The following is a 142,384-nucleotide window of genomic DNA, read 5'->3' on the forward strand; positions in this document are numbered from 1 at the left end:
CCCAGCCACAGCTTCAGTCTGCAGTCCTGTGAGGAGACAGCACCGTGCCACGTGCAAACACCTGCCCTGGCCAGGGGGACCAAACCAGTCCTGGCCCAGCCTTGCCTGTGCCCTGCCCTGGTTGAGCAGTCTGAAATCCTCTCCCCAAAGAGCCCTGCATACCCAGGTGCCCTGAGAGGCCAGGCTGGGGCTCCTCTGGCTCCTGCCTCTGAGCATCTCCTAGTAGGACCTCTGGTATCTGTCTGATAGAGAAGGGGAAATGGAGGCATGGACTATGGAGGGCTTTGCCTACAGGCCCAGGGTTTGCACAGATGTGTGTGCTTGCAGGGTGGCAGCATGGGCATGTCCATGTGCCCTGGGGAGGCGTCTAGAGGTGCTGAGGTGTCCATCAGGTGGGATGTGTGTGTCTTGTGGGGTGGAGTGAGTACATGTACGTGTGAGCTCATGCTGGTGGCTGGCCTGTGTGTGTGCATGTGTGTGAGGCCATGTCCCTAGCAGGCACTCACTGCTCCTCACAATGACTATCCCATTCCTCCCCTTGACAGCTGCTGTGCCCCGAGACCCTATGGCACAGACAGAAGCTGCCCAGGCTGGCCATGCAGGGAGCGGTAGGTCCCCCGACTGGCAGTGCCCCAGGGCAGGGGTGGGCCAAATCCAGGGGCTGGGGCTCCAGGTGGGTCCCCTGCCAGGCTCCCTCCATTAGGGGGCCCACCGATGTGAGGGGCTTGGACCCTCAGTGTCAGTGGAGGGCACTGCTGCACAGTGACTGTCTCCTCTCCTTCTCTCCTAGGGCCTGGACAGAAGCCCTAAGAGCAGGGTCACGGTGGATGTGCCACAGAAGAGAGCTGTGGCCCAGAGTGACCCAGCGCCCTGTGCACCCCAGCGAGGAATGCGAAGACGGACACATTGGCCACCTGCTCCATCCTAGTGTTACCAGATTTGCTCATCACTTTGGGGTGTGCTCATTTATATGGGGTACATTTCTAGGGTCTTGGTAAATCTATCAACGTGCTGCTTGTGTTACTTGTGTTTCTATACGGAGCTGTATATCTCCCTTCTGCAAATCCTTACCCCCAGCTATTTTGCAGGACTCAGTTCTAATGGGGCTTGGTTCCTCCAGTCACCAAATCAGTCATACACACAAACACACAGATTAACGTGACACACCTGGCCCGGCCGGGTTGATCAGCATGGACAGGCTGACACCCTCATATGCCAAGAAGCAGTTCATTAGAGCAACAATATACTGAGGAACCGAGTTTTAGTCAATCAAGTTTAAATAGGTGTCCAATTGTGGGACTGGGGAATGTACGGTCTAAGATGCCTATTAAACTTTACTTCTGCTTAGAGGGGGGGCAGTGTTGGGAGGGAAAGTTCTTTGTAAATCCAGATTATAACTGGTCTGATAAATGCTGAGCTGTGTGTGTGTAAATGTGAGTTGATTAGCATTTGGAGCACAGATTCCCCATCATGCAGTGCTCCTCTGCTTCTCTGATCCCAGAATTCACTGCAGTCTCTGCTTCGGGCTTTCTGTTCTCCATCTCCCATGTAAATGAATGGTCATCTGGTTTCATCTCGGATACAAATGAGACCTAGGGCAGTTGCTCCCTTATCTGGAGGGCTTTAGGTATGTCTCCCACTGCATCTTAATCAGTTTTGTTTAGGTAGAAGAGGGTGGGGGGGAATTCTTTGTGAGTCAGACAAGCGGCGTCCTGTGCCAGGGCCCCCCAACAACATGGAGCTGAGAGGTAACACTAGAGCCTGTCATAAAATCCTGCATGGCCAGCAGACGATGGGGTCAAGGGACTGGGGAGCATTGTGGTGGCACCGTGGAGGTCCTGCTGGCCTCTCCTCCCAGGCCTGGAGCACTCTGCTCAGCCTGGAGCGCTGCCCCTGCCAGCGCCAAGCAGGAGACACGGGAAGGAAGAGCTGTGAGTTCAGCCCCAAGCCACCTGCGATGCATCTGAGCGAGAAGTGGAGGAAATACCCGAATCAGCTGCCCCTTCATTTCCAGCATACAACGCTAGGACTGGAAGGAATCGATGACAAGAGCAATCGCCAGCTCCTCACTGCCGCAAGCAATGGCCCCAGCTCCTGGTACTTGTCAGGCTCTGCCCCACGGCCCCATCCCCTGCCCTCCACAGAGCAGTGCTACATCCACCCTGCCCACGTGGGAGCCACGCTGGCCTCTCATCCTGTTGCCAGTTCGCGGTGAATCTGCACTGTGGGAACAGCAACTTTGCCTTCCACTTCCACCTGCGCTGTGATGAGAACGACCCGTGGTCGTGTACGACATGGAGCAGGGTGGGAGCTGCTGGAAGAGGAGGAGCAGGACAACCCTGTGCCCTTCCATCCGGGCGCCTGCCTCGCGATGATGGCAGGCGTCCAGAGTCAGTGCTACAAGGCCCAGGCGCGGGGGAATCTGCCTATCCCTTCCTGGACAGAGCGCAACCCTGCCAGGCCATTTCCCACCGCAGCCCAACGAGCAGTCGGACTTGCTCTTCATGGACACGGCCCTGCTCTGCCAGAAACTGTCTTCACTGCGGCCCTGGCCAACTGCGTCTGTCCTCACATGCATTGACCCTGCTCTTCCAGGACATTCCCTCACCATGGCCGTGACGGACGGCCCCTGCGTCCCCTCACAGACACAGCCCCGCTCGGCCAGGCTCATCCCCCCATGGCCTTCACTGAGTGCCCATCGGTCCTTCAAAAGACACGGCCGTGCTGGGAGACCCTGCCCCAACATGGCCTTGACCACCTGCTGGCTGTCCCACCTGTCCCCGCATAGCTCAGTAATCAATCGATCGATCAGTCAAATCAAATTGGCGCTGTCCTTTCTTTACAGAGCATGGTGTATGTGCCTATGAATTCTGTTATGGCTGCTGAATCCCATGCACAAGTGACAGTCCCGCCCACAGGTAGGGCGCAGCCATGCACTGGAAATGCTCTGAATCCGAGCAGCAGATTTTTTCTTCCTCTGACACTGGTCATCACAAAATTTGATCCAGTCCGCCTCGCAGCACCTCACTGCATCTGCAAGCTGACTCTGCCAACCACAGCGGCCATCCACACTCCTTTCTCAATCCTCCACAGCAATTCCAAAGGATACCAAGTCATCTTTGCAAGCTTCCTGATATCTACATAGCCATTTGCCTCTCTTTCTAAACCCTTCGTGAGCTTCAGAGGACAGCATATTCTTTGGGATCCTGTGAGCTGAAATTTGCTTGACATGACCTGTGTCTTTTCTTACTAATCCATGTTCCCATGGATGACATACCAGCAGTATTTAAAATGTCCTCATTTGTCACCCTGTCTTGCCTTCTCATTTGAAGAATTTTGCACAGGCATCCGATACGAAAGCTGTTTAGTCTTTTGATATGTTTGGTGTACATCATCCATGTTTTTGAGCCATATAGAAGAGTGGATACAACACTTGCCTCATATATATGTGTTTTCATTTTAGTTCAGGGTTTGTTAATGGTCCAGGCTCAGTCTCACAAAAATCTAAAGTTCCTGGCTGCTTTGCCAATTCTACTAGTGAGCTCAGCATCAAGCTCTACACTGCTGGGAACAGTTGAGTCAAGGGAGAAAAACTGGTCAACGACATCCAGACGAGTACCATCTAGGATGACATCTGGAACTGGTTCTGCAGAGTCTTGGCACATTACAGCAGTCTTGTTCAACATTATTGCTAGCCCAAAGGTTTTGCATGAGACAGAGGACTTGGTAATGAGATGTTGTAAGGCATCAACAGTGTAAGCCACAAGCACTGCAACATCTGCAAACAACAGGTCCCTTCTGATGATCGATCTCCTTCACCTCCATCTAGCTCTGAACCTTGCAATGTTAAACAGTCCTCCATCACATCTAGTGCTGAGATAGACACCCTCTCAAGTATCGCAGAACACATGTGAAGCAGGAATAAGAAGCAAATGTTAAACAATGTGGGGGCCAGTGCACAGCCCCGCTTCACTCCATTGTTGCTGTTGAATGAGTCAGACCCTTGGTTTTCATACATTACAGTTGCCCTCATGCCATCAGGTAAAGATTTCACAAGGTTTAGCACTGTAGGTGGACAACCAAGCTTCTTCAGAACAGTGTAAAGCTCTGAACAACTAACCATGTCAAAGGCTTTTCTTAAATCTATAGAAGCCATGTATAGTGGTATATGCTTCTCTTTTTACTTTCCCTGCAGTTGTCTTACAGAGAAGACCATATCTCTGGTGGACCTTTCACAGCAGAAGCCACAGTGGGTCTCAGCTAATGTATGGCAGCAGTGCTTCCAAATGGTCTGCAAACTAGTCAACGGTTTTTAGTACAATTTTCAAAACTCTTGATTGCCACATTGTACATGCCTGTCTTCAGGACTTTGCATGCATCTGATGCAGCTCCATTCATTTTGACTGACTTTGCTACTTCTTCAATGAAAAGCCATTTCTTGATAGAATCATTGATTTGATACAACTCAATACAAGGTTGTCCAACAGTTTTATTGTGGTGGATCTTCTTAGCTTGAAATTACACTTTGCAGCAGATAAGGGAGCAGTCTGTGCTTTGACAGGATGATGTATACAGAATATCTTTCAAGTGTGCATGTCATGTCAGTAACAAGTCCAGCTGATGCTAGTGCTTGGATCTCGGATGTCTCCACAGTGTTCTTCTCCTGATGTTAATAGCAAAGAAGTTTGTCACAGGCAGGGTCCTACAGGAGGGCCATGATCTCCTTAAGGCCCCCTTCCCGTGCCAAGTTGGCCCAAGGGCACCCTCAGTTTCTCTCCCGCCACTTCTTTGATGTTGAAATACGTTAGGGAGGCTGCCTTTTTATGCCCTCTTGGTCACTTCTCACTGTAGTCTCTGCCCTCTGGACTCCCAGACCCCTCGTGGGTCCCACTCTACAAATGGGTGCTTCTGGGGCACCCTAGCCTTAGGGGCTATGCGTGGCCCGTACCACCCCAATATCACGCCCCAAGCCCTGCAGATGTAATGGACGTTATTCTGTCCCTCTCTCTGGTGTTCACGCCCCCTCTGGCACTCGGGCTCTCCTCAGCCCTGTCTCTCTCTCTCCGTGCCTTCCCTCCAGGCTCCTCAGTAAGGCCACCTTTTCTAGGGCCTTCTCAAGCACTGCCCCCTTCCCTGGGGTTCCTCAAGAGCTTCCCCCTTCTCTGGGGTTCCCAGTAGCGCTGCCCTCCTCTGGGGCCTTCTCTCAGTACCGCGGCCCTCTCGCAGGGCCTCTCAGTAACGCGGTCCTCCTCTGGGGCCTCCTCAGTAAAGCTGCCCTTGCTCAGGGCCTCCTCAATAATGCTGACCCCTTCTCTGGGGCTCACCACATTGCTACCCCCTTCTCCGGGGCTCACCACATTGCTAACCCCTTCTCCGGGGCTCACCAGGCCCACACTGGGGCTTCTCTGCAACGCCCCCTTCTCTGGGGCTTCTCAGCTGCCCCTCTCTGGGGCTGGGGTCTGTGCACCCCGAATGCTGCGCCCTCACTGGCGCTGGGGTCCCCACTCTACTGTGAGTCCCCTATGAGGCCTCCTCCAACCCCTGATAGCCTTACCCAAACCACCGGTGATAAACAGCAACACAAAATGCAAGCCCTCCGGCTATAACTCAAACTGAAGCCACCCAGCCATAACAACATTTGATCCTACCAGTGACCCTTTAACTCTCAGCAATGTTGGATGCTGCTCCTGTATCAGGCTCCTCCTCTCTCTCCCATGGCAGAGAGCTCCTTCCTCTATGGTTGCTGGCAGGGAACTGCCAGCCTGGCCTCAGCCCCTGAGCTTTATAAGGGCCAGGCCCTGCCCCTTACAGTCAGCTGGCCGCTGGCAGGTGTGATTGCTAGTTAGCTCAGTTGCCCTGGCAACCAACAGCAGGGCTCCTTATTCACTCACTGCTAGGGTCCCTTCCCTAGCAGTTTCTCCTCTTTAGGAGCAGGGCACCTCAGTGCTCTGTGACAAAGGTGTTGGTCACTGATAAGCCTCAATTGGCACAGAGCTCAAGAAATCTCTGACCATTGTCATTCATACGTCCAGTGCCATGCCTACCCAGAATTCCAGGTCAGATCTCAGAGTTGGACCCAATCTTGCATTGGAGTCTCCAAGTACTAGGATGCGTTCCTTTGGTGGCATCCTGCTGATCAGTTCTTCCAGCTGTTGATAGAAGCTGTTCTTCTCGTCGCTAGCCTGCAGAGTGGGAGCATAGACACTGACGATGTTGATGAATCCCTTCTGTCATTTAATGCAAAGTGTCATAGTACATATGGACACTGAAATCGATGTATGAAACACTTCACCTGATGACCTAAGTTCATTTCTGATACCAGACCTACACCATGCTCTCCCCTTACTCCTTCAGAGTTGCCATGTCAGGAAATGGTGTAGTCCTTCTCATTTATGAAGCCTGGTCTCAGTGCCAAGTTTCTGAAAAAGCTGCAATATAAATTCTGAAACGTGCCAGCTCATTACTCCAGACAGCCACTTTCCTCAGATCTGAATCCAGATCCAGTTCATATCCAGGAGTCAGAGTCCAAATTTTCCAACAAGCAATTCTGTTTATAAAATCAGTTGAGCCAGGATATAAGCGGTGAGACAAGCCTTGTTTGACCCACCTTGTGGAAGGCCACCCTCATGCAAGGCAAGCAGGCCATCCCTAACCAGGACTGCTTGGAAACCTTGGTAGCTGCTTCAAGGCCCTTATGCCTCTCTCCAGTCCCTATGACCATCTTGCCAAGACCTTCAGCACATAGGCCGGGGCAGAGTTATTCATCCCCACTTCAGATTACAGCCCAAATCCAAAGGCCAGAACAAGTCTAGACATTCAGTGTCGGAAGTGGTAGCTGTTGCCAGAGAGCAACCTGAATAGAGCAACCCCCACTTCAGAGCATCGAGATAGAGTCCAAGGCCAGACTGAGTCCAGCTGTTCAGTGCCTCCATGGTTGTAGCTTCTGCCAGAGAGCGACAGATAGAGCTGCTGCTGACTGCTGAGCACCTCTGCGAGGGCACATTTTTCTCAGGATGATGTCCCTTAGACTGTGTCCAACCACGGAGTACCCACAAGGCAGCAGGGTTTTATTGTACTGTATATTCATATAGAATAGAAACCTTTAATATGTAAAAGGAAATATACAGCAGACTGTTAATGATATCACCTGAGTCATTACTGCTGTCATGTGATTAAATTTTGTCACCTGTCCCTACAAGAGCTATAAACACCTGCCAGTAACATATATCTCAGGGCAGGAAGGTCCCGTTGTAAGGGCTCTCCCATACAAAACATGGCTTTTCTTGCTGTCTCCTCACTGTTTCTTGGGGAGAGGGTGGGCACGGGGACGGGCTGGTTCGGAGGGTGGGGAATAGGGCAGAGCTGTCCCTTCTAGAGGGCACCAGCAATGATCTGCCTCAGGCAGGGGCACTGGGTGACTGCAGGGCAAGGAAAGGACCAAGGGGTTTTTCCACAACCAGGACTATTGGTGGAGCAGCTCCCCCATCCTGTAGATACAAAATTTCCTCTCCACTCTCCCCCAAAGCAAGTCCAGGTTTTCCTGAGCACATTATTTCCTAGGTTGGATCCACTTGCAGGGAATGAGCTGCTTTCCCATTGAGCTGAGCTGCTGGGAAGGGCCTGCTTGTCATGAGTGCAAGATGCAGGAACCTACTAGACTCACCCCAACATGGAAGGATCTGAAATCTCGGTGTAGCCCCCTTGCACTATATAAGGGGATTCATGAACAACGCGTGCCCCCGGAGGCTGGGTGGGGTACAGTGACCACCCGCAGGCGGTAATGGAAGTGGCAGTGGTGCTTCTTTCAGGGGGTGCACTGGCGATCTCAGGGAGTAGACCTGCACCCACGTGCACCCTCTATATGTCGTCAATGAGGGGATTTTTCAAAATGCCTTCATCTTGGGGAGGGTCATGAGCATGTTGGGTAGGGAAATGGTGGTGGTTGGCAGCCCTGTTGGGGGTAGGGGTAAACCTTCTCGTAGCAGCCCGGTTTGAGAGTGCGTGGCAGCTGGCCCCAGAGGGGAGTGTTGCAAGGAAAGTCTCTGTGAAGAGACAAGGGCTCGTTGACTGTCATGGACTGTCCTTTTGCAAACACTGACTGAGCAGGGCTGGGTGAGCCCAGGCTTTTGGCTGGCAGGGAGGTAACTAATCTTTCCAGAAATCTGCATCCTGTGCTGAATGCCTGCTAGGAAAACAAACCACACGAGTACGTTGGATCCACCCAGAGGCTCCAGAAAGCATGGAGTCATTCTGTGCTAACCTGCCCAAAACATGAGGAGCGTAAAAGATGGTGAAGCTGGTTAGCGTCTTATTTGTTGCCGAGAAGCAATTGGTGTGTGTGTATGTAGTGGTTTGTCACTGTAGTAAAAAACTAGCTCACATGAGTGACAGTGACAGACACAGCCAGCTCCAAAAATAGGTCTCTTCATAAGCACTGAACTAGCAAAACAGACAATTTAGGCCAGGGCAGGGTGGTGGCACATGTGACACCCTCCCCCTCCCCCGAGGTCTGGGGCATCCTAAGCAGTGTGTGGAGACCCTCGGAGCCTCAGAGCTGGCTTCGCAAAGGCCTTACGCTCCATCTGCACACAGAATTTATTAGGGAGGCCGGTGGCTCTGGAAATAGAAAAAAAACTGGTAAGAGCCTTGGACCACTGCCATGGAGTAGGATACGGTACGGCTTCTTTGGTGATATAGCCAAAAGGCATCATGTTTGCTGCTGCAAATGAAGTACCCTTTCAGAAAACAGCTAAGTAGGAAGAGCTCTTTGATCTGCCAGTGTAACCTGTCTGCCAGGCACTGAATGGCAGCAGCACGGGCCAAGCTTGAATTTAGACCTTTGGCATAAATTTTTATCTTGGCTCGAGCCCCCACCCAGGAACCTTGGAGAACAAATGCTGCCAGGTGGTTCCAGTGTGAACACGCTTCCCGCTTGCAAGCAATAGCAAACTGTAACAGGGTCTTGTAAAGGTGGAGCTCAGAAGCAATCAGTAATGGAGTTACTGTTCAGTAACATCGCCAAATGGCTTTTTCATGATCCTGACTGTACAGTAGCTCATTACTACTGCACAGTAGTATTGCATCACACTTCCTGCAATGCTTAGTGTAACTGGAAGTCTGATGCAGGATACCGCTCAGCTCTTGCTACTGCCACTCCTCACCACAGCTCAGGGGCTCTGCTCCCCTGGGGCTGCTCCTGGCACCACTCCTTGTCACCAGTGGGGATGGCTGCTCCTCTCCCTGTTGCTGATACCACCCAGCTCTTTTAGCCCTTGGGCAGGTTGATGGATTCCCTCTCTTCCAATATCTAGTGGGTACGGGCCCCACCAAGATCCAACCAGGGGAAACGTACCCAGAGACAGAGCCATCTCTAGGGGTGTGAGGGGCCCAGGTCATATCAGCCTGTGCAGTGCTGGGAGATGAGGGAGGCGAGGGGTAGAGGGGTGGCAAGTGGCTGGACTGTGGAGCCAGCAGAGCCAGCAGCTGCAGCAGGACCTGTACAATACTGCCCATGGGGCCCCGCAAAGTGTGGGTCCTGGGGCAGCCATCCGGTTCCCTCCCCCCCCCCCTGCCCCCCCAGCCTTGCCCAGAGGTTCTCCCAGGATTTCAGCTCTTTTAAAAACCAAGTGAGGGACAGCCTAGTCTCAGCCTGAACCTGCTGTAGGGCCTTGCACAGCACAAGTCCTCTTCCCAGTGAGGCTTGGTGGCAAACTGGAATGCCATCCTGAGGGCAGCTCCCATGTGGGGTTCTCCCTAAGTCTCCTCTGTCACTATGAACAAATACTGAAGACTGAACAAAACAAACGATTAAGAAAGGAAGAGCAGGGCCCTGGCAGGACAGTGTCCATGGGGAGTGTAAAGGACAGGGACAGTCTAGAAAGGGGCCCAGGCTTCCCCAACTCAGGTCTATTGACAGAACCCACGTCTGGGCTAAAATCCACATTCCTCTGGCTCCTCTCTTCTGTCCTTCAGCTTTTCATCTATGTCTCAGCTGCACTGTGTGACACAGCTTGAAGAGACGAGGCCCATTCAGCTTTGCCTGGCTCAGCAACAGAGGGGGCCTGACCAGACCAGACCTGCTAGGTCACAACCTGGACCCAGAAATATGCCAGGGTGTGGAGCAACTGCTGCTGTGGGCACCTGCCAGAAACAGATCACGTCAACCAAGAGAGTCCAGCTGGGCTCAGAGAGACCCGGCCTTGCAGATGGACAGGCAAAACATGTGCTGGGGGGCCAGGTTCCTTCAAATGTCCTGCGGGGATCAGGTCTGGTGGGGTCTGCTGACTCTCAGGTGGGGCCGGGTCTGCACCCAGGGCACGGAGAAGGATCAGCCAGCGGGCTGGTGTGAGGAGCTGCTACGTTGTGGTCGTAGGTGCCCAAACAACGGTGAGGTATTGGCTCCAGTGGACTGAGACCCCACGCCTGTCTGTGCAGTGAAGGTGACCTCATGTGTGGCCACCGTGTTCTTCCTTGCCCAGCACCAGTAGGTGGCTGTGTCCAACACCTGTGGGTTCGCCAGCTGGATGGACGTGCCATGCTGGCTCAGGTCCTTCTGCATGAACATCACCCGGAGCCGCAGGCACAGGATGCCCGTGTAGCTTACTTGCTTGCCCTCCACTGGACTCTCTCCAATTTGTCCATATTTTTCTGTAGTGGGGTGGCCCAAAACTGAACACAATACTCCAGATGTGGCCTCACCAGTGCTGAATAGAGGGGAAAAATCACTTCCCTTGCCCTACTGGCAACACACCTACCAATGCAGCCCCATATGCCATTAGTCTTCTTGGCAACAAGGGCACACTTCTGGCTCATATTCAGCTTATTGTCCACTGTAACCCCCAGGCCCTTTTCTGCAGAGCTGCTGCCCAGCCAGTCAGTCCGCAGCCTGTACTGGTGCATGGGGTTGTTCCATCCTGGTGCAGAACTTTGTACTTGTCCTTGTTGAACCTTGTGAGATTTCTTTAGGCCCAGTCCTCCAATTTGTCTAAGTCACTCTGTATCCTAACCCTACCCTCCAGTGCATCTACTATGCCCCACAGCTTGGTGTCATTCGAAAACTTGCTGAGACTGCACTCCATCCCATCTTCCAGGTCATTAATGAAGTTATTGAACAAAACCAGCCCCAGGACCAATCCCCTGCCAACTAGACATTGAACCATTGATTACCAGCCTTTGAGTCACACAATCCAGCCAATTTTCTATCCACCTTAAAATCTGTTCATCCAACCTGTACTTCCTTAGCTTGCTTGCAATAATTTTGTGGGAGGCTGTATCAAAAGCTTTGCTGAAGTCATGGTATGTCATATCTACTGCTGTCCCTGCATCCAAAGAGCCAGTCATCTCATCTGGTTGACCAGGCAATCAGGTTGGCCAGGCATGACTTGTCCTTGGTGAATCCATGGTTACCGATCCTAATCACCTTCTCCTCCTCCAAGTGCTTAGAAGGTGATTCCAGGTTTGTTGGTTGTAGCTGTGTTGGTTTAAGGACATAGGCAGGCAAGGTTCTTTGGGTAGCTGTGTTAGCTTTTATTAGACCAACTAAAGAGTCAGAAAAAGTTCTTTGCAAGCTTTTGGACACAAACACCCTTCACTTACATCTTCACAGACTTCTTGTTTACTTAAGTTTCTTCTCTACCTTGGAGAACTCATACCAGCAGCAGAGTCTCCCAATGCCTGAAGAAGTGTATTTGTGCTCAAAAGCTTGCAAAGAACTTTTTCCAACTATTTAGTTGGTCTAATAAAAGATATCACATCTACCCAAAGAACCTTGCCTAGAAAGTGATTAATTTTTGTTATTTTAACACTTAAGACAATTCTATCCATCCTTCTATTAATCTTACCTCCAAACCCCAACATCCACGCATCCATGCATGCATGAATCCATCCAGGTGTTTTTTACCTGCCCCCTAAAATCCACAAACAAGGAAACCCTGGCAGACCTATCATTTCAAGCCATGGAACCCTAATGGAAGAAATATTAGGTTTCATAGAATCCATCTTGAAACTGCTCATCACCCAAAGATTGAGTTTCATTCAAGATATAACTGACTTCCTGTGAAAGCTCAAAAACATAGACCACCTTCCCAGCAATACCATCCTAGCCACCATGGATGTCAGTAGCCTACACACCAACATCCCACACCAGGATAGCATGCAAGCCTGCCTCAAATATCTACAAGAACGAGATTACAACTCAGAGTACAGACCTCAGGATATCACTAACCTCATATACTTCATCCTCATACACAACTTCAGTTTCAACAACCAACACTTCCTCCAGGCTATGGGCACAACTACAGGCACCAAAATGGCCCCATAATATGCCACCCTTTTTATGACCCACCTAGAAGAAGACTACCTCAAGAACTGCACCATCAAACCCTTACTATACCTGAGATACATAGATGACATCTTCATTTGGACCAAAACCCTGCAGTCTCTGATTGATTTCCACCAAAAATTCAACAATCATCAGCCCTCCATCAAACTGTTGCTTGAATACTCTCACACCAACATTTCCTTTTTGGACACTATGATCAATATCCAAGATAGTAAAATACAAAACCACCATATATAAGAAACCCATAGACCAACAAGCATATCTACACAGAACCAGCAATCACCCTAAAACACACCAAGAAAGCTGGAATATACAGCCAAGCTCTCCAACACCACAGAATTTGAGGCAAGGAGAATACCCATGACCGCCATTTCACAAATCTCAAAAGGGCCTTCAGCCAAAAAGGACATTCATCTAGAGAGATAGATCACACTTTTGAAAGAGCCACCCAGATACCACATGAAGATTTGCTGCAGTACCAAAAGAAAATATGTTGGAGAAACCAAACAACAACTGCACACCAGAATGAACGGACAACAAAATCTATCAAAGACAAGAATACCCAACTACCTGTAGGGCACACTTCTCACAGGACAATCTCTCCTTTGGATCTCTCATTTCTAATCCTCAAAGGGAACTTACAAAACACCTTCCGTAGATGAACCAACAAACTTCACTTCATAAATCTACTGGATACAAAAAATCACAGACTCAATATAGACATTGGTTTTATGACATATTACAATCTGCCTGACATCTGACTCAGCCCTGCCTGACCTGACCTCTTACATTCTTCTTTCCCCAGTGATGTCCCCTGGGCCTCTGGTGCCCAGGGGCCAGTGCCTGCATTTACTACACCCCACTCCTCCCAGTCCGTGGCCAGTCGCCAAGTCGGGGGGGAGGGGGGTCTAATCTCCTCTTGAACACCTCCAGGATAGGGAAAAACACCACCTCCCTCAGAAGCCCATTCCATATTTTGACAATCCTTACCATAAAGAATTTCTTCCTTATGTCCAATCTAAATCTATTCTCCTTCAGTTTGTGGCCATTATTTCTGGTAACCCCGAGGGGTGCCCTGGTAAACAGAGTGTCCCCTGTTCCCTGCTGACCCCCCTGATGAGTTTGTAGGCAGCCACAAGATCACCTCTCAGCCTTCTCTCAGTCTGTCTTCATAAGCTCTTAAATGCAGGCCCTCAATCATACAAGTAGCCCTCCTCTAAACCCTCTCAAGGTTGTCCACATCCCTCCTGAAGTGCGGCACCCAAAACTGGATGCAGTAGTCCAGCTGCAGTACTTCCCCTCTATGCACCAATGCCGCATAGAGTGGAATTGTCACCTCCCTAGACCTGCTCGTGATGCACCTACTAATGCAAGAAAGAGTGTGGTTAGCCTTACTTATTACCTCGTCATGTTGACGACTCATGTTCATTTTTGCATTAACCAGGATTCTGAGATCTCTTTCCACTGCGATGGTACTCAGAATGGTACTTCCCTGTCTATAGGTATATTGGAGATCCTTTCTCCCCAGGTGCAGCACCTTGCACTTATCCTTGATAAGTTGCATCCTATTCTGATCTGTCCACTTCCCCAGTCTGTCCAGATCTGCCTGGATTCGCTCCTTGCCCTCCAGTGTGTTTACTATAGGTTGTAATGTGTCTTCACTGGCAGCCTCTTTCTTACCCTGTATTATTATCTCTGTAATGCTTCCCTTTGGCCTTTTTCCCCCTGCTTTCCTTCCCTTCCCTCCCCTGTTTCACCTTTTGTTTTTCCTTTCTACCTATTTATATTTTTACTATATCCTCTCACACTTTGAGCTTATTATTCCTGTTTTCCTGATCTCCTACTATTTTCTTTTCCACTGACGGTCTCTTTTCCACCTTGTATTCTATCACTGTAATGTCTCCCTTTAGCCTTCTTTTCCCCTGATCTCTTCTCCCTCCCCTCTCTGCTTTACCTCTCTGCTTTACCTTTTGACTTTTTAATTTCTGCCTTTTTACATTCTCACTGACATCCTGCCGCACTTTTAGCTTCTCTCATTTCTTGAAGTCTCAGAACAGCAGAGACGCCCTATGCCTGAAGAAGGGTGACTGCACCTGAAAGTTTGCTAAGAACTCTTTTCCAACTACTCATTTGGTCTAATAAAAGGTATCACATCTACTCAAAGAACCTTGCCTGCCTACATCCATCCATGCATTTATCCCCATTTCCACTCCTGCCTCCATCCTTTCCCCTCTTTCCTATCAATTCCCTGCTCAGGGTTTCACCCCTTACCAGTGTATCCATCCCTCATCAGGGTCCCAATAATCTCCAAGGTCCTGGCTGGGTTTGGAGGAGAAACCAAAGACTGGGGTCAAGGCAGGAATGGGACAACATGTGGAGAGGAATCCCAGGAGGATAAGGAGAGGGAGACATGGAGTGGCATGAGAGTGATTGAGGGTGAGGAGTTCCCAGCACAGCAGGGTCAGGGAGTGAGGGGCAGGGGTGGGTTGAAGACCCTGCAAGAAGGGGCTGAGGCATGTCAGAAGGGCTGTGGGTGTGACTCACAGATGACTTGGCAAGGGCTGGAAGATATGGGAAGTGAGCTCTCTGCTATCGTCCCTCTGGGTTGGTGTGAGGTTGAGCACAGAGCTGTAAAATGGTGCCATTTACCAGGTGGACTGCAACATCCACAGATTCACAGAAGTTTGGGGCTGGAAGGGACCGCATGAAATCATCAGGTCCAGCCCCCCCTGCTCTGGCAAGGAAAGATTGATGGGATCAAATAACCCCAATTTTGAGACTCTTCAAGTTTAGAAGCTGGGCTTACTTAGCTTCAGCGCCAGTCCCAGGCAACAGCAGCAGCCTCCTCTCATCCGGTGCGCAGATCTGGGGGCCTGCACCCCTGGGAGGGCTGTGGGGCTGTGCCAGACTCCTCCCAGGGGTTCAGGCCCCTGGATCTGCACACCAGATGAGAGGAAGCTTTTGCCTGGGACCGGTGCTGGGCGCAGTCCGTGCTCAGCACTGGGAAGATTGCTGCTGCTGCTGGCCACAGGCAGTAGCAGCAGCCTCCTGTCATCCAGCAACAAAATCCAGAAGCCTGCACCCCTGGGAGGAGTCTGGCACAGCCCTGCAGCCCTCCCAGGGGTGCAGGCCCCTAGATCTGTGCACTGGATGAGAGGAGGCTGCCGCTGCTGGCAAGTCTCATGAGTTTTGCTTTGAACAGTTTGAGGTGCAGTTTCCCAGAAACCTCTGCAGCTATCTCCTTGAAACTTGGCAGGCTTCATACCCTCAGAAGCGGCTACTATCCCTGCAATTTTCATCTGAATTGAGCAAGAAATGACAACATTTTAGGCATTTTTATGATTCCCCATTATAGCCTAGGGGCAAAACGTCGAAACACATCAAAACAGCAAAACAGTTTCAACGAAATGAAACAGAACAGTGTTTCAAAATGAAACGAAACAGCACATCGAAATATTGTCCCTTCAAAATGGTAAAACGGAAGTGGAAATTAAATGGCACTGTTTCGCACGGCCCTAATTGCTCCATCTCCTGTTCCAGAGTTACTGGCAAAACTACATTAACTGAATGGGTATCTTCCATCATAGTACAAGCAACACAGCATTTGGGATACTACCACCCGAAAAGCTTTTCCTCACACAAACACAAGGTCACAACCCTTGGCTTACAGTCCCAATAAACTGATCTCTGATCCTCACAGGGCATCAAGAGGAAGGGAAACTCTCTATCTCCTTATTAGGACTAAGGGACGTTACTTTGTCAGAAAACATCCTGGAATCAAGAGACAGCACATGCATCCTTCTCAAGAGAATCACTTTATTGGGATGTTTCCACATTTATTGTTTAACTAGAATGGTCTTCAGAGGATATCAGTTAGGATTTAACTCTGGACACTGAGTGCCAACCTTCATGGTAATGGGTTTCGGTTATTTTGTTTGCTACTATGGTTAAACAGTGTTTTCCTGATTTAATCATCAACAACATGAAGTCTGGCTTCGCAAGCCTATTTTTAGCCAAGGCTAAGCCAGAATTCCTGTTATTTTAGTTACACAGTTATAACAACATCCAGTTCCTCTCTTTTATACAATGGGAGGCTACATATAAACTGGAGACACTTATACCAAGGCCTCTAATGTGTTCTTTACAATGGGAATATCAAAGTTATGTGCTTAGCAGATGGGACCTTACCCTGCAGCCCTGGGGAGCACTAAAGGGGGTTTGTTCTGGGAGCTCTTTGTCAGCCTCTCCCACCCTGCCCTGTGAGGCCTCCCCTTTTAGTGTTTAGATTGTGCTTTATTTCAGCCACTGTCTAGGACAGACCATACTCACCTCCTCTTCAGATGGGTTAAGCTGAATTTTCCCATCCTGCGAGAGTGGAGGGGACCAGTCTAAACCAGTTTGCTCCTGGAAGGGTGTTTGCTGGACAGATGCTCCCTCCCTGGAAGAATACAGCCCTCACAGGGAAGTCTCCTGCCTCTCTTGCTTTGGCCTGAATCCAGCTTTTTCGGCTTCTTCCCCACATCATCTATGCTGTGGTCAAGTTAATTTGGGTGAGAAAGTTACATTGCATTCCCCCTGTAGTGCTCATCTTTCATGCTTCCAAAAGAAAAGTGTGACAGACCACAACATAACCACCCAACACGAGGCTCCAGACAAATGGGAAAAGTTCATTCAGTTCTACCATGGGCACAACAATAACCATCAGCATGTGTCAGTGCACAAAGCCTCTTTGGTCCCCTGCCACCTACAGCATTGGTGCCTGGAGGAAGTATTCCTGGATACTGCAACATAGCTACAGAACTGGGAGAAATGAGAGTCCTGCAGTGCAGCCCCAAGTTTGCTTTTCTTCTCTGTCCCGGCTGCAGCCCATAACCCCACTGAAGTCCAGTTAAGTGATTCCTGGAAAAACGTTCCCATCCCCAGGGCTATGAAATCCCAGTTCCTGGTGAATGGAGGTGTTGGGGAATCCTGAACACCCCTAGCCCCTTTCTGCTGCACTGGCTATGACACTACTTCTTCCTCCAGGAACCTCTGATGCCAGAAGCAGTTCAGTCTGAATCACAACCATGAGCACGTGAGAAAAGTGGATTGGGAGGGACAGTTTCAAGGGAGCTGAGATGCACAGGCCAGTGATCACGCTCCATACTAAGGTGAACCTAGGAAAGAATATTGCTCACAGGTCATGACTCAATATCCCTGCTCCATTGGCCAAGAGACTGTTCTCTCAGAGAAATGGCAGGAATACAGACATTTGAACCTGACTCGTACCAAACTCCCCCACACCCCAGCCAAGGGGTAGGACTCTGGAACTTGCCTGGAATCATGAGAATGGACTGTGAGGGCTTGAGACCCAGCAGCGAGTGCGTCTGTATATTTTCGGCTGCGTGTAGCTGCTCTGGGTCCTGTGCCCGAGTGATACATTCCAATAAACTGGTGTCTTGCTTGGTTTCTCTTCTGCTTTTATGGATAAAATAAAAGACCCCAGAGTGATCCTGGGTGCAACACAGAGGTGAAAGCATTTCAGGCCAGGTGCCAGATTGTCCCCCACGTCCTTCCCCTTCAGAGCATGGGCTACGGGGAGGAGGATGAGATCTGGCACAAACTAATGCATATCAATTGCAATGGTCAGGGGCATGGGTTTGCTGGTGCCTGGTGAGAGCTGAGGTGTGAGTGAAGCATTTCCCACGCTGAGTGCAGTGATATGGCTTCTCTCCCATGTGGATGCGCTGGTGCTTGGTGAAGTAGGAGCTATGCCAGAAGCTCTTCCCACACTCTCTGCAGCAGTATAACTTCGCCCCAGTGTGTGCGCATAGATGCACTTGGAGGTAGGATGGGTTGTTGAAGATCTTCTCTCACACATGCAGTGGTATGGCTTCTCCCCTGTGTGCAAGCACCGGTGGACGTGGAGATTGGGTGGGTTGTTCAACCTCTTCCCACTTTCTGGGCAGCAGTGAGGCTTCTCCCCTGTGTGGACACGCTGGTGGATGTGGAGCTGGGAGAGCTGGATGAAGTGTTTTCCACATTCATCCCAGCAGTATGGCTTCTCCCCAGTGTGGATCCATTGGTGGTCATGGAGGCCATCCAGGCAGGCAAAGCTCTTTCCGCAGTTCCAACATGGATGGGGTGTTCCCCGGAGTTGGTTCTCTGGTGCTCCATGAGACGGGGGTTTGTACCGCAAGTTCTTTCCACATTGGGTGCAGGGGTGGGCCATTTCTGTCTTGTGAATCCCCCTGAACACCTGGAGCTTCTGTTGGGACCTCCTGGGACCTGCTGTGTGGAGAGAAGAAGCAAGGTATTCATAAATTCATAGATGTTCGGGTAAGAAGGGACCTCAGCAGATCATCAAGTGCAACCCCCTGCTCTGGGCAGGAAAGAGCACTGGAGTCAGATGACCCCAGCCAGGTGCATGTCTAGCCTCCTCTTAAAGACCCCCAAGGTAGGGGAGAGCACCACCTCTCTTGAAAGCCCATTCCAGATTTTGGCATCCCTTACTGTAAAGTTCTTTCTGATGTCTAACCTAAATCTGCTCTCCGTCAGTTTGCAGTCATTGTTCCTAGTTACTCCAAGGGGTGCTCTGGTAAACAGAGCATCCCCTATTGCTTGCTGCCCCACTTTGATCAATTTGTAGGTGGCCACAAGATCCCCTCTCAACCTTCTCTTGCAGAGGCTGAAGAGATCCAGGGTCCTCAATCTCTCCTCATAGGGCTTTGCCTGCAGGCCCCCAACCATATGAGTGGCCCTCCTTTGAACCCTCTTGAGGTTATCCACATCCCTCTTGAAGTGTGGCACCCAAAACTGGATGCAGCACTACAACTTCAGCCTGACTAATGCTGCATAAAGGGGAAGTATCACCTCCCTGGACCTGTTCATCATGCACCTGCTAATGCATGATAGAGTGTGGTTGGCTTTACTGATCACTTCATCACATTGACGACTCATGTTAATCTTGGAGTTAACAGTGACTCCAAAATCCTGTTCTGCTGCTGTGCTGCTGAGAGGGTCTTCCCCCAGCCTGTAAGCATGCTGGTGATTCCTTCTCCCTAGGTGTAGCACCTTGCATTTGTCCTTATTAAACTGCATCCTATTCTGTTCTGCCCACTTTTCCACCCTAACCAGATCCTTACCCTCTGGTATGTCAACTTTACCTCATAATTTGGTATCATCAGCAAATTTGGACAGAGTGCTTTCTACACCCTCATCTACATCACAGTTGAAGACATTGAATAGCACCGGTCCAAGGCCCAAGCCTTGTGGGACTCCACTGCCCACATCTTTCCAGGTCAATACCAACATGTCCACCACCACTATCTGGGTGTGAACCTAAGCCAGTTTGCCACCCACCTAACTGTGTAGTCATCTATGCCGCAGTTTATCTATGAGAATATAATGAGATACTGTATCGAAGGCCTTCCTAAAATCCAAGTAGATGACATCCATCTTGACTCCTGGTCATAAAAAGAAACAAGGTTAGTCAGGCAGGATCTACCTACTATGAATCCATGCTGGTTGTGCTTTAGCATTATTTTTCCCACTGGACTCCCACAAACGTGATCCTTAATAATAATTTTTTCAAGGATTTTCCTGAGGATAGAGGTGAGACTAACTGGACCATAGTTACCCAGATCCTCCTTCCTCCCCTTCTTGAAAATAGGGACCACATTGGCCCTTTTCCAGATCTCTGGGACCAGACCTGAACACCAAGAGTGCTCAAACAGCCGTGCCAGTGGCTCAGCTATAACACTGGCCAATGCCTTCAGCACCCTTGGATGAAGATCATCTGGGCCCACTGACTTAAACACATTCAGACCCTCCAAGTGTCTCTTCACTAAGTCGGTACCAACAGTTGGTGAGCTGGTTTCCCCTTTATGCCTGTCTATGATGCAATTGGGAGTTTGTCCTGATCCGAGTTCAGGAATACAGAGGCAAAACACTCATTGAAGAGCTCCACTTTGCCCCCCCTACCTGTCACTAATTGCCCTAGTTTGTCTTGTAGGGGCCTATGCTATCCTGTGCCTTCTTTTTGTTCCCTATGTACCTGAAGGACTTTTTGTTGTCTTTCATTTTTGTTGCCAGCCTAAGTCCTGTTTCAGCTTTGGCCTTTCTAACTGCCTCTCTGCAAGTGTGGGCCAAGTGGGTATACGCCGCGTTGGTAGCTACCCCCTGCTTCCATGGCCTATATGCTTCTTTTTTAGCTCCTAGGCTTTCCTGGATTTCCCTGTTCAGCCAAGAGGGTTTCTTGGCCCCTTTGCCCCCTTTCCTGCGCAAAGGGATTGTCTTCTTCTGCACCCGTAGGATTTCTCCCTTTAGGAATGACCACCCTTCCTGGACTCCTCTCTCACCAATTCTCCTGTTCTTCAATGCCTCGCTAACTAGTCTCCTGAGCACACTGAAGTTAGCCTTTTTGAAATCAAACACTTCCTCCCTTCTGGTTATCTTTCCCACCCTACACCAGATAGTGAATTCAATCAGGTGATGGTCACTGTCCCCAAGGTTACCTTGTGTCAGTAGATCCCCCACCAAATCAACCCCTATAGCCAGGACCAAGTCCGGTAAAGCATTTCCCCTAGTGGGACCATATACCTCCTTTGTCAGGTGAAGGTCTTGTATGTAGGTTAAGAACCTGCGTGAATGGTTGGATCTAGCTGACTGCTTCTCCCAGCAGATGTCAGGGTAGTTTAGGTTACCCATGACAAACATGTCCCTTGACCGTATGGCCTCTGAGAGCTGTCTGGAGAATTCCAGGTCCAACTCTTCCTCCTGATGTGGTGGCCTGTAGTAGACCCCACTATCAAGTCCCTTTTCCCCCTGACTTCCTTGCAATCTGACCCACAATACCTCACTTTGCCCCTCCTCTGGTCTCATCTTGATAATGGAAGATGTATATTGCTCCTTCATGTAGAGAGCAACACCTCCCTCTTTTCTCCCTACTCTGTCTTGTCTACACAGCCTATAGCCCTCAATGCTTACTGCCCAATCATGGGTAGGGTCCCACCAAGTTTCAGTTACCCCAACTAAATTGAAGTTCCTGTTTGCAAGCAGGAGTGCAAGTTCCTCCTGCTTGTTCCCCATGCTCCTAGCATTAGTGTAGACATCTGAGCCCTCCAATAGGTACCCTTGGTGCCCCCCTGTCCTGAAACCCATTGGGACCCATATTAGGCCCCTACCTCTGGCAAAGGGAAAGCATTGCTCTTTCCCTCTGCTGGGAAGGGTCTCAGAGCAGACCTGGGCCCTCTTTTCCATGACAGAGTCCTTTGCCAAGGTGACTGGAATTCAGATGGGGTTTAGGTTTGGTACCCATAACAATATGAGATCCATTTCTGGGGATGAAGAGGCCAGTCAGAGGAACCTCATGTTCCCTAGTGAATTTCAGACCCAGTTTGCCAGTGGCTCTGTCCCAAATTCAAGCCCCATCTGAGTAGGGAGAAGTTCCTCACCTCGCCCTCTCAGTGGGAGACACATGACATGTTCCGGCACAGATCTAAATGGCTCCATGTTCTCTAGAGGGAGACCACAGGCATCTGCTTTAAGGAAGAATGAGGCTCTCTGAGTGTAAGCTGTAGACATGAGCAGTGACTGAGAGACCACACCAACCAGTGCAGACCATGGATCTAGCAAAAGCCTGAATTATAAATGACGTGCTTAAGCTGATATATAATCAATAAGCCTGCATTTAAATGACAAGCATTAACCTGGGAAAGTAGAATAAGAATTTGTTTATCAAGTCTCTAATATTAGACTGGGCCAAGAAGAAATAACTGATTTTGGGGCAGGGGGGAAGCAGCTAAAAGTAACAACTGACGCTTTGCCTTTAGATAACAACTTAGTTGTATTTAATCAGCTAGAATCCTATTGCAATAATGTGTCTCTTGTTAAACTGTTGTACATTATAAGTGGCCTGGCCAGGAAAGTAAAAACGAAACATGGCAAGTAGCACTTCCAGATGGTGAAGGAAAGAGATAAGAAGTCCTCTCTCCCAGAACTGTACCTCTCACAAGGACAGATCCCAGGTAATTGGCATCCTTTTGTGTCCACAGAAAAACTGGTTCAGTCCAGCTCCCAAAGTCTCAAGTGAAACAAAGCAATTTGAATAACACCAAGCAGAATCTTTATTTAAATAAACCACATATAAATATTGGGTGTAAATAGGGGAAATCCTGCAAGGACCTCAGCAAATTCAAGACAACCTGCTGCCAGCTTGCATGCTTCCTTCCTCCTGCATCTGCTCTGCTGGTAGAGGGGAGAATTTGTACAGCACTGCTGCAAGTAGCTAGACAGGCATAGAGACAAGTGCTTATTCTTATGCTTTGAGGTGTAATCAATAAAAAGGTAGGGTATTACACCTGTCTCTTGCTTGTTTATCTGACTTGGGTGGTAGTAATGCTTTACCTGCTAAGAGGGAATGGAGGATGACTGGGAAATGTAATTGTGTCTTGATTCGATGTATAAAGTGGGTAAATCAGTTAGGAAATTGTAACTGTCCCTGGGTTCTGTGTCTAAGTTTGCAAAGGAGTCCTAATCATAGATGGGCTGTAGTCTGGTCTCTCAGAAGATCGAATGGTACTGGGTTTTTGGTAACATGTGGGGCTTATCTATAACCATAACAGTGGTGGGTCCTGTTAAAGAGGGTACTGAGTTATTCCCCACCTACCTGAGTTCACTGGTGGGGCTCGAGACCAAGGAAGTCACCCGTGAGATTACTCAGGGTTCATTTCCAGTGCTTTGGCCCCAAGCACTCCACTTTTGTCAGACCTGACAGCAGCATCTGGGGACAAGTCTGAAGCAGTATCACTGGCAAAGTCCTGGGCTGGAGCATGTCAGCAGCACAAGTGCATGAGGCATGCTGAGACAGCCCTCCCCAGGACATGCCACTGCTATGGCATAAACAAGCCCTAAGGGCTGCTGGGGTTAGAAAGAAAAGCCAAATGATGTCAGCCCTTGTCCTTCAAAGACGTTTGCTAGGAGGAGAGGGTTTGCAGTAGGGATGGGTGAAGCTTTGTTGTCCCACCTGCATCCTGCACCCCTCCCAACTCCCCAAGTCCCACGCCTCCCTGCCCCAGCTGGGCAGCTTGTCCCAGCCCCAGCCCCAATCCCTCCCTCCCCTACACCTCTTCCCTCCCCGCCCCATTCGCAACAACAGACTTACCAGCTGGAGGCAGCTGTGTCCAGCACAGTGAGGACTGCTGCCTGTTTAGTCTATGGCCAAAACTCAGAAGCATCATGGAATCTTTGGACCCAATTCAGCCAAATCAAATCGGGACAGTGATTCAAGTCTCCAAATCCAACCACTGTCCCTCCAAATCGGCTGACTCCAAATCCAAAGTGAATACTTGCTGCTTTGCACGTGCCTAGTTTGCGGGTCTTGAGCCAGGACTGAAATGAGCTCTCCAGCTCTCTCTTTTGGAAGGAGCAGAGCTCTGCTTCCTGCCTCCCTGCAGGGAAAGGTAGGGTTTAGGGAATGAGTCTATGGAACTTTCCTCTGCCAATGAGTCTCAGGTGTCTGCCATGTCAAAGGAATCTGCTCCAGAACAAAGCCCTTGGGGTTAACCTCCAGGTCTTGTTACACTCAGGGTCTCAGAAATGTAGCAGAAACAGGGATTGTTCTGTAAACCATGAGGAGTTTACATCCCCCCAGAGCATAAATGTTTCTGAACCCACCTGCACCTGGAAGCCATGTCATACAGACTAAGATACAGAAAAAATGCTGCCTTTCTTTCCCCCTGTCTGTTATAGAGGGGAGTTCCAGTTACAATTAAAACAGGAGGAACCAGGAATAGTAGTCAGAAGAGCCCCAGCCCTGCTATATGCCAGTCACTAATATTTCCAGGGTCCTGCCCACCACGACTGCTAAGGGGCAATGTGAGTCCCATCATACCTAGTCAGAGGGCATTACAGATGTATGGCTATCTTAGGCTAGGGTATCAATTCTTACATTGCTAAGTAAAGACAACTATTCCAGCCAAAGGTACTCCAAGAAAACCTGTTTTGTGTCTAATATAGATTTGGCCTGAGCCCTGTTCTATGAGCAGGCCCCCTCTTCCATGGCACTGCCCCCTACCAAGGTGACTATGCTTTAGTCATTAGAGAGAAGGGTGAGGGGAAACATTGCTGAAAGGGTGAATTGGATATAATGCACCAAGAACCCAGGTAGGTAAAAGAGGAAGGGACCACTTGACTGTGACCGCATCATTAAATTACAGGGAGTAGGAACACACATCTGCCTGGACAATTCAGATCAGGGTCAGTGTCCTACAACAGCAGCTCAGGGCAGGTTTGTAGGGTTCCAGCTCCCCCTGTCACTCTGACACTGAGTAGTGCTGAGAAGGGAAGGAAGATTTGCCACAACTCACCTGGAGATGGGCCCTCACACTGTGCATTTTCTCCACAGTCCTCATCACGACAGACTCAGATCTCTACCTCCCCTTGCTGGATGTAGCTGATCAACTCTTGGTGTAGGACCTCAACATCCTGTGCAAGGAACTGCATGAAGGGTGGGTGTGGGGGTCCCAGGGACTCTGTCCCCTCCAGCCTAATGGAGAAGCCAAGGCTGGCCCTGCTCCAGCCCCGGCTCCGGGATGCCCCCCCGGGCAGTGTGGGGCTGGGGCTGAGGCCAGAGCTGCAGAGGCAGCCAGTGGGGGCCAGCACAGCACCCAGCAATGCTGCTCCCCACCACGGCCCTTTCCCTTTCCCCTGCAGACTTTCCTGCCTGGTGAAGGGGAGGGGAGGGGAGGGGGCAGGGTGTGCATGCTCAGCCCCCACCTCCCCCCAGTTTTTCTCTTCCTCCAAATATGAGTGCCAATTAAAATCATCATGCGTGCCACATTTGGCATGTGTGCCATAGGTTGCCAACCCCTGGTCTAGGGCCTTGAGCACATGCTCCTTCCTCCCTTCACGTGTCCCATGCCTTGCAGATGCTTCTAACAACTGTGTAATGCTCTGGCCTGAGGCCGGGCCCAACTCATTACAGAATCAGGCCTCTCACAACCTGCCCTGTTACGGGCCACATTCATACCTCCTCCTGTGCACTGAGGCCTCTCACACTCCACCGTCTCTCACACCATCTCACTCGTACTGCCCCTGTTTCCCTGGGGCCACACTCACCCTGACCTATCCCAAAGGGTCCTCAGGCTTGATTCCCTTCAATCCCCAGCCAGCAAGCATGCAGCCTTTTGGGCATCTCCCACCGCCCTCATCCAAATGAGTGCTGGGCAGTTCACAAAATACTGCGCAATCTCTGACCCTGTCTCGTAGCTGGGTAACTCCCCCCAGTTGCTCTCCATACAGGGCTGCTGACTCGCCCCCTCGTTTCTCCGCAGCCCCTCCTCTGCTGCCCTCCAGCTCACCTGTGGCCTCAGGCACCTAAAGGCTTACCTGGACCATATTTGGTCCCTCAAGGTAACAGGACCTCAACTCATGTCCCGTACTCACAGGGCCTCAACTGGTTCAAGTATTCACATGCAGTCCTTCAGGCGCCTCTCTGCACTCAGCTCTGCACCTTTGCCTCCCCCAAGGCACATACTCCGCCCCCTTCTCTGGGGCCTGGGGTCGGACAACCCTGCAGGCTCAGGTGCCCCTCATCAGCATGCCTGGCCCACAGTTCTCCTCCTCTCTCCAGGGTCTTACACACCACCGGGCTCAGGTGGCCGCAGCTGTGTCTGGCCTCACTACCTACTCTGCAGGGCCTTGCCCCAATGGGCTCAAGCCCCCCCCCACATAGGCATGCCTGGCCCCAACTACCTCTGATGTTGCATTACCCACCCTAAAGTGGGGGCTGGGGTTATTAAGGTGCCCCTCCTTGCCTTTCACTGGTGCAGTAACTGGTCTGGCATTTCCTGGGGGCTCCCGTACCACTAGGAGCCCCACCAGGCCACCCTTCCCCAGCAGGGCAGAGTTTCAAATTATACCCAGGACCAGGAGCCTCCAAGCCTCCCCATAGCTCCTGCCCTTACCTCCATGTTATCTCTGGAGCAGCAGCCCTGCAAGAGACGTTCCTTCCTCAGCACCAGGCAGCAACTGCTGCCTCCTGCCCTGCTGACCTGAGGCTTAAAATGGCCACTCATCAGGACTGGGCTGCTCCTGATGCCTGAGCCAGTTCCTAAAGTAGGAAAGCACTGGGAGTGCTCCAACACCTGCTTTCCCCCTTAAAATGGTTCCTCAGGAGGGTTTTTCCTGCTGCTCAGTCAACAAGGTCACACAGAGCTTGCAGCATCCCTAAGTGGCGAGCACCCCACTGGTGCTCCGCCACACAGGGCTACATAACAAAGCCAAACTATAGTCATGTTATCAAAATAAAGAGCTTGATGCAGATATACTTTGGGATTCATGGAAGGAGGTTGTAATTTTCTAGCCACTGAGGAAGTAATAGGTGAAACCAAGCCACATCAAGAAAACCAGGTGGGATATTTTGTGGCGGGATTTGAAGGTTTAATGAGCTACTGAAGGAAAGAGAGGTGTCTTCATCCAGTGGCACAAATTAATTTGGACCAATTCATTTATGTAAAAAAGAAAAGCTGTAAGAAAGGCAATAGTGAGAACAGTTCTGAATGACTTGAGAAACTGAACAGTAGACGGGATGAGAAACCCATTGACAAACTGGCTAAAACCCACTATGCAAAAAAAAAACAAAAAGAAAAAAAAACTTAGATAATGATATTGCCAATGATTTTAGTGACGGGGAAGATGTACTAACAGCTGCTATTAGAGCAATCTGGCATGCCTGCTAGAGCTACTGTGAGGATTTCTTGAAAGGAGAATATTCAGAGGATATTATGTTGGCACTGCCAATGATGTTGAAATTCCAGCTGACAGTGCAGAGAAAAATCAGGACAGTAGTAAATACACTGAAAAAACAGAATAACAGCAGGGTCATATGCATAGCCTGTGGAAGCTCCCAAAGCATCAGGAGATGAAGGGGAATGGTGGTCCTTTTAATCAAGAACACTTCACTGGAAGAAAAGATACTAGATAAACCATGACCAAGTATTATACTACTCCTCTTGTTCAAATAGAAAGGGTATAACAATCAATGCTCAGATGACAGGTGTAGCAGGGACTTGGGCACAGGATACCTATGGGGCAACACAGCATCCAGAAAAGCCCATCCCAGCCTGCCTACCAGGTTTCAAGCTGGGAAGCTGGCAGTGCCATGTGAAGAATAGGGAGCAGTTGGGGTACGGGGCACACAACAGACATGAGACAGTCACAGGGGGCAGGCAGAGCTCCTGGATTTGCTGACTGGGCCACGCATATCACATTTGAAGCTGCTGGAGGTGGCATACAGGGGGGAGCACTGGAGAAGCTCCAGGAAATGAGACATGCCAGAAACCCCTCCTTCACCAGACAGATGTGGGGGATGGCCAAGTGGCAAGTAGCTTGGCCTGAGCACATGAGTAGCCTGGCTGGCCCAGCTAGAGCCCAGGGAACGTGGAGGGGAGTAGCCAGAGCCTGGGAATGAGGCTAAGGAAGGAGGAAGTGGGGAAGGCCTGTGGCAGCAGGACCCCTCAGGCTTCCAGAAGGACAAAGCAAGCCCTGGTTTTGTTTATTTGTTTGGACTGGTGACCCTTAAAGGGGCAATGCTTTGGAATGGGGTCTGGTATAAGGGACAATGCCAGAGGCAAGAGGGAAGGGAAACCAGAGATACTGAAGCTGTCAACATCTGCTGTGGAACACCTGTTCAGGAGTGGTGTGGGTGGGGTGTAGGGGAGGAGGAGCCCTGTAAAGACATCCACCAGGACTCTCCTTAACCCAAGTAACACTACTTCAAAGACCGGATACGTTCCCATTCACCCCATTCTATCACTTAAGACCAAAATGTAACGGGCAAATGCATGGTGATGGGAACTGAGAATGGGGCCATCAGCTAATATCTCTGCCACCAGAGGGCCACAGCCCTCACCTGGGCTACAACAGGACAACCATGTTACATAGCTAGTCATTGAAAAGCAATGAAAAGCAATGAAAAAGTTATTGAAGTTAGACTCCAAAGGAACACCCACCTCAGAAAAGAACCCAGCAATAATGGGGGGGAGGGGAGGAAGGTGTCACTAAGCATGCTCCAAGCCCTGCTTAAAATACTCAGATTAAGAGTTTTAAACCTTTATTTTCACTCACAGCACTGGTCTATATTGAAGATAAAAGGAAGAAGAGCAGTAAAGTTGCTGAGGAAAAGAGCCCTACAACAAACCAGAGGTGAGAGGACGAAGCTGGCTGCAGGACTGTGTCATCAGAATGAGAGAAGATTTTAAGAGTGTTCAAGCTACATTAAATAAGACTCTAGGGCTACACACACATGTTGCATTTGTTCTGGGAGAAACCATTTTACCCCAGAACAAAGCATGATCATTCAGATATCCATGTTAATTGTCCCAGGACAAACCTTACAAAGGTTCACATGGTAAGTAGAGCTAACATTTTGTCCACATTGCAAAGTGCATCTGAATGGCTGTCCCATGGCTGCATCATTGAATCAGTGGCAAAAAAATGGCAATGGATTCAGCCATTCACTAGGGCTGTGCCAAGCTTTGGTCCCTGATTCAATTTGGCAGAGATTCAGCCAGATTCAATGGCTGAATCTCTGAATCTGAACCGAATCAGTGGACCCTTTCATCTCTCTGAATTGAATCAGAAACGGAGCAATTCAGAAAGATTCAGCGGTCTGGACATAGACACAGTTTTAAATGTCTTCCCTACATACCTCTAAGTAGCAAGGGCTCATGAGTGCTGTGATGCTGGGATGCATGGAATGTCCCACAGAAGCACAGGGGGCTTCCTATTGCGCTTGGCAGCAGACCCAGAAGTGGACCAGAAGCACTTCTGGTCCACTTTCAGGTCCACCAGGGAGAGCATGGCCCTGCCTCCCCCTTCCTCCGCATTTCCCCCTGGCTTAGTGACTGGTGTCTCCTGGGTCTGGGTCCAGGTTTGCCACCAAGCACATGGAGGGCCCCCCTCCCCTGCACTCCTGTGAGATGCTCCATGCGCCCCAGCATCGCAGTGATCATGAGCCATGCCTGCTACCTCAAGGTATGTAGAAAAAACTTTTAAAACTGTGTCTATGTCCAAATCACTGATTCTCTGAATCAGCATCGAATCTTCAGATGCAGATTCAGCCGAATCAAATCAGGGACAGCGATCTGAATCAACGAATTGAATCACTGTCCCTGATTTGGGCCCAATCCAAATCCGAATCAAATAGGGCCCATTTTGCACACCCCTATCATTCACTAAACCCTGACTGGAAGGGCAGTGTATGTATACATGAATCCCAGAATTTTTCTGTTTCCAGACAAACAAAGGTTGTCCCAAGACAAATGCAATATCTGTACCTAGACCAGCTGAAGTTTCTGAAGTTATTATCTGTTATTGGACATGTCTATATGAGATGTTTACTGTGCAGTTGCCAAATTAATAATGCAGTAAATGTCTCAGTGTCTACACGTGCACCCTTGTTAGAGTGCACAAAACTAATATACTCCATAGCAGGGTACAGTTTGTAAATACAAGTACTACCCTGCTCCAGAATTTTTTCATGCGCAACAACGTATGTGTAGATGGTGACCAGCTGGCTGGGGCATGAGAGTGCTTCAGTGCCAGGGCTGCCTATTGGCTAGTCCTGCACTGAAGCACCCTCATGGCCCAGCCAGCCCCTCCACAGCACTTTAGGCCCCGTCAGAGCAGCCCTAGGCTGGCCAGCTGACCCCTGGAGTCCCTCTGCTGCTAGCCTAAAAGACCACCACAATAAAGAGGAACAAGAACTCTCTCTGATGAAAATGAAGATAAGGTTGAAGATGTGGAAAACACGTCTAATCTACACTTCTTGGGGTTCAGGGAAGGGATTAAAGAATATGACTGTATAAAAATTATACAAAAATTCATATTGATCATAATTAAATTGTTTTCCTTATCCAACCCTCCAGAAATAGAGCGTGCATAGGGCTCTGAGGCCATGGTCTATAGAAGCAAACCTACCAAAACTATTATAGTAATATTTCTCAAATAGAAACAACAAGGAAAGATGTAAAGAAAACTAGGAAAGCTGACAAGCAGTGAGCCTGATGTTCATATAATGCTGTTTCCTAATCTTCCTCCTGAGATGGCTGAAGAGCAGGTTGATTAAACCAGCTAAAGTACAGGCCAGCCACTGTTGCCAGCCTTAGCCATTTTCAAGGGGTCTAGGCTAAGCTGCAGGAGTGGTGTTAAGCAGAAGGCCCAAAGCCAATTTCTGGGTAACTGCAGTGTGAACCTTTGCATATGTGACAACAAACTTGGGCAGCAAGTAAAGGAAACCATCCAACACAATTAAACAAAGCACAAGGCCTGAAAGGAGATAAAGGAAGACTATACATTAAATAATCCATATACACTATTTCATAGCTTTATCTTAAAGTAGTAGTAGTAGTAGTGATTGATGTTACCAAATGTATTAGATATTATTTTGCTATAATATATTTTTGTTAATATGCTTAGATAATTTGTAAAAACAAAAACAGCCTTGTCAGAGAAGACCATAAAATAAAGTAAAGAAACAGGAACAGCATTCCACAATTGGGAAGGAAAGGAGGTAAGAAATCCTCCCTCTTTCCCAAGGATATAAATCCCAACTAATCAACACCTTCCACGTCCACAAGGATCTGGTTCAGTCCAGTTCCAAAAGCTCCTGTGAAACAAATACATTTAAATAAAACCAATCAGAGATCATTTATTAGAATATTAAAACCACCCATCTACAAATATTGGGCATAGGCTGGAGGGAAATTTTGAGAACTCAGCAAATTCAAGACCTGCTGCCAATCTGTGTGCCACTCTCCTTCCACATTTCAACTCTCCCCAGCCGGTAGAGAGAGAGTTTAGTGTTCCCCAAAGTTTAGTGTCATTGGCGAACTTGACCAGAGTGTTTCTGACACCAATGTCCACATTGTTGATAAAGATGACAGAGCCTTGCGGGACACCACTGGTCATGGAGCACCATAATGATTTGCTTCCATCAACTACTATTCTCTGGATCTGACCTCAGAGCCTATTTCCCAGGAATCAGACTGTGGTGTAGCCAAGGCCACATTTGGCCAATTTTTACATAAGGACATAATGGGACACCAAATCAAAGGCTTTTTTAATAGCCCTCTGAGAGTAGGCAGGTATTCAATCCGGCTTTGGATCCAGCCACTTTAGATGTGAGGGATCTGATCCAGAGCTCCAGATTGGTTTGCCGCTTCGATCCGGCCGAAGTGTAGCTCCAGAGCTGCCTCGGAGCTCCTGCCATAGGGTATAATGGGGGATCAATGAAATATCTATAATTTGTTGTTTTGTCTCTGAGCTGGGTGAAACTTGCAGCGGTGGTAGCCTCTGCTGAGAGCATGAAGCCTGACAAGTTTCAAAAAGATCGGTGCAGGGGTTGGCAGGAACTGAACCCCAAATTCTTGAAAGCAAAACTCATGTCAAGTCTATGTGTTACACCCCAGGGGGGTGAAAACTGCAGGGGCAGTGGCCCCTACTGAGGCCACAAAGCCTGCCAAGTTTCAAGAAGATAGGTGAAGAGGTTTGTGCACCTCAAGCTGCTGACAGGTGTGCGAGCCGGGAGCAGTCCAAGGCCCTCAGGGGCACGCGGTGGGCTGTGGCCAGCAGCCCTGGCACGCGGGTCGGGGAATGCAGGCCGGCGGGCTAGAATTAGGCACGGACGCATAGCGGTTGATTAAAGATTATTTTACTTACACCATAGATGGTCACGGTGCAGGCAGGAAAACTTGTTTGAGTTGCAGTTACAGACAGGAAAGAAGAAAAGCAGACAAGAGTTCCTTCCACGCGAACTCTAGCCCAATGCGGTTGAAGGCTCTAAAACCGTGAGCCTGTCGTGTCAACCAAAGAAAACAACTTGGAGAAGAGCTCTGGATACACTCACACGAAGTTTGCTAGGCTCTGTGGAACTTGCATGCAGGGAAGGGGTTCGTCAAGGGATCAGGTGGCGACGGGGAGAGGCCAGAGGTTGATCAGACCCCTGTAGCCTTCTTAAGGCATGCGCTGGGTCCGTTAGGCTCCGCAGCGCTTAGAGTTCTTCACAAGATGTGAAGTCCTCCTCCTCCAGATGGTTGTGGAGTCCTCCCTTGCGGGGTTCTCCGTGGAGTTCTCCAACTTGGGCGGAAACCGCTCAAGCCTCTTACATGGCTAGCAAGCCAATTGCTAGCCGCCACGTGGGAATAATTTAGAGCTGGCCAAAAGTGGGACACAAATTTGCATGCGGGTGGCGGGAACTCCTTTGCACCGTGCATTTCTCTTTGCAACTGAGAAATGCACCCTGCAAAGAAAGCTCCGAGTGGCAGGAAATAATTTAGCAGTGCCAAAGCACACACAAACAAAATCACACCCTTGGGTTGTGACAACAGGCATAGGGTAGACCATGGTCTCCCTCCAGGACAAGGGAGGATTCAAGGACCTCCCTTACTGTCCAACCCAGGGGTTGGACCAAGGTGGTCAAGGGCCCCAAAGCCTGCTGCACCAAGGCCCCTGGCCTGCGGGAACTTTGCAAAAGGTACAAACCTCTTGCAGCCCCAGCAGAGCCTGCTGAGTTGCCAGCTCCCACAGGCAACACAGGCCAACTGTAGCTACTTCCCCCGCTCTCCCCAAGACAAAATGCAAAGTGTTTGTCATGGGAGACTCCATCCTGAGGGGGACTGAGGGGGCAATCTTCTGCCCCGACCCCTTAGCCCGAGAAGTTTGCTGCTTCCCGGGAGCCAGAATCCAAGACATTGCAGAGAAGATCCCTAAGCTCCTCCAGCTCACCGACCACTACCCTATGCTCCTCATCCATGTGGGCACCAATGACACAGATTTGGGAGCAGGGCTAAAGAGTCCAGGGGCACAGGTGGTGTTTTCTTAGATCCTCCCAGTCTTGGGCTGTGGGCTGAGGAGGGAGAGGAGGATCGAGGTAGTGAACCAAAGACTGTGGCACCGGTGTCATCAGGAAGGCTTTGGCTTCCATGACCACAGTCCGCTCTTTGGTGGGAGAGGCAGCGAGCTGCTGGGAAGGGACAGCCTCCACCTCTCTCCACTGGGGAGAAGGTTCTTCTCAGCCACACTGGCTGACCTGCTTCACCGGGCTTTAAACTAAGCCCGCCGGGGGATGGGGGGACTACCGCCACTGCTGGCCCACTTAGCAACCCTTGCAAAGCCAGCAGGCCAAGGCATTTAAGGGAGCCTACCCCTGCCCCAGCCCTGGAGCAAGCTGCAGGCAAAGCAAGAGCCCCCAAGGGGACACTTGCGTGCCTGCACACCAATGCCAGGAGCTTGGGGAATAAACAGAAGGAACTTGTCCTCCTGCTAAACACAAATGATTACGATGTCATAGGGATAACAGAGACCTGGTGGGACTCCACCCATGACTGGACCATAGGTATAGATGGCTATACCCTGTACAGAAAAGATCACGTGGACAAAAGGGGCAGGGGTGTAGCTCTCTATGTCAAGGAAAGCTACGCGTCCCTGAAAGTTGACATTGGCGCCCAGGGTGGATGACTAGAGACCCTCTGGGTTAAAATTTGTGGGGAACATGGCACAGGGGACACAATGGTGGGAGTCTACTACAGACCTTCTACCCAGGATCAAGACCTTCGCTAGGGAATTGGCTGAGGCCGCACACTCCTGATGCATAGTTGTCATGAGAAACTTCAACTACCCAGACATCTCATGGGAAGAGCACTCAGCCAAATCTGAGTGGTTGCAAAGCTTTCTCTCATGAGTGGATGACCTCTATCTGATGCAGGAACTCTATGGGCCAATGAGCGGTAAAGCACTGCTTGACCTGCTAGTGGCAAACAGGGACAGTCTAATCAGTGACCAAATGATCAAAGGGAAGCTGGGTGACAGCGAACATGAGCTGATCACCTTCACCATCCGCCATAAAGTTGGCAAGTCAGTCAACAATACAGAAGTACTTGACTTCAGGAAAGCTGACTTTGACAAGCTAAGGAGGCTCACCAGATAGGCCCTAAAGGGCCACAACCCAAAGGGGAGGGGAGTTCAGGACAAGTGGTTGTTCCTCAAAGGTAAGGTTCTGGAAGCACAAGCAAAGTCCATCCCGTCTCGGAGAAAAGGCAGCAAAAGGGCACAGCAGCCCCCTTGGCTCTCCAGGGAACTAGCGGACCTCCTGCATCTAAAAAGGAAGACCTACAAAAGACTGGATCCACCTCCAAGGAGGAATACTCTACACTGGTCCGGACCTGTAGGGAGTGAACCAGGAAAGCCAAGGCTGCGATGGAACTCCAGCTAGCTACAAGTATCAAGGACAATAAAAAGTCCTTTTTTAGATGTGTGGGGAGCCACAGGAAAAGCAAGGGCCACATTGGACCCCTGCTAAACCAGATGGGACAACTGACGACTGATGCCCAGGAAAAAGCCAACTTGCTAAATGGGTACTTTGCATTGGTCTTTCGTCAGTCCTATGGGATGCCCCTGCCCACTACAGGACAGGGAGGCCCGGGTGAGGGAGATTCCTTACCCTCCATCAAAGCTGACCTCATGAAGGAACACCTTGTGAGGCTGGATACCTTTAAGTGAGCCGGCCATGACAATTTACACCCCAGGGTACTCAAGGAGTTGGCAGGTATCATAGCTCAGCCCCTGGCATGGATCTTCGAGAACTCCTGGCACTCTGGTGAAGTGCCCAGTGCCCTGTGGGGGAGAGGTAGGTGTGATTGCCACCTCGGTTGCTCCAGATGTCGGAGGTAAAGTGCAAGGCTACCTGCAGCCCTGCCGTGTGCAGCTCCTCCCTCAAGTACTCCTTCCATGCCTCATACAGGGAGGGCACCACCACCCTGCTAAAGGTAGTGCATGCAGGCACTTTGTAAAATGGGGCCAGAAGTGCTACGAACTGCCTGAACCTTGGCTGCTCAACTAGGGAGAAGGGCTAGCTATCCAGAGCAAGCATCTCCCCAGTGCTCTGGGTGATCTCGCTTGCCTTGGGAATGTGCCCCCTTTCTGTCCACCTTTCCCCACTGGTCCAGGGTGGCCTGCCTCTGCTTTGTGGGATGGGGGCTTTGGAGTGAGCGGGGGACTTCCCTTTCAGTACACTCGCACTGGTGCCAGGCTGAGCAGGAAGAAGGGCGAGAGAGTGCTGCCTCCTAAGATGCAACAGCATTGCTGTGGTGGAACAGTGTCTCACATCCTTGCCTGGCTCATGTGCCTTCAGCAGTGCTAGCAGATGGCAAACCTAGGATCATCTGCGACCTCAAAATGCTCCCACACTACACTACTCACCCGCTTCTGGGTTGAGAGTGAGGATTCTGCTTTATCCCACTACTCAACAGGCTGAGGCTCAACAGCAGGAGGAGCTGCCTCAGCTGAGCCACTTGCCTTCACAACCTCAGCCTCCTCTGAGGTGCTGCTTTCCAGAGGAGACCTGGGTCTAGGGGAAACTTGAGGGGTGTGGAGCACAAACTCTGATTCCCCCTCAGCCCGCAGAATTGCTTGAGCCAGCGCGCTTCGCATCTCTGGTTCCAGCTCCAGCTCCTCCTCTGGCAGTGGGAGGCTCATGCTGAGAGATGACATTGAAGTGGAGGAGACAGTGATTCCACTGCTGGTGCCCACTTCTGGACTGACCGGGGGTGGTGCAGGTGCAGGGACGTCAGGTGCAGACACTGCTCCCACCTCCTTGCTTCCACTGGCAGCACTGATGTCATGGCTGCTCCGGAATAGAATGCGTCTGTGTTTGCAGGGGGGTGCGGGGCTTGCCCCTCTAGCTCTCCCCCTACCCCCTCTCCCTCCCCTGCCAGAAGACCTGGCACCTGCCTTTCCAGCAGGCTTCATATTAATCTTTCCTGTGCTGCAAAAGGTCTGTGTGTGTGTGCCACTCCTTTTGTGTTGTGTGTTTTATTCCCTCTGTTTCCTGCGTGCACTGGAGTCTTCTTTGATTGTTTGCTTCAGTGTTAAGAGCTATGTAAAAATTGTGTGCTGTCTGTCTTCTTCTCCTCTGACTATCTGATTTTTCTTCTTTATAGTGTGTGTGTGTGTGTGTGTGTGTGTGCGCGCGCGCGCGCAATCTGTGTGCCTCCCTACACAGTAATGGAATCACGCTGGCAGGGAAAAAACAGCTTTCTTTTTTCAAAGTTTGCAACAAAAAAAAGAGCAAATATAAATTGAAAGAAATGAATTGAATAGTAATAGTAATTGAATAGCTAAGCTAAGTGAAGCTAAATCCTACCTAATCCCTTCTAACAACAAAAAGGAACAGGCAAGTTCAACTACTGAGTAAAGTAACCAAGCTGAGATGCTTGAGTCTACTAGGGTACATATCTCACGCAGGTCCTGAGAGGGAACAAGCCAGCAAACGGCACAGCATGACGCCAAACAGTGGCCTTTATGCTGTTTCTAGGTCCCGCCCCCCCAGACGCTGTCATTGGAAAGGGAGCAAGAGAGAAATCCTTCTCACTGGCCACCTACATATGTCAGTCTTCCCCCCCACTCCCTCTCCCCGCTCTCCCTACCTCCACCCGCCCCACTCCCTCTTCTAACTTTCACTTTCAGCATCCCAAGCATCCGAAGCCTCTGAAGCTTTTCGGAAGCGCTTCGGAAGCTCTGAACTGCTTTGGACAGCTTAAATGAGCCCGTGCTTCACTCCGGGCATGCTGCTTCAGACACTGAAGTGTCTGAAGCAGCCCTGGATCCAAAGTGCAATCCGAAGCCTCGCATAGCCCTACTTTTTAAAGTCCAGATATATGATGTCAATCTCTTCTCCCTTGTCCAGGTGATATGTCACCTGGTCATAGAAGGAGATGAGATTGGTCAAGCAAGACCTACCCGCAACAAACCTGTGCTGGCTGTCCCCCAGGATGTTGCCTTCAGGCATCTTATTGAAAAGGGTCTCTTTGATAATTTTCTCCAGAATCTTATCAGGGATTGAGGTCAAGCTGATTGGCCTATAATTCCTGGGATCTACTTTACACCCTTTCTTGAAGATGGGTACCACATTGGCCTTCTTCCAGTCTTCAGGTACTTCACCTGAGGGCCACGAATTTTCAAATATTTTTGCCAATGTTTGGGCTATGACACCTGCCAGCTCCTTGAGTACTCTAGGGTGTAATATGTCAGGACCAGCTGACTTGAAGATGTCCAGATTCTTAAGGTATTCCTTTACAAGGTCTACACCAATGCTGGGTATAGATACGCCCTCACCCTGGCCGTCCCACATCATGCTAGGCAGGGCGGTCCCATTGGGCTGATGAAAGACCGATGTGAAATACCCATTAAGCAGGTTGGCTTTTTCCTGGGTGTCAGTTATCAGTTGTCCCATTTGGTTCAGCAAGGATCCAATGTTACCCTTGATTTTTTTCCGACTCCCTACATATCAGAAAAAGGACTTTTTATTATCCTTGATATGTGAAGCCAAATGGAGTTTAGTTGCAGCCCTGGTTCTCCAGGTCCGCTCCCTGCAGGCATGGACCAGTGCTGAGTACTCCTCCTTGGTGGTACTTCCAGCCTTCCATCCTTTATAAGTCTCTCTTTTTAGGCATAGGAGGTCCTCAAGTTCCCTGCTGAGCCAAGGGGGTTGCTGTGCCTTTTTGCTACCCTTCCTCTGTGATAGGATGGACAATACTTGGACTGTCAGGATTGCTACCTTGAGGAGCAACCACTCCTCTTGGACTCCTCTTCCTGTTGAGTCATGGTTCCTTAGGGTCTTGACAACGAGCCTCCTGAGCTTGTCGAAGTCAGCTTTCCTATAGTCAAGGATTTTTGCATTGCTTACTGACTTGCCAGCTTTGCAATGGATAGTAAAAGTGATCAGCTCCTGATCACTATCTCCCAGCTTTCCATCGATTTCATAGATTTCATAGACATTAGGGCTGGAAGGGACCTCGGAAGATCATCGAGTCCAGCCCCCCACCCAAAGGGCAGGAAGTCAGCTGGGGTCATAGGATCCCAGCAAGATAAGCATCCAGTTTCATCTTGAAGGTGTTCAATGAAGGTGCTTGAACGACCTCTGGTGGCAGGCTGTTCCAGACCTTGGGGGCTCGGACAGTAAAGAAATTCTTCCTTATGTCCAGCCTGAAACAATCTTGTAGTAGTTTGTGACCATTCGACCTCGTCATCCCTAGGGGTGCTCTGGTGAACAAACGTTCCCCCAGATACTGGTGGGTCACCCCCGATAAACTTGTAGGTGGCCATCAGATCACCCCTGAGCCTGCTCTTTTCCAGGCTAAAGAGCCCCAGGGCTCTCAGCCTGTCATAGTAGGGTCTGCTTCCCTGACCTCTGATCATGCGCGTGGCTCTTCTCTGGACTCTCTCAAGCTTCTCCACATCCTTTTTGAATTGTGGAGCCCAAAACTGGACGCAGTACTCCAGCTGCGGCCTCACTAAGGCCGAGTACAGGGGGAGAATGACGTCCCGGGATTTGCTTGAGAAGCATCTATGGATGCAAGCCAGCGTTTTGGTCGCTTTACTAGCCGCAGCATCGCATTGCAGGCTCATGTTCATCTTGTGGTCAATGATGACCCCCAAGTCTCTTTCTTCCATAGTGCTAGCCAACATAGCACTGCCGAGCCTATAAGGATGCTGCAGGTTTTTCTTCCCAAGGTGGAGAACCTTGCATTTATCGGCGTTGAACACCATCAGATTCTCGTCCGCCCACTTGCTGAGCCTGTCCAGGTCAGCCTGGATCATCCGCCTGTCTTCTGGTGTGGATGCTTTGCCCCAAAGTTTAGTGTCATCTGCAAACTTGGCCAGTCCGCTTCTGACTCCAGTGTCCACATCATTAATGAAGATGTTGAACAGTATGGGTCCAAGGACAGAGCCCTGGGGGACCCCACTGGTCACCGGACACCACGATGAGTGACTTCCATCAATTACTACCCTCTGGGTCCGAACCCGGAGCCAATTTTCCAGCCAGTGGATCGTGGAGGACCCAAGGCGACAATTGGCCAGTTTCTCCAAGAGACGATCATGGGACACCAGATCGAAGGCTTTTTTGAAGTCAAGATATATGACATCAATCTCATCTCCCTTGTCCAGGTGATAGGTCACCTGGTCGTAGAAGGAAATGAGATTGGTCAAGCAAGACCTACCCGCAACAAACCCGTGCTGGCTATCCCTTAAGATGTTGGCGTCGGCCAGTCCATTAAGGATGGCCTCTTTAATAAACTTTTCTAAGATCTTCCCCGGGATAGAAGTCAGGCTGATGGGCCTATAGTTAGCCGGATCCACTTTCCTCCCTTTCTTGAAGATAGGCACCACATTGGCCTTCTTCCAGTCTTCAGGCACTACGCCAGAGCGCCAAGAGTTTTCAAAGATCCGCGCTAGAGGCTGGGCTATGATGCTCGCCAGCTCCTTGAGTACCCTGGGGTGAAGATTGTCAGGGCCGGCTGACTTGAAGGTATCCAGCTTCTCAAGATGTTCCTTCACAAAGTCAGCATTAATGAAGGGCAGGGGATCACCCTCACCCGGACTTCCCGGCCCTGTAGCAGGCATGGGTGTCCCATGGGGCTGATGAAAGACCGACGCAAAGTACTTATTTAATAGATTGGCTTTTTCCTGGGCGTCAGTTGTCAGTTGCCCCATCTGGTTCAGCAGGGGTCCAACGTTGCCCCTGCTTTTCCTCCGGCTCCCCACGTATCTGAAAAAGGACTTTTTATTGTCCTTGATGCTCAAAGCTAGCTGGAGTTCAGTTGCAGCCTTGGCTTTCCTGGTTAGCTCCCTACAGGACCGGACCAGTGCTGAATAATCCTCCTTGGAGGTGACTCCCATCCTCCATCCTTTGTAGGCCTTTCTTTTTATCCTCAGGAGGTCTGCTAGGTCCCTGGAGAGCCAGGGGGGCTGCTGTGCCCTCTTGCTGCCTTTCCTCCAAGATGGAATAGACTTAGTTTGTGCATTGAGGATCGCTCCCTTGAGGAGCAACCACTCTTCTTGAACTCTCCTCTCCCTGTGGTCACAGTCCCTTAGGGCCTCACTGACAAGCCTCTTGAGCTCGTCAAAGTCGGCTTTCCTGAAGTCAAGGACTTCCGTGTTGCTGACTGACTTGCCAGGTTTTCAGTGGATGGTGAAGGTGATCAGCTCGTGGTCGCTGTCACCCAGCTTCCCATCGATCACTAGGTCGCCGACTAGGTCATCCCCAGTAGCCAGTACCAGGTGGAGCAGCGCTTTGCCTCTCGTTGGCCCATAGACTTCTTGAGTCAGGTAGAGGTCATCCACACACGAGAGGAAGCTCTGCGACCGCTCAGATTTTGCTGAGCGATCCTCCCACAAGATGTCCAGGTAATTGAAGTCACCCATGACAACCATGGTCCTGGAGCAAGCTGCCTCAGCCAGTTCCTGGGCAAACTCCTGGTCAAGCTCAGGACTTTGGGTGGGAGGTCTGTAGTAGACTCCCACCATTGTGTCCCCTGTGCTGTGTTCCCTAAGGATTTTAACCCAGAGGGTCTCCAGCCGTCCACCCTGGTCACCAATATCAGCTTGCAGGGACGCATAGCTTTCCTTAACATAGAGAGCTACACCCCCGCCCCTTTTATCTACACGGTCCTTCCTGTACAGGGTATAGCCATCTATACCCATGGTCCAGTCATGGGTGGAGTCCCACCAGGTCTCCGTTATCCCTATGACATCGTAATTGTTTGCACTGAGCAGGAGAATGAGCTCCTCCTGCTCATTCCCCAAGCTCCTGGCATTAGTGTACAGGCAGGCAAGTGCCCCCTGGGGGGCTCCTTCCTTGCCCACAGATTTTACCAGGGCTGGGGCTGGGGTGGGCTCCCTTGAGTGCCGTGATCCGCTGGCTTTGCAAGGATTGCTCAGCGGGCCAGCAGTGGCGGTAGTCCCCCTGTCCCCCAGTGGGCTTAGTTTAAAGCCCGGTGGAGCAGGTCAGCCAGTCTGGCTGAGAAGAGCCTCCTCCCTAGGGGAGAGAGGTGGAGACCATCTCTTCCCAGCAGCTCACTGCCTCTCTCGCCAAAGAGCGGGCTGTGGTCATGAAAACCAAAGCCTTCCTGATGACACCAGCGCCGCAGTCTTTGGTTGACCACATAGATCCTCCTGTCCCTTCTCAGCCCATAGCCTGAGACTGGGAGGATCACCGAGAACACCACCTGTGCCCCCAGACCTTTAAGCCCCGCTCCCAAATCCCTGTAGCGCCTCATGATCTGGCTGGGAGTGCTCCGAGCCGTGTCATTGGTGCCCACATGAATAAGGAGCATGGGATAGTGGTCTGTGGGTTTGAGGAGCTTGGGGATCCTCTCTGCAATGTCCCAGATGCGGGCCCCTGGGAAGCAGCAGACTTGCCGGGCTAAGGGGTCGGGGTGGCAGATTGGCCCCTCCGTCCCCCTCAGGAGGGAGTCTCCCACAACAAACACCTTACGTTTTGTCTTGGGGAGAGCAGGGGCGGGAGCTGCAGTTAGGCCCATGTTGCCTGTGGGGGCCGGCAACTCAGCAGGCTCTGCTGGGGCAGCAAGAGGTGCGTACCTGTTGCTCAGTTCTGGCGGGGGAGGGGCCTTGGTGCAGCGGGCCTTAGGGCCCTTGACCACCTTGGTCCATGTCCCTGGCTGGACACAGCAGGAGGTCCCAGAGTCCTCCTTTGGCATGGAGGGAGACTGTAATCTACCCTCTGCCTCCCGGGGGAGAAGGGCCTGGCAGTAGGAGTCTATCTCCTGCTCGCAGTCCCTGATGGCACGCAGTCTCTGGACTGTGGCCTGGGGCTCCTCCAGCTGGCGCACCAGAGACCCCAAAAGGGAGCAGACCCCGCAAGGGGAGGTAACCATGCTCCCAGGCCCCAAAGCCTGAAAAAGGGACAGGCAGCCCCCGCAGCCGAGAGCCAGGGGCTCCGTCTGCGTGGAGCCCGGAACCAGGGGCTCTGTCTGGGTGGCCGTCTCTGAGGTGCCAGAGGGGGGGGCTGCAGAGCCCGAGGGGACCCTCGGGGTGCGGCGCGTGCCCAGCTGTGTCATGCCTCTGGTAGGCTGGCTACGGCTGGAGCTGTCTACCCTGGGGGGTGCGCAGGCAGGGTCCGGCGCCCTCCTGCACACCCTCCCGCGCGAACTCCGCGCTAACTCACGCGCCGGCAGAGAAGCGCGCCTGTTTGCACAGCCTGTTCGCGCGGCTCCAGTCGTGTGGCTCCCTGGGGGGCTGGGCAAAGTAGGGGCCTGGGCGGGGCTTGACCCGGCCCGGCTCCACTCAGCCGCCGCCTCCCACACACACACTAAGGGGTTAGCCCCCTCTCTCCACGGGCCCCACTTACCCCAGCTGTGCTGGGGGTCAGCGGGGGGCTCCGTGGCTGCTGGAGGGTTTCTGGGGGGCTTCGGGGGAGCGGGGGCGCAGCAAGTTTTCACCCGTGCGTCTCTCGCCGCTCCCGTGTCTAACCAGTGATTCTTAGGTCACTGACTAGATCATCCCCTTTGGCCAGTACCAGGTCCACCAATGCTGTACCTCTTGTTGGCCCATAGACTTCTTGAGTCAGGTAGAGGATAAGGAGCATAGGATAATGGTTGGTGGGCCTGATGAGTTTTGAGCCTCTTGGCTATGTCCCAGATATGGGCTCCTGGGAAGCAGCAGACTTCCTGGGCTAAGGGGTTGGGGTGGCAGATCGCGCCCTCAGTCCCCCTCAGGAATGAGTCTCCCACAATGACCACTGTACTTGTGGCCTTAGGGAGAGCAGGGACAGTAGCTGAGGATGAGCCTGCGTTGCCTGCAGGATCTGGCAGCTCTGCAGGTTCTATTGGGGCTGCAAGAGGTTCGTACCTGTTGTAAAGCTCCAGAGGGGAGGGGGACTTGGTGCAGTGGGCCTGGGGGCTGCTGACCACCTTGGTCCAACCCACTGGCTGGACAGTGTGGGAGATCCTCAAGTCCTCCCTTGTCCTGGGAGATGACCTTGGTCTACCCTCCACCTCCAGGGGGTGAAGGGCCTGGCAGTAAAAGTCTATCTCCTTCTAACCATCCCTGATGGCACGCAGTCTCTGGACTGCAGCCTGGAGCTCCTCTATCTGGCACCTCAGAAACTCCAAAGTGGAGCAAACCTCACAAGGGGAGGTGGCCATGCTCCTGGTCCCAGGAGCCTGGAAATGCGCCAGGCAGCCCCTGCAGCTGAGAGCCAGAGGCTCCGTCTGCATGGAGCCTGGAGCCATGGGCTCCGTCTAGGGGGAGACCTCTGAGGAGCCAGAGGGGGAGGCTGCAGACTCCGAGTGGACCCTCAGGGTGTGGCACGTGCCCATCCACATTGTGCCACTGGTAGTCCGGCTACTGATGGGACCACCTACCCTAGGGGGCTCACAGGCAGGGCCTCAGGTCCTCCCGCTCGCCCTCCTGAGCAAACTGTCGTGCTAACTCATGCACCAGGCAGACAAGCACGCCTGTTTGCATGTCCTGTTCACGAGGCTCCAGTCGCGTGGCTCCCTGGGAGGCTGGGCCAAGTATGAGCTGGGTGGGGCCTGTCCCTTCTCGGCTCCAACTCAGGTGCCCCAAAGCTGACTGGGTTGGGGCTCCCTCCCTCCCTGCCACAGGCCCCACCTACCTCCAGCTGCACTGGGGGTCTGGGTTGGGGTCCCACTAGGGGGTCCTGGGGATCCTAGTCTCAATGGGGACATAACAGGCTTCCGCCCATGAATGTCTTGCCAGAGCTGGGGGACAAATTGGATGTGTATTGATTGGATGTGTACATAAGTAGGGACAAGCCTATAAGTCTGTAACTTAATTGGTTCAATGTTGGTGCCTTAATATCTATCTGTGATTAGTATTCTCCATTTAAGTTATGGGTTTTTAGAGGAAAGGTTATATGTTGTGACTGTCATTACCAGGGTTGTGGGTGTGTATTGTATGTTCTCTTTAATAGCCTGTATGAATTAAACCTGTTTGATTATTTGTAATTGATATTGTATATAATTCAAATCCTGTATATAGTTAACCCTGTTTGCAAGACTCATCCTCTGTACAGGGAGACCCTCTTCTTGAGGAACATGCTGCAGCCACTAGAAGGGTTGGGCAAGGTCACTACCGGGCACCCCAGGAACTCAGTATTCGGTGGTGGCCACAGGCAGTGCTGTGCACCTGGGTTACACATAGGCGGATTAATACCCCAGCTTTCACATTTATTTCCCTACTGTAGCTGGGAGCGAGGCCCCTCCCTCAATGGGGCTGGGGGAGGGCAGGGCAGGCTGGGCCAGCCAGGAGTACTGCACCATGCTATGCCTGAGGTGGGGAGGGGCTGGGCCAGGAATGCACTGTAGTGCCACACCTCTGCAGGTGGGTGGCAGCGCTGGAGGGATCCTGGGGCACTATAGCCCCTCAAATTCACCTTAACCCCTGTGACAGGGAACCCTAAACCTGTCACGAGGAAGAAGGTGCGCCCCTACAAGGCCAGAACCTTCTGGGCACAGAGGGCTGGGGAGGAAGGGGTTAACTGCTGAACTGGGACGGATAGTCAGCAGAAGAGGCAGGACTATAGAAACCCTGGGTTGAATGGCGGTAAGGGGGAAGGAGTGCATTGCAGAGCTCCAGTGAGAAGCTTGGTGGGAAGTCCAAAGCCAGGAAGAGGGGAACTATAGAAGCCCTGGTGAGACGACAGCTGCACTGCAGCAAGGACTGGAGCTGATACACGAACCCTGCAACTGTAAGCTGACATACCACTTTCCTTATTCTCATTTTTGGGGTGGCAGATATTGCCCACGGATGGGACTGTTTATTTGTTTTCTTTTGGTTATGGAATAAGACCGGCAGTTTGGGTAAGGCTATTAGGGGTTGGAAGAGGCCTCATTTTGGGGACCCACTCCAGAGTGGGATCCCCGGTGCCAGTGAGGGTGCAGCTTTTGGGTGGGGCACAGACCCCGGTGCCAGTGAGGGCGCAGCTTTTGAGGGCAGAGACCCCAGCGCCAGGAAGGGCACACCTTTGGGGTGGGGCACAGACCCCGGTGCCTGGAAGGGCACAGCCCAGCACCAGTGAGGCACAGAGAGAGACAGGGCTATGGAGAGCCCAAGTGTCAGTACAGGCACCGTTTTGGGATGATCTTAAAAAGGCCAGGGAGGTCTGGAGCACCTGGGGGGGGGGTGCAAGTGTATATTTTTTCTGTTGTTTGGACAGGTGGAGTCACACCCGGGTTTTGAACTTGTGACCCCTTTTGGCTGTGGGGCCAGCATACATGCCTCTGGGCCACTGGGTGCTGTGCCTCAGAAGGGAGCAGAAGAGGGGGCCAAGAGCCTCCAGGCACTGGAAGGAAGAGCTAGAGCCTTGGAGTCTAACCCTGTTTGGTGGGTTTGGATGGAGAGGCCTAGCTAGAGAAAAAAAGGGGTCAGACCATCATAGGAGAGACCCCAACATACCTAATATAATCAGCAGTCTCCCGCTCACATACTAATTCCATCAAGACGTGGCAGACGAGATTAGAGCGGGACAGCAGAGGCCCAAGAGGACTCCAAGGGCACCCCACGTAAGGCACGGATGACCTGGAAGATGGCGCTGGGGAGGGCGACGTGTTACAACCCGCCATAGCCACCCTTCCCAGCACTGCCACCTGCCTGCAGAGGTGCAGTGTTCCCAGCCTGAGCTGGCCCAGCTCCATGCATGTGCACAGCTGCACAGACACAGCTGGGCAACAGCTCTCAGCCAGTCAGTGCAATGGGGTGGTAGGGAGTGAGATAGAGCCGTGGGTGGCTCGTGCAGAGGGGGAAGGGGCAGGGGCAGGGGGCTGCCTCAGAGTGATTGAGAGTGGGGGAGGGGGAGGTCCTGTGGGGGGGCAAAGTATGTGGCTGGGGGGGGAGGTAATCTGTGTGTGTGTGTGTGTGTGTGTGTGTGTGTGTGTGTGTGCATTGATCTGAGCAGCTGACTCAACTAAAAGGGACATAGGACAGGATATAGACTATGATGCAGAACACAACCACATGCCAGCTCATCACCTGTGCCGAGTGTTGCTGCAGAGGCTTGTGCACACAAAGGTGCCTTGGTTTGGGCTTACAGGAGTGTTTGGGGTTGGGCTTCCCAGGGGGCCTTCCAAATCTCTTTGAAAGGGGAGACCAAAGAGCCCCTGGGGAGCTTCCACTGTCTATTCATTCCTTCGAGACCTCTCACAAAGGGAAGACTGAAGAGCTCTTCTTTGGAGACCATGGGGAGTTTTCAGTCTTTCCGTTCATTCTTGGGTGTCTGTGTATCTACAGGGCGTGTGCAATTTCACCTGACTGCGCAGCCACCAACCTGGTATTCTTTGTCCCCACCCCTTTAATTATCCTTTAATTATCCCCACTGTCTCAGTTTTGCTGGAATCCAATGAAGATCTTGAATGCAGTCATTGCTATGAAACTTTACAGTTTATTGGGCTTTTACTACATTTTACCCACGCTGGTCCAGAAATGATGCAAGAGGCAAGGATTTCTTAGGGTGATCTCTTTTATTGGACCAACTCTATAGTTGGGTTAGTTAGACAAGCTTTCAAATACAAGACATTCTTCATCAGATCAATCCTTGACATTTTAGTCTGTGACTTTTTTATTACATGTGTAAAACCCAAGAATCCTTCCACTCTGTGGGGCAGGGAAGTCAGATGTTTCCCAAGCAGTTTTTCCTAGCTCTAGTCCTTATTCCAGGGGTTGTCAACTATGGGGTACACATACCCCTGGGGGTACTTGGGAAGCCCCCAGGAGGTATGTAGTGGGGGCACAGAGAAGTGGGGGTACTTGGGAAGCACTGCTGCCACGTGCCACCGAACCACCACTCCTGTGCACCTGCACACTGCTGCGCCACTGCTGCTTTGCGTTCAGCTGCCAGGGGACCCCTCCCCCCTCCGCCTCCCCCACGTCCAGAAGGCAGTACCTACCAGGAGGAGTATCCACCAGAACGGGTACTCTCCTTAAAAAAGGTTGAAAACCCCTGCCTTATTCCATTGCAGCCTGCATTTTGCAGGGAAAATGACAGTTTAAACAGCAACAAAGGGTTTGTTTTTTTCCCTCTCTGGATGCTGGGTGGAGGCAGGAGAAGTGGTTCTGAAGAATGATGGAGGAGGCCATATCAGGCCCTGAATACCCAGAAAAGCCAGCCTTAAGGGTGGGAGTCATGGTCAGAGGGGCACCACATATACACACACTTGTGAGTAGCACATGCTCACAGCAGCATTCACTCACCCTAGGCAGGAGAAGCAGTGTCCAGCCCAGCCTGCCCTGCCACCCCTCCTAGCCTTCAGGCCTTGCTCAGCAGGAGCCAAACTGGGCAGTGTGGGAGCCCCATGCCACTCCACCTCCCTGCCAGATTTGCCACTGCCTCCCTGTCACTGCTGACTTGGGAGGGGGCAGGCTATAGGAGGAATGCCGAATACATATTCACCCAAGGTATCATTTTCCCTTAAGGTTGCTCTGCTACCCAGGTAGAGGACAGGTCTAAGCAGACTGTCCAGAGCTCAGGACAATAGCTGAGGAACCCTAGGGACCAGGCACTGCTGCCATAGACCCATTGTTGTGACCCCTTTAGCAAGGTGCTCAGCCCTTTTCCCTCAGTGGCCCACCCAAAGCAGGGAGTGACGGTACTTCTGTGCCTGGCAGAGGAGCTGGGAGGACAGATGTTGTACAGACTGAGTTACTTGGGCACTGTGAAGAGGACACTGAACAGGCAGGCCACTGGGTGCATTAATACATGGTTAATGGCAGAGGCTAGGGATAAACATTATGCGTAAACCAGTTTAAGTGATCAGAAACTGGTTTAAATCTGTAACAGAACAGATGTTCAGTGTACATAAACCGGTTTGAAAATGGCTGAAACCAGTGTGAGATAAACCTAGCTGAATGTAGTATCAGACTTAACTGATCTGGGTCAAACCAGTTTATGTAATGTCTGTTCTAGACCCCTTGCTGGTTTAAGTTAAATCAGACTCCCCCAGCATCCCAGCATGCTCTCTGGGCTGGGCGGGGCTCTCTGCTCCACAGTAAGGCTGGCCCCTCCCCTCTGCTCCCTGGCGGAAGCTCTGGAGAGACTTGCAGGCACCACTCCCTGCTAATCAGGGATCCCCCTTCTCCTCTGCCTTACACAGACACCTCGGCATTAGCTAGCAGATCACATCCTGGCCATGGTCCATGCTGTGGCAGACAGCAGTGTCTGTTTAGAGTCTTTTGGAGTTAACTCAGCTGGTAATGTCCCTCCTTCCTTCTTTGTTTGAGAAGAGCTTGAACTAATGAGAGAGGCTGTTTGTTTTCTGATGGGCTGATAAATGTCAAAAACAGAGCTGATAAATGCTCTGTTATCAAGGAGAGGGGGAACCCCTGCCTAATCCTGCTGGAGCCTGGCCATGCCCCCCTCAGCTCAGCCTTGTGGAAGGGAATGGAGGGCTGCTGTAGTGCCCCCTGGCTTCTAGCCTGAGCCACTGCAGGCATGTGCTTTGTGGTGGCCAGAACCAGAGGGGTTACTATCATGAGCAATAAATATATGCTCTTGGAGACATCCAGGCAATTGTGTAGCAGTTAAGATTAGCTAATGCAAAGCTTGCAAGTTTGCAACCCACACAGAATTTGTCTGTCACAATTTAACCAAAGTGTTGGATCTAACTGTTTGCACTGATCATGGGACTGAATAGGCCCCAAAAATAAGCAAAACTACAAGATTAGCAGATCTAACAGGTTTTTTAAAGGTCAGCCATAACAAGATCTGACCACCTAATATAATTAGCACATTCCAAGAAATCCAAGGAATAAAAAACCAAGGGGTTGAGCTTGGGCAGAGTAATGCTAATTTCAAACCTCAGAGTAATGTGGTATAATTTGCTTATTGGGTGAACCTGAGTTCAGGCGGTAAACTTTCACGATAATTTCTAATACCTTTTAATCCCATAGGGTAATAGCTATATGGCAAGATTGTGAGTGGCTCTAAAACCAACAGATTAGCATAAGATAAGGCATAAAGGAACACACATGTCAAGTAACCAGTTTGAAGGATGGGACAGAAGGACCATCGCTGTACCAAGCCTGGCCCCTGGACTCCCACTGTAAGCGAGGACCGGATCCTGACCAAGGGATCTTCCCAGTGACCCCTCAGACAACGTTGATCAGGGACGCCTGACTTCTCTGGAACAACTTGGTGTGCACCTGGCACAGAGGGACTGCTAATAAGTTGCCAACCCCATGTGGGAACTCTTTGTCGTTCTGTCTATCTGTTGTTATTATTCACTATTAGCTCTTTATTATTGTACTATTTGTTTGTCGCATTAACCTTTCCGTTAACTGTTGTATGCTAACCTATAAGTAAATTTGCCTTTACTTCACTCCCGACTCGCCTCCTCGATCCCAAACCCAGCAGCCTAACGGTTGATACACTCACAGCACCTAGCTGGCCTGTGGCAGTGCCTACATGTCTGGGATATCTGTACAGTTGCAAACTGATTTAGCCTAGCCAGGTTACACTATCCTGCAAAGACTCAAAAAGGCTGAGTCAGAATTATTCAATGTCTGTCCCTAGCCAGGGAGATTGCCTGGACATTTCCAGAACCCTGAAGAGGAGGGTCTTCACCCCAGACAGGGGCTGTTGCTCCAGCTGTGCCTGGCACATGGCCAAGCTAGTAGCACAAGTGAGTGTACCCACATTTGCTCACGCAGACACAGTATCTGCAGCCCAGCAAATACACAGCAGAGCAGAAGTTTGGCTGAGACCCAGGGAAAGCGGGCTAGCTCTAGCCTCAGGGCTGGGCTGATATGCTCCTTACATGAGTGTCAGCCTTGTAATCCTGGATTCAAGTCTCTGTTCCAGAAGTAAGCTCTCCTTACATGCAATCAGCATGGAAGCAGCTGGCATTGCCCTGCTATACCCCTGCTGTACATTGATCTATTCTAAAAGCAACAACCACCTGCAGAACCATCCCTTGGGGGGGGCGAATTGGGGCAACTGCCCTGGGTCCCACGCTTTGGGGGGCCCTGTGCTTTAGGAAGCCCTGCGGAGAGTGCTGTAAAGGCCCTGCTGGCCACCATATGGCATCAGTTCCACACTCCAACCACTCGCCACTCCCACCCTCCCAATCACACAGGCCCCGCACAGCGTGTTATGCCCTGGGCCCCACACACCCCTAGAGGCAGCTCTTACCACCTGCTACCTTGGAATTAAACCCAGCTCAGCTGTTCACTGCAACTTTCAGAGTCCCACTATAGTGGGTTTTTCAACCCACTATGAGGAAAACCTAGAAGCAGTACTGTAGCAAGGAAGTTTGATGCCTGGGGCAAGCCCCCAGTGGCAGCCCGCCCTCACCCCACGCACAGATCCAGGGTTACATGCCCACCATGCTTGCCCAGGCATGCACACAGTGTCAGGAGCTGCCTCCTACCCCGCCAACGAGCAGCTCTCGATTCCATTCAGCACCCTACCCCGCTGGGCAGAAATTGCCCCAGTCTCAACCCCCCTCCTCCCTCACTGGGGGGCCTTGATTTGCCCCCCTCCATGCCCCTTCCCTTCCCCTGCCCCTCCCCCTCCCAACAGAGTCACCAGCTGGACACTACTCTCCAAGCTGCCAGGCTGGCTGCGTGCATGCTGTGGTTGTGCACATGAATGCAGTATTTATTGGTGACATTATTGGCCAGACAAGCCAAAATTTTTCAAAATATTTATAACAAAATATCGACTCACAGCTTACCTGTTGGTGCCCCTTTGCTTCAGTGCCCGGGGCAGTTTGCCCCACTCACTCCTCCCTTGCTATGGTACTGCCTAGAAGGGCCTTTCTTTGCTCTCTGGTGGGGGATCCAGGTAATGAAAGAGGGTAGAAGTATAGGAGGATACGTTCCTGAAATCTTCTAAAAGTAGGCATTATTCATATCTACATTAGTCCCTGAAGAAGCCAGTCAACAGTCAGTTGTACATTTGGTCTCATTTTTGAAGTTCTGATCTCCAGCCAATTCAGATATTGACCGTCCATCTTTCAATGCTTACTCACCCACCGATACATCTCTAATTTAATGCGATTATGTCATCTCTGGGTTATCATGTTTGATACTAAGTTGACCAGTATCAGAATCATGGGGTATTGGACACAGTTCTTTTAGGGACGGTTTCTCCCAATGCAAGAGGGCTGCAAGTGGGGCAGTCAGGGTTCAAGTTATGGGACAGCTGAGTCCTGCCCCCCCCCCACCATAAGAGATGAGATCCCCCTGTAAGATTTGAAAATCATGACTTGGGGGGGGTCTCCAATTTTATTAAAGCATCAAGATGGGCAGCCCATTTTTTTTGCAGACCCCCTAAGAATCAAAGTGCAATTTGAACCCTGGGGGCAGTAATGCTAATCCAGCAGGGTTGTGTTCCTTCCTAAATGAGATCCTGCCAGTCCCAGCTCCAGGAAGCCTGTGTGCTCCAGTATCTCTACCTTGGGGCAGAATTTGCAGCGTAAAGAAGGACACAAACAGAACATGATGTCCCTGGAGAAGCAGAAATGAGAGGGGAGAGAGAGACCAGACTATTTGTCAGGGGGTCAGCCCATACCCTCTGCCCCCAGGCCTTCCTTTCCCACAAGGATGTGGAGGGGAAGAGGAGAGGGCACACTTCAGCTCCCAGTTTTAATCCTTTTGCAACTTCCACACAAATTTCCCTTCCAGGTAAGGTGTTTTGTGCTTCACTACGGATTACCTTGCTAATGCCTTAGGTTTGGTTACTATGCGTCCGGGTTTTCCCAGACATGTCATCTTCTTTGGCCCCCTGTGCTGCTTCCAGGTGTTTTTTTTTAAATGCAAGCCAAATATCCAGGATGTCCTCCCCCGGTCTGTTTTCAATATGGCCACCAATAGGTAGCACTACAGTTCCCAGAATATCTAGTGTGGTGCATGAGCGATTGGGAGCTGAGTTTGCAATTTTGCTTTGCTCTGCTGGTGGGAGCAGGGGGAGGGCAATCAGAGGCAGCAGGGAGTGGAGCACAGAGGGTCGGAAGTGAGGGGCACCGGCAGGGCCGAGAGGGCAGGGGCTGTGGGCCAGAATGAGCAGCACCAGCAGGTCGGGGGTGTAGGAGGCTGCAGGTCAGGAGTGAGGATCATTGGCAGGGCTGGGGTCAGTGGGCTGGGAATGAGGGGCAGCAGCAGGGCTATGGGGGGGGCAGGGCTGTGGCTTGTTTGTGAGGGGCAAAAGAATGGGCAGGGGCAGGGCACTGACATGTCACTGCCCCCCAACCATCATATTCCCCCCCCCCCCACCACCACCACCACCAGGTGTCCTCTTTTTTGGACCTGGAATACTTACATTGTTATGCAGTTGACTGGTAAAATTGCACAATAAATTTAGTCTGACCATACAAAGTAAGACCAGCTGCATGTGCAAAGTAATTATCACATGATAAATGTGCCTATCCAGCTATGAAAAGAGGCAACCAGCTATAAAGATAGTGCTTGAAAATGTGGAAGCACACTAGAGCTGGTTTCTATCCAGCTTTAATCTGAACATATAGCAGGGCCCTTCAGTAGCTGCACCTACCTGGTCAGCTAATTGAAGCATCTACAGAGGCATTTGCAGAGAGTCCAGATTCTTTGCTTTCCTGGGTCCTGACTGATTGACCATACACCAATATGGCCCAGCCACCCAGCTGAGCACTTACAATGATACACTAGCAATCCTTGGAGGTCTCGCTGTGCAGTTCTGAATCTTCCTGACCATGGATTCTCTGGGGCAGTTCTGCCTTTGATCTGGAACTGTCTGGCTCAGTTGTCAATGCCAGCTGTTATGTCTTGTCCCCCTCCTTATACCCTTGGTAATATTTCAATGCAGGCTATGAAGTTTCCAGGTGAAACTCAACTGTGAGATGCATCTGAATTCCCAGACAAGGATCTTTGGGTAAATCTGATATCTTTTATTAGACTAACTAAAATAGCTGGAAAAATTCTTCTTGGCAAGCTTTCAGGTACAAACAACTTTCATCAGGGTGAATTCCTGTGTCTTTCTAACCTGCAGAAGGACAGAATGATTTGTTTTTCTTACTAGGCATGGCTAAAATCAGGTGTTGGACAGTGCCCTCATCCCCCTGCTTTTGCTGCGGCAGGCTGCGGTGTTTTTGGGTAATGCACTTTGCAGTTATGTTGCAGAGTTGCTGTTGCTACAGCTGTCAGGGGTCTTTTTCCCTACCTTTCCCAGAGGCATTGGGTGTTGGCTGCAGACAAGGCTGGGCCTGGTGACTGGACTATGCTGAAGCTCCTGCTGGGACTTAGAGCCAGAGGTTCCTGGCTAGAGGAGTTTTCCCCTCTGCTCAGGATCATACAGATGCCATGCTGGGGATCAGGAAAGGATTTTACCCTGTGGTCACATTGGTATGGACTGTAGGGATTTTTGCCTTCCTGTGTAGGTGGGTGGGGGGAACATGGCCCTCTTCCTTAGATCTCTCAAGTGTATTTTTAACAACGCTTGCAGCAGCAGGATATTGGCCACCATTGTCCCCCTGCTTTACCTGTGGGTGGTTAATGTGGAGTGACCACAGACCCCTGGTCCTCCAGACCTACTGGAGAGAACCAGAAAGCTGTTTTAGGGGTACGGTACAGTAATAAAGATCAAACAGCCTTGGAGGAGGAGCAGATTGCAACACATACAAGATGGCTGCATGTGTCTTTGTTTCACTCACACCACAGTCTCCAGCATTTAAGGCTCCCATATGTGGCCTTACTTCCACTGACTTCCTTTCCAATGACTCCCTGACAGCTGCCGGTAGATGACTTGCAGGGGAGATACCATGATGATAGTTTCAGCCCAGGTGTTTTTACTGACCGGGGGGAGATCCCCTTCTTCTCAGCCTTGAATGACTTGGTGTAGTTGAGGGTGGAGACCTATTCATTTGCCCTGCTGGCAGCCCCGCCCCCCCCCCCCCCCCCCCCCCCCCGGATCTCAGCTACACAATTTATGGTGGTGGGGGATTACTCTTGGACTTTCCCCTTGGCTTGCTCCTTTGGTGTTTTGGCTGGGGGCAAGCAAGACTAGGGGGCATCTCAACTCCAAGGTCTCCAGGCTCGGGGCTTGCATGTAGGATGCCTGCCATGGATTGGCAGACTAGGTTCTTTGGGTAGATGTGCTATCTTTTATTAGACAAACTAAATAAGTTGGAAAAATTGTTCTTTGCAAGCTTTTGGACACAAACTCTGAAGCCCCAAAATGAAGAGTCTGGGAGACAGGATACTTGCTGGTGGTAGTGCCACACAGACTTGAATGATTGGAACTGATTATGGCTGATGTGACCAGAGACCAAAAATTAAAAAAAAAAAAAAATTGAGACTGGGGCCACAGGTCCCAGAGCAGAAGACCTGGGGAGCCATAGCAGGAGAAAGAAACCAGAGCAGAAGGCTTGGGGCTGAGTGCAGGCTGGCTCCATCCATCCCCATCAATTCTCACAGAGCAAACCTCATCATATCAGACCCAAGGCATGGAGGACAACTCCCATTCTCTCACCCTCCTGTGAGTACTGGGGTCCCAGGGCCAGTGTGCAGATCCACTCTATGCCCATATGGGCACCAGCAGGATAGGGGTAGCTCAGTTAAATGTAAGAGCCATTTCCTGTGGGCCAGGCCTAGCCTCTGGATACCTGGAGTTGAGGACTAGAGGGTTTCCCCTCTGGTTGCACATGTGTGTGTGCACATGCATGCTGTTCACACTCACTCTCCTGTCTCAGCCCAAGGTGCCCCAGTTCCTCTATCCCAGTGGGGCCTGTGTGCTCCTGCAGCAGGGTAGGACTCCTGGATTCTATCCCAGCAATTGGAGTGGGGTCCAGTCTTGGGATCAGAAGGGGCTGCTGGAATTCACAAGGGTGTGGAGCTGAGAATTTATACACTTAATCCATAAACAGACATCAGATCCCCCTTCCTGACAAAGCCTGTAGGACCCTGGAATCCTACAGACATACAAGCCCATTGTCTCACCTTAAGTACCTGGGAAATATCCAGTAAGTACCTGTGAAGCACCGAGATAACTTCCCCCCACAATAGCAGCCAATTGGAGTTCATTGCCAATCAAGCTGCTTATGTAAACAATTTGTCTGTGGCAGATTAAGGTGTGATGCCTTCTGTTGTGTGAGGGTTGACTATATAGTTTTGCTAAGAGGTCATACAATGGATCTGTATAGGATGATTTGGATAGGGCTGATCCTGCCTCAGGCAGGGGTTGGACTAGATGTCCTCTGGAGCTGTCTTCCAGCCCTACTTCTCTGTGATTCTATGACTGCGCCTTTCCTACCACCCCCAACCTGTTTTGATTGGGAGTCTGAGATAATCAGAGTTGAAATAAACCCAACATCTGCTTTTAGCCTGTGTCTGCCCCAGATACCCAAAGCTGGGAAGATAAGAAGGGGCCCTCTGCTTCAGTCACACTTCTGCTTTAGTTACATGGCATACACTCGTTGGAAGGGAGAGGCCATCACAAGAGAAGGCTATACCTCAGTAGCTCGGGAATGCAGGGGGTGGTCAGGAAGGCCAAGGCAGAAATGGAGCTGGGACTAGCAACCCAGATCAAGGACAACAAGAAGTCCTTTTTCAAATTCATAGGAGGGAAAAGAAGGTGCCAAGTAACGTGGGGCCTCTACAGGACATGCTAGGAAATCTGGTCATCTCACCTGATGGTAAAGCTGACATATTCAACAATTTCTTTGCCTCCGTATTTCTGAGGAGGGACTCGGATATCTCCCCCACTGGCCCCCCGAGGGACTTGTAGGTGGCACACCCAGGCCTAGGGTTAATGTGGACCTTGTCAGGGAACTTCCTGAGGGACTAGATGTATTTAAATCTGCAGGTCCTGATGATCTCCACCCCAGAGTACTGAAGGAATTAGCAGGGGTCATTGCGGGACCCCTGGCACAGCTCTACAAGCAGTCATGGCACTCGGGCGATGTGCTGGAGGACTGGAAAAGGGCCAATGTGGTCCCCATCTTCAAAAAAGGGAGGAAGGAGGACCCAGGAAACTACAGGCCTGTGAGTCTTACCTCAGTCCCGGGGAAGCTTTCCGAAAGAATTATCCTGGCACGTGTCCAGGGAGGGCCAGCAGGGGAGGTTATGGTCAGGGGCAACCAGCATGGGTTCATTAGGGGCAGGTCCTGTCAGACCAACCTGGTGGCCTTCTATGACCAGGTCACCAAGTCCTTGGATGCAGGTGTCACAGTGAATATAGTCTTTCTGGACTTCAGGAAGGCCTTTGACACAGTCTCTCACCGCATTCTTAGTAAGAAACTAGGAGACAGCGGTGTTGATGCCTACACGGTCAGATGGGTCACTAACTGGATGGAGGGCTGCACCCAGAGAGTGGTGGTGGACGGGTCTTATTCGACCTGGAGGGATGTGGGCCATGGGGTTCCCCAGGGCTCAGTCCTCAGGCCCGCACTATTCAACATCTTCATCAGTGACTGGGGCTGGGGGTAGAAAGCACCCTGTTCACGTTCACAGATGACACTAAGAAGTGGGTATGCTAGTAGGAAGGAACAGGCTGCAAGCGGATCTAGACAGGTTATAGGGGTGGGCCGATGAGAACAGGATGGGGTTCAACACTGACAAGTGCAGGGTAATGCACCTGGGGAGGAAGAACCAGTGGCACACCTACAGGCTGGGGAACTCCCTTCTCGCCAGTGTCGAGACAGAAAAGCGTCTTGGAGTCATCATTGATGCCACAATGAACATGGGCCAACGAAGTGGGGACGTGGTCAGGAAGGCCAACCATACCTTGTCATGCTTCCACAGATGCATCTCAAGCAGGTCCAAGGAAGTGATCCTCCCCCTCTATGCGGCACTGGTCAGGCCGCAGTTGGAGTACTGCATCAAGTTCTGGGCACCACACTACAGGAAGGATGTGGCCAACATGGAGAGTGTCCAGAGGAGGGCCACCCACATGATCGGGGTCAGCAGGGCAGGCCCTAAGAGGAGAGGCTATGGGACCTCAACCTGTTCAGCCTCCAAAAGAGAAGGCTGAGAGGGGATCTAGTGGCAGTCTACAAACTAGTCAAGGGGGACCAGCAGGCATTGGGAGAGTCCCTGTTTTCCCCAAGCACTCCTGGGAGTTACAAGAAACAATGGACACAAGCTAGCAGAGGGTAGTTTCAGGCTAGAAATTAGGAGGCGCTGTTTCACTGTCAGGGTGGCTAGGACCTGGAACCAACTTCCAAAAGAAGTGGTGCTGGCTCCTACCCTGGGGGGTCTTTAAAAAGAGGATGGATGAACATCTGGCCAGGGTCGTTTGACCCCAGTACTCTTTCCTGCCACGGCAGAGGGTCAGACTAGATGATCTCCTCAGGTCCCTTTCAAGCCTACCAACTATGAAACTATGAAACTAAGAACAGGCATACACATTGCATGTTACAGCCACTCAACCCTGAGTTAGGGTAGGCACCTGGGGACAGGCCTGCGTGGGTCATAGCAAAGACATGAATCACTGCACCTGGGGTGGTGTGCTGAGAACTGGAGTACTCTGCATGGCACAGCCCCCCAGGTCTGATATGGAAGGGGCAGCTGAGCCTGGCCTGTTTTTACCTGGCAGCAGTGGAGATTGCAGAGAGTGGGTGGGTGGTGAGAACAGACACATGCTGTGCTTGGCTGAGAGAGGGTTGGGTCTGCTTGCCATGTGGCACTGTTCTCAGACAGAGCTGAGAGTGGAGAAAGAGCCTGCTCTGTGCATGGCAGGGACACATCTGGCTAAGATGAGGGAGCTGAGAGACCAGGTCTGCTCAGTTTATGGCAGAGGGTGGAGAAGCTCAACAGAGGCCAGGTGGAAGGAGGGCACCAATATTCCCAGTGCTGGGTTGGCCTGAGGATCTGAGGATGGGGCTTTTCAATGCCCAGTACGAATACTAGGTGCCAGTTAAGGTGTGGGTAGCTGAGAACAGGCAAACTCAGTGCATGACACAGACTGGTTGTGCTGAAATGAGTGCATAGGGTTGGGAAATAAGCTGTTTAGTGCCTGGGACAGATTGAACAGCCCCTCATGAACTGTGAAACAGCGGTGACGCTGGTGGCTTGTTACCAGCTTTGGCCATTTGCAAGGGACCAGGACCAAGCTATAAAAGTGTGACTAAAGCAGAAGGCCCCAAGCTCCATCTCTGTGTGGTCACAGAGTCAGGGGTATCCCTAGGAGAGTTGAATCGGGGTGACCACCCTGGGCCCTGTGCTTTGGGGGGCCCCACAGAGCCGGGCAGAGTGGTGGTAGTGACTCCACACTGCTGCTGGCTTCACAGCCAGCCAGCAGCTTGGCAACCCCTGCCCTTCACCGCCAAATCCACCGCCAGCTTCCTGGCATCCAGGGGCAGGGCTCCCGCACAGGCTGATTTGCCCCAGGCCCCGCACCCTGCTCGGGTCGTCTCTGCACAAAGTGACCCTTTGCAGAAGTTACAATTAGCTTGGCAAGCAAGTAAAGAAAGCAGTCAATGCATCCAGCTGAATTAGTGGTGAGATCTTAAAAGGGATTTTAGCTTACTGTTTGGTGTAACTGAATATTTTAGATGCAGTTTTGCTAGCATAGATTTATTTGTGCTAAGTTATAAAAAAACCCCAAGAGCCTCTTCAGAGGAAACCATAAACTACGGCAAAAAGGAAACAAGATAGTAACAAACAACATTTGAGGATGGTAAAGGAAAATGTCAAGGAATCCTTCCTTTCAAAATTGTATTTTTCCTCAATTCCAGCTAATTCACACCTTCCAAGTCTATAGTTCCATCCAGTTTCCAAAGTCTCATTGAAACACAGGCATTAAAATCAGTCAATCATAGGAAGTTTGTTAGGATTAGCCATGTAGAAACTGGAGGGAAACCTGGAGACCTCAACAAATTGAAAAAGATCTGTTGCTACTTGGTGTGGCACCTTTCCCCCTTTTCTGCATCCTCTCAGCTGGTAGGGATGAGTCTGTGCACTGTCACCAGCTGCCACTGTGACATGGGGATAACTAGTGTTCCTCCTTGTGCTTTGAGATATATACAAAACAGCTGGGCTCCAGCCCTGTGTCTTGTCTCTCTTAGCAGCAACCAGAGGATGATTTCACTTGTCATTCAGGCAACATGTTACAAGTCCACTCAAACCCTAGAGGAGTCGTCTGCTCCCTCCTTTTTTTCCCTTGGGTAAACTCACCCTCTTGTGTCCACACATTTTAGGATCTGGGCACAGGAAGGAGAGAAATGGCCACAAATAGAAAGAAACCCTCTGCTCATTCCCCAGGTGAGGGGAGGAGGAGACCTGTGCATGGTGGGTGATGGCCAGAGTGCTTGGGACCAAGGGCTCTGTGGCTCTTAGGGGTGGAATCTGGGGCAGGAGGTTTCCCTGGTGGCCAATGACAAGGAGTGTTGGGTTCCCAGGGCTTCTTAGCAATTGGGGTTACGAAATGTTGGGGCCGTGCTTTTCCACAGTGCTTGTCTAGGTGGAATGTGGAAGCCACAGGGATCTGGCACGGCTGAATGAGGGCCTGTCCTAGCACAAAACATTTGTGGTGGCAGAGGGACTGGACTGTGACAATCCAAAGGTGATAGGGTGGTTTGGGAGGACGGACTATTGGGTCCTGAGGTTTCAATGATGGGTCAGTAGGGGAATGCTGGTACCCGAGGCTTCCGTGGGAGAGGTGAGGCCTGTGGGCTCTGTAATGGTTGAGGGGTAGATAGTCTCTACCCAAGGGTTCATGGTTTTGGGAGGTGGATTATAGAGTCCAGGGATTTCATGGTTGTTCAGGTGGTCACCTGTTGGAATCTGAGCTGATGGTAGTTGGAGACTTAAATGCTGGGGTCCAAGAATTCTGTGGTGGTTGCTGGGGGTGCAATATCTGGGCCCAAGGGTTCCACGCTGGTTTGGGGGCGGGGGGGAAACATTTGGTCCCGAGGGTTCTGTGATGGGTAAGGGAGTGGCTTATTTGCTCCTGACGTTTCAGTGGCTGATGGGGGAACAGCACTTTGGTGCCTGTAGGTTCTGCGGGCATCAGTGAGGTACAACCTGGGGCTTGAGGGCACTGTGGTGCTCGAAGAGCGGAGTGCTCAGTCCCAAGGGCTCTGTGCCAGTTATTTGAGTGCAATGCTTGGGCCCAAGGGTTCTCTGGTGGGTGGATGCGACAAGTTTCGGTGCTGGGTAATTAAAGTGTGGAACTGGGTAATTAAAGTGTGGAACTCGTTGCCACCAGATGTGGTGGAAGCTGACAGTTTAGCCGGATTTAAAAAGGGACTGGGTGAATTCTTGGAGAAAAGGGGTATTAGTAGCTATTGAGCATGCGAGTGAGGGGTGTGGCCTCTGAGTCAGAATTTTGTAGATCTTAATCCTGGAGCCTGCAATTGAAAAAGGAACAATGGAAAAAACCCTGCTCAGACCCAGTTCACTCTCCCTTCAGCATCTGCTTGCTCTCTGCCCTGTGTGACACAGGACAGGAGACTGGACAAGATGGATCTACGATTTGACTCAGTACATGGCAATTCTTATCTTCTTAGGCAGGGTTTCATTGCTGTTGTGGGGTGACGGGGGTCAAAGATTCCTGCCCAAGGTCTCCATGGCAGTTAGGCAGGGTGGTATATTCTGATATATTCCTGTGCTCAAGCATTCCATTGCCCTACCTGCCACAGAACCCCTGGAGCCCAAAAATTCAACCCCAACAATTCTCACAGGACCCTTGAGCACCAACATCCATCCCACCTCCCCACCCCAAATGCTGCAGAGCACTGGGGCCAGGACATGCCCCCCCAGCTACTACAGAAACCCAAACCAAACACTGAGCCAAACATTCCCCATGCTCCATGACCCTGGGATTCCTAAAACTCTGCCCCTGCCAAACATCATGGAGACAGAAACAGTTAGCTGCGTTCGTCTAAAGTCAGGCAGAAGGCAGGATTGATTTGCACTTCGCAGCCTAAGTAAAATAAGCCAACTGTTACAGCTACCTCCATACCAGCAGCTCTCATCCTAAACACACCACTACATCCATCATCCACAGCCAAGCTCTATGTTACAACTGTATCTCCTCTGATCCCACTGACCACCACACATACCTTAAGGCTCTTGAACAGGGATTCCTACACTTGCAATATAATCCTAAAACTGTAGCTGCTCATATCAACAAAGCCAGATTCTGACCTGCTACAATACTAACCCCAAGAAAGGAAAGCCGAATCCCTCTATCACCTACAGCCTGCAGCTTGAACACCTTGGACACGTCATCAATGACCTCTTGGAAAATGATGACCATCTAAAGATAGCCATGGGGGACAAGCCTATCCTGGTTCACAGGCAGCCCCCCAACCTCAAACAGCATCACTCCAGCAACAGGCTACCTAACCCCTATTGGCACCAACGCACCAGATCTGGCACTGTTACAGAGCAGATGCCAAGTGTGCCCACTCATCTATTACAGAGCATATGCCAGATGCCAACTGTACCACCTCATCAAAACAGACCACATCATTACTGGAATTATAACATGAATTATAACATCCTAGATTAATTTACCAGTACCTTTACCAAGATCATACACACCATCACCTGCTTACAGTGCCCTTCTGCTGTCTATATTGGACAGACAGGGTGACCTCTACATGTAAAAAATGAATGAACATTGATCTGACATCAGTTCCAGAAAGACACAGAAGCCTGTCACAGGACACTTTAAACCCCCTGGACAGTTCATTGCTGACCTCAGAGTGACTGTTCTTAGACAACAAAACTTTAAAAATTAGCTTGAATGGGAAATTGCAGAACAAGAAATCATCCAGATTGAATTGTGTTAAATCTAGGATCTAACCAAGACTATGGGGTTTTGTCTTACTCTTACACTCCCATTACCTGGATTATCTTTAATAACTCCTATGTCCCTCAGTAAATTAGCTGCTTTGTTTTTCTCCCTCCTACCCACCTTGTATTTATCAGTAATTTATGCAGCCACACCTTGTCATGCATCCAAAGGTGCATCTCAAGTCAGTCCAGAGAGGTGATACTCCCTTTTTGCGACTTTGGTCAGACCGCAGTTGGAGTACTGCATCCAGTTCTGGGCGCCACACTTCAAAAGGGATGTGGCCAGCCTGGAGAGGGTTCAGAGGAGGGCCACCCGCTTGATGAGAGGGCAGCAGGACAGGCCCTACAAGGAGAGACTGAGGGACCTGAACCTGTTCAGCCTCAGCAAAAGGAGGCTGAGGGGGGACCTGGTGGCTGCCTACAAACTCATCAGGGGGGATCAACAGCAAATCAACAGCACCACCTGGGGTGACAAGGAACAATGGTAATAAGCTGATGGAGAATAGGTTTAGGTTTGAGATCAGAAGGCAATATTTTACAGTTAGGGTGGCCAAAATCTGGAACCAACTTCCCAGGGAAGTGGTCCTCGTCCCTACCTTGGGCAAATTCAAGAGGAGGTTGGACGATCACCTGTCTGCGGTCTTGTGAACCCAGCATTCATTCCTGCCTGTGGCAGGGGTCAGGCTAGATGATCTGTTCAGGTCCCTCCTGACCCTAGCTACTATGAGACTATGAGTAGTGCCCCTTTTTTTTTCTCCATCCTTCCCTACCCTTTGTAATTCAATCACTACTTTCTCTTTAGCTCTTCCTGCAGTTCTTTCACAGTATCTGAGTGATGATGAAGTAAGCCCTCTGCTTATGAAAGCTTACACTATGCCTCTCTGATTTAGTCTATAAGGAATAAATCTACCCTGAATTCTGCTTAGCGTCAGGGGAAAACTGCTCTTTGCAAGCTTTCAGGCACAAACACCAGACCTCCACATTCTGTGACAGACTGTGGTATTTTCTGTAATATTTCTGGGTTAAATGTATTTATATTGCAATAATGGTGTGTGCCTTTCTTTTCCTGACTAACCTGTATGCTGGGGAAAAAATGGGTTAATGTAGTGTCACCCTCAAAGGATGTGGCCTTCATGCCTCAGTTACTTGGGAATGGGCCATCCAGAGAACAATGAGCCAGGCTGCATAGAAGATACACTAGAGCCCCATTTAATCCAGGCTCCAGCACTTGAGACTCCCTGCTGTTCCTGGTGCCTGGGAGGGATTTCAAGAGTCCCAGTGTAGAGTGTGTTTTGAAAGGTGCAGAACAAGGGTCTTTGGATAAATGTGATAACTTTTACTAGACCAACTAAATAGTTAGAAAAATTGTTCTTTGCAAGTTTTGCAAGTTTCAGGCACAAACACCCTTCTTCAGGTATATTGAAATGGGGACTCCCAGTGACATAGGGAGGAAAGAGAGTGAAAGGCAAAAGAAAAGTCTGAGAGGTTGAGACAACAGCTGGGGCTGAGACTGTGCTTAGCAGCTGGCCACGGGAATGATGGGCTTCACTAACCTATCCTTGTGAAAGGTTCCCATACTTACCTGGCAGGGGAAATACCATGACCACTAACATGGTTTTCCATTTGCAATGGAAACCACTTTCTTGGCAAGGAGTAGTACCATGACCGAGGTAATGTATAGTTAGTCTCCCACTTTCACTTCCAGTGGGAAGATCTCGGCTATACCCCGACTTTAGGGAAATAGGAGGTTTCTCCCTAGCTTCCTCCAGTGGCCATACAGTTGAGGACAAGCGAAACTCAGGGACATCTGAACCCCAAGCCTCTGGGGTTGGGCCTGCACATAGGATGCCTGCCAAAGGGTTTGGAAGCATCTGAAGCCCCAGGTGGGGATGGAGGATGCTTGCTGGTAGCAGGGGCAACTGTGGTTCTTGAATGACTCAGAGATTTGGAATTGATTTGGCTGATTTGGCTTGGGACATGAAAAAATTTCCTTTAAAAAAACCCAAAACACAAAAAAAATGGGCATTGTGGCCCAAAGACTTCCTGGTATATGGCTTTTGACTAATAAATGCTGGCTTCGTTGCATTAAGGCGATTTACATACGTCTACACAACCACGCCCTAAGGCACATTAATGCAGGTGTGTGGACCGACCTGGGACTAAAATTAGTGCAAAGTGTGTCCCTGTTATAGAGCAGTGCAGTAACAATCACCATAAGCCTTTATGTTTAAAAGAAATGAATTCTTTGTTATAATGTAAGAATGTAATATGCACACACACACTTAAACAGGCATAAAAAGTATTTTAGATTTGGCTGGATATTATTGTTTCACCTTAACATGCTACTGTAAAAAAAATCTGTAATTAGCACATGAACTGCACAAATGTATCTTTAAAGCAGCTAAGAAAAACGTTTACAATCTTGTATAAATCCTCGCATCTGATATGTTCCTTACTGGAGGGAGCAGAGACCAGACCTACAATCTTAACATAAGCATGTAGTAATTCAGCATTTTACTTTTAGCAAAAGCAATCATTAAATGCCTTTTCCAAGGTGACATTATCTCTGCCCTCTTCCCTTCCCCCCTTTCCCCCACTTCCTTCCCCAGGCTTTTAGCTGCAAGAAGAAGGGGGAAGGGGAACGGAGGGAGATTTACAGAATAAAAAAAAATCCATGAGTGGTTGGAATTACTGCAGCCTTTTCTTACTTTGCTCGTAACAACACATCAGAACCCAAATGCACATGCCAGCACCATCAGTTACAATTCCAGACCACCACTGCTGTTTGCTATCAGCATTTTTCAGATTTATCTGGACAATAATGTCTCTAGGAGAATCCAGGTTGAATTCTGGAATCATTTTCCATTTCCGAAGTTAACCCCTTGCTGTGCTTCAGTTGTTACTTTCCCTTCTAGGAAGGGCAGGCTGGGCTGTTGCTGGATTTGTTAACAGCTTGTGTTGAAGCTTGAGTTGCGATATAGATCTGAGGCCATTCTCTAACGGTCAGGCTAAGTCCTATGGGCAGGCTTGGGTTGAGAACTAAGCACCCTTAGTTAATTAATGTCCGGGAGTCCTGACACTGCGACACAGTCCTTGGTGTTGGCTGTGTCACTACATTTCTCTTCACAGGCAAACTGATTCCAGAAGCCATTCAGTCTGAATCACAATGATTAGCACATGAGAGAGGACAGGTGAGAGGAGATTTGGGGAGGGGGGGGAGGGGAAATATATTTCTATATATATAAATAGATAGTGATATATATACAGCATCTAACATGCCATTCTTTCCAACCCTTCACCCATTTTCAAAGCCTACACACATACCAAAAATCTCACATCTGCACACCCACACACCTGTTACAATGATCGCACCCGACCCATGTCGATCCACTTTCCTTTCCTCGTTACATTTATATTGTCCCTTGGGTTCTAGCTCTGATTACGAACTTTAAGCCCTTAACAGCTCATATCATTGTTACTGTTGCTGTCTCTGGTGGTTTAGATATGTGAGGGTCAACTGCAGTGAGCTGAGATGCTTAGGCCAGTGATTACATCAACAAAGAGGACCCCAGGTAAGAACAATGGTCACCCGTCATGACTCAGTTTCCCTGTTCCATTGGCCAAGAGACAGAGATCTCAGAGAATAGGGTGGGAATAATAGAAATTTGAATCAGAACTGTATAAAAAGCCTCAACAAAAGGCAAACAGGTGGGAGCCTGGAATTTGCCTGACCTATGAGGGATTGATTTGGAGGGGCTTGAGACCTCAGTAAGTATATTTATATATCTATATATTCTCTGCTGCTATTGGTAATTTTTGTCAGATTGCTAATATCCCACTAGTTTGGAGGAGCTTGCTTTGGCTTGTCTTGAACTTCAGATAGAATAAAAGCCCTCAGAGTCATTCTGCATATAACATTAGAATTCCTGCATTAAGAAAAAGGGAAAAGGCTGCAGTTGCAGAGAGATGCATCCTCTAGTGCCCCGACCCCCCAACCCTTTTCATTTTTTCCTTTTTCCTTTCCAGTTCCAGAAATGCCAAGGTCCGCATCTGTACTTAGAATTTTTCCTCTTGTTCAATGTGACCTTTTTCCTTAACTTAGTTTTGAACACACAAACATTGATAATGAAAGAAAAAAATAACAATCCAATTTTACCGATTTAAAAGACAAACTTGGGGGAGTCTGTTGTATTGGATGTATTTGTGTTCAATATATCTTTTTCCAGTTCCCCAAGTGATAGGTGTTTCCCAAGTGATAGGTGTAGCATTGCATGTGTGTCTGTTTGGTAAATCTGCCTAGGGTAGTGTAACAGTGAGGTTGTAGCCATGATGGTCTAGAAATGATGCAAGGCCAGGGTTTCTTAGAGTGATCTTTGTATTGGACCAAGTAGGTAGCTGGAATAAAGTTAGATAAATATCTGCTGCACCTGAGAATTTCTCCCTGCCTTCCCCTAGACTGTGCTTCACTTGCTGTGCCTGGCTTCCTACAATGGAGACCTGACGAAGTATGTCTTGCATTTGAAAGCCCAATTTTGTCCCAGTGACATAGTTGCTTCAATAAAAGAGATCATCCTAAGAAATCCATGTCTATTTAGGGAACAGAACAACTGGACAGGTGGCTTATGGCCATAGTTGGATTTATTCAGCACAATACTTCCGAACCTCCCTCTTCAGAGAGGAGGCAGCAGCTGCAGGCTGCGTCACTTGGAGATAAAGGGGGTTCTTTAGGGCTGTGTCCTGAGGGATACAGGGGCTCATGGGGAAAGTGGGGCTCAGGGGACTTCTGAGGGGAAGGTGGGTGACCTAGTATTTGGGATGATAGTGGTTTGTGGGACTATCCCTGGGTGGAGAGAGGCATTGAGCAGGGGCTAAGGGTGATGGAGAACAGAGGGCAATGCGATGGATATAGGCATAAGAAGATTCCCCTCTTAGACCGCATTTATGGGGCTGGCCTCTTTTTGAGGCTTTACCTTGCTGCTTTTCTAATCTGTGCCAGCCATCAGAGGCTTTTCCTGACTGCCCCATCTCTGAGAAATATTACCTCTCTCTTTGCTTTGGCCTTGGCATATCTCAGGAGTGTCTCGTGTTGAATTCACATTGGCTTCAGTCACAAACTCAGTTCTGTGGCACCCAGAGGAGAACCCAGGTAGGATTCAGTCCTAGAGCTCAGGGGACAGGACCCCCTGCCTGCGCAGGGCCTGTTCTCAATGGACCGCCCTGCCCAAGACTTCAGACCGGAGGAGAGTAAAAAATGCCAAGAATCTTGTGCCGATTTATGAAAACTGCCTTTTCACTTTTTTGCAATTTCCTCTCAACATGCAACTCAAGTAGGAAAATGCTCGGGGGAAAAGGTGTTTTTTTTCGGGTTCTTAAAAAGGTTCCTTTCAAAAACATTCTTTTAAGACACTGGAACCCAATATGTTGCAAAGGGCTCAAACTGGACTCGTTATATTACGTTTTGATCTGTCTCTGAAAAACAAGATACAATTTTCACTGCATCTTCACAGGAGACAAAATGATTCACTGAAAACCAAATTGAGATAGAAACACTGCATTGAAAAAAAACATGAATTTTCTTGGGCTAAAAAGAATCCAAACTGGGCAATTCAAATGAATATTTCCTATTAAAAGGTTTGTTTTATCCCCAAACATCATATGGTTAAAGAAAATAGTGAAATGATGCAGCTGTGTTTTCCAACTCTAAAGGGAAAGATGCCACCTCTGTCGGCAGGAGGGAAAGGGGCAGCCAGGAGTGGGCACCGGGAGTCACCCTGACTGCGAGTGGGCCGCAGAGGGGAGATGCTGCTGGCCAGAAACTGCCCCTCCTCTAATCACAGCTGTTTCTGCCCCATCCCCTGCCCCACGGCCCCTCCAAATGCCCCACCCCACAGCCTGGGGCAGAACCAGAGCACTGCGGTGGGTTGCCCAGCCCAAGGACAGCCCTTGCCTCCCCCCCGGGGCTGAGCTGCGTGGGGCAGTCGAGCCCTCTGCGCCCGGGCGGGGCTGCGGGAGGGAGCCTTTCCCTTCCCCTCTGGGGTCCGCCCCGATGGTGACACAACAAACCGCCCCAGCTCTGCCCACCCCTGCCATGGGTCGAGTCCCCAGAGCAGGGCTGCGCAGCCCCAGGGCTGAGGGGGCAGTTGAGGGGCGGGCTGCAGCAACTGCCCCTGGACGGAGCCCTTGCGGGGCCGGGGCCGCACTGAGCCCTGCCCTGCGCGGTCCCAGCGGTCGGTGCGGAGCCGGGACCTCAGCGCGCACCGCACCCCGGCCTCCTGGGCCTCGCGCCGCCGGCTCGGCACCACACGGAGTCGCCGGTGCCCCCCCGAGCCACAGCCCCGCCTGGGCCCCGCCCCGCCCCCACTCGCAGGCTTTGCAGAGCCCCGTGGCTGTGACGCGAGCCCACGTCAGCGCGAGCGCCAGGCTGCAGCGGGCTGGGGGCGGGAGAGACCCAGACCCCTTCCGCCACCCGGGGAGCAACGGGTTAATGCGGCCACGGGTGGAGCGACCATAGAGTCGCGGTCCTCCACAGCCACCAGAGCGGAGTTGGGTACTACTCTTCCCCCGCCTCCCCTCCCCTCCCCTCCCTTCCAGCGGGAGATTCCATCCGGTCCGAGCGGCGCGTGGTGACGTCAGCGCGGGCGGGGCGGGGAGGCAGGGCTGGGTCCGGTGGGAGCTGCGGCAGCGCCGCCCGGGCCGGCTGCTAGGGGCGCGCGGCAGCACGTATTCGGGCCGGGCCTGGATCCCGCTCCGCGCTGCAGGTGAGACCGGTGCGCGGGGATCCCGCCCACTGGTGATGTCATGCCGTGACGTCACGGGCAGGTTGCTGCAGCGATGCACTCGCCCCTTTCTCTTCTTTCCAGGCCGACTCCGCCCCGAGCCCCGGCGGCACCAGCCCGGCGCGTCCCCTCGCCCTGCTGCTTCGCTCCTGGCCGCGCCTGGGGCTCCCCTCTGCAGAGCGCGGGGAGGCTGCAGTGGCATCAGGTAGGAGCTGAGCGGGGACATTCCTGTGTCTCGTCACTGGGGTCACACATGGGCTGTCAACCCCGGGGTGGCTCTGCGGCTATCCTTTTATCTGGAGCACAACAAGAGAAGCCAAAGCAAGTTCCTCTTAACCAGGCACCAGCCAATGTGATCACCAGGGAGTCTAGTTTTCCGTGGAGGTAAAAAAGCAAAAAGAACCTCTCCATTTAGAAAACACAGAACTGTGTTGTCCCACAATTTCCTAAAAGCATGGTGGCAGCCTGCAGCAGGTGGCACCATTTTTGCTTTTTCTTATCTTGCTCTGGTTTTTACCTCTCAGCCAGTCAGCAGCAGGGGAGGGACACCAGTGATTGGCTGAGATGGAAAAGCACAGCAAAAATGGGACTGCTTGCCATGGGATGCCACTGTGCTTTTAGTAGGTTGTGGAAAAACATGGGCGCTCTGGTTTTCACAGTGAACAGAAAACTAGGATCCTTGGTGATCACTTGGGCAATGTGACCCAGAGCAGCTACATGAATACACAGACGTGCTCACTGCAGGGTGTGAGGTCTCAGGCTCCTTGGGGTCACATGTCGGGGGCAGGGGGATCTCTTGGAGGATTCTGGGCCCTTCAGTTCTCCCCTTGCCACTGGGAAGCAGATGAAGACACCTGACACTGGAGGCTGTGGGTTTCCCTGGGGAGGTGTTGGGGGCAGAAGGATAATTCTCAGTCACTCCTATGCAGCAGGTTCTCCACTGCCTTGAAAACAGCCTCCCCAGGGCAGATTCACTATAGAGTCTGTGGTATAGAAGTGACGATGGCAATGCCTCTAAGTGGAATCATGGCTATGCCAAGGGAGGAGCTGCACTAGCTTCCTGGGAGACACGGGTTGAAGCAGACACGTGCATGCTCTCTCAGCAGAGCTATGTCCACCTCCGGGGCTTGGCTGGTGCAGCTGGGTCAGCTGAGGGGTGGGAGCTTCCATCCCTTCCCTCCTGACCCATAGTCATTGTCATCGCTGCACTTTTTTTTAGTGCCTAGTAAAGATCAGGGTTATGGGAGCTGGAAGCAAGTGGAGCTGAAGGGACCTTTGTGACTGCGCTCCAAAGGCCCTTAGAAACATTGTTCTATATTCTGCCTGGAAGGAGTGGGACAAAGAGAGACAAGGTGCTTTCCTGGGACCAGTTGTTTTCCCTGGGTTAAGTTTCTGTTCCTTGCTTCCCTGGAGCTATGCGAGTTCCAAGAAGTCCCCTTCCTGTCCTGGTTCTTCTACAGTCTTTTCCTCATGAAATATGGGCGGGTGGCTTAAATCTGCCTTCTCTCCAATACTGTTATCAGTGGTCAGGTCTATACCCTCCTTTATTTGACCTTTCCACCTTCTCTTGTACATTCCTCTTGGTTTAACTCCTGGGGGTTCCATATTCAGCAGTTACTTTGCAACATGATCTCCCCCTCAAGGAGTTCCACACCATCACCAACCAATCTATAAATACTCCCCAAGTGCCCTTAACTGGAGAATTCTTCTTAGTTCCTCTTTTTCTTTCCTGTTTTATCGTGTCTAAATGTTAGCTGTCCTAGCCAGCATGTTTTGGTGGTTTGTAGTAATCAAAGAGAAGAAAGTGGATTAACTAGCATAGATCTATGGAGGCCTTACCAGCATCTGATGCTGCAACACATAGTGTTTCCATTTCCTTAATATCTAGTGACATTTCTACTTGCGACAGAACCCAAGAGCTTCTAGCAGGGAGTCGCTGTAAGTTTCTGCCCATGGCCTTTCTAACATCTCCGCAGACTGCAGGTTCTGTCTGCTGTAGTTACTTTATGACTTGTGCTCCCAAGCTCTGCCACTCTGTAAAGTTTTCTTGCCTTTCCAAAATGTGTCTATGTACACATGCGATCCACGGTGCAGGTTATCTAAATTGTGGTCCAGTGACATTCATCAGCATGATATAAAGAAGTGGGCTGAACGTCGAGCCCTGCTAAAAACCGTTTTTCATGCCCAAAGGCTGTTGCAGGTGCTTGTTCTCACTTGTCAAGTTTTGCTCTACAGCTTTTATTAGCCAGATGTGCTTTTCTGCTTTCTTTCTCCAGCTTCACTGAAGACCTTCACTGAGGACGTCTCCAGTAGCTTTGTCACCACTTGTCAGTGGTAACTTTGTTTTCCTGTAAAGAAACATTGGCTGTTGCTTCCTCTCTGTTTGAACAGAGGTAGTGACATTACATTTTGTCACCATTTATCTGAACTGTTTGCTTCCTGTACGCTTTTCTGGATTAACTTCTGCGACCACCATTTTTTTAAATCTTCTAATGCTTTGGAAACTACCACAAATCAGGTACACAATCCTGCAGTTCTTTCTTTCTTTTCAACTTACTTTCAGCTCTCCTGATTTTCATCTGAACTATCAACTGGAATTTCACCTTCATTGCCTGTGTGAACAGTTACAAATATTCTCTGGAACATTCTTCTTTCAAAAAGTTCTCAAAATACTGGTACATGTTTCAGGCATTCCAGATTTCTCTTGGACCAGCTGTTAATCCACCTTTCCCATCACTGATTGCATTGAGCACATCATTATCCAAGTTTCTTTTTTATGCTTAGTTGCCTCTTCAGCCAAGGTTATCAACTATTTTCTCACGCTTTCTGCTGTTAAGTTTGTCCAGCTGCTTATTCAGTGCTTCAGATGCTGGCTTGGATACACTTGCTTCCAAGACTTAGTTTCTGATATCTGGGTAATATAGGTGCCTTAACAGGCTAGCCACTTGTTTGTGATTTTTAAAACCTTAGAATTTAGGACATTTGAGGTTTACAGAAGCTTTCTTCTTTTATCAGGATTAGTAAACTCATAGGTTTATAATCATTGTATTGTTTGTAATTTTAACAGATTCTAAACATTCTTCTTTGTAATACGTGTTTTGCATAATCTGACTGTTTGAATTTGTCTAACAGTTTCTTTCTTTCCAAAATCACGTAGAATCATAGAAAAGTAGGGCCAGAAGGAACCTCCAGAGGCTGTCCAGTCCAGGCCTCTGCCTGAGTTAGGATCATCCTTATCCAAGTCGTCCTGTACGAATCCATTGTCTAACCCAGGGGCAGGCAATTATTTTGGACAGCTTACTGAGTCTCGGCAAGCCATCGAGGTCCACGTGACAGGCAGCCCAGGGCAGATTAATATTAATCTGTCTACATTTTTTAGGGGCCCCGCGCGCCAAATAGAATACCTGGTGGGCCGCATCCAGCCCCCCGAGCCGCATTTTGCCAACCCCTGGTCTAACCTTAGCAAAATTACAGAGTCAACCCTGACACAACCACAAGATACAACACCCCGACCTGCTACAAGTAAAGCAGGGGGACCACAGTGACCAACGTTCTGCTCCTGCAAAGGCTGTTAAAATATACTGGAGAGAAAAGTAGAGGGCCACATTTTGCACTACAGAGGAAGGCAAAATACCTCACTGTCCATACCAATTTGACCATGGGGCAAGACCCTCTTTGGTCCCAGAAGGAGCACTGGCCCACCCTAGTTACTTTCTTCTGTACCACACTTACCCAATCGAAGATGATTTTGAATTTAAAATGACCTCTCAATAATTAGATTCTGTACATGGACAATCCATATGTTTGTTATAATTGTCCACGTACTGAATCTAATTCTTGGAGGATTGTTAAATTTGTCCCCCTTACCACTGCAGCAGGGGAGGGAAGGGGCACTGGTCTGACCCCTGCCCTTTGACTCTTCATCTGCCTGACCTGCTGCTCACCTCCCTTTTCCTGATTCCCTGCTGACATTTACCCCATGCAGCAGCCCTGGCTCCAGCTCCCACTCAGGGCACAGAGCACACAATGACTTCAGCCTCATTCCTGTCCAGGCAGCAGTAGCAGTGGTGGCAGCTTTGGCCCTTGCCCCTGCTCCAACCTGGGGCAAGCAGTGACTGCAGCTCCAGCCCAGACCCTGTGTCTGATTTGGGGCCAGAGCTGGAACTGCAGCAGCCACCTGCCTTGGGCTGGTACTTGAATCCAATATAAGGCTTCTTCTCCCCCATGCTGAATGAGGGAGGAAACCTCATCTTGGATTCAAGTAAATATATCATAAACCTCTGGTTGATACTCTAGGTTTTATATGACCATTCTTCTGCTTATCTAGGTGGCAAGGACCTTTGTTTATTGAAGATTTCTGCCTCTATTCTAAATGCCCCCCTTCCCTTTTCCTTCTAGGTCCCATTAGAATGTTGAGTCCATTGGATCCATGCCTGAAATCCCAGCTAGGTACCGGGTGGAGAGTAACCAAATATAATCACCCATTATCCACTTCCCCAAACAGGATATTGAGATCCCACACCAGACTTGATCTGCAGCAACCAGCAAAGGGAGGTGGAGCTCTGGAGAAGGTGTGTGGTCTGAGGACCTGTTTCAAGGTGAGTTATGGTAATTCCCCTGCTGCCTTACTTAGTACTGCTCAGTACCCAGAATGACAGAAGCTGGAACCCTATGAACTTGCTGTGAGTTACCCCAAAAGGTATTAACCTTATGGCTCAGCCTGATATGTTCTGTCTAGGCAGGGTGATTAGTCATCCTGAAGTGCAGTTTATAGGGAAGATGGAGATTAGAATTTTCTCAGTGGCTGTAAGGAAGAGGACTAAGAGCAGTGGCCTCAGTTGTGCAGCAAAGGAAATTTAGGTTGGAGATCAGGAAAAAATTTCTATGAGAGTGGTCAAGCATTGGAACAGGCTACTTAGAAAGGCTGTGGAATCTCCAAGCCTGGGGACTTTCTAGAGCAGGAAGGACAGACACGTGACTGGGATGGTTTAGTCAGGGATGATTCAGCCTTGAGCAAGAGACTAGATTAGATGACCATATGAGGTTCCTTCCAGCCCTATTTTCCTATTCAACCTATGTTTGCACATCCTGCAATTCAGTGGTGTGGTACAAGCAATTGTTCCATCCTTCTTCCTTTAATACGGTTCTTGGGGCATGAAATCTAACAGCAGTGTCCCTATCAACCCCATCCCTCCACAGATTGAGTCTCTGGCACCTTGTCAGGGCCTTTGTCATGAAGAAAGGGGCCTGGACAGAGTGATACAGTGCTAGGGCCAAAGCCTCACTTGAAGTCTTGATATGGGGCACAAATTGAGTCTCCCTTTAGTACCAGGGGCTGGCATGTTCATCTTCACTTACCAATGTAAATGTGGATACCTCAGCCAAAGGTGGCAGAGCTTGATGAGATTTCTGTTGTCCCTGGGTAGTTGTCATGGTGGGCAGAAGCTCTGAGAACTACCAGGGACTGAACTGTTGAGTGGTTGGGGCTCTCCTACCCACTGCTGCTGGTTCTTCCTGTTCAGGTTGAACTGGAATTTGCTTCTGTAACAGACAGGGAGCTGTGCTACACAACTCCTAAGTGCAGGTGGGATTCACAAGGATGATCAGTGGTACAAAGGACCTTCATATGAGGAGAGACTGAAGAGGCCAGGCTTGTTCAGTTTAGAAAAGAGATGCTTGAGGGGAAGGACATGATCAGGGTTTACAAAATACTAAGAGAAAGTCAATAGGGATTTATTATTGCCTGTCTTGCCAGACAAGAATTAGGTAACTGGTAGGTAGTAATTTTTAAAACTAACACAAGGAAGTTCTTTTTCACCCCGTGTGTAATACAAGTTTGGAACTCATTACCACAGGATATGGTGGAAGCTGAGAGTTTTCCAGAATCAAAAAGGGATTGGATCAGACAAATTTGTAGAGGAAAGGGGCATCTGCTGTATGCCACTGAGATGGAGAATACTGGAAAAAGATGGACCTGTGGTCTGACCCAGAAAATGGCATTTCTTATGTTCAGGGGGAAATACACTCATGATTGGCAGTAGAATCTCCCTCTTTCTGCTGCATCTCCTGGGGCCCTGAGTGTCACAAGCCCTGGGCCCTGTGAGCTGGAGTCCATATTCAGGTAAACCCCAAGGCCTTTGTCCTGCTACAGATTCCTCTGACATGGAGGACCCCTTGGACTCATCAGGAGATGAAAGCTGCATGGGTTCACTTCCCAGACCAGAGCCTTCTCTGCAAGCAGGTAGGAAGCAAGGCTCTGCTCCTTTCAAGGAGAGCTAATTTCAGGCCTAGCCCATCAGGAATGAGGGCTGACAGTTTGGCTTGTTTTCCTAATCCCAGCCATCCTTAGAGCTCACTTATACTATATCAGCAGCCTATCCTGCACACCCATACCTGCTGATGTGCACCTGCCTTGGGAAGTTTGCCAATAAGACTTATTCCCAGATGCCATTCCCAGGTGTGCCAAAGACTGAGTGTTCGAGAATGAGAACTGGGGACAAGCCCCAAGCATCTTCACGGATGAACTTCTTGGTCTCAGGCCCAACGGGTAGGTGGTAGACTTCTCAGCGCCATCTTCCACAAGTCCTACCAGTGCTGTGGTAGAGACAAGCCCTTAGAGAGCCACACTCCTCCTTTAGGCAGATGCTTTTAATCACACCCTCAGCCACAGGCAGCGTTGGGCCATTCTGGTTAGTGCCACCACAAATATCCTACATGCATGTGTCCCACTGAGAGGTAGGAGGTAATGTAGTTCTCCCCACTCAGGTGGGGCTTGAACTTGGGAGAGAACCACTGGGAAACTATGCAGAGTTCACCAGTGGGCATTAGCACCAGGGCATGGACTTGCCCCTCCACCCTCAACATTAGGAGTCCTTGAATTTGAAAAGCTGAGTGCCTAGACCCTGCCCTGCTCTGGGGCCAGGGAACTACCTGAGTTTTCCCTTTGCCTGGAGCACAGGGACTAATCTCTAGGTTCCCTTCTCCACACAGCAGGTGCCGGGATGCTGATCAAAACTGAGGAGCCACCTCCTGAGGAACAGCCCATAAATCTGAAGAAGGTTCCAGCCAGAAACCAGCTCCCTGCACTTTGGGGACAGAGAGCAGCTGAGCCCCAAAAGAGCCCTGGGTGCAGGGAAGGATTCAAGGGACAGAGAGACCTGAGGAGCCATGAGGGCAGTGCTGACAGGGCAGAGGCCTTGTATATCTGTGGGGAGTGTGGGGAGAGCTTTTGGGGCCAACGGGAACTGCGGGCGCATGGCGGGACTCACAGGAGGGAGACAACAGCCCACCCATGTGGAGAGTGCGGGAAGAGCTTCCGCTACAAGTCGCGTCTCCTCATCCACCAGAGGACACACTCGGGACAGCGCCCCCACCTGTGCCCAGAGTGCGGGAAGAGTTTTGCCCACCCAGACTATGTCCGCGTCCACCAACGCATCCATACAGGGGAGAAGCCCTACCGCTGTGGCCACTGCGGAAAGAGCTTCATCCAGCCCTCCCACCTCCGGCTGCATCTACGTGTGCACACAGGGGAGAAGCCGCACACGTGCACAGAATGTGGGAAAAGCTTCAAGGACCCGTCCCATCTCCGTGTCCACCTGCATGTGCACACAGGGGAGAAGCCACATGGCTGCTCAGACTGTGGGAAGACCTTCACGGACCTATCCCACCTCCACGTGCACCAGCGCGTGCATACGGGCGAGAAGCCGCATCCTTGCCCAGATTGTGGGAAGAGCTTCAACAACCCATCCTACCTGCGTGTGCACCGACGTGTGCACACTGGGGAGAAGCCCTATGGCTGCAGTGAGTGTGGCAGGAGCTTCCGGGAGAGCTCAGCCCTCACCAAGCACCGACGCATCCACACCGGGGAAAAGCCATACCACTGCACTCACTGTGGAAAGAACTTCCGGCACAGCTTTTCCTTCAGCAAGCACCAGCGCCTCCATGCCATGGAGAAGCCACTGCCTGGTGATGATAGTGGAGGGAATTTTACTGATGCTGCTGCTCTTGCCAAGCATGAGCAGACCCACAGCCCAGACCCTTGTGACTGACAACGGTCAGTTTTGCTGGCTCTCCCCTCCCCGTCCTCTCCCAGCCTCAAGCAGGGGTAGCACTCAGCCTGAAATGCCTCCCAGATCACTCTGTTAGTTTGCATGGCCCTGGACATGGGAGTATTCCCCCCAGGAGCACCCGATGTGGGATGTAGTTGGGGGTTAAAACTAACACAAGTTCTTTTTCCTCCAGCATGTCATTTAAAGGGTGGAACTTATGGCCACCAGATGTGGTGAAAACAAGGTATTTAACCAGATCCACAAAGGGATTGGACACATTCTTGGAGGAAAGGGGCATCAGTAGCTATTAAACATGGGAGTGAGGAGCATAGCCTCTGAATCAGAACTACCTAGCCCCTAAATGCTGGATGTTGCAAGTGAGAGACAAACAGTAGGAAAAACCTTGCTCAAACCCAGCTCGTTCCCCCTTTCAGTATCCACTCTCTGCCGTGGTACGACCAGGATGCTGGGCCAGATAGACCTATGGTCTGACCCAGTCAATGATAGTTCTTACGTTATGGGCTACAGCTGGAACAAAAGAGAAAACGGGGGCTCAGGACTGAACTGCAGGGCTCCTGGCTTCTCCCAGGTCAGTTGTCTGTGCTGCAGCACCCAGGAATACTTCATCTAGCCCCGCTGCTGCAGGCTTAAGGAGGAGCATGAACCAAAGAGGCTTTATTCACTTCCACTTGACTGATAGAGTAACTGCAGTTGTAGTTGTGCCCATAGTAGCACTAAATAAACTTTTCCCTTCTGTCTGTGGCCTGGTGCTGTGTGGTTATGTCACAGTCTGTTTATGCTTCCCTGGTGGAAGTGCCTCAGGTAGCCACCACTAAGTTGAAGTATTGGGGAACTTTCTTACCCAATTAACTTGACCATAGCATATGTGATGTGTGGGGAAAAGTGAAAAGCTGCATGCAGGCCAGTGCAATGGGGGCAGGAAATTGTTCCTTGTGAGAGCTGTGTTCTTGCCAGGGAGTGAGCATCTGCCCAACAAACAGGATTGATAGTCTTATGAAGAGTTTAAATTATCGATTTGTCTGGGATGGTTTGGATAGAAATGATCTGGCCTCAGGTAGGGGGTTGGACTCTGTAGGTTTCCTTCCAGCCCCACTTATCTATGATTTAAATGCCATTCCAGGAGTCAACGGGATCAGACTGGTCCTGTCCAGTGCCCCAGGACAGAAAATTAAGCTTAACACATCAGGAGTGGAAGGGAGGTACAGCCTTTCACAGGACAGCAACTGCAATAAAGCACAAGCTAAATACTAGAAGAGGAGGTTTCACAGGACAGCATGGAAGAGGCTGACAATAAGCTTCCAGAACAAGGAACGAGGAAATGCTAACGCATCCATGGCACTCTCCAGGGATCTAGGGTGAGCTCTGCTGTTCTGTCCTCAGCAGGCTCTATGCATGTGCATGCTGCTTCCCTCAAAGATGAGTGGAACAGTAAGTCTTGAGGTCATCCTCCATCTGCCTTTCAAGGGGCAATCTGTCAGGACAGCCCACAATCTCCTCTCCTTTGCCCCACTGTTCCCTTGTCTGAAAGGTGGTGCCCAATCTTTTTTTGCCCAGGGTGTCAGATCGGCAGTGCCCAATTTATCTGGGTTGGATCCATCAAGCATTCCTGGTTCAGTGCCTGGGCCAACAGCATCTGGCTGTGTGGAGGGAGGCAGAGAGCAGGCCAGCCTCAATGCAGCCCCACAGGAGAAAGGACCTTGTTCCTCCCCTGTGGAAAGGGAGTGGGATATAGCTAGGCCCCAACCTCTTCCCATGCGGAGGGAAAGGGGCATGGCCTGGCCCTAATCCAGAAGCAGGGAGGGGGAGCATGCCCTGGCCCCATGGGGGAACGGTGTAGCTTGGCTCTGACTGGCTGTGCAGGGATTGGGGTATGGGGATTTGGCAGGGGGGAGGTTGGCCATATTAGCCATTGCTCCCCTGCTGCCAAATTTCCAGACACATGGAGAGCCCTATGGGCCAGATGTGATGGCTCTCTGGGCTGCATCTGGGCCCTAGACCAGAGGTTGAGCATCCCTGCCTTAAGGGATCACCCTCCCTTCCCTACACACCTGCATAGAAGGATCAAGCACTTTGTGGCTCCCCTGCTTCATGGTGTAGGAGGGGAGTTCCTGACAACTTCTGCTAGAATTATAGAAATCATAAGTGGGGCTGGAAGAGACAACATAAGTGGGGCAGGTCACATGTAGTCCAGCCGCCTGCCTGAGAGGTTCATCCCTATCCAAACCATCCTATACAAATCCATCTAAACTTTCTAAAACTGCCATCAACCCTGTTGCAATGCAAGACTCTAACCTGCCACAGGCAAAGCAGGGAACCACAGCAGCCAGCACCCTGCTTCTTCACTTTGTTCCTTTGGATCCAGAAAAAAATAACAAAGTTTTTAACATGGCTGCTGTGAAGTCTTGTCTCCATGAGTTCACTATGATCATACCAGGCAAATTCATCACAATACTGGAAGCAGGGAAATGGGATGGGAGTTAGATTCACTGGGGGATGGAAACAGAAACTGAAGAGATGAGTTAAGAGCCAGGGGCCCTGGATAAGAACTTAGTAAAGGGAAGCACCAGCAGAAGCCTTAGCAGTGCTCTGGAAGAGAACAGGAAAATCAGAATCAAAAAAGGGTTGGAAGGGACCTTAGGAGGTCATCTAGTCCAACCCCCTGCTCAAACCAGGATGATCCCCAACTATATTAGATACTTGAAGTGCCTATATACTAAAGTGAGAAGTGTGAGGAAAAACAGAAGATTCACAGAATTGTGATGATACAGTTGGGATTATAGAGACCTAGTGGGATAGTTCATGTGACTAAAGTATGGTCATGGATGGGTATAGCTTATTCAGGAAAGACAGGCAGGGGAAAAAGGGTGTTGCACTATATTTGAAGGTGATGCATGCATGTTCAGAGGCATGGTAGGAAGTGGAAAGTTGGCCTGTTCAAAGCCTCTGGGTAAAGTCAAGAGGCAACAGCAGGATGTCATGGTAGGCTTCTGTATAGGCCTTCAAACCAGGAGGAGACGGGTGAGGTTTTAAACAACTGACAGTAGTTTCCAAATGGCAGGACTTGGTTCTCTACCTGCTGGGAAGGAAACCACAGCAGCAAACAAGCAATCCAACAAATTACCAGCGTGTGTTGGGGATAACTTTCCAATACAGATGGAACCAGGAGGAGATGGATGGAAGGCCAGCAAGGAGGGGGGGAAGCTGTTCTTGAATTACTGCTCACAAACAGGGAGAATTGATTGAGAACGTGAAAGCTGCCTTTTAATTTTCAATACATTTCCTCTGAACATTTTCTGACAGAAATCCTGAACTCCAGGAAAATGCCTGGGGCAATCTCACCCTCCTCCCACCTTTTCCTTGGCTTTCAAGATCTTCCATAAAAAAAAGTACTTTCCAGAAAACCGGAACCCAAAAGGTTGGAAGTGGCTTCAACTGAAAGAGATTTAATTTTGGTCTGTCTCTGAGAAATGAGATCCTCTTCAGCACAGAGGAAATAGTTCACTGAAAACTAAGTTGAAGAACCATCATTACACTGAAAACTAGTAAAAGACAGCTTGGATTTTGATCACCAAAAAAATCCTAAATAACCTCTAAAAACATTTCTTTTGCTGAAAACCCCATATAGATGAAGACAATATTACTCAGCTTTGTTTTCCAGCACAAAGAGAAGGTGCCACCTCTGTCGGCAGGAGGGAAAGGGGTAGCCAGGAGTGGGCACCCGGAGTCACCCTGACTGCGAGTGGGCCAGGCTGAGGGGAGATATTGCTGGCCAGAAACTGCCCCTCCTCTAATCACAGCTGTTTCTGCCCCATCCCCTGCCCCACGGCCCCTCCAAATGCCCCACCCCACAGCCTGGGGCAGAACCAGAGCACTGCGGTGGGTTTCCCAGCCCAAGGGCAGCCCTTGCCTCCCCCCGGGGCTGAGCTGCGTGGGGAGAAGAGCTCACATCTACGTGGGGCAGTCAAGCCCTCTGTGCCCGGGCAGGGCTGCGCGGGGCTGAGGGAGGGAGCCTTTCCCTTCCCCCCTGGGGTCTGCCCCGATGGTGACAGGACAAACCGCCCCAGCTCTGCCCACCCCTGCCATGGATGGAGGGGTCGAGTCCTCAGACCAGGGCTGTGCAGCCCCAATCCCCTGCCGCCGCCGCTGCCCCCCCCCCCTCCAGGCTGAGGGGGCAAGTGGAGGGGGTGCTGGGACAACTGCCACAACTGCCCCTCTGGAACAAACCATTGCCAGTGCATAGAGGGTGGGCAACTCCACCCCCAGGACAGTATTTTCACCTCTGCTAAAGAAATTTTAGATAAAAAAAACCCTTCTCATGTTGCTCCCTCCTTTTCAGATTAACAGGTTTAAAAATGTCAGCATGGGCAGGTGTGTTTCAACCCCTCATGCCCATGTGGGAACGATTCCTCCTAACCCAGGTGGGGGAGGCGGGGAGGGCAGCTGCCTCTTGCCCTTCCTTAAGCAGAGTCCAAAGTCAAGGTGACAGCAGAGTAGATTTGCACCTTATAGTCTAGCCAAAATAGATACACATAAATGTATAAGATTAGAGAGACATATAGAGACAGATAGCACAAGCTTGGTCAGCTGAAGCTCACTTCATCGGATGCTGTGAAAAAACAGTGCAGAAAAGTGTATAAAGGGAAATTAAAATACCAAAGATAAGGACGGGGGGCGGGGAGCAGGGCAGTGCTGGGGAAGGCAAACAAACACGAAGTAGTCAATTCGTAAGACCACAGGTGTCACAAGTAATGGGATAAGAATCCCTGGTCTGTTTAAACCATATGTAACACAATCCAGCTTGTGGATGATTTCTTGTTCCACAATTTCCTGTTCAACTCAGCTTTTAAACATTTGCTGCCTGAGAACAACAACCCTCAGGTCATTGATGGCATGTCCAGGTGGTTGAAGTGTCCAGGAAAGTTGCAGTTTTTATTCACAGGCTTGTAGGTCTTTCTCAATCTGATGTCAGAGCAGCGTTCATTCTTTCGGTCGTGTAGGGATCATCCCATCTGCCCGGTACAGACAGTAGAGGGGCCCTGTAAGCAGGTGATGCTGCATATGATGTTGGTAGTTACAAGTGAATGAATCTCAGATATTATTTGGTCTAGTGATGATGTAGGCGTATTGATGTTGAGGCACAGAAGGCATCTGGGCCCATTGCAAGGCCTGGTGTCTCAGTGAGACTGGCCACAGTAATGTCTTCAACCTATCCAACCATAGTCAGCTCAGCAGAGGTGTCTATTATCCTGTGGTCTTTCTGCCCTATTTCACAACACGATACAGTAAAGCTGCATGGAGAACTTGAGCCTTTTTACTGCTGCCCAAGACTAAGGAAATATTTCCATGACAAGGAGCCACGCAATGACCAACCTGACACAGACCAGACACAGATACAGGACAAAGTGGCCAGGTCACGGACTCTGAGTGCTGCAGCCCCGTTCTGGACCTGTACAGGAACTGCTTCTACTTCCCTGCCCACCCTGAGATTTGCAAAAACATAAAATGTACATTACAACCTCAGTCCTGCAGAACAGAAAGCCATACTCAGCCTTCAAAAGAACCCATGATACTAATATGATAATATTATCACACAACAGGCTGATAAGGTGGGTACCAATGTTGTCAGAGTCAAAACAGTGTACATACAGGAAGCTGAGACAATTTTCCAACACAGCCTTACAAACTCCTAGTAGGACCCCATGGCATACCACCAGAAGAAACTCAATAAGCTTTTACTGGATCTACCTTGGGAAACAAAGGAGAGGATTGTTGCTTGTTTTTAAGGTAAGTTATAAAAACAAAACCATCTTGGCAGTAAGTAGACTATAAAATGGGGTGAATAAAAAAAGATTGTGGCAAGCACTAGTTCAAGATGACAAAGGATGGAGATAAATCCTTCCTTCAAAAAAGTTTACTTTTCACAGAGACAAATCCCATCTAATTGACACTTTCCAAATCTATAGAAAAAATGGTTAAATCCACTTCCTCAAGCCTTCGTGAAATAAAGAAAATGCAATCAAAGAATGCTTTAGAATTAGCTATGTATAAAACTGGGATATAGACTAGAGGGATAACCAGAGAATTCGAGACAATTCAGGTTGATCTGTTGCCAGTGTGTGCGCCACCATCCTCATGCTCTTGAGCCATCTCAGCCAGTATAAGCAATAATCTGTATTGTGTTGTCAAAAGTAGACAAGCAGATAACTGGGTCAATGTTTATTCTTGTGCTTTGTATGCAAACAATAAAAGGTTAGGTTGTAGACCCCTTTCTTGCATCTCATCAACAGCCAACCTACCAAACACCTGTTGTCCAGATAATCCCAGTGGCTTCCCTGGGTGCCAGCTGCTGTCTGATGGGAGGTTGTTCGTACCTCTCTGCCTCTTTTCATGGTACATCACAGGTGATGCTTCTTCTGGGTCAGTAATCTGACTTGGGAGGTAGCAACCCCTCCCCCACACACACTAAAAGGAAATGGAGAACCATGTCAAAGGAGAAGTTATCCAACAATGGGGGCAAGACATGGAAATGGGGTATATACATTTCCCAAACCTGTGTACAATGGGATGAAGTGAATTAAAAACAGCAAGACACTGGGGATATACAGAAAACAGACAACTCACCTTAAGGACTTGAATATTCCTTAAAGTTTGTCAGAGTACTGGCAAGGTACACGTCCTCGTCAGAGGGGTTCAAAGTGTTGCAGCAGAGCTATAAGCCCAAATGAAGCCACATGCACAATGACAGGACAACATTCTGCCTTTATACAACAGAGTTAACTGAGATGTGAGCCATACGCTTCAGAGGCTTGACTAGGAATGTGGGTGTTCTGGGAAGAGATTCTGTTAAGAATCAGAGAGAAGAAGATAGATGGAGAGGGTGGGGGGCAATGCTGGAAAACAGAAGGGGAGGGAAGGCAAGGAGCCATTGGGGTGCCACAAGAGCCCCACACCTGAACCCCAGCAGACACAGCCACGACCTCCGTGCTCCCCAATCCTAGCTCAGAAGGTCCAGACCCCTAGCCCTGCCCTGCTCTGACCTAGCCAATGGCTGGGAGAGACCACTGCCCCTACCCATGCAAGAAGGCTCAATTCACCAGTGGGATAACTGCACAGTAGCCCAGAGCCAACCACAGCAGGGAGAGGGAAAGTGCTGTCTCCCATAGTGCCCTTAGGCCAACATGGGTCAGAGAGAGGGGTGCTGCTGGTACCCCTCACCCTGCAATGAAGTTAATGCATCAGACAGAGGGGGCTACTCTGGGTGTCAGGTTGGTAAGTGTCGATGCCCAGCACCAGTAGGACAGCAAAACCAACTGTTAAATTAAGTGACTGGAAACATGGAGCATTTAAACTGCAGTTATCACTGATGGGTGTCACTGGGGACAGGTTAAAGACTGCTCCCCTGAAGTGACAGAACAAGTGAATTGGAAAAAAAAGGCACAAAACTTTCCAAGTTGCTTCAAAACCCTTGTTAAGAAAAGTGATCAGGCAGGGCAGGCTGTGCTGCAGACATCCCTGACCAGTGACACAGGAGAGTAAAATGTAACCTGGCATGGAAAGGGCTTGTGCTATGCTGCAAACACACAATTTAAGTTATAAGGGAAAGAAACAAGACTCCCTGTATTAAGAACTAAAAATGCTGTCGAAAATCCCATAAGGCAGGAAAGGAATCATGCTAAAAATACCAAAAAGTTAAAATTACACAACCTGCAGCCACCTCCATGCTTTTGAACAGTAAGTATTACAGGATCATAGGAAAGCAGGGCTGGAAAGAACTACAATCCTCTCTCAAGGCAGGAGCATCCCTGACCAAACCATCCCAGCCAAGCATCTGTCCAAACTGCTCTTGAAAACTCCCAAGGATGGAGAGTCCACTTCTCTAGACAGCCTGTTCCAATGCTTGACCCCCCCTCAGTCAGAAAGCTCCTCCCAATCTTCAACCTAAAATTCCCCTGCTGCAGGTTGAGGCCATTGCCTCTAGTTCCATTGCCTATGACCACACAAAAAAAAAAGCCCATCTCCACCCTCTCTATAATCACTCTTCAGGTATTTGAAAACTGTTATCAAATCCCTCCTCAGTCTTCTCTTCTCCAAGTTAAATAACCATAGCTCTTCCAGACTTTCTTCATGAGACTTGCTTCCCAAGCCACTAACAGGCCAAATTCATCTCCTCTCCTCATGTGTTAAGCTGAATTTTCTGTGTTCTGGGACAGTGGAACTTAGCAATTTGAGCCAATCTGCTTCTAGAAGGGTATTTGCTAGACAGCTTCTCAATTCTCACAGGGAAGAGTTTCCTGCCTCCATCATCTTGTCCTGAATGCAGCTTTCCCAGCTCTCCCCCCAGCATACACTCTGTTATCAAGTTAACTGAATGAAAAAAATTCCCATGCACTTTAACCCCATGGTATCCAGACAAGAATTTTTCCATGAGAAGAGGGTGAATAGACTAAGACATAACCACATATTAGCAGGTCATAGGTAGAAGGGAAAAGTTTGTTCAGTGCTACTATGAGCACAGCTACAACTGCAGCAGGTTCATCATTCAATAAGGACACTAGATGATCAGAATATGACCCTGACCTCAGCTTTTAAGTTTAAAACCAAGCTTTAGTCAATTAGACTCCACTGACAGTGGCTGTTTCAGGCTTCCTAGCAGATGCTGCTGTTTTGCTCTCAACTTTTGTCACTGTCTCCCTAAGAGAATTAGCATTGGCTTCAGGACCCCTGTGGTCTCCCTGTGTCCCATATCCCTTGAGGCCCTTCAGTCACAGGTACTTTTGGCCCCAGCTCCTGCTCCTTTTAATGACAGGGATGTGGAACAAAGTCACCATTTTGTTTGCGGTGTCATTGCATGAGAGGAACACCATGGGCAGCCCCCAGCTGAGCTGGACTGGGCTATGCCACGGCCTAGATGGAGTGGGTTTGGAGATGTAGGGGAGCACAGCCTGGAGCTGATCCATTGAGTAGGGCTTGTTGAGAAGAGAAGCAAGGAAAGCTTCAAAATATTTCCCATTCCAGAACTATAACCTCAGGCTGGACCTTCCTGCTGGAAAATCTCCATTCTCTAAGCTGTCTAGCACTATAGTAAAAGCCCCTGCTCCTCAAAGGCACTGGCAGTTCTGTCATGATCTTTTCATCCTGGTGTGCGCCTTATTTTCTCTGCCTTGTTGGTATGCTATTTGGCCCTGAGAAGGAAAGGTTAACTTTCACACTGGACAAGGTGGGGGGCACTAGTTACAGCAGATAATAGGCCATCAGGAGAGGAGTTAGGGCTGTTTCCCTGTGGAAGGATCCCGTGAGGACAGAGAAGGAGCACAATGATTGGGGGCTGCTTACAGGCATAAGTGCCCAGAAGTGGGGATCCAGGGAAATCAGCCCTGAGGGTGGCACTCCTGCCACTATGAGTAGAAAACGATTTCTCAGGAATGGAGCCTGTCATAGCTTAGCGGTTGAGAGGGAGACAGCAAGAGAGGCTGTGACCCAAAAGCCCTCTCTCTCCATCCAAGATGTCACAGGTCTCACCTTGACTACAACCCATGTGTGTGGCTGGCTTTCTGGATGCGCAGGAGACAGGGGTCAGGTATGGGATACAGGAATAATCTAGGAGACATTTCCAGCCTCCAGGTGGGTCTGGGAAATAAAGTGTCCCTGAAAGCCATAAGGGTGGCAGTTAGTCAGTAGCCTCTGTTGGCTCAGCCAGAGGCTAGGCCATCTTAAGATGGTAGGAAAAGGTTAACCTCCTAAAGTCCCCCAAACTGAGCTCTGTTTGAAGATCAGAACTGTCCAGGAATGTAGCAGTTATTAACAACTCAAGAGGACCAGGAGTTACCTGAAAGGATGAATGGGCCTAGAATTGTCATGTAAAAAAGTGCAAGCAGAAAAAATATTCAAGGGTCACCTCACTGCATACAGCTAGGATTGGATGACTGAAGGTATGTCATCTGGTTTCACAGGGATTTTGGGCTTGATACCTTGGTATTTATTTCCTGTGCCAATTGGCTCCGTCAGCCAAGTAGAAGTGCATAGTCTTTTTTGATTTCTACTCCTCCCTTGAAACTGCAGCAGTGAAGCTGGAAGAAATATCCCTGGATGCTGCAATAAGGGCTACCTACCTGGAAGAAACTAGGGCCCCTGCAGTGTAGCCCTGAGCCCACTTGATCCCTCTCTCCCAACTGCAGATCGTAAACCCCAGTATAGCCTGTTTAAGAGACTCCTAGGCCAACACTCCTATCCCCAACGTCTAGTGAATGAGGTGGGAGCATTTCAGGACAGATACTGGAACCTCTTCCTCCCTCTACTTCAGGGCACAGGTTGTGGGGAAGAAGATGAGACTATAGCTGGCAAAAACAGTCCTGTGTCATTTGTGAGGTTCTAGCCTGTGGGTGCGCTGGTGCTTGGTGAGAACAGAGCTCTGCCGGAAGCTCTTCCCACACTGCGTGCAGTGAAATGGTTTCTCCCCGGTGTGGATGCGCTGGTGGACACGCAGGTGGGACAGGTCTTTAAAGTTCTTCCCACACTCCCCACAGTGGTATGGCTTCTCCCCAGTGTGGAGGCGCTGGTGAACCTGGAGATGAGAGGAGTGGTTGAAGCTCTTCCCACAGTCTGCACAGTGATAGGGCTTCTCCCCAGTGTGGGTGCGCTGGTGTTCAGCAAGAGACGTGCTCTGCCGGAAGCTCTTCCCACACTCCAAACAGTGGTATGGCTTCTCCCCTGTGTGCACACGCATGTGGACTTGGAGATGGGACAGGCGAACAAAGCTCTTTCCACATGCCATGCAGCGATATGGCTTCTCCCCAGTGTGCAGGCGCCGGTGGTCTCGCAGGTGGTCAGGGCGGGCAAAGCTCTTTGCACACACAGGGCAGCCATATGGCTTCTCCCCTGTATGGAGGCGCCGGTGGTCTCGGAGGTGGTCAGGGCGGGCGAAGCTCTTCCCGCACGTGGTGCAGCGATAGGGTTTCTCGCCCGTGTGCACGCGCAGATGTGTGCGGAGGTTGTCCGGGCGAATGAAGCACTTCCCGCACTGGCCACAGCAGTGCGGCTTCTCCCCAGTGTGCATGCGCACATGGTCCTGGAGATGGTCAAGACGAGCATAGCCCTTCCCACACACAGGGCAGTGATGCGGCTTGTCTCCAGTGTGTAGGCGCTGGTGGTCGCGGAGATGATCTGAGCGGATGAAGCCCTTCCCACACTCCCGGCAGAGGTGGGGGCGCTCCCCTGAGTGCATTCGTTGGTGCTCAATGAGACGGTATTTGTACCAATAGCTCTTCCCACAATCAGGGCAGGAGTAGGCTGTTTCCCTTCTGTGGACTGCACTGCACACCCTGAGCTCCTGTTGGTCCTTGACACTCTCACCACATTTATAGATCGACTCCCCTGTGTGAGTGCTGCCCTCCTGGCTTCTCAGGTTTCTCTGCCCCTTGAATCCTTTCCTGCACACAAAAGTCTTCCGGGGCTCAGCTATTTTCTGTCCCCACTGCACAGGGAGCTGATTTCTGGCTGGAACCAGCTCCAAGTGTGCAGGCCCATCCTCAGGAGGCTGCTGCTCAGCTCTGCTCAGCATCTCAGCACCTGCTAGGTGGAGAAGAGAACTCATAGATTAGTCCCTGTCCTTCTGGCAAAGGGAAATTCCTGTTCTTCTGTGCTGGGGTGTGCTCAGAGCAGGGCCCAGCCTTGGGTTCTCTGTGAGAATAAGAGATCCAATTCCAAATAGTCCTCATGCTGCAGGTGGAGAGGCAGGTCAGTGCACTATGTTCATGTTCCCTAGTAAATTCTGTGGATTCAGTTTCCCTGTGGTTCATTCCCAAATCCAAGCCCCATCTGAATGGAGAGAACCACATCCCCTTGGACCTCTTGCAGAAAGATACATGTGGGATGTGTATAATGGCACAGGATCTGAATGGCTCCGTGTTCTTTAGGGCTGAGGGTGAGACCAGAGGCCAGATTCCCTGCTTTAAGGAGAAGCAAGGCTCTCTGAGGGCTCCTCTCCACCACAGCAGTAGGGGATCTCAGGGAAGAGGGTACTCCCCACCCAACCAAGCTTGCTGCCATGCTCCAGACCCAGAAGTTCACCTGTGGCTGGTTCCTGGGCCCATCCTAAGGATTATTATCAACTTCTCAGTCTTGAGGACAACATCTGGAAAGTATGAAAAAGCTTCACTGGAAAGCTTCTGGGTCTGGCATGCATCAGCAGACATAGATATGTGGGCCATGATGAGCATTGCCATTTCTGGGACAAACCACTGCTATAGTATAAGTACATCCTAAGGGCTTCTGAGATTAATGAGAAGTTAACTATGTCATCCCTCATAGAAATATTCTGGGAGGCATGAACGATGCGTGGCCCTGGAGGCTGGGGGGGCATGGCAACCACCCGCAGGCAGTGGCGTGGCAGCGGCAAGCGGGGACCACCCACAGGCAGCCGCACTGACATTGGCAGTGAGGGTGGGCCAAGTGGGGACCACCCGCAGGCGGCTGTGGCAATGTTGGTTGCAGGGGAGGTCTGGCGAGCGGGAACCGCCTGCAGCCACCCATGTGGGGGGAGGGGGGGCTGCCCACAGAAGCTGGCAGCAGCTTTGGCAGTGGCCAATCTTGGTGAGGGGCATGTGCCCTCCTGTGCCCCCACTACACATTGCCTATGCTGGGAGGGGAGGATTTGCAATTCATGAGCCACACCTGAAATGAGCTCTCCAATTTTCCCATCTAGAATAAGCAGAAACTCTTACCTGGCTGCCGTGAATGGCTTGACTCAGGAAACAAGCATGTGGAGCTTTGCTCTGCCAACAAGTCCCAGGCATCCTCTGTGTCAGAACAATCTGCACCAGAACAGAGGCCTTGAGGTTAACTTGCACATGGACTTTAGGTCTTGGGTCCTGAGCATCATAAGCCCTGAGCCCTCAAGGGATGCATCAGAAAGGAGTTTATATCCCCTAGAACATAAGAGTTTGTAAATCCCACCTGCAGCTGGGAGTCATATAGTACAGCCCAAGATACTGATTAAACACTGCCTTTATACCATTTAATGTCAAACAGGGCTATTGGGGAAAGCTCCAGTTCCAACTAAGCAGGAGAAACCATCAGCAGTAGGTAGGGGAGCTCCATTATAGCCCAACCCTTAATGGCTCCCAGAGCATCTACCTACCATGACAACTGTCCAAAGGCAATGCACAGCTCAGCATGATCTGCTGAGGGTATACAAGAGATATGGTCACCTTGACATGGGGTACCAACTCTTACATCACTGAATGAAGATAGAAATGCCAGCCCACGGTACCACAGGGATAAAAGTTTTTATTTATTTACTAGCCAACTGCACATCAAAAATGACCCGGGGGGGGGGGGGATATGTCCCTGGGATGGAGTGCCACCACCTAACACCCCATGCTGCCGCTGTGCTGTCTCTTGCAGGGTGTGGGGTGGGAAGCGCTGCTGGCCTCGGCTCCCCCACCCTCTGTCCAGTCCTTGGCACAGCTTTGGAATCATGGCAGCACTCCCCCATGCTTGGAGCACTCTGATTGGCTGTTTCCATCAGCAAATCAGAGTGTGAATACAGCATTATGGGCAGACAGACAGACTTAGGCTTTTATTATATTAGAATTTATTTTTTAACAGAAAGGGCCTGGGGCTCAATGTCCAAAGAAGGGGTGATAGAAAACACGGCTAAAGGGATGAAGGGAGATTTCATGCCACAACAACCATAATTAAGGGAAGAAGGAAAACAGTTACCTGTATCTACATCATTGTATTGAACTGAGTGAGAAACACACCTGGCTGGACACAGATCAGGGCAGGGGAAGCTGTCTGAGGTCAGTACCTTGGGATGGCAACTCAGGGCAGGACTGCAGGGTTGCAGCTCCCTCTGTCACTTTGGCACTCAGTGGTGCTAAGGAGGTAGGGCCAGGAGAATTTCCACAACTCACCTGGAAACAGGCCCTCAAACCACGCACTTTCTCCAGGCTCCTTATCGTCACCAACCCAAAGCTCCCCCTGTCCTCGCTGGATGCGGCAGATCAAGTCTGGTGCGGGACCTCGACATCCTGTGCGGGGAAAAATGGTGGTTATGTGTAGTAACTCTCCACCAAGTGCCCAAAGGGGATTTCGGGAATGGATACAATGGACACAACCATTCTAAGGGGGACCTGAAGGAAAACGGAAGGTGGACATGCAGCATTGAGGATGTGCCACTCCACGCAGAAACCTTCAATAAATGATGGCTCATCACTCAGGTAAATGGTGATTTCATGGTCACATCAAATGTAAAGCATCTATAATGAGCTGAGGGTGATCAGGTTGAGTCACACTGCTTATATAAGCTTAGAAAACACAGCAGAGAGCTGTCTGGGCAACAAACCACTTTGCTGCATCTCTGGCCTCCTTTGAACTTCTAAACCTAACCCTGCACACTGAAGTTCTGGCCTGTTACTCTCCTGTCTGTTTCTGCTTCCTCCTGTTCCCAGATCTTGTCCTGGATCAATTACTTGCCCTGACCACAACATCATCTCGACCTTTGGGCTGATGATCTCTCAGACTTGGACAGATACCCAGCTCCAGTAACCCCCTGACCTAGCACGTTCTACTTGGACTGACTTCCTACGGTAGGGGTGGGCAATTATTTCGGGTGGAGGGCTGCTTACCCAGTTTTAGCAGGCTGTCGAGGGCCTCATGGGTAGCCCTGCCCCTTGACAGGTGCCACACCGCCTTGTCACCATCTTGGGACCAATGTCCCAGGGCCAGCACCAGTGGGGCCCAAGCGGGGCACAGGCTGGCAGGGGTCTGTGGAGCCGGGCTGGGCTACACCAGCAGGGAGAGTGGGGAGCTGGCCTGGCTCCACAGAGCCCCTGCTGGCTGGGACCCTGCGCTCCTGCCACCCTGCCCTGGGCCCAACGGCACTGGCCCAGGGACACGGGTGTGGGCCCCGTGCTCCCACACCTGCTCATTCCCAGTGCCCCCCAGCCCCACGGTACAGGCGGAGGGCAGCGCACAGCCCTGACCCCCTGCTTGTCGGCAGGGAAGGAGCTGGTGCTGAGCACGGGGAAAAGCAGCCCATCTCCCGCCTCATGGCCAGCATTCCTGAGCAGGCACAGGCAGCCCCATGCAGGCTGCGAGTGGCTACAGGGCGGGGCACCAGCCACGAGGCAGGTGAGGGGCCACTTTTTCCATGCTCAGCACCAGGTTGTAACCCGCCCTGCTGCCAGCCTGGGCCCCACAGCGGCAGTAGCAGCAGCAGCTGTGGCCCCCGCACTTGCCGCACTGGGCAGCGTTTGCTGCTGGTGCTGCCTGCCCAGAGTCCACATGCTGGGCAGGACAGAGGCAGTGGTGGCAAACACTGTCCGGCGCGGTAAGTGGGGGTGGCCGCAGCTGCTGCCACTGCCGCGCAGCCCCAGCAGGCGAGCCCAGAGCCGGCACAGGGCACAGGCTGGCAGTGGGGCCGGGTTACAAACAGGTGCTGAGCACAGGAAGTGAAAAGCAGCCCCTCCCCCGCCCCGTGCCCAGCAACCCGCGCTGCAGCTGCCTGCACCTGCTCAGGACAGCCCCGCACGGGCTGCAAGCGGCTGCAGCAGGGAGCTCCGGCCACAGGTGGGGGGGGGAAGGGCTGCTTTCCTCCGTGCCAGGAAGGAGCAGGGAGGGAGCCCAGGGAAAAGCTGAGCGCAGGCCCTTCCCTGCCCTGTGGCCGGTGCTCCCTGCTGCAGCCACTTGCAGCCTGCGCGGGGCTGTCCTGAGCAGGCACAAGTAGCCCCACACAGGCTGCGAGTGGCTGCAGCACGGGGGGCCGGACATGGGGTGGGTGAAGAGCCACTTTTCCCTGCGCTCAGCTTTTCCCTGGGCCACTTTTCCCTGCGCTCCTCCCCTGCCCTTCCCCCCACCTTACCTGAGGTTCCCATGCCAGGGCAGCCACGTGGTCCCAGGCCAGAAGCCCCTGCTGGGGCTTTCGGCTGGCAGGAGATGGGGCCAGGAAGGCCCTGCTGTCGTGGGAGCCCGCCGGGCTTCCCCTGGGTTCTACTGCCCCTGGCTCCAGTCATTTTTGACAGGAACCAAGTGCAGATAAATATGAAGTTTCTAAAAATTTTAGGGGCCCGGCGGGCTGGATAGAACAGCCTCGTGAGCCAGATTCAGCCCACGGGCCATATTTTGTCCACTCCTGTCCTATGGCCTGGTCAACCCCTTACAGCATCAACCACTGAGAAGTATCTGAAGGGTATAAAACTCCCAGTAGCAGCATGAAAAGTGGGCAACAGTGCAGCAATCTGTGATATAACAGAAAGACAGAGAAATCTTTCATATATTTTTAAACATCCAAAAGTGAAAAAAGAGAGATTGGAAACACACATAGATGAAAAATCTAGTAGTCTAAAAGGATGATTATATGAAAACTTTAACAAAGCTTTTACTTTGTAACTTGTATATATGGAACTCCATCTAACTCTTGTTATTCCTGTTACAGCCAATAAGATCTTGTCAAATCCTGAAAAATGAACATGGTTACATAAAATCAAAACAGTTAGATTACAGAGAAGGAAAATACATGCTTATAAATAAGGAACATGGTTAAAAACCTAGGAAGTTTACAGATAACAAAAGTTATAAATCTAAAAAGCGATAAAGTTACAATTCCTATGGAAAAAAAATGACCATAACACCCCATATTTCCTTAGTTCTAAAGACTGAAAATTACTAATGTGTTATAGTAACAGAATAAAATTACAAAGTCCCTATGGCTCTTCTAGCATTTGATGCTGAGAAAGTCTTTGTGTTTCAGTAAATAATTCATGAGGTGAATACAGTTGCTGTATACCAGGTGTGGTCAAAATGGCGGATCTGGCCGGTGGCCGGACTCCATGCCCCAGCACATCACTCTGGCTGGTCTCGATGGAGACCCCAGGAGCAGCAGGCCATGACAGCTCAGGGCCAGTGACGGCAGCACTGGCAGGGTGTGTGACTGGGCAGGGAGCTGCTCCGGGACCGGGATCTTGCAGCAGTGACAGCTGCGGCCAGAGTCAGGGGAGACCTGCAACCTGCTGCCTGCACGCCCCTGGCGCAGTGGATTGCACCTTTACCCCAGCTGCCACTGCCGCAAGGTCCCAGCCCCAGCGGGCACCCTGCCAGTGCTGCTCAGGCCAGTCTCCGTGGAGACTGGCCCCAAGGCGTTATGGCTCCTGGGGTCTCCGTGGAGGCTGACCATAGTGACGCAGGCAGGGGCTGCTGGGAAATGGAGTCCATCATGAATATGATCCAACCCGCGGGCTGGACTTTGCCTGCCCCTGCTATATACAGAGCCCACTTCCAAGAGCTGTGACCAATAATATGCTATCCAATCTATTTCCCCTGCAATGGGAACTTGACAAGGTTGCCCATTATTACCCCTTCTATTTGATTCAACATTAGAACCACTGACAATAGCTATAAGAAATAAGCATGATATCAAAGGCATCAGGAGATAGGCAGGAGGCAGCGAACATAAGATCCTGTTACATGCAGATGCACTAATATTTCCATCACAGCCCGAGAGATCAGCTCTTGCCATCTTAGATTGTTAAGATTGTTGATCAATGATATCTAGATGTAAAATTAATTAGAATAAATCATGAGTTACTCTAAATAAGTATGCCACAAAGGATGTGTTCAGCAAATGACTGTTTCAGTGGCAATCAGAACACATTACATTTCTGGGGTATTAAAATACCCAAAAATGTTAATGCAATTGTCTGCCAAAACTTCCAGAAGCTTCTCAATAGTATATTACAGGACTTGGACAAGTGGAGCACTTTGGCAATATCCTTGGGAGATGGAGGTGTTAACATTTAAAAAATGCATGCCCTGCCTTACCCAATTCACTTATTTTGTAACCTACATGTTGTAATCCCCAATCCTATTTTGTTGAACATTAGGTTGTTTTTAACACATTTGTATAGGGAAAGGATAAAAGAGTTCAACTTTCATTTAAAAAAAAAAAAAAAAGATACAACTACCAACTGAAAGGTGTGGCTTTCATCTTCTGAATTTCTGAGGAAGTCACAATCACAATTCCTTATGAGTAAGTCAGGCTATGTACTGGATGACTGATAGGACTGATAACTCACTTCCATATGGGTGGAAATTGAGCAGGCATTTGTGTTTCCCTTTCCATTAGGGACCATCATACGGTCTACTTAACATCATCTTCCTAATTCATAGATTGTTAGGGGCTGGATTCTCTAATCCCTATAATTTTTGCAGCCCAACAAATTTAGACAAATTTAGCAAATTTACTGAAGCTCCATCCTTCATTATTCGAAAGGACTCTATTGGGACAATTCCTTGTTTTTGGGATACAAGTCTCTATAACAGGCTTGTCCAACATAGGACCCGCGAGCTGCCATGCAGCCTGCCAAGCCATTTTCTGAGGCCCATGGTGCTGGGATGGGAAACGAAAGTAAACACCGCTTACTTTAGTTCCCACCTCTTGTCCCTCCCCCAGTACCTCAGCAGCTTCCTAATGGCTGCTGAAGGGCTGGGGAAGGGACAAAGTTCCCACACGCACCACGTCAGCTTGACGTTGCCTACGCGGTACAGCTCCTCCCCTCCCCTCTCATTTCCCAGTGTCCCTTCCTCGCCCCACCCCTCCGTTCCTTATTCGCATGCCAGCTCCTCCCCTCTCCCACACTGCAGGGTTTCCGTTCCTAGCCCTGCCCCTCCCTTCCTCATCTGCATGCCATCCCCACCCTGCACCGGTCCCTGCCGGCTGCGTGGGCTGGAGCAGGTCACGGTGCAGCGTCGAGGCAGGCACAGGGGGTGCAGATGCTGGCTTGGTGGGATGCTGCAGCCGGGCCTGCAGGAGATGCTGCTGCCGCTGCTGCTGTGGTTGTCGGGGCGGGAAGCCAGCACTACTCCCGCCTCCCCACATCCCCCCCGCGCCCGCAGACATCGCACTGGGGGTGGGGAGTTATGGGCCCCCGGGAGGGAGAGACCCCTGCCACTTGGGCTCGGGCTGCCCCAGGGGAGAGGGAGCAGGGGGGTGTGGGCTCAGGCTGCCCCAGGGGAGAGGGAGTAGGGGGGTGTCCCTGCACATCCCACACCCCCCTGTAGAGTCCCCACATGTCTCCCTGGCTGCTGAGCCCAGGCGCGCAGGTGTGGGAGCATCCTCAAGGCCACCCAGGTGGCAGGGAGGACACGGTGGGGTCAGGCGGCATCCTTTGACCCCTGCACCCCCAGGCCATGGCCAGACTGGACAGGCCGAGTGAGCGCCCTCCTGCTGGCCCACTGGGTAATAAAAAGTTCATGATCCAGCCCCACATTCAAAAAGGTTAGACACCCCGCTCTATAACAAATGCTTGTCCCAGGGGTGGTTGCGATGCCCCCGGTGGCTGCCCAGCCTTTGCCAACCTGGCTCCCTTTGGGCAGTCTCTCATTTACTTACCCACCTTGATGTTATTAACTTTTAAGGAAAAGAAAGCTGCCCCTAAGCTCCCAAGCCTGATCCTACTTTTATGACGACAGGTGTCCATGGTCATTGCCTTAAGGGCTACTTATTTGGGCTCCATCCTCCCTGATACCCATCCCATGCCATGCCTTGCAGATGACATGCGGATATGGGCCCTTCCTGAGCTATGGGCTCCCAGCCCCAGTCCTCACCCCTCTGGGGCCATGGGTTCTTTGGCTCCCATCTACGGTCTCTGAGCTTTGGTCTTCCTAGACCAGGGTTAGGCAAAATACGTCTCATGGGCCGAATCTGGCTCACCAACAGATTTGATCCAGCTTGTGGGTAGATATCCACCAAGTCACTGAATCTGGCAGCTGGCAGCTCTGGCCACTGCATGGTGCCAGGTGGGTGAGACTGCTTCCACCCAGCAGCATCAGGCATCAGCTGTGGACCTGGGCGGGGCTTCTGCTGCAGTGGGGGAGGGGAGATGGAGGTGGCCCTTGATAGGTCCCCAAGCTCACTATGTGGCCCTCCAGACAAAATAATTGCCTACCCCTGCCCTAGACCCTGGTCCTGTTCTTACGCCAATTGAGATCTCCGGGCTCCCTGGCCCCAACAGTCTGGCTGTGGCCCTCCTCAACCTTTGGGCTCCCAGGCCCTGCTGACAACTGCCCCTTCTGAGCTACACACCTCTGGGCTCTTTGGCCCTGCTGACACTCTGCCCTGTGTGAGCTTGGGCCCTCTGGCCCCCGGCTCTGCCCCTCTGCAGGCTATGGGCTCACCTGCCCCTGTTCCAGGCCTCTCTCTTCCAAGGCCTGCCTCTCCCAGCTCTGGGCTCACCCACCCTTCTCCGGGTACTTCCACCTCCACCCATGCTGGGCTTCAGGCCCCGGGCACTCTCTACTCAGCCCCTCCTGAGCTCAGGCTCTTTCCCTTCAGGCCCCAGGCCCCCTATTCCTCTGGCCCCTCTCTGGGCCAGCTGGACCTCCAGGCCATGGGCTGAGCCGCCATTGTTCCCAGGCCTGTGCTGTTCCCAGGCTCTGTGCTGCTCACCAGCTCAGCTGTTCTGCTAGAAGCCCTGCTGCCAGGAGTTCCCCTATGTCTCTGGCTCCTGGGGCTAAACTGTCTGACCAGCTCAAGCCTTGGGTTTATATATCTCAAGCCTGGCCCCCTTCTGGTCAGGTGTCTCCTTAATTGGCCCCTGCCGCACCTGCAAGCTGCTTCTCCACCAGCCTCGTTCCTTGTGAGTGACAGGCGCGCTGTTGTGTCTTATTGTATTGGCCTCGCACTGTCCCTTTAAGGCCAAAGCCCTCATGTTCAGCACTGCAGGGTTGTGTCTGTTTTGCAGCAGTTTTTGCAGCACTGGAGACTCCATTCTCCCTGCCACGAGGAGCCAGGGACCATATTCCTGGTTCCTCTCACTCACCAGGACTGGGCTGGGTCAAGGTCAGGGAAAGAGCAAGTCTATGTTTTGCAGAGGGCAACTGTTAAGATCTACCCTGGATATGACTCCAGAGTTATATTAAAAAATACTTATTAGTTCAACACAGCAGTGTCCAGAGTGCTGTTGCTGAACTCACAGCATATCATCTGGCAACGAGAATGGGATCACTTGCTAAAGACACCCCTAGATTGTGAGGACAACATTTTGAGACCAGGCTGTGTTTTTGTGAGGAAGCTTCCCCCCCCCCATCTCTATTATGGCTGATGTTAGTTAAGATGGCTACTTTGGGGCACATAGAAGAATTTGATGCAAGCCAGCCGGCTTCTTAGGACTCTAACGCTGGGAGGCTATCCTATTACCTGGAAGCCAACAAAGTGGAAAACCCAACACAGAAGCGTGCGATCCTCCTGACAGACTGTGGTGCCCAAACACTTGCCATTGTTGGTTCCCTCCCAGCACCTACTTTACCAAACACTAAATCTTATGCTGAACTAATTGCTCTGCTATAGGCACATTTTTGCCCAAGGGCATCTGTTAACCTGCAGAGATTTTTTTTAAACTGAACCAAAAGGCCAACAAAGCCATAGCAGATTACCTGGCTGAGCTCCATCGCCTTGCTGAATTTTGTGAGTTTTGGGATCTCATGAATGGCCTGTTCGCGACCGTCTTATCTGCAGGGTTCAAGACAAAGCACTCCAAAGTCACCTGCTCTCTGAACCAAATTTAACCTTGGCTACTGCAAAGAAAAAGCCTTGGCAGCTGAAGCAGCATCCAATAACGCGAGAGAAATTCATCAAGCGCTCTCCAACAATGTCCACTTACTCCAAAAAAGGTCAAGAATCAGCTCATCACCAGCAAACTCAGTGGATTATACCCTCACCAACAGCATCACATAAAACAATTAATCCACAGACATGTTTGAGTTGTGGCAGCCAACATAGATGAAGGGAGGGCAGGTTTAGGAATGTGGAGTGTCATGCCTGCAAAAAGGGCCACATAGAGAGGGTTTGCCACTCAAAGGCCCATTCTGGGAGACAAAAAAACTGTGGCAAATGTATTCACTCCCAAACCACTCACAGAGTAGTCCTCAACAGAATGTAAGGTACAAAAACTATATTTATTCAAAATGTTGGTGTTGTTGGAACTCAAGGTTCTGAGATTATTGCAGCTGTAGTAATAAATGGACAGAAGTGCAACATGGAAGTGGATTTGGGTTCAGCAGTATTCCTCATAGATGAAAACACATTCTTCCAGTTGTTTTGGCACCCGCTCCCCAAGTTATTGAAACCCGAGTGTCGCCTGTGTGACTACAATGGACAGATTGTGGAAACTTTGGGTAGCTTCAGTATAGATGTCCAGTATGGATCTGTCAAACAGTGTCTCCCCCTTACTGTCACTAGGGGATTCCACAAAAGCCTTCCAGAAAAAACTTGGTTCTCACCATTGGGAATCAGTATTCAAGGCGTACACAGTCTCTGCACAGAAGGTCTGGAACAGTTTGCAAGGGAGTTTCCCCAGGTATTCGCTGAGAAATTAGGAACTTGGTCTAGTCCACTTGTGACGTTCCAAATGGATCCTGTGATAGCCCCTATCTTTATGAAGGCTCGGCATGTACCTTTTGCACTGCGGCCAAAAATTGCGACAGAACTAGATCAGCTTATCACACAAGTGGTCTTCGAGCCAGTTGTACACACAAGCTGGGCCACACCAACTGTTCCTATTTTAACACCTAACAGCAGTGTTCGCATCTGTGGGGATTACAAGTGTACTGTTAATAAAGCAGTTAAGCAGGACCTGCACTCAGTGCCTGCCATTAACCAGTTACTATCCATTCTTGCAGGAGGGAAGGCTTTTGCCAAATTTGACCTCGCTCAAGCCTATCAACAATTGATAGTGGACAACAAAGCTGCTGAGGCCCAAATAATAATTACGCACTGGGGAGCATACTGTGTTAAATGCCTCCAGTTTGGAATTTTTGTGGCACCAGGAATTTTCCAGCGGTTCATGGAGAAAATGCTAGTAGGAACTTCTGGGGTTGTTCCATACTTCAATGATGTGTTGATCATGGGGCCATCTCAAGAGAAACTCACTGAGACTCAGAGAAGTTTTACAGAGATTGGATAAAGAAGGTACCAGACTAAAATGAGAGATGTCAACTGGGAGTTCCAGTATCAACTTTCTGGGATATCAAATTGATGCTTCTGGCATTCACCCAGTTGAAGACAAGGTAAAAGCAATACATGATGCCCCTATACCAAAATGCAGACAGGATCTTCAAGCACTCCTAGGACTTCTCAATTTTTAGCACATCTTCTTGAAAGACAAAGCCACCATAGCAGAGCCCCTTCATCATTTATTGGATAACGGAGCTTAGTGGAAGTGGACTTACCAGCACAAAGCAGCTTTCCAGGGTGTTAAGAAGTTGCTGACATCAGACCTGTCCTTGTTCACTATGATGAGCAGAAGACATTGTCTGTTACTTGTGATGCCTCGACGTTTGGTGTTGGCACTGTCCTCAGCCACATGTTGCCTGATGGCACAGATGCACCTGTTGCTTTTTACTCAAGAACAATTATTTCAACCAAGAGGAACTACACACAGGTCGATAAAGAAGCATTGACAATCGTTGCAGGAGTAAAATATTTCACAATTATGTTTATGGCCACAAATTTAAAATCCAAATGGACCACAAACCCCTTCTTGGCATTTTTGCTATGGACAAACTAACTCCGCCTGTTCTTTCTTCCTGTATGCAACATTGGAGCATCATGCTAAATGCATATGACTATACACTCATGTACAAACCTGGAAAAACAATTGCAAATGCTGATGCATTGAGCTGCCTACCACTACAAATAGCCGACTGTGCTACTCCCCCACCAGCAGAAGCCCTCATCCTGGAATCCATGCCAGAAGCCCCTCTGCAGGCTGATCAGATAGCAAGGATGACTGCAGAATACCCTATCCTTGCCCATGTCCTCAACTGGGTGTGGAAGGCCTGGTCTGCAGAAAAAATTGGCTGAGAAATTCAGGTCATTTTCATCAAAGCAGCATGAGATGTCTAAACATAAAGGGTGTCTCTTCTGGGGAAATCATGTTGTAATCCCAGAAGCAGGATGCCAAATCATACTGACAGCGCTGCACACAGCACACCCAGTCATTGTGAGGATGAAAGCACTGGCTAGAGGTTGTGTGGTGGCCAGGTATGGACAATGACATAGAGAGGGTTGTAAGGGAGTATAGTGTTTATCAAGTGACCCATCATAATTCACCAAAGGCACTAGTATTCTTGTGGGAGATGACAAAGGAGCCACGGTCGTGCAACCACATTGATTTTGCTGGCCCTTTCCAAGGTAAGAATGTCTTAATTATGGCTGACTTGTATTCAAAATGGCTTGAAGTGATTACTGTCTCAACTCTTACATCAACTGCCACTATAACAGCTCTCTATCAGCTGTTTGCAACCCATGGGGTGCCCGACACTATCGGGTGCCTGACACTATCGTTTCTGATAATGGCAGCGCATTCACCTCGGCAGAGTTCCAAGATTTTGCCAGTTGCAGCCTCATTCGAACTGTTACCATTGCACCTCGCAGGCCACAGGCCAATGGGTAAGCTGAGCGAATGGTGCAAACCACAAAAGATGCACTGAAAAGGATTATTGTAGGAGACTGGCCTGTCAGACTGGCCAGATTTCTGTTTGCTCAACATGTAATTCCTTGCCCTACAGCAGGGTCTGGCCCATCAGAGCTTCTTACGGCATGTCTTGAGATGACAACCCTTGACCGTGTGAACCCAGACCTTGTAAGAGACACGCAGTTCAGGAAAGAAAAAGAGTTGGACTCTGCATTGGCATCTGGTACTTTATGGTTTTTCGTTCCACAACAGACTGTTTGCTCAGACCTACGGGACAGGCCCACACTGGGTTCAATCTAAAATTGTAAGCACGACAGGACCCATATCATATACAGTCCAGACTGACGACAGACAAGTTTGGAGACATCATGTAGACCAGCTGCATGGGCGTTCTCCTACTGATAACTCTACACCTGAACAATCTCCAGGCACCAATCTACCACCAACAGACATGGAGTCATTGGGTAAGTGTCTACCTGTTTCCACCAACTCAAACCCTATTCCATCGCCGTCAGAGGGAAGCGTCGCTGTTGATTCCCCAGACAGGCTGACAGGGCTGTCATCTGCTGAACCCCTCACCGAGGCAGGCTCTACGGAAAGACCACAGGGGAAGCGGAACCCTCCCCAATGGTTGGCTGACTATTCTGTCTAGGGAGAAGGGGTGTTGTGTCTTATTGTACTTGTCTTGCACTGTCCCTTTAAGGCCAAAGCCCTCATGTTCGGCACTGCAGAGTTGTCTGTTTTGCAGCAGTTTTTGCAGCACTGGAGACTCCATTCTCCCTGCCACGAGGAGCCAGGGGACATATTCTTGGTCCCTCTCACTCACCAGGACTGGGCCAGGTCAAGGTCAGGGAAAGAATAGGTGTAAGTTTTGCAGACATACTAGGGCAACTGTTAAGATCCACCCTGGATGTGATTCCAGAGAGTTACGTTAATAAATACTTGTTAATTCAACACAGGAGTGTCCAGAGGGTTGCTGCTGAACTCACAACGTATCATGCACCAAGTACCCTGCCACAGTCCCACAAACTGATGTGGGGAAAGAAAATAGATAAAGGTATCATGCATGTACTAAATCATAGTAGGAAGTCATATTAAATCCTTTTCCAAGTTATGTGATGAATTTGACCTTCTGAAAAGAGCTGCATGACAATATATGCAGTTGCATCAATTATTAAAAAGACACTTTGGACCCAAGGCTTTAGGTATAGCAGCTGCTCCAGATGCATTTTTTTTGCCTTGAAATCTGCTTCTTTCCCCATCCTGTGCCATCACTCTATGAATATATAATGCCATAAAGCAGATCTGGTACAGACTATTTAAGCCTAAAATGGAAACCTAGCTAGATGACAGTATCCCAGTGGAAATCAGCAATTCATAATAGTCAAAACAATGACAACTCATCTTAGACTTCATCTTATCAAAAATCAATTTTGTCTGCACTGGATTGTCTCTAAACTTAAAAAAAATCAAATATCCTGCCAGTAGACCCATGTTGGAGATCTGATTCAATGAAGGCTACCACACTTGGTCACCCTGTCTTGTCATGTTCTGTTATCAGTTCTTTTTGGAAATGAATTATAGCTAGAGATAATGTGGTTTAGCACACAGCACTGATACCTTTAGCAAATATGTGTTCTTGGGTAAATTCCCAAGAAATTCAAACTGAATCTTTCCCAAATTCCACAAATGAGCCATTAGATTACTGCACTGGAAAACAGGACATCTCTAAATGTTGAAACCTGGTACAATGGCATGCTGCAGCTGACATCTATGCAGAGTCATGTTTAGCAGACTTAACTGTTTTGAAAATTTTGGTGCAATTTTGGGAGGAATTTTTGCAATATTTTTTTAGCTAGATTGTGTTTCTCATTGCATGACTCTCTTTCCCTCTTCTTTCTCTCCCCTCTTCACTCCTCCTTTTTTCTTCCCTTTTATTGCTTATTATTTGAGATGTAGTTTGGTTTTACATGTACAGTTGATGTATATGCTTTTTTGATTTTTATATATATATTTTTTTAAATCAATTAAAATTAAAAAAAGAAAATTAGTAACAGGTAGCCTGTCTGTTAAAACAACTTTACCAAGTTTCAGGGACTTGTTCCTGAAAGCTAGGGGATCTAACATCTGTAGATGGTTTTGTCTGCCTGAACAAGATTTTAGTGTGAATGGAACACCAACTGACGATGCAGAAGGTGGCCTTAAATAGGCCTATTTTCTATTCTATTATTTTATGGTTAGGCCAGCTACAAGCAGGTCAAACTGAACTTAAATCTGTTCATGTCCCTGTTCTTTCCATCTGTGTACCTATCTTGTCCTTATCCTGGCCCTAAAGATCTCCTGCCTACAGATGTCCACATGCCTGTTACTAGTTCCTTAAGTTCTGTTGCCTTTGGCTTAAATGCTTAAGATTACTTGGCCTAGTTATCCCTAATCTAAAGATGAAACAGTGAATATTAGTTTAGAAGAAAAGAAAAAAAAGAGCTACATAAAGTCAACCTACAGTCATATTACCATCAAAAAGATTTTGATGCAGATACACTTTGGGATGCAGGAAAGAAGAATGTACTTATACCCACTGAAATCAAATCACTTCAGGCAAACCACATGGGAGACCTGGAGACTCAAGGAGCTACTGAAGGATAAACAGAAGTCTTCAATACATGGGTCTCATGGATTTGGGCCAAGTCATTTACACAGAAAAGACAAGAGTTGTGAAAAGGGCAGTAACAGCATTAAACGACTTGCATGACAAACTGAACAGCAGACAGGATGAAAAAAACAATTGATAAATTGGCTAAAACCCATTACGGATTAAAAAAAGGCAGCACTTTCTAGCAGCAATAGCAAAATGGATAGCAGCTAGTCTAAGAGAAAAATGGCAAGTCAGAAAGATATTTCGATAATTTACTGAAAGGAGAATATTCCAGAGAATATTTGCATCTGTTGGCACTGTAACAGATTTGTAGCTGAAATCCCATTTGACAATACAGAGGCAATCAGGAGAGCAGAAATTAAATTGGAAAAAAAAGGAAAATAAGCAAGTATATGCACAACCCATGGAAGTTACCAAAGCATTAGGAGATAAAGGGGAACGGTGGTTAGTGCACCGATTCCAGAAAAGTGTATAGAAAGAAAAGATTCTAGATAAATGGTGATCGCATGTCAGATCACCATTCTTGTGCAACAAAAAAAAGGGAGTAACACTCAAAGCTCCAATGACAGGAAAACAAAGTTAATTAGCCACTTGTTGAAAAGCAATGAAAAGTTTTTGCAGCTAAACTCAGGAGGACAACAGTTAGTGATACAAAGTTTGGTTTTAGAAAAGGAAATAGTTCAAAAAATCCTCAAGCACTTTCAAGATAAGTAACGTAAAGAATCAATCACTCTAGTCCATGTAGTCACTGTAGACCTAGGGCAGTGGTGCTCAGCCTTTTGGCCCCACGGGTTGAGACACTGGGGCTGGTTGGTGGGTCAGAGGGGCCCCACGCACTGGGACTCAACCCTATGCCACCTCCTGTCAGCCCACACCCCTGAGATCATGCCCTGTGCTGCGTCCTAGGCCTTGAGCTCTCAATCTAGCAGACAGGCCCATGCTATCCAGCCTGCAGGGCTCCCCATGGGTCCAAAAGTTTGGCAGCAGGGGAAGGACACCACTCTTCCACAGCCAAATTTTTAGAGCTATAAGGAGGCTTGTGGGACAGATGACAATCAAGGGGTTGAGTGCCCCAGATCAAGGAGAAAACAAAAATTAAGCAGGTCCAGAAGGAAGGTCTTCAGTGAAGCTGGAGGAAGTTGAAATCACCAGAAAAGTACATAAGGTTTATACAATATCTGGATGCAAAGTTTCCACACATGCCAGAAAAAATCCCTGTAATAAAAAGCCTTTCAAAGTAAAAGTGGTTTTCACCAGGGATCTGCTTTCAGCCCATTTCTTTGAATTGCAGGGATGTTTGTCACCGGAGAAAAGCTTAGATAGGCTGCACTGTAGATTGCACGTTATTTGCAGGTGCCCTCTCAAAATAGGGGGATTTAGGAAAAAGAGCAAGAAATTTTTAATAGGATGGCAGAGCAAGCTTAAGAACATGGGTCTTAAAGTAAACACAGCACAGACAGAAACTGTGGTCTGTGAAGATAGAGATGTTAGAAAGGCCATAAACAGAAACTCCTTGTTGGAAAATTCTGGGTTTTATTGTATGCAAACATGTCCCCAGAAGATGTGATGAGAAAGTGGAAAAAGGAAGTGGACTAGACACCAGAGACATGCAAGCTAGGACAGTTAATGTCTGGATAAAATACAACAGGACAGAGAATGAGGAGGGAAGAAGAATTCCTTGAGTTCCTCACCATCTATGGGTTGGAGATGGCATGGAACTGCTGGGAAGGCAAAGGGAAACCACCCTGCAAAGTAACTGCTAAATATGGAAGAACCAGAAATTAGACTAAGAGGAAGAGGTGGATCAGCTAAAGGAGGATACAAAAACATGAAAGGGAACATATCAATGACAGAACAGCGGGGAAAAGAAGGTAGTTTAAACTGTCAGCCCAACATTCCTGAGAAGACTGTAGAACCGGGAGAGGAAGGGGGTGTTTCTGAGCTCGGGGTGGGGGGGGAAGCAAGAAACAGAACTTTACCCAGGGAAACAAGGGCTTGGTAATTCCTCAGCATCTGGTCCCGGTAAAGCACCTTGTCTCCATCTTCCAGCAGCTCCCACTCCTTCTGGGTGAAGTACAGCGCCACATCCTCAAAGGCCTCCCGGAGCTGCAGGCACAAGCAGTACACGTTCAGTCCCTTCTGATCCAGCCCCTATAGCCCTGATCCTTATGCCACACTATAAAGACTGGCCAGCCTGGCTACACCTGCACATGGATGTAAAACTTCCCATCCCTCAGCTGCCATACATACTCCAGCAAAGTCCCTCATGTGGACACAGCATAGCCAGGGACCTACCTAAATCTGGCAGAAGTGCAGTGTGCAGCAGCTCCTTTAATCTTGCTCTTTTTGCTGCCCTCCCTAGCCATGGATTGATGAAGAGGCCCCAGCAGCCCTGCTGCTCAGCCAGGAAGCAAAAACCATGTTTTTAAACATGCTGCTGTTTTTCCCTCCCACTGCTGATGGGCTGAGGGGCCTGGCACCACCCCGCTTGCTGCTGATCAGCCAGGAGGTCCCTAAGCATAGGGTGAATCTATACTAAGGGGTATGAAAAAGCAGTTTGTCCAGTTCGTTCCATATTATCCAGGAGGCAGCGCATCTCTGCTGGCGTGGGCTGTGTCTACGAAAGGGCACAGCCACCATCACTGTGTCTCTGTGGTGCAGGCAGCCCGAGTCTCTCCTGGGGAAGCCGTTCCAATGGCAGGGACTGGCAAGGAAAACCTCTGGCCTGGGAGGCATCTTCACTTATGTCTCTGGGCACCATCCACAGGCTCCCTTGACTCATTCTGAGGGTAGCGTGTGCTGGCCGGTGTGCTCCGCTCAGTCTCCTTCCCAACCCCATGTTTTGAACCTATAACCCTCACTCTGTCCCCGTTTCCTTTTTATTCATCCCAAGCAATCAGCTGATGTGTCCCCACTGAGGGGGCTTACAGTACTCACAATGGGCCTGTGCTCATTATCTAACCCACGGGTTAGCAATGTTTTTGGGCAGAGTGCTGAAAACACCGGCACCCTCGACTTGTACGATGCTGGCGCGCCTGGGGCAGATGCTGGGGGAGCCACGAGGTGCCCGATCCCTATTGCGGCAGTGCAGCCCGGCCCTGCCCTGCCATACGCCCCACGTCGCGCGTGCCAAGCAAAATACCTTCGAGCGCTACAGTCCGGCACCGGCACCAGTGCTGCCTACCGCCGCAGGGCCTAACCCTACCCCAAACAGCTCCCTCGGAGGGGTGCCCGGGAACGCCCCAGGGCCTCGCAAGGAACCTCTCGGGCCTTCCGCGCGGAGCCGGGACAGGAAGATCTGCAGGGCGCGGAACCCCGGTCCTACCTGCGCTGCTGCGGCGGCAGCCATCCCTGCCCACTCGGCGCAGGGCGAGCCGCGGGCCGGAGCGCTCCGAGCACCCCGGGACCCCGCCCCGCCCGTCGGTGACGTCACCGCCGCGGGGCGCGCCCGGCGCGCAGGCAGAGGGCGGGGCCGGACTCCTTGCAGGGGCGGGGCCACCGCATGGGGGGAGGAGAGGAGGAAAGCAGCCCCGCCTCCGCCGACGCCGCTCTGGTGGCCCTGGAGGACCGCGGCTCTACCCGGGGACTCATTAACGCGTTGTTCCGCAGCCAGTGTAGCCGGCGCACAATAAGGATCGTATTTGTTCGATCATTTAACCCTTGTCTGATGTATGATCAGTCATGGTAAAAGTGTTCAAAATGCACCTTCATTTTGAGGGGTAGAGGTCGTAGCCGTGTTGGTGTAAGGACACGCGCCGACAAGGTTCTTTGGGTAAATCTGATATTTTTTACTAGACCGACTCAAATAGTTGGAAAAAGAAGACTTTTTCCAACTATTTGAGTTTGTCTAATACAAGATACCAGATTTACCCAAAGAACCTTGTCTGCCATAATTTTTAAGGCAGCTGATTGGTGCAGCATGTGCAAAACCCACCTCACTCCCAGGGAGTCTTAACTGAGTTTTGGGTTCGCTGTCAGGACTTCCTTAGGACTGCTTGTCTCAAAATAAAGAAATGCTTCAACTTTGATGACCCAGTACTCGCTCACTGGCTAGGTATAGTGAGCAATATAAAGTAAATAAGAGGACTTATTTGCATATTGTTTCAGGAAATAAGAACATTTTGAGCTTCCAATATGATAATTTAGTATTTAGGACCTGGCAATGCTGGCACATGCAGCCCAGCGCCCACAGCAGTCCACATTGCTTGTGTAGAGATGTGGCAAATCGTAGCATGTATATGTGCATATGGGTGTCAGCATGTGCATGCGCATGCAGGCTTGGTTGTGAGTTCCTGTGTGTGCTTGTGTGTTTACATGCACGTGTGCATGTGCCTGTGTGCTGTGTGCAGGCATGTGCATATACATGGGAGGGCACACGTTCCCCACGGTGCCATGCAAGGGAGGCATGTGCAGGACAGGTGGGGACTGGCCCTGCCCTGCATCACCTGTTCTGCTTGCAAAAACTGCTGCCTCCACAGGGAGTTCAGGGCATCTGGCTGAGGCAGCCCCGCCTGAGCGCACACAGTGGTGAAGCAGCAGGGGGAAGGCCCTGATCCTGTCCCAGCCCTGGTGAGAGGGCCCAGTCCTGGATTAACAAACAGAGCAGCCTCCTGTGAGGCAGCTGCATGTCCCACACACCCCACAGGCCTCAGGATCCAGGTCAAATGGGTCTTTGTACACAAGATGCAGCCTAATACTACTGTGCAGTAGCACGCCACATCAAAAACCGTGCTAATAGGCTACAGTAGCATTAGGCTATGATGCAGCAGCATCACTGTAATGCTGGTTACTGCACACTCATTTAGCACTTGGTTATACAACTAATAAACTTAATGCACAGGAGGTACAGCACATTAATGAACATATAGACACACCCTCCTGTCTCATAGATTGGGAATAAAGTAGCAGAAGCAGCTGCAGGTTCAGAGCCCCCATTTGTGGCCCGACCCAGCCTGGCCTAGGGCAGGGGTTGCTCGTGGGGTCTGTCCCCAGCAACAGCTACAGCAGCAGGGTGGATTTCATGCCAGAGCTCCCTGCAATAATAAAGGGAGTCTGTTTGGATCACAAGCACTTAGATCTTTATTAGCAGAGCCGCGTGCCCAGTGCTGCTGCCTGCAACCATGAGGTGCAGTGGGTGTGTTCTTTTCTGAGAGGTTAAAAATCCTTGGTGTTGGGGCAATTTCCCAATCCCCTCCCCCAGTGAGCATGGTCCCGCCCAGCCCTGGGGCAGGGGCTGTTTCCTTCCCCTTAGGCAGCTGGGTGAGGGGCAATGACAGCCCCGCCCTGGGGGGACATGTGGCAGGTGTGAGTTGAAATGAGTCCACAGGCACTGGGGAGTGGGCCCTGTGACATGTGTGCTGGTATCACAGGCCCCTGTGGCATCAACACCTCCCCTAGGGCCGGAGCCTGAGAAACCCACATCCTTCCTCTCTCAGGGTCTTGGCATGCAACCCAGCCAGGGCACCAGGGACAACGCTGCTCCCCCCTGTCACAACCCGCAGGCTGGAATACAAGTTATGTGGGGATGACTTGGAGATTGACACCAGGAAGTTCCATGTGTTTAGTGAATTTGTCAGTAGCTTGTGGCTGCAGGCAGCAGCACTGTGCACGCAGCTCTGCTAATAAAGATCCCAGTACTTGTGATCCAAATAGACTCCCTTTATTATTGCAGGGAGCTCTGGGCATGAAACAACCCTGCTGCTGCTGCTGCAGCTGTTGCTGAGAAGCAGCGCCCAAGAGCACCCCTCCCCCCCCCCCCCGACTCCACCAGCCCACAAGTCTTCACAGCAGGGCAGGGCCAGGATCAGGGCCTTTTCCCTGCTGCTCAGCCAGCCAACTGGTTTCCACCCTGCCTGTCAGCAGGGGCTCATGACTTCTGACATGCCAGGCTGCAGCTGGGCTGTTGGGACCAGTTACCCTCTGGTCCCTGTGGCCCAGAGGCATTTACAGGACTGGAGAAGGCTGAAGGAGGCTTGGGCTCCATTGCAGAGTGGGTGTCCCAGAGCGAGGGACAGAAGTGATCTAACTTTCCCGCCAGGTCCAGGCTGAAAAGAACAACTAGAGCAAGGCCCAGAATGGGGCCCTGCTGAACAGACAAACAGGGGAGGGGATCTTTCCAGTCAGGACTCATGAAGAGTGCCCATCTGTCCTGCCTACATCTCCCCCAGCTTGGGGAATATATCAGCCCTCCCCATGACAAAATGCATGGGTGCATACGCACATGTGCAGGCATGCACACACACCTGTGCACTTCCAACTGAACATGTGCACATACAAGCTTCTGCACATGTGTGTGAACACAAGCATGCACACACATGAAAACACCCATACTTATGTGCACAGGCATATACACATGTACACACATACACACATTTTCACATGTGCACACTCAGTTGTACATGTGTAATATCTGGGACTGATTATCTGTAATATACTGATGTTTGAAACACCTGCAATTGATGCATATAAACTATACACAGGCAGTCTTCGACTTACAACATTTCAAGTTACAACATTTCACACTTACAACGTTTATAAATTGATACCCTGTTTCAACTTTATGACACCAGTTTGGATGGCTCTTTACAATGCTTGACCCAATGCAACACCATGCCAGTGAACAAGTTCGCTGCGTCACTCATCTCCCTGGAGAACATCTGTCCAAACTTGCTTGGACACTTTCTTTAAGAAAGCAGACAAGACTCCAGAAAAACCTGCAGCCAGGACTCCTGAGAAGACTCCAGTCAAGAACCCTTCAAAAAGTCCAGCCAAGGCACCTTAAAGAAGTCCTTCCAAATCAACAGGATTGCTATTTACAATATAGATACATTCATGTAGCTATATTACTTATCTATAATTGATCGAGTACAAAATTCTGGGGTATTTTTGGTGAAAATAGGGTATCGGACCTTGGTTCAGGAATCAATCCCCCACTTATAACATTGTTTCTTATGAGAAAATTGGTTCTGAGTTGTAACATTTCGACTTAAGATAATCAGAAAGGGCTGACCCGGCATGAGGCTGGGGGTCGCACCAGATGTGCCCGCTGGAGCTCCCTTCCAGTCTTGTTTCTCTTATGCTTCTCTGATTTACGTGCACACACACACATGGACAAATATACATGGGCACACACATACATGTACCCATAAAATACAAGCGCACACACAAATACACTGCCCTCTGGCCCGGGCAGCCCGGGGCCGTGCGGGGCAGTCGAGCTGCACCGTCTGTCACCGCATGGCGGTGGCACGGGAGCTGCATTGTGGGGAAGAGTCACAGGGCAGCGAGTGACATGAGCCACAGCCCCAACCCCTCGCGTCAGGCTGTGCCCGGGGTAACAGCCCCAGTCCCCTAATGCCATTGGGACCCTCCCTCCGTGCCACCAGGTAGCTGGTGCCCAGGACGTCTCAACACCCTGGGGGTTGTTGTGCCAAGTGGAAATGCTGCACTCTCCTCTCCTGTTTCCAGGTTGATTTTTTCCACTGAGCCCAGCCTGCGCTGACCTACCCCACAGCATTGAGGATCCACAGCCCACGCTTGCCTGCCTGCTCCTTCTCTGGCCCTTCATTTGCTCTCCTTTGCAGAGCACAGCAGGGATGGCTGCAACTGCCCCAGCTTGGGTAAAATGTCACCAGGGAGGTCCCTTTCTTTCATGGGGATGAAGTGAGTCCCTCAAGCTCCTGGACCCTATAGATCTCCCCACCCCAGAGCCATATTGGAAGCAAAGGGGGATCCCTGATACTGCACTGCAAGGCCTCGGGTTCCCTGGGGAGGCATCTGGGTGAAATAAATGGCTGGAATCACCAGTTCAGGCAGCCCTGTGAGTCCCTGTCAGCCAAACAGCTTCCCTGAGGGGGGACACAGGCTGCCTTCACTACAGAGTCTGCTGCTGGAGTGATATTGGCAGCTCTCCCTGGTGTACACACAGCCTGTGCTGAACCTCCTGGATAACATGGACTGAAGGGGAGAAACATTCCTCTGTCAGCAGAGTCGTGATCACACCAGACTCTTTGCTGAAGCAGCTGTGTCAGATGATGGGTTGTGCATCCTTAACTGGCAAGACTAGCCAGGTAAATCTTTGTAGAGCAGAGTAAGGCTTAGACCTGTGTGGGTCCTGGGGCATTCTGCAGAGGTGTCTGGTGTAGAAGAATAATTTCCAGGGTCACTACTACTGGTTTAGTTACGATAGCAATGCCACCTGTTTTAGACATACCCTATGCACACACCAGGGGCTTTGCTGGAGCATCTGTACCAGCTGCAAAGTGGGACATTTCACAACCCTACCCTTTATATGCAGGCTAGCAAATCTTTATAGTGCAAAGTAATGCTCAAGGCTAAACGGACTGATGAGGCTGGAGCAGAAGGGACTGAGTGTGTACTATCTGTGACTGCAGTTCCCAGAGGCCTTTGAGGATGTGGTGCTGTACTTCACCCGAAAGGAGTGGGAGCTGCTGGGAGGTGGAGACAAGGTGCTTTAGGGGACCAGATGCTGAGGAATTACAAAGCCCTTATTTCCCTGGGTAAAGTTCTGTTTCCTGCTTCTCCCTAAAGCTGTACGCCCCCTGCTCCCCACCCACTTTTCCTTCTGTGTTTTTTTTCTTATGAAGGTTGGGCTGGCAGTTTAAATCCAGTTTCTCCCCATTGCTCTGTCACTGATTAGGTTTGTGTTCTATTTTGTATTTTCATATCCTCCTTTATTTCATCTACTCCCCTTCTCTTGGGCTTTCCTCTTCATCTAACTCCTGCTGCTTCCATATTCAGCAATTATTTTGCAAGATGATCTTTTTCTCCCTTCCAGCACGTCCAGATTGTCAACCAAATGTTCATAAATATTCACCAAGCACCATTATTTGGGGGTGGTTCTTGCTTCCTCATTTTTGTTTTTTTTTTTTGTATCTTGTCCAAATATTGAACTGTCTTAGCATGCACTTCTTAGTACTGTCTAATCCACATTTTTCTCTTTGCACTAAACAGCATAAGTCTGTGGTGGTCTTATCAGCATCCGCTCCTTCAACACGTCTTTCCCATTTCCTCAGTTCATCCTGTAGTGACATTACTATGAATGATAGAACAAAAAGTAACAAGAAGTCCCTGTAAGTTTTTGCCCACAGCCTTTCTAACATCTCCATCTCTACAGACCCCAGATTCTGCCTTCTTTCTATTTATTTTAAGATTTGTGCTGTCAAGCACTCTCTGCTATTCTATGAGGTTTTCTTTTCCTTCTAAAATTTATATTTTGGGAGGCCACTTGCAAACATCATGTGATCCACAGTGCAGGATATCTAAGTTCTTGTCCAGTGACACCCATCATCGTGATAAAGAGAAGTGGGCTGAATGCAGATCCCTAGTGAAATCCTGTTTCACTTTCAAAGATTCCTTATTCCAGGTGCTGACTAGTGTGGAGGAGGTTTGACATGTATGTATTTTACTAGTTGGATTGTATCCTTCTGGTACTTTATTCTTCCTCCAATTTCACGAAAGATATTCCTTTGGGACCTACTCAAGTGCTTTTTCTGGATCTGCAAAGACCCTATTTATTTTCCTCTACTTTTCTTGAAAGTGTCTAAATGTTTCTTTAATCTTTCTTTTCTACAACCAAACTGATTATCACTGATTTTTGTGGTCCTCTTAAGTCTAACTTCAATATCTTTTCATCATCTTTTTTCTTCAAGAATCCTTAAGTAAGTTTATGCTCCTGTGATTGGAATATTGGTAGTCACTACTTTCTGGTTTGAACAAGAAGAGATATATTTGATTCAGTCACCATTTGTCTGAAATCTTTTTGTATTGTGCCATTTTCTGGATTAAATGTAGTAAACACCATTTCCCTTTATCTCCTTATACTTTGGTTACTTCCACGAGTGGAACATATCGCCCTGCTGGGTTTTTTTGTTCTTTTCAGTGTACTTTTGGCACCATCAGTGATAATTTCAGCTTTATGCATTGTGTTTGTTGATGCAAATATTCTCTGGGATGTTTTCCTTTTAGTAGACTCGTGGGAGGACGGGGGACGCGGTTCCTGCTGCTGCTTGCACCGGAGCCCAAGCCCCGTGGAGAAGAGCCCCACGCAGACCCGCCTGCAGGCCGCTCCGCCCCGATCCAGGGAGCACACGCATTGCACGGGGGAAGGGCGTGTGCTCCCCGGACCAGGGCAGAGCCGCCCGCAGCCGGGTCTGCGTGGGTCTCTTCTCCACAGGGCTTGAGCTCGGAGCGGGTGCTGGTAGCACTGGGAGGATGCTGCATCCACCCCAAATTTCACCGCCGCTCCACTCCCAGATCTGGCTCAACGCCCTGCCTCCACCAGTGCCGCCGGGAAGTGCCAGGGCTGCACTGGGTGGCTGGCAGTGGTGGTGCTGAGAGCGGAGCAGCGGCGAAATTTGGGGTGGATGCAGCATCCTCCCAGCACCACAGGCTCCCACTCTGAGCCCAGCCCCCACTGAGAAGAGCCCCGTGCAGCCCGCCCTGTGCAGATCTGGGGGGGCACCCCCCCCACGAGCCATGGGGCAGCACCTGCCCCTGCCTCTGTCCCCTCCCTCACTGTGGGGAGTGTTGATCTGGCGGCCCTAACCGTAAAGTAATGTCTCTTGATGTGCAGCCTGAACCTTCTCTCTAACAATTTGTGGCTATTATTCCTAGTAACCCCGGGTGGTGCCGGGGGGGGGAAACAGACCCTTCCCAAATTCCCGCTGGTCCCCCCTGGTGAGTTTGTAAATGGCCAACAGGTCCCCTCTCAGCCTTCTCTTGTGGAGGCTGAATAGATTCAGACCCTTTAGCTTCTCTTCATAGGGCCTGACCCCCTGCCCCTTGACCATGCGAGTGGCCCTCCTCTGGACCCTCTCAATGCTGGCCACATCCCTCTTGAAGTGTGGCGCCCAGAACTGGACACAGTACTCCAGCTGTGGCCTGACCAGTGTCACATAATGGGGAAGGATCACCTCCCTCGTTCTGCTTGTGATGCATCTGTAGGCGCAAGACAAGGTGTGGTTAGCCTTACTGACTGCTTCCTCGCATTGGCGGCTCATGTTCATCCTGGAGTCAACAATGACTCCAAGATCCCTTTCTGCCACTGTTTTGACCAGAGGAGTGTCCCCAGCCTATAGGTGTGTTGCGGGTTCCTTCTCCCAAGATGCAGCACCCTGCACTTGTCTGCATTGAATTCCATCCTATTCTCATCCACCCAGCCCTGTAACCTGTCTAGATCTAGCTGGATTCTGTCCCTCCCCTCCAGCGTGCCCACCTTGCCCCACATCTTGGTGTCGTCAGCGAATCTGGACAGTGTGCTTTCCACACCCACATCCAGATTGCTGATAAAGATGTTGAACAGTACAGGCCCCAGGACAGAGTCCTGGAGGATCCTACTGTTCACATCCCTCCAGGTCGAAAACGACCCGTCCACCACCACTCTCTGCGTGTGACCATCTAGCCAATTTGCCACCCATCTGACTGTGTAGGCATCAATGAGACAGTCACCTAGTTTTTTTAAGAGAATGGAGTGAGAAACAGTGTCAAAGGCCTTCTTAAAGTCCAGGAAGACAACATCCACCTCAACGCCCTTGTCCAGGGACTTTGTGGCCTGATCATAAAAGAAAACCAGGTTAGTCAGGTAGGATCTGCCCTCAATGAACCCATGTTGGTTGCACCTGAGCATTACCTCCGCTGCTGGGCCCTTGCAGATGTGCTCCTTGATAATTTTCTCAAAGGTCTTCCAAAGGACCGAGGTAAGACTGACTGGCCTATGTCACAGGGCACCTCGGTGCCCCTGCTCCTATAGAGGAGAAACTGCCAGGGAGCGAGTGAGTGCGCCCTGGCCTGACATGACGAGCCCAGCTGAGGCTTGCTCAGGTAATGAGCGCAGCTGCGGGTTGCCGGAGCAACCAAGGGGAACCAGCTGTCTGTAGGAGGCAGGGCCTGGCCCTTATAAAGCTCAGGGCTGAGGCCAGGCTAGGAGTTCTCTGCCAGCAGTCTGGGAGGCAGGAGCTCTGGGAGTGAGGATGTGGAAAAGAGCAGGACGTGCAAGTACAGCTCATGATAGCCCTGAGAGGATGGGCACTAGAGTTTAGCCATGCGGCTTGTGGTTATGTTACAGCCTAGGGGCTTGTGGTTTTGCTTTGTGTTTGTGCTATTACACCCGGAGGCTTGGGTGAGGCTGTAGGGGTTGGAGGAGGCCTCAATTACAGGGACCCCAGAGAGTGTGGGGTGCCCTAGCGCCAAGAGGGCGCATTATTTTCATAGTGCCAGGGAAGGCGCAGCTCGCATGCCAGTGCATGAGCGACTGGCGGTGAGGAGCGCGGCCAGTGGGTCACGGGCGCAACCCGTAGGTTGCGGACGGGGACCTAGACCCCGGGTTGCGTGTGGGGGAACATAGACCCCGGCCCCAGGAAAGGGGCAGTATTACTGAGTAGCCCAGAGTGGGCATGGCGAGCCCCAGAGAGGGGGAGGAGCGCCATTGTACGTTACTGAGTAGCCCAGTGTGGGCACGGCGAACCCCAAAGAGGGGGAGCGCCATTACTGAGGAGCCCTAAAGGGGCCATATCGAGGAGCCCGAGACGGGCATAGCGAGCCTGGCCGCAGGCTAGTGCGGCAACACCCCTCAGACTGAAGCAGGGCGCTGCAGTTGCCCCGAGAAGACAGGGAGTAGCAGCGCGGTGAGCCAGGGTCAGAGAGGGTGCCCGTGCGGTTGGTCCATATGACTGGAGGCCCGCTAGAGAGTCCCGGAGCGGAACCACACCGGCAGGGGAGGCCCAGAGTGGGCAAGACGAGAGTCCCAGCAAGAGGCTGGGCATGAGAGAGGGAGCCCAGAGTGGGCCACATTAGAGAGGAGGCCTGGGAAGCGGGCGTACAGACCGGACAACGTCCATTACATCTGCGAGGCTTGGGGAGTGGTATTAGGGGCTGGTAGGAGCCACGCATAGCCCACAAGGCTAGGGTGTCTGGGGAACACCCACAATATCGGGAGACCCCCAGGGGGTCCGGAAGAACCGCGGGGACAGAGGTCCCGAGTAGCCGTGCCCAGGGAAAACACAAGGCAGCCTCCCATCATTATATTTACCATCAAAGACGTGGCGGGCGAGAATTAGAGGGTGCCTTGGGCTGGCCTGTACACGGAGCGAGGGACCTCAAGGAGATCATGGCCCTCTGCTAGGACCCCGCCGTGACAGCCTATAATTGCCGGGGTCCTCCTTTCTCCCCTTCTTGTAAATGGATACCACATTGGCCCTTTTTCAATCCTCTGGCACCTGGCCAGAGCCCCACAAGTGCTCATAAAGTCGTGCCGGGGCCCCACTTTGACCCCCGCCAATTCCCTCAGCACCCTCGGGTGAAGAACATCTGGACCTGCTGATTTAAACATGTCCAGCCCCTCCAAAAGTTCCCTAACTAGGTCATCCCTGACCCTAGGCATGGTGGTGCCTGCCCTGGGTCTGTCTGTAATCCTAGTAGGGGAAATGTCCCGGTCCCTGTTCAGAAATAGGGAGGCAAAGAATTAATTAAAGAGGTCAGCTTTTTCATTTGCTGCAATCACCAGATTGCCAAGTCTATCCTGTAGGGGCCCCACGTTACCCGGTGCCGCCGCCTTACTCCCTATGTATTTGAAAAAGGACTTTTTGTTATCCCTAATTCTGGTCGCTAGCCCTATCACCATCTCTGCCTTGGCCTTCCTACCAGCCTCCCAGCACTCCGGAGCAAAGGAGGTGTAATCCTCCTTGCTTCCAGTGTTTGTACGCCTCCTTTTTTTGTCCTCAGGCATCCCTGGATGCCTTTGCTGAGCCATGGGGGCTTCTTAGCACTCCTGCCCACCTTGGTGCGCATTAGGATTGACTCCCTTTGATCTCAGAGGATCATCTCCTTGAGGAATAACCACCTGTCTTGGACTCCCATCTCATTGAGACTCCGAGAGCCCAATGCCTCTCCTACTGATCCTAGCTCATTGAAGTAAGCCCTCCTGAAGTCAAGGACTTTTGCCTTACTGCTTGCTTTCACCACCCTGTGCTGGATAGTAAATGCCAGCAGATGATGATCACTGTTGCCCAGGTGGTCGAGTACCTGCAGACCCCTCACCAGGTTGTCACCTGTGGCAAGGACCAAGTCCAGTGAGGCATTTGCCCTAGTGGAATTATGCACCTTCTGGGTTAGGTGGAGGTCCTGTATCCCGGCTAGAAACTTACGTGAGTGGTCAGACCCATCCCCTCCCTGCTAACTACCCCCCCTCCCCCCGCCAATTATGGCCAAACATATATACACACAGGCATGCACACAGATGGGCACGCACTCTACTCTCACTCACTCTGCACACGGACACACAGACACAAACATACTCTACCATGAACACAGAAACATGCACTCACAGATTCATGCATGCACAGATACACACAGACACATGCATGCATGCATACACACACACAGACACGCACACACACTCAGATGGGCCTGTACTCTACAGTACTCTATTCACTCACTCTGCACATGGACACGCAGAGACAAACACACTCCCTCCTGCCATGAACATAAATGCATTCATGTATGCATACACGCACAGATACTCACGCACATATATGCACACACAAACATGCACGCAGACAGGCACACACTCTACTTACTCTCTGCACATGGACACACAGACGCAAACATAATCTCCCTGCTATGAACAGACACATGCATGCACAGATGTACGCAGGCACACACACGCATGCATGCATACATGCAGATGTGTGTGCATTCTACTCACTCTCTGCATATGGACAAAGATAAACACACTCTCCCTCCTGACATGAACACAGACGTACACATGCACGCACAGACACTTACACATACACGCAGACAGACATGCATTTTACTTATTCTCTGCACCTGGACACACACAGACAAATACACTATACCTGCCATGAACACAGACACACGCATGCACACACAGATGCACATGTGCATGCACATGTGCATAGAAACACTGCACACAGACGCGCACACATGCAGAGATGCGCACACATGCAGAGATGCGCACACATGCACAAACGCGCACACACACGCAGCCACATACCTTCCCCTCACAGAATCTCTCTCCTCCCCCGCTCTCCATCACTCTGAGGCAGCCCCCTCACCCACCTCCCCAGCCACCCCTGGCTCCTTTCCGCTTCCTGTTGCACTGACTGGCAGGGAGCTGCTACTAGGCCAGCTCAGGCTGGGAGTGAGTTGCAGTGCTGGGAGGGGCGGCTCCAGGGGTAAGGTGAATTTTGAGGGGCTATGGCTGAAGAAGGGTGTTTGTGCCTGAAAATTTGCAAAGAACAATTTGTCTAACTGTTTAGTTGGTCTAATAAAGGATATCACATTTACCCAAAGAACCTTGTCCACAGTGGTAAAACATTCTGACCTGTTGTGGTCTTTATGAGTTCTTTGCAAGGAAAAAATAATCTATTCTTTTGTTGCATTCATAGGATGTGTCTACATGTGCTTTTACCCGCGCCTAAACTTAATGTGCATTAGCCTAATGCGCATTAAGGCGATTTATGCACGTCTACACACGCATGCACTAAGGCTCATTAACATGGGTGTGCAGACCAACTTGGGACTAAAATTAGTCCCAAGTCAATGGACACGCACCAAGTAAATGCGCCTTAGCACGTGCATGTGTAGATGTGCGTCCCTGTTACGGAGCAGTGCAATAAAAATCACCATTAACTTTTATGTTTAAAAGAAATTAATTCTTTATTATATTGTAAGACTGTAATATGCACACACACCCTTAAACAGGTGTAAAAAGTATTTTAGATTTGGCTGGATATTATTGTGTCACCTTAACATGCTACTGTAAAAAAAAAATCTGTAATTAGCACATGAACTGCACAAATGTATCTTTAAAGCAGCTAAGAAAAACATTTACAAGCTAATATAAATCCTTCTGTCTGATACATTCCTTACTGGAGGGAGCAGGGTCCAGACCTACAATCTTAACACAAGCGTGTGGTAATTCTAGAGATGTAAAATTTCTGGAAATTTTGAAGCCATGGAAAAAAATAGTTTTGGGGGGAAAAATTGAAATATATGCTATATTTATTTTCTTAACCCCCTTTACAGATCTAAATTCACTTTGCTACTTTAAGAACATAAAAAGTATTATATATAACTTGGTTTGGCTATGCAGCACCCGCCAGGGCCACTGTCTGACTTGCCACGCAGCATAGCATAGTGGTCCTGGCCTGATGCCTTCCTGCCCCCACTGTGCTGCACTCCCGGGCAGCCTGGCCTAAGCCTGCTCCCCGCCACTGGCCCCAGCATGCCCCCCCTCCCCCTTGCTCCAGCCCTGCTCCCCCCCCACCACATCTGCCTGGCCCGCGTCTGCCTGCCTCCCCACTCCCCTCCCTCCCTTCCTGGCCACCGCCTCCCCCTCGCTCCTGGCTGTTCTTGGGAGGCAGCGGGACTGGGTGCCAGGGGGTGCCACCACCATGACCCGCCCCCCCCCTTCGACCTCAGACAGGGAGGTGGTGGGCAGCCCTGCTGCTTGGGAAGCCAGGACTTGTTCCCCACCACCAAACTTGCTTGGCAGCAGCACAAACTTGGGTCCACGCAGCCCAGGCGGACAGCCATTTGCCACCTGCCCTCTTGGCAGCGCATGCGCAGTTGGCTCACAGCGTTATGAACAGACAGACAGACTAAGCCTGTTATTATATTCAAATTGTGGGTTGGCTTGGTTGCATAGCTTCGACTTTCTGTTCTGAACTAACTTCCACCATTTTATTAGTATTCCCTTTCAAGTAGCAAGTAGGACACCGTGTTGGGTCATTTTGCTCTCAAGGGCTCAAACTTTCATTTCCATTCTATCTGCACTGTTAGTCATTGTGAAATCTCCCTGTCTTGAACGTCCATCTCATTTGGAGGTGAGTCTGTGCTCATCTTTTCTTGGGTAAACTGTGTTAACCAGTTCTGCGCTCTGGGCTTCGGCAGGCTGTCGAAATGTGCCTTACTCCTCCTTTTTGCCATATCCATAGCTTTGATCAACTCTATCATTGTTCAGTATTCACCAATTTGTGCATGGCTGGATCTAAAGAACGAAGCCAGTCCCTCTTCCATTCTTTCTCCCTTGTTCCTCAACCCCCTACCCTGCTCAAGGCAGCAATTCCCCTCCAGTGCTCATCGCCACTTACTCCCCTTTCCCTCCCAAACTCACCTCTGGATTTACCAGCTGTACACAGCTCTCCAAGCTGCCAGGCCCTGCCCCTTGTCACCTACGTGTTGCGCTGCAGCTGCGCACGTCTACAGGCATATTTATCAGCCAAGTTATCAGCCGCATCGCACCGATTTCCGATACAGCCAATTTTCTTTATATCGGTGCTGATCCGATATCAGACCGATGTATCAGTGCAGCTTTAACTCAGAAGAGTATAAAACTCCCAGTAGCACCATGGAAGGTAGGCAGAGGTGCAGCAATCTGGAATACACTGGGAAGAAAGAGAATTTTTCATATATTTTTTAAATACCAAATTGAAAAAGAGAGAATGGAACCCATATGAATGGACTTGCAAGCTTAGCATTAGCTAATATTAACTGTCAGACAATTACCAGATGTTTTCAAGAGTATATATTTATTGATTTAACCCCTCTGGTTCTGGCCATCGCACTGGACCCAACAATTTTCCGAGGTCCCTTCCAGCCCCTTACAATCTATGAATCTAGGAAATATAAAACATAAACCACTCAGAATAGGGGTGCACCGATAGAGATTTTGGGGGCTGATACCGATAGTCAATTTTTAAGGAGGCATATCGGCCGATACCGATCTGATACAGCTACATGCAGCTGGTAGGTCTGTTGTGGTGGAAGAGGATGGGGAAGGGAAGGGGGGGAGGGCAGATCAAGGCCCCAGCAGTGAAGGAGGGAATGGGGTAGGGTTAGACACTGCCCAGCTGGGGCAGAGTGGGGCACACAGTAGGGATGCACTAGGAAGAAAGAGAAGTTTTCATATATTTTTAAAATACCAAATTGAAAAAAGAGAGAATGGAACCCATATGAATGGATATAACATGTTATCAAGGGAATTCTAGGCAGAGAACTGGAAACAAGTTTATTCTCAATGGCAGTTTGCAGTGGCAAGTCTTGGAAGTGAAAACAGTCAATGACAGGGAGATGACAATTAAATTTCATGTAAGAGAAAAACCTAATTCAAAATCAACAAGTTACAGAGAAGAATGACACTGAAGATGCAGCTTTGGGTTGACCCCCAGAGATGGTCAAGGTAGAGACCAAGGTAAGTTAGAGAGACCTGTCCCAAAAACATTTTAGTCTAAGAACATTATATTAAAGCCTTCATATCATCATCCTTTTAATTTGTAAATATGGAACTGTGTCAGTCTCTTGTTCTTCCAGTTCCAACCGGTAATATTTTTTAAATCGTGAAGAAATTAAATGAGTATGTAGAATCAATAATTTAAGAAAAACAAAAACAAATGGTTAGATATGGAGAATGGTTAAAAACCAGGACAGGTTAGAAACAACAAAATGGTTATAAACCTAAAAGTAGTAAATATTACAGTGCCTGAGGAATGAAGAAAATGTTATCCTCAAGCCCCATTTTTCCTAAGTTCTAAGGTTTTAAAAAGCCAAAGTATGTAATCAGCCTGTTAAGACAACCTACTTTACCCAAGCTTCAGAGACCAAGCCATAAAAGCAAGGGTATCTAACATCTGCTGATGGGTCCTCTGCCTGAACAAGATTTTATTGTCAGAGGAACACCAGCTAAGGATAGACCTGCCCTTTTACTAGCCACCTGATAACATACAGTAGCCTTAACACTAACACTGGAAGCCAATCTCTCATTTTCTATTCTATTAATTTGCAGTTAGACTAGATAAAACCAGGTCAGGCTGAACTTAAATAATTTCACTTCCCTGTTGTTTCCCTGTCCCAATTTTATCCTGGTTCAACAGATCTCTCATCTATGACGTTGCCTAGATCAAGGATTTTCAACTTTTTTTTAATATGTGTACCCCCAGCAGCCGGACACAGAGCAAGGGCGGGCGGGGCAGGGGGCAGCGTGGCTGGATGCAGAGCAACAGTGGCACAGGGTGGTGGATGGCAGCGACCTGAGCAGCACCTATGCAGCCCGCAGTGTTATGCTGCTGCCTTCACTCCTGTCCCCTTGCCCTGCTACTGGGAGGTGGTGGTGCTGGGTGGTGGGTGGTGACTCTCTGTCCCTGCCCACCCATGCGTACCCCTTAGGTCTTTCCCAAGTACCCCCAGCTGATAACCCCTGGCCTAGACTGTTACTAATGACTTAAATCCAATTTCTCTTAGTGTAACTGCTTGACATGACCTGGCCTAGCTATTTGCAGTCCACTCCTATCCAGGAACTCCCCCCCCCTCCCCTCCAAATGGAGTGCAAGCAGCAGCAGGGGCCGCCCCGCACAGTGCCACCAGCTGGGCAGCATCTGCCCTGCCCCACTCCCTCCCTCCCTCCCTCACTGCTGGAGATGTTGATCTGCCCCTACCCCCACGCCCCTTCCCTTCCCCCTCCTCTTCCACCACAACAGACTTAGCAGCTGCATGCCGCTGTATCAGATCAGTATCGGCCCATGTGCCTCCTTAAAAATCAGCTATAGGTATTGGAGCCCAAAATCTCTATCAGTGCACCCCTATTCTGAGTGGTTTATGTTTTATATTTCCTAGATTCATAGATAGTTAGGGGCTGGAAGGGACCTCAGAAGATTGTTGGGTCCAGCCCCCTGCACCAAGCAGGAAAGACACAGGTCTAGTGACTCCAGCAAGGTGACAGTCCAGTCTCCTCTTGAAGATCTCCAGGGTAGGTGACTGAACCACCTCTGGAGGGATCTTATTCCGCAGTCTGGACACCCTAGTTGTGAAGAAGTTTTTCCTAATGTTGAGCCTGAAACGGCCTTCCAGGAGCTTATGACCATTATTCCTAGTTTTCTCCAACGGTGCCCTGGTGAACAGTTGTTCACCAAGCTCTTGATGTACACCCCGATGGGTAGCAGTAAGCTGCTACCAAGTCCCCTCTTAGCCTTCTCTTCTTCAGGCTGAAAAGTCCCAGGTCCCTCAGCCTTACCTCGTATAGCATGCCGTGCAAGTCTCAATCATATGGGTGGCCCTTCTCTGGACTCTCTTGAGCTTTTCCACGTCCTTGTTGAAATATGGCACCCAGAACTGGATGCAGTACTCCATCTGCAGTCTCCATCTGCAGCTGAACCAATGCTGAGTAAAGTGAACCACTTCCTTGGTTTTGCTGGAGATGCATCAATTGATGCACACCAAAGTATTATTTGCCCTGCTGGCTACAGCAGTCGCACTGTTGGCTCATGTTCATACTGTGGTCAATTATTACCCCCAGCTCTCTTTCATTCATAGTGCTTTTCAGATTGGCATTGCCAAGCCTGTAGGTGTGCAGGGGATTGTTTGTCCCCAGGTGGAGCACTTTACATTTCTTAATATTAAACCTCATCTGGTTCCGATCTGCCCAACTTGTCTGCCTGTCTAGGTCCGCTTGTATCTGTAGCCTATCTTCAAGCATAACTTGGTGTCATCCACAGACTTAGCCAGTGAGCTTTTCCCCCCACATCCAAATAATTGATGAAGATGTTAAAAAGCACTGGACCAAGCACCAACCCCTGAGGCACTGGCCACTTCTTACCAAGACAACACAGATCCGTTCACTATGACTCTCTGGGTCCTACCCCGTAGCTAGCTTCCTACTCATCTAACTGTCTCGCAGTTAAGCCCACAATCCTCCAATTTTCTTGTGAGAAATTGTGGGATACCAGATCAAAAGCTTTTTGGAAGTCAAGGTATACAATGTCAACATCCTCTCTCTTATCCAGATGGTGAGTTACCTGATCATAAAAGGAGATGAGGTTGCTAAGACAAGACCTGCCCCTGACAAAGCCATGATGGCTGTTGTTTAGAATTCTACCTTCTGCAAACTTATCACATATAGATTCCTTGATGATTTTTTTCCAGGATTTTCCCTGGGATAGAAGTTAGGCTAATTGGCTTATAGTTACCCAGGTCCTCCCTCCTCCCCTTCTTGAAGATGGGCACAACATCGGCCCTCTTCCAGTACTCAGGAACCTCTCCAGAGTGCCCTGACTTTTGGAAAAGTTTTGCCAGGGGTTCCACGATCACTTCAGCCAGCTCCTTCATCAGCCTTAGATGAAATTAATCTGGGCCTGCTGATTCTTAGATTCGTAGACATTAGGGCTGGAAGGGACCTTGAAGATCAAGTCCAGCCCTCTGCCCCAGGGGCAGGCAGTCAGCTGGGGTCAAAGGATCCCAGTAAGATAACCATCCAAACATTTCTTGAATGAGTCCAGAGTGGCCTGCACCACTTCTGGAGGGAGTCTATTCCCGGCCTTGGGGGCTTGGACAGTAAAGAAGTTTTTCCTTATGTCCAGTCTAAAATGGTCACAGAGGAATTTATGAGCATTGGTCCTTGTTATCCCTTGGGGTGCTCTGGTGAACAGGCAATCCCCCAGGTCCCTCTGATATATATGTCTAATTTTTTAATTGATCACACACTAGTTCTATGGCAATAGTAGGAAGGTGGTCATTCCTACCCTGGTCCTTCTGTACCCTGTCTGGCATGTTTTCCCCCTTGGCCCTGTGAAAGACCAAAGCAAAGTAGTCATTCAGGAGTTCAGTTTTGTCCTGAGTGCCAGTAACCAGCTTTCCTGAGTTGTTGAGCAGTGGCTCCACATTCCCTTTTGTTTTCCTCCTGTTCCCTACCTACCTAAAGAAGGGCTTCTTGTTGTCCTTGATCCCTGTTGCTAATTTTAGTTCAGTTGCGCCTTAGCCCTTCTAACCTGTTCCCTACAAGTGTGGGCCATTGTTGTATAGTCTTCCTTGCTGTGCTGCAAACTTCCATTGTTTATAAGCCTCTTTCTTCTTTCTTGAGAAGACCACGATTTCCCTGTTTAGCCAAGAGGGCTTCCCAGTCCTTCTGCTACCTTACCTCTGAGTGGGGATGGACTTCCTTTGAGCTTCAAGGATCATATCCTTAAGGAACGACCACTCTTCATGTACTCCTTTTGCCTTCAGTCTCTGGTCCCGCAGCACTTCCCCTACTAGTGACCTGAGCTTGTTGAAATTTGCATTTTTTTAAGTCCAAAACTTCAAGCCTGCTATCTAGTTTGTCTGCCTTGCGACGGACAGTGCATGTGGTGGTTTCATGGTTGCTGTCACCAAGGCTGCCCCCTATGTTTAAGTCAGTCACCAAGTCAATTCCTTTGGCCAACATAAAGTCTAGAAGAGCGTTACCTCTGGTTGGCCCTAGCACCTCCTGAGTCAAGAAAAGCTCTTTGATGCAGGTCAGAAAGGAACGCAACCAATCAGACTTGGCTGAGTGTTCCCCCCAAGAGATGCCTGGGTAATTGAAGGGGCCCATGATGACCATGTCTCATGCACCTGCAGCCTCTGTCAGTTCTTGGGCGAACTCTAGATCAAGTTCCTCCCCTTGGTTTGGTGGTCTGTAGTACACACCTACAGTTAGGTCTCTCTTGCTGTGCTGTGCCCCCCGGCCCCAGTTTGACCCAGGGGGTTTTGAGTTGTTCTTCTTTGGAGCGGATGTCAGCCTCCAAGGAGGTGTACTGCTCCTTCATATAAAGAGGTACACCTCCAACTTTCTTCCCTACTTGGTCCCATCTATGCAGGGCATAGCTGTCTATGGCCATGCTCCAATCATGTGAGAAGTCCCACCAGGTCTCCATAATCCCTACTAGATCCTAATGCTCACTGGAGAGTAGAAGGGTTAGCTCCTCCTGTCCTTTCATATGACTATCCTTCCACTTACTTGGGTAACAAAGGCCATCATCTGTTGAAGATTTTTCCCTGTAGCACCTTCACTTTGACAGTACATATCTGCCTTCCCTTTTCTTTCAAGCTCCCATTAAAGTGTTTGAGTTGGTTGGATCCATTCCCCAAATCCCAACTAAACACTGGATGGAAAGTAACCCAGCATAACCATCTTTCATGCACTTTGTTGCACAGGATGTCAGGGTCCTACACCAGACTTGATCTGCTGCATCCAGCGAGGCAAGGTGGAGCTCTGGGTCTGTGATGATGAGGACCCTAGAGAAGGCAAATGGTCTGAGGGTCTGTCGCTAGGTGAGTTGAGTCAATTCCCCCTGTCCCACCTCCTTAGTACTGCTCCGTACCAGAGTAACAGGGAGCTATGACCCTGGAAACAGGCCCCAAGTTCCACCACAAGGTGCTGACCTGAAATGGCTTCCCCGGCTCTGCGTTGTCTAGGCAGGTGTGTGTTCCCACTCCATTAAATTCAGTGATGTGATTGCAGGCAACTGCTCCCTTTCTTTTCCCTTCATTAGGGACATGAAATCCAAAATCATCCCTTCAGAAATGTTTCTTATCACTCTACCTTTGGAGACTGAGCCCCAGGCACCTTGGCAGGAGGTCTGTCCCAGTTGAGGGGATGTGAGGGTCAGCCCCACCCCCAGGGAGTCATACAGGGCTGGGGCCAAATGCCTGAGGTCTCAGTATTAGGCACAAACTGGGTCTCCCTGGGACTTTGTCATGAAGAAAGGGGGCCTGGACACAGGGAAGTAATACAGTGCTAGGGACAAGCCTCACTTGATGTCTTGATATTTGGCACAAGTTGGGTCTCCCTTTAGTACCACAGGCTGAAAATCCCATTTTCACTCAGCAGCGTATATGTTGATACTTCAGCCCATAGTGGCTATACATCTGCACAGTGCCCTATGGCAGGGCACAATGGCATTTTTGTCCCTTGGCAACTGTCATGGTGGGCAGAAGCTGTGAGATCTACTATGGACTGGACTGTTGAGTGTCTGGGGCTCTCCTACCCACTGGTTCTGGTTCCTCTTGTTCAGGTGGAACTGGGATGTGCCTCCATAACAGATAGGGGAAGAGAGGCAGCACATAATCAGCATCGCAGGCTGTGCTACAGGTGCAGAATCCCAGGTGCAGGTGGGATTGACAAGCTCTCATGATCTGGGGGATGTAAACTCATGGTTTACATCAGAATTTTCCTCTCGCTGCTGCATCTCAAGCCCTGAATGGCACAAGTCCTGGTCCCTGAGATCTAGAGTCCACATACAAGTAACCTCAAGGCTTTTGTCCTGGGGAAGATTCTTCTGACATGGAGGACACCTGAGACTTGTTGGCAAGAGCAAGGTCCACAGGCTAATTCCTCAGACCAGACCCTTCCCTGCAGTCGGGTAGGAAGCAGAACTCTGCTCCTTCCAGAAGGGAGAACTGGAGAGCTCACCTCAGGCTCATCAGCTGCAAATCCTCCCTGCACAGAATGTTGCCTTGAGGGACGAGTGGTGACCTCATCTGGCTTTTCTTCCAACCCCAGCTACCCTTAGGGCTTGCTCATACCACAGCAGCGATCTGTCCCAGAGGGCACTGTGCTCAGCATGCCCCACATGGCCATATCTGTGGACTGTCACAACCAAATTAAGTAGTGCCCATGTCACAAACAAGTAAAACCATTCAAAACAGTTTTTTTCTGCACTAGGTTAACTAAGGGTTAACAATAATGATAGTAACCGCTTTTTTGCTGCGCATGTCAAAAAGAAATTTATTGCTGCGCCACTAACAGAGATAGAACTTAGCCTTCTGTGCTGTACATAAATCATTATAACTGGTCAGAAGAAACAGAGAGTAACCCTATGATAACACCCTAGCGAAGACCGCTAGATAATTGGCGATTCTAATTAAATTTATGACGTGGCGAAAAGCAATTGGCTATTACACAAATAAAATCCGTCTTCACTTCCGTGAAGAACGGGAGACCTCTGTGCACACACCTGAAAAACCTCTGAACGTATGCATGAGAATAACTGACAGATTGATCGCTTGTCAGTCTCCCCTGTCTCGACCTTACCAGACGTAAATCAACGACCTGCCAGCCCGACTTTTTTCTCCGTTTATCTGCCCGACCAAAGAACTCTTATGCAGACCGACCTATGACCTACAAACCTTAAACTGTAACTAACCAAGTATCTCTGACCTCCGCTATTCACCACCTTGACGGCGTGAGTAAATAATCTTGCTTTGCAACCGATAAGCGTCCGCCTAATTAATTCCACTCCAAGCGTCACAAGTACCCGCCTGACGGCCTTCTAAGGCCCCGGACCCTTATCTGCCCGGGTGGGAGTCAGGGAGAGCTGCTGGCCAGCTGCCCTGGGTCCCGACATGGACAAGCTTCTGATCCAGAAATTTTCCACTGAGGCTGCTTCAGATTTGTTGCCAGAGGACCAGCTGCACAGGTGAACTTCTTGGTCTTGAGCAGCTAACTTGGTTGGGTGTGGGAGAGCTCAGCATCCTCTTCCCTGGGTCGCATCAGTGCCGAAGTATAGACAAACCCTTGAAGCAGGCTTCTGAAGCAGGCTCCCACGACAGCCTAGGGTGCCTTGAGATCCTTTCAGAGGTGCTGTGGCAAACAATGCTAGCTAGCCCTGTTAGGTTTGCAAACATGCTTCACAAGATAAGCCCAATGCTGTGGTCTTTCTGAGTTCTTTGTGACAGAAAAACGGTTCTATTTTTTTGCAGTCAAAAAATGAGTGAAAGCTAAGATCTGGCAATTTCTGAGGGTGCTGAGAGTCTATCCACGGGTGCCTTGAGTCTAAAAAGGTCAGGAACCAGTGCTTTAAAGCCTTGTTCTTCCTTGATGCAGATGCCTCTGGTCTCATCCTCAGCGCCAGAGAGCATGGAGCCATTCAGGTCCTGTGCAGAGCACATGTGCCTTATCCATCTCCCTCTGCGAGGTCCAAGGAAATGTAATTCTCCCTACTCAGATAGGGCTTCGATTTGGGACAGAACTACTGGGAAATTGGGTCTGAAATTAACTGGGGAGCTAGGGAACATGAGCACAGCGCAGACCTACTCCTTCATCCCCAGTACTGGGACTACTTGGAACTGGACCTCTTGTGCTCACAGGGCACACAACTACCAAGGCCCAGGCCTGCTGTGGGGCCCATCCCAGCCCAGGGGAATGGCAGGGCTTTCCCTTTGCCAGCAGCATAGAGACTAATTTCAGGCTTCCCTCCTCCACCCAGCAGGTGCTGGGATGCCAAGCAGCACAGAACAGCCTGTGGTCCTGGAGCTCTTTCCAGCCAGAGACCAGCTACCTGCACAATGGGTACAGAGACCAGCTGAACCCCAAAACAGCCCTGTGTGCAGGGAAAGATTCAAGGGTCAGAGTGACATGAGCAGCCAGGAGGGCAGGGCTCACAACAGGAAGGCGATGTACACCTGCAGCCTATATATGTTGTTTTATAAATGCCAAGAGTGTGGTGAGAGCTCCTCAGCCCTACAGGAGCCCCAGGCGCATCAGGGAACCCACAGGAAGGAGGTGCCCCCCCCTGCCCCGAGCCTGAAGAGTGTCCAGAATGAGCCCCGTCTCCGCACCCACCAGAGACCACACTCGGGGGAGCGCCCCCACCTCTGCCTGTACTGTGGGGAGAGCTTCACCCACCCCTCCTACCTCCGTGTCCACCAGCGCATCCACACCAGGGAGAAGCCATACCGTTGCCCTCAGTGTTGGAGGAGCTTCAGGGTCCGCTCCGTTTTCAACAAGCATCAGCGGCTCCACAGTGGGGAGAAGCTGTTTCTACTACTGTTTGCACCTGGCGCGCTGTGTGTGCTACCATGCCTCCCAGGGCACAGCAGCATATGAAGGGGCGGGAAAAGTGAGGCCTGCCCCATGGTGCAAGTGGTGTGAGAGCACTACCACAGGCTCTATGGTCCAGGGGCTGGACCAGTGTCTGCTAGACCCGTGGGTGACTCCCAGCTGCTCCAAGCACGGGATCTTCCCCTAGGAGCCAGCTGAGACGTGGTAGTGGGATACACAGAAGGGATGGGGTAGTCGGGGAGAGGATGGTCAGGCTCGACCCTGGGTGCTCGTCCATGCCACCAGTCCATTCTCTAGCCCAGCGTTGAGAACATCCCAAGAGTCTTTTGGTATCCACCTCACAGCTTCCCTGGACTTCAGCATGGTGCAGGGCAGGTGTTGCTTCTACTAAAGCTGAGCCCAGAGAGGAGAGAGTTGGATATCATCCAGGCTCAGCGTGGCAGTATTGCCCAGGCCTTGATACATCTGCCAGTCCTAGGTGGAGCTCTCATTGCTTCCCCCTGGAGCAAGGCCCCTTGCCTGCTACTGAAAGGACCAGGAACCTCTCGGGAAGGGACTTGTGACTGACGGACCTTGAGTCATGTGGGCAGGGGGACACCCCAGGGTCCTTTGAGCTGAAGCCAGTTCAGGGGGCGGGAGCAAGGGGAGCTACTGCAAGTCAGTAGCATCTGCTAGGATGCCTGAAACCCAGCCCCATTTCTGTTCATTAGGTCCTGATTATCTGCTTTTCAATCTTACGTGAAATTCTCATGGTGCGATGTCCTTGTTGGATAGTGACCCTGCCACAGCTGTGGTGCCCAGAGGAGCAGTGAATGATTTTTTTCCTCTTGGCTGTGGCCTGGTGCTGTGTGGCTAGGCCACAATCTATTCAGGTTTCCTGGCAGAAGCACCTTGGTGGGTACCACGGGGTTAAATTGGAAGTCTATGTTGTGACCCAGGGAAATTTGCTGCAGTGTGAACCGTGTGGGGGATGTGGCAGGACACCGCCTCCACCCTCCCCCTCTGCCTCACCACGCTCCCCCACCCTAAAGGGATCCCCCAACCTCACTACTGTCGTGGAAACACACGCAGCATAATTTTGGGTCAGGTCAGCAGAAGCTTTTTTTTATTCAAAAGAAACTACAGCTGTAGGGGGGACTCCAAAGTGACATGGATTTCCCAAGCACTTGGAAGCGGTTCCCCCCCCAAGAGCAAAATCAGGGGGCTTATATACTTTTTAACAGTTGCTTACAACTCACGTGATCATATAGTGAAATTAGCATGAAAAGCAGCTATAAACATTACTTCATTACTTCTTTGCTGTTATCAGAATGAGAACTATGGAGGAGACAAAGGGAGAAATAACACTCCCTGCCTGCACCTGGAAATCAGAGTTGTGCATACTTTTTGCTATCTTCAAGGCCGCGGTGAGCGAAGCAGTTGCAGAGGAGTTACAAAGAACAAATACTTTCCCTTATCTGTTCTACTATACAGAGCCAGCAATTCTCCACAAACCGGTTATGTCATCTTATAACTCAAATGATCAAAGTTTAAGGCATTTATTTTTTCTGATTCCACACTACCAAGCCCCTTACAGCAGCCTTGCTCCATGGTGCAGGAGGAGATTTCTGGGGAACTCGGGTCAGGCTTTAGCTCATGCTTTTGATCCAGAATGACCTCCCCAGCTGGGGAAATGGTGGCTGCCATGATCTGTCCTTGTCTGGCTAGCACAGTTGCACCCAGCGAGCTCCTTTCCCTGACACAAGGGGAGCAGGCAGGGGTCATTCCCCCAGGCTGTCAGCAGCTGCTGTGGTGGGTCAGGATTCAGCAGTGGTGGCGCACGGATAGAAACCCACAGGGGAAGTGATACCAGCCTCTGAGCCCTCCATGCTCAGAGCCACCAGCCCCTAAGCCACAACAGCAGCAGCATTTCCTGCCCCAGGAGGCAACAACAGTAACAGGAGCACCCCCCCCACCCCGTCCCCTCCCAGCATGCAGCCCCTACCCCCCAGCCTGGCCCTAGCAAAGAAAAAGCTCTGCCCCCTCCCGGCAGTTACCTTCTGCCAGTTCCTGTTGGGGTCTTCTCCCTGGATGACAGGGGAGCAGTCTGGAGCCCAGCCTCATGGCCACAGTCAGGGTCTCCTTGCTGGGGCTGCACGGCAGGAGGATGCTGGTGTTGGGTCAGCAGGGGCAGCCTGCAGCCACCCACTCCTTTTGGGTGGCAGGGGTGGGGAGCACAGGGAGCTGGGGGGTGGTGACTGCTGCCTCCAGGGTGGCGCAGGCACCCAGGTCTAGGAGGCTCATCCATTATCCCCTAGGCTGGTCCCTACGTAAGTTGCTTTTATCCCCACATGGGTCCCCTCTGGTGCCCATAGTATTGCTCCCAGCACCATGGGTGAGATGCAGGGGGCACAGGGTGAGGAAGTGCTGCAGGGCAGCTCTCACCTAGGAGAGGAGGAGGGCAGAGATGCTGTGATAGAGGGGAGTTGTGCTCTGGGGGTGGGTTGTGCAGGGATTGGAGGATAAGAGGGGGCACTGGGTGCTGGGCTGTTGCTTGTAACAGAGTACAAGGCACTAAGGTAAAGGATTGGGGGAAAAGAGTCGCTGTGGGAAGGGGAGTGATGGGGGCTCCAGCATTTGTTACTCAGCAGCAAGTATGGTAAGTGTATGAGCTGATGTTTCCCTCTTTAATTGACCCTTGGAAGAGAAGGAGCTGTTCCAAAGAGAAGTGTGGAGCTGCTACAAAGACTAGCAAATGAATTAAAAGCATTGTGTGTTATTGGTCCCCAGAAGAGTCTCAGTTTTTTGCATGATGTGTTATTGGTGATGTGCTTGTATTCAGCTCAGGGGTTTTAAACCTTACAACAGAATTGAAGTGTCTGTACTGAAAAAGGGCCCTGTTCCTATTTTCTTACCTTGCCATGGTGGAGGCTGAGCAGTTGCCACGGGGAATGAGAGCTCCCCAGTGCTAAAATGGCCGGTTAGCATTAAAACACCAAGGGAAAGAGCTCAGCCAGCTGGTCTCCTGCATCAGTCACCTCCCTCTCTGTACACGAGTGTGCAGGCTGCTCCAATGTGCTGTAATTACCGCGCTCCAGCAGCCTCCTGCATCTTGTGTATCAGTGTCCCCTGCTTCAAAATGGCAGCAGGGACGCTTGAACTTACGCTTGTCTGATGAGCTTTCATTGAAGAACCTCCACTGCCATTTTGAAGCACGGGGTTGCTGATACAGGAGACACTTACTGAGGCTCTCTCTCTCGGAGCCACTCTAATTAAAGCACTGCCCCCCACCACCCCCGGAGCACATGTAACAGTGCCCCTTCAGTCCAGCCATTTCTTTGGGCAGTCTGTCTCTCCCATTTGGGCCCTGAACAGCAGAGAGCAAGCCATGACAAATAACGATCAAGGTTTGCCTCACTGCTTACATCCTGGCTCCACTGATTTTTTAAACAGAATTGCTTCTTGGAATATTCAGACTCTACCCCTGGATAGGGCTCGGATCTGGATTCAGATCTGAGGAAAATGGTTGTGTTGAGAAACAAGCTTATATAGTTCAAAATTTATACTGCAGCTCTTTCAGAAACTCTGCTCTGAAATCAGGTTTCATAAAGGAGAAGGACTACACCATTTCCTGACGTGGCAAACCTGAAAGAGCAAGGAGAGAGCATGATGGAGGACTGTTTAACACTGAAGGTTCAGAGCTACATGAAGGTGAAGGAGATCATCAGAAGAGACCTCTTGTTTGCAGATGATGCAGCGCTTGTGGCTCACACTGTTCATGCCTTACAACTGTAGCAGCCTTTGAAAAATGGACCCACCTGAACAGAAAGGGAAGAGCTGCCTGGCAGAGACAGAGTTTGTCCCTGAGGGCACACTGTAGGCTCTGAGGGCAAGTGAAGCTGTTTGGGAGCAGCCGTGTTGGAAGTGGGAGGGGTGATGTAACCCCAGCACAGTTTGAAAGAGAGCCCTTAGCAAAAGCTCGGGAAGGGCCCTGAGCTGGGATTGGCTGAGAGGCTTGGATAAAAGGGGGAGCATTTTTTCCCGCGGGGAGAACAAGAGAGAGAGAGGGGGCTGAGGGACAGGCTGGAGACAGGACTGAGAGTCTCAGCGCAGTGGTCCGTCGGAGAGCTCCTGAGAGAGGCCTGCAGGAGCAGAGTGGAGAAGCTGGGCAGCAGGAGCAGGCAGGGACTGCTGGTGTGGAGAACGCAAGCCTGGAGAGACCTGACTGCAGCCGGTGTGGCTGGGTGAGCACAGCAGAGCCGGGGTGGGGACTGCTGGAGTCTGCCGTAGTTTCCCCGAGGGGTGAGGGGCCCCAGGGGCGGGTGAAGCCCAGGGAGGGGCTGCAGTTGCTGGGGCTGTGAGGCTGTGTGGGGCAGGAGGGTTGCTACAGCCTGCAGCCCAGACACTGCTGACAGCAGAACCAGGGAAGGGGACAAAGCAGGGGAAGGCTGTCTTGCAGGAACTGCAGAGGAGCCGCTGCTCGCTGCCCAGAGACCCCAGGAGCACGGAGACGGACACCAGTGCCAGGGAGCGTCCACAGACCACGTGCAGGGACACAGACAGTCCCGCTCCCTGAGATACCCCACCAGGGGCAGTGCACACGGGATCCCCAGTACACCGTGTGCAAGTGAGAGACTGTGTAAATAAGTTCTTGAGGGTTTATTAGACAGTATATCCATATGCTTATTTAATGATTATTTGTTATGTTGTAAATAATTAAATCCTGTAAATAGCTTGAGAACTGTCTGCAAGGGTGCTTGATTGTAAGGGGAGGCTCTCCACTCGGGGGCACTGCAGCAGCTTCCCAGGGGGGCTGGGCAGGGCGACTGGTTACCGGGTACCCCAGGATCCCATTATTCAGGTGAGGGCGCATGTAGTGTCACACCCAGGGTTACACAACATCTCGTTACCAAGTCCTCTGACTCATGCAAAACCCTTGGGCTTGAAGAAGACCGCTATCGTGCACCAAGGCTTTTCAGAACCGGTTCCAGATGTCATCCTAGATGGTACTCGTCTGGATGTTGTTGACCAATTTTTCTCCCTTGGCTCGACTGTTCCCAGCAATGTAGATCTTGATGCTGAGCTCACTAGTAGGATCAGCAAAGCAGCCAGGAACTTTGTTTTTTTGCAAGACAGAACCTGGACCATTAACAAACCCTGAACTAAAATGAAAACATATATATGAGGCCTGTGTTTTATCCACTCTTCTATACAGCTCAAAAACATAGATGACGTACACCAAACATACCAAAAGACTTAACAGCTTTCATATCAGATGCCTGCATAAAATTCTTTGAATAAGAAGGCAAGACAGGGTGACAGATTAAGAAGTGTCAAATCCTGCTAGTATGTCATCCATGGGAATGTTTATTAGTAAGAAAAGACTCAGGTGGCTTGGTCATATCAGGTAAATGCCGGATCACGGGGTCCCAAGGAATGTGATGTCCTCTGAAGCTCACGAAGGGTCTAGAAAAGAGGCGGGCGGCTGTGCAGATTTCAGGAAGCTTGCAAAGATGACTTAGCATCCTTTAGATTTGCTGTGGAGGCTTGGGAAAGGAGTGTGGATGGCCACTCTGGTTGGCAGAGTCAGCTTGCAGATGCAGTGAGGCGCTGTGAGGCAGACTGGATCAAGTTTTGTGATCACCAGTGTCAGAGGAAGAAAGAATCGGAGCACTGCTTTGCTAGTGCATGGCTGTGCCCTACCTGTGGGCTCGACTGTCACTTGTGCATGGGACTCGGCAGCCATAACAGAATTCATAGGCACATACACCATGCTTTGTAAAGAAAGGACAGTGCCAATTTGATTTGATTGATTGATTGATTACTGAGCTGTGTGGGGACAGGCGGGACAACCGGCAGTTGGTCAGGGCTGTGTTGGGGCAGGGTCTCCCAGCATGGCCGTGTCTACTGAAGGACCAATAGGCACCCAGTGAAGGCTGTGGGGGGGATGAGCCTGGCCGAGCGGGGCTGTGTCCGTGAGGGGACGCAGGGGCTGTCTGTCATGGCCGTGGTGATGGAATGTCCTGGAAGAGCAGGGTCAGTGCGTGTGAAGACAGTTTCTGGCAGAGCAGGGCCGTGTCCATGAAGAGCAAGTCCGACCGCTTATCGGGCTGTGGTGGGAAATGGCCTGGCAGGGTTGCGCTCTGTCCAGGAAGGGACAGGCAGGCTCCCCTGCACCTGGAACTTGTAGCACTGACTCTGGACGCCCGCCATCATCACAAGGCAGGCGCCCGGCTGGAATGGCACGGGGTCGGCCCGCTCTTCCTCTTCCAGCAGCTCCCACCCTGCTCCATGTTGCATGTGACCACGGGCCGTTCTCATCACAGCGCAGGTGGAAGTGGAAGGCGACATCGCTGTTCCCACAGCGCAGATTCACCGCGAACCGGCAATGGGATGAGAGGCCAGTGTGGCTCCCACGTGGGCAGGGTGGATGTGGCACCGCTCTGTGGAGGGCAGGGGATGGGGCCGTGGGGCAGAGCCTGACAAGTACCAGGACCTGGGGCCATTGCTTGCGGCAGGAAGGAGCCGGCGATTGCTCTTGTCATCGACTCCTTCCAGTCCTGGCGTCGTGCGCTGGACACGGAGGGGCAGGTGATTCAGGTATTTCCTCCACTTCTCCCTCAGCTGCATCATAGGTGGCTTGGGGCTGAACTCGCAGCTCTTCCTTCCTGTGTCTCCTGCTTGGCACTGGCAGGGGCAGCGCTCCAGGCTGAGCAGAGTGCTCCAGGCCTGGGAGGAGAGGCCAGCAGGACCTCCACGGTGCCACCACAATGCTCCCCAGTCACTTGACCCGATTGTCTGCTGGCCATGCAGGATTTTATGACGGGCTCTAGTGTTACCTCTCAGCTTCATGTTGTTGGGGGGCCCTGGCACAGGACACAGCCTGTCTGACTCAGGGAGCAACTGCCCTAGGTCTCATTTGTATCTGAGATGAAACCAGATGTCCATTCATTTACATGGGAAATAGAGAACAGAAAGCCCTAAGTAGACTGCAGTGAATTCTGGGATCAGAGAAGCAGGGGAGCACTGCATGATGGGGAATCTGCTCCAAATGCTAATCAACTCACATTTACACACACCCAGCTCAGCATTTATCAGACCAGTTCTAATCTGGATTTACAAAGAACTTTCCCTCCCAACACACACACACCTCTAAGCAGAAGTAAAGTTTAATAGGCATCTCAGGCCGTACACTCCCCAGTCCCACTATGAGGGGCCTATTTAAACTTGACTAAAACTCAGTTGCCGGGTTAGGGAATACTGAGGCAAAGAGACCAAGGCAGAGGGGGTATGGGCAACACTTGAACAAAGGTAAAGTGTTCATTACAGCGTCCAGCCTGTTGGAGCCCTGATCACGAGTGTTGTCATACTTTTCCCGGGACAACTGGTGGAAGTCCTCCCCACCAAAGGTTATGAACACTCCAATAATTGCCTTAAGTCTGTTAAAAGACTATAGTAAGATCTGGAAAAGTCATGCTAAGCTGAGGCTAGTTCACAACAAGTAAAAATCCCAAACCCTGATGCTGCAAGCTATCTATTGTTTCTGAAGAAACCATGAGATATCCCATCAGTATATCTGCTACCCAGAGCAATTTCAAGCTGGCTCCTAAGTGTCTGGTTACTCCTTAACCTTATGTTTTCCTGATTATCAATCAGTTTCTTGAGATGTTCCAAACCAGATAACCCTTTGTCAATAGAAAAGACAATTATTTACACTATTAAAAATGCTTTGAAGATGCTGAACTGAGGGTATAAAAATTTGTAAAAAAAATCTGCACAAATCCTGGGCCTGTAGGCAAAGCCCTCCATAGTCCGTGCCTCCATTTCTCCTTCTCTATCAGACAGATACCAGAGGTTCTAGTACTAGGAGATACTCAGAAGCAGGAGCCAGAGTCCCAGCCTGGCCGCTCAGGGCACCTGGGGATGCAGGGCTCTTTGGGGAGAGGATTTCAAACTGCTCAGTCAGGGCAGGGCACAGGCAAGGCTGGGCCAGGAATGGTTTGCTCCCCATGGCCAGGGCAGGTGTTTGCACGCGGCACGGTGCAGGGTGCTGTCTCCTCCCAGGACTGCAGACTGAAGCTCTGGCTGGGCCGTGGTCAGGGAGCAGGTGGGGGCAGGAAGGGCCCAGCAAATGGCCACCACCCTGTCCATGGTGCAAGGTATGGCTCTACCAGTACCTCACAGCCACTCACCTGGGTCTTGCCCCTGCGCACATCACTGGTCCCCACGTCTTCCCCCTCTTCCCGTTGGCACGGTGGATGCACCAGCAGGGGGGCCTGCACCCAGACCGGTCTGTTTGTTGGCCACAGTGTGCCAGGAGGAGGCTGTGGGGTCAGCTGCACCCCAGAACCTCCTGGTATCTGCAGTCGGGGCAGCTGGCGGAGGAGAAGAGCTGCTCAGCAGAAGCCCCCTTGGCATCTCTTCCCCCCACCAGCCTGCAAGCCACTCCCTGCACCCACGGGGAACCTTTCAGGCCCTTCCAAGCCTGTGCTGACCCAGCGCCCTATTCCCAGAGCTCCCACCCACCCCATCACCAAGAGGCAGCCCCAGCACACCTGGCAAGAGCCAACAGCATCACTGCTAGCTGGAGAGCTCTGCTCAGCCCGTGCCTGGGTATGCAGAGGGCCCATGCCAGCTTCACACCTCCTTGCAAACCCCCAAGGTGTTGCTGGCTCCTTACCCGCACTGGGCAGTCCCTCGGCCGTCTCTCCCTGCCGCCTGGGCCAGAGCAGCTGGTTGGAAATGGGAGAGTGATGGGAGCGAGCTCCCAAGTGCTGAGACCCCGAGGCCGTGGGGATCTGAGCTCTTCCCTACCTACCATCACTAAGATCTATTACCTATTCTATCTATTCAACTCTATCTATCTAAAGTTTATCTCCTCCTTCTACCTGCTCTCCTAACTACTACCTATTCTAGTATCTCTAAACTCTACAACTCTCTACTGGCTACTAATCTATCTAATCTAATCTAATCTCTAAACTCTCTCAAACAAACAAACCTCTCCCTACACCTTAGCTGAGTCTCTCGGGTTGCGCTGAGACTGACCAGAAAGCACCGGGGCCTAGGATTTATTCCCTGCCCATCCCTGATCTCTGTGGCGATGGAGTGACATGGGAGCTACATCACAAAGCAGCTTGTGCCAGGCCCTGTACATGGCAGTCGGGCAGGGACCCTGGGCCACATCCTGCCTTCCCTCCCTCCTCCCCCGACTACAAAAGGCCTCAGGTATACAAGCATGATCTGATTCTGCTCCAAACCATTAACAACAAGTGGGTCCTTCTTCCCTCCATGGACGGACACTGGCTGAAGGCTTGGATGGGCACAAGGAGCCGTGGGCATGGCGTTTCAGGGTCTGCAGCAAGCTGGGGTAGGATGCCATGCAGATCAGACAGTCCTAGCAGAGCCGGGCTGGCAGGGCCTTCAGGAGGGCTCGTCTAGTCCAGCCCCTGCCCAGGGCAGGATCAGTCCTGTCTGAACCCCCTAAACAAGGCGCAGGAGGAGCTGGTTCAAACATGCTCAGCAGCCCCCAGGCAGATAGAAGACAGACCCCCCCCTCCCCCCCCCCCCCCAGCAAAGAACACCCCCTGCACCCGTGCTGATCTGACTGAGGGCTCTGGCCCATTCAGCTCACTCCAGAGCTCCCCACGGTTGCTGGGCTCATGAATTGCGAGGGCTTGGCCAGACCAGAGGTTTGTGGGATTAGGAGAGAATGGGCGCAGTGGGCTGCAAGGTCTGAAACACAGCCATGATACGAGCCACCTGCAGGAAGGGCAGTCTGAGCTCCTGCCCTGTACAGCGTGGCAGGGGCCAGCCTGTCGTGGGGCCTCCTAAGCCCATCCTGCCAGCTCTTCTGGGCAAAGCTAGGATTTTAAAAAGGGGTATGCAGATGGTGAGGAGCAACATCACATGTAACACAACAAATTTTTCTCCAGTTACAAAAATAGATGCTTTACTAATATGCCAGGGGCCTGGGGCTGTATTATTCAGTTTAAGAGTGAAGCAAAAGCAAATATAACTTGCTTGGGACATGAATTAATGTGCTATGTTATATATTGAATACAACAAACAATGCAAACTAGGCGAAAAACAATTGAAAGCTGTTGTATCATTAGTCAGGTAGTCATTACAATTAAACATACATCTCTCCTTCAGATTCAGAAGACAGAATCAAGCCTTCTTGAGCATCTTGGCAGTGCAACTAATGCCTCACTTAAAGTTATAGCCGCACCTGAGTGAATGTTCACTTGAGTTAACGTTTCCACACCTGACTTAAAGTTTTTAGTTAGAATTAAAAATGGTCTTCAGGGCTGCAAAATAGGAGTTACATTATAGGACCAGCTAACAGCAGAATGGCACAAAAATGCTAGTTTGATTAATGGAACACCATTAAAAAGCAAAAAGTGTGGTTAATACTTGTGGAAAAAGAGTTTAGAAGGGATCAGGTAGATAATAATGAGCAATGAAGTCTATTGAGTCCTTCTCTGTTGCCTGAATAGAAATGCTGCTGTCACTGTCAGGCAGTTAGTTTTAAAGTTTGGTGGACCAGGTATGAAAGAATTGGGGCTGCACCACTGCATCCACCTTGGATTTCCCCTGTGGCTTGATAAGGGCTATTTCTGACCTCCCTAAGAAGACTTGGGTGCAGCCAAGGTTGTGGATTCTGACTGCGACGTGCTGATATCTGTGCTGAGACTGAAAAAACATCAGAGGTTCCCCACTAGAACTTCTTGCCACTCCACTCAAAGTCAAACCAATCATCACTTGTAGACTCAGGAAGGAATTTTTACACCACGGTCAAACTGGCACGGTCCATGGGGGTTTTGCCTTTCTCCATTGCCATGGGCCTGAACTTCTCTGGATCTCTGAGCACATTTAATAACTACTTTTGTCTTGGCAATGGCTTGACATTGACAGGGTCCTTGCTCCCCCGCTTTACCTTTGGTAAACTGATGTTTCAGACATTGTGCTTGGTTGTTACATGAGAGAGCAAGTCATGAAGGTTTTCAGTCTAAGTTAAACAAAAACTCTTCTAAGAAGCGCTTATGCATCAGAAGCAACAGTGGCTGCAGGCAGTGGGGCACACAGGACGGGGGTGAGTGGGTGGGTGGTTGTGTGTGTGTTTGGCTGGGTGTGTGTGTGTGTGGCATGTGGCTGGGTGGGTGTGACATGTGGGTGTGGACTGTGGCGTGTGACTGGGTGGGTGTATGGTGTGTGGCTGGGGCAGTGGGTGTGTGTGTGTGGGTGGGTATGTGGCACTGGCTGGGTGGGTGTGGCACGTGGCTGGGTGTGTGTCTGAGGTGTGGGGGGGGGGCGGCAAATGGGGCTGGACGTGGAGCGGGGGTGGGGGTTGTGTGCAGCCGGACATGAAGCAATGGCAGCTCAGGGCAGTGGGTGGTGGCACTCCATTCCCACCACCCACCCATCATTCTTGATGGGCACTTTTATCTCATATTATATATATATATATATATATATATATATATATATATATATATATATATATATATATATAAGGGCGGGGCAAGCCTTTCTCTTGCCTTCACCTGATTGGTGGGAATGCCTCCCCAATCACTCGGAGCCCTTCCGAGCCGGCAAGCCAGGCTGTTACCAGCAAGCCTGCCGTATCAGTAAAGACTGATTCACACCTGGGTACCCTCGTATACTTTTATCTTGGTAACTCTCTTTCCTGGAGATCTGCTTCACATCCAGGACCATGCCCAGGCTCCTGGCTAACATGGTGGTGAGCATGAAGGCCGAGGGGTAGACTGGCTCTTTGCTCCCAGTCCCATGTCAATGGTAGTATTGAGCAGCAGGGCCTCAGGAGGGCTCCAGGGATGGATCTGGGACTCAAAGACTTCCCTCAGTGCAGATCCCCTGAGCTCTGGGGGAGGTCTGCAGGAGAAGGGGCAGGGTCTCC

At 50.5% G+C, this 142,384-nt stretch overlaps 2 protein-coding genes and 2 long non-coding RNA genes across 12 annotated transcripts; 2 read left to right on the top strand and 2 right to left on the bottom strand.

Moving 5' to 3' along the window:
- The first annotated feature begins 44,531 nt into the window (after positions 1 to 44,531).
- On the top strand, positions 44,532 to 49,497 carry LOC132252121 (uncharacterized). Its single transcript, XR_009463896.1, has 3 exons — positions 44,532 to 44,891; positions 45,360 to 45,705; positions 49,085 to 49,497. It is a non-coding gene; the product is annotated as an uncharacterized LOC132252121 (long non-coding RNA).
- Positions 49,498 to 68,267: 18,770 nt separating this feature from the next.
- Positions 68,268 to 77,491, top strand: LOC102564084 (zinc finger protein 239). 3 transcript variants are annotated; one of them, XM_019483305.2, is made up of 5 exons: positions 68,278 to 68,667; positions 68,770 to 68,890; positions 73,084 to 73,283; positions 74,837 to 74,926; positions 75,676 to 77,491. In XM_019483305.2, exons 4-5 carry the CDS (start codon positions 74,848 to 74,850, stop codon positions 76,731 to 76,733), a joined length of 1,137 nt encoding a protein of 378 aa, XP_019338850.1. In that variant the 5' UTR covers positions 68,278 to 68,667; positions 68,770 to 68,890; positions 73,084 to 73,283; positions 74,837 to 74,847; the 3' UTR covers positions 76,734 to 77,491. The 3 variants fall into 3 exon arrangements, with proteins under 3 accessions (XP_019338853.1, XP_019338850.1, XP_006277594.1); XM_006277532.4 differs by having other exon boundaries at positions 73,190 to 73,283; XM_019483308.2 differs by lacking the exon at positions 74,837 to 74,926 and having other exon boundaries at positions 68,268 to 68,667; positions 73,190 to 73,283.
- A 2,498-nt stretch (positions 77,492 to 79,989) lies between these two features.
- LOC102563861 (zinc finger protein OZF) lies at positions 79,990 to 107,318 on the bottom strand. Of its 7 annotated transcripts, none has more exons than XR_009463898.1 (6): positions 107,206 to 107,318; positions 105,860 to 105,986; positions 90,668 to 90,784; positions 89,474 to 89,563; positions 86,864 to 88,322; positions 79,990 to 83,216 (listed from the first exon to the last, which is right to left on the bottom strand). XR_009463898.1 is itself a non-coding variant. In XM_059732503.1 (5 exons), the coding sequence occupies exons 1-5, from the start codon at positions 107,227 to 107,229 to the stop codon at positions 87,109 to 87,111; spliced, it is 1,569 nt and encodes a 522-aa protein (XP_059588486.1). In that variant the 5' UTR covers positions 107,230 to 107,318; the 3' UTR covers positions 79,990 to 87,108. The 7 variants fall into 7 exon arrangements, 4 of the variants coding, with proteins under 4 accessions (XP_059588486.1, XP_059588485.1, XP_059588487.1 ...); XR_009463899.1 differs by having other exon boundaries at positions 79,990 to 81,790; positions 83,051 to 88,322; XR_009463897.1 differs by having other exon boundaries at positions 79,990 to 82,923; positions 83,051 to 88,322.
- Positions 107,319 to 135,139: 27,821 nt separating this feature from the next.
- On the bottom strand, positions 135,140 to 139,994 carry LOC132252123 (uncharacterized). Its single transcript, XR_009463900.1, has 2 exons — positions 138,660 to 139,994; positions 135,140 to 137,392 (listed from the first exon to the last, which is right to left on the bottom strand). It is a non-coding gene; the product is annotated as an uncharacterized LOC132252123 (long non-coding RNA).
- Between the last annotated feature and the right edge of the window lie 2,390 nt (positions 139,995 to 142,384).

The sequence above is a fragment of the Alligator mississippiensis genome, chromosome 8, assembly GCF_030867095.1.
Source record: "Alligator mississippiensis isolate rAllMis1 chromosome 8, rAllMis1, whole genome shotgun sequence".
Classification (NCBI taxonomy): Eukaryota; Metazoa; Chordata; order Crocodylia; family Alligatoridae; genus Alligator; species Alligator mississippiensis.

What these genes read in the sequence shown, in the direction of transcription:
- LOC102564084 (XM_019483305.2), top strand. Translation starts at nt 74,848, where the DNA reads ATGGAGGACCCCTTGGACTCATCAGGAGATGAAAGCTGCATGGGTTCA. An exon ending in AGAGCCTTCTCTGCAAGCAG is followed by an intron (nt 74,927 to 75,675) that starts GTAGGAAGCAAG and finishes TTCTCCACACAG; the next exon opens with CAGGTGCCGGGATGCTGATC.
- LOC102563861 (XM_059732502.1), bottom strand. Translation starts at nt 107,229, where the DNA reads ATGGCTGCCGCCGCAGCAGCGCAG. An exon ending in GTTTGAGGGCCTGTTTCCAG is followed by an intron (nt 89,564 to 90,667) that starts GTGAGTTGTGGA and finishes GTTCTGGTGCAG; the next exon opens with ATTGTTCTGACACAGAGGAT. An exon ending in AAGCCATTCACGGCAGCCAG is followed by an intron (nt 88,323 to 89,473) that starts GTAAGAGTTTCT and finishes TTCTCCACCTAG; the next exon opens with CAGGTGCTGAGATGCTGAGC.